Source organism: Acinonyx jubatus, chromosome B2, assembly GCF_027475565.1.
Source record: "Acinonyx jubatus isolate Ajub_Pintada_27869175 chromosome B2, VMU_Ajub_asm_v1.0, whole genome shotgun sequence".
Taxonomy (NCBI): domain Eukaryota; kingdom Metazoa; phylum Chordata; class Mammalia; order Carnivora; family Felidae; genus Acinonyx; species Acinonyx jubatus.
This window is the reverse complement of record NC_069385.1, coordinates 46211721-46330858: the sequence shown is the minus strand read 5'-3', so window position 1 is coordinate 46330858 and position 119138 is coordinate 46211721. Positions and strand designations below refer to the sequence as shown.

Here is a 119138-nt window from a genome sequence, read left to right as displayed (position 1 = left end):
CAACATTTACCAAGAGTTGATGAACTCTTTTAGTATTTGAAGGGCTGCATCTTCTCTGCCAACAGAGAACTCCACTCAAAAATCACAAAAATAGGTCAACACCACAACGTATCATAGTGAAACTTGCAAAACACAAAGATAAATAGAGAATTCTGAAAGCAGCTAGGTACAAAATGTCCTGAACCTACAAGGGTAAACACATAAGGTTAAACACATAAGGTAAACACATAAGGGTAAACACATAAGTGACAGCAGACCTGTCACTGAAACTTGGCAGGACAGAAAGGACTGCCAGGAAACAAAGTGCTAAGTAGGAAAAATATACAGACAAAAATTCTTTATTCAGCAAGGATGTCATTCAGGATAGAAGGAGGCATAAAGAGTTTCTCAGACAAATAAAAACTGAAGGAGTTCATAACTACTAAACTAGCCCTGCAAGAAATTTTAAGAGGGACTCTTTGAGTGGAGATAAAAGAAAAGACCAAAATAATAAAGGCTACAAAGGACCAGAGAACAACACCAGAAACCCCAGCTCTTCAGGTAACACAATAGCACTGAATTCATATCTTCAATAATCTCCCTGAAAGTAAATAAGTAAATGGAATAAATCCTTCTATCAAAGGACATAGGGTATCAGAATGGATTAAAAAAAAAAAAACAAGATCCATCTACATGCTCCCTATTAAAGACACCGCAGATTGAAAGTAAGGGAATGGAGAACCATCCATTATGCTAATAGATATCATAAGAAAGTCAGAGTAGCATACCTATATCAGGACATTCTAGACTTTAAGAGTCTCATGCTCTACCGACTGAGCTAGCCGGGCAGTTCAGACAATCTAGACTCTAAAACAAAGATTGTAAGAAAATATGAAGAAGGGCATTTTATCATAATAAAGGGGTCTATCCATATTTATGTCCCAACCATGGCACCCAAATATATAAAACAATTAATCACAAACATAAAGAAATTCATTGATAATAATACAATAATAGAAGAGGACTTTAACACCCCACTTATAGAAATGGACATATCATTTAAGCAGAAATTCAATAAGGAAACACAGGCTTTGAATAATACACTGGACTGGATGGACTTAACACATATTCAGAACATTGCATCTTAAAGCACTGGAATACACACTGTTCTCAAGTGCACATGGAACATTCTCCAGAATAGATCACATACTGGGTCACAAATCAGCCCTCAACAAGTACAAAAAGATTGATATCATAATGCTATGACACTTATAATCACAAGAAAAAATTTGGAGCCCTGAAATACATGGAGATTAAAGAGCATCCTACTAAAGAATGATTATTTTAACCATGAAATTAAAGAAGAAATAAAAAACATATATGGAAGCCAATGAAAACAAAAACACGACAGTCTAAACCCTTTGGAATGCCGCAAAGGCAGTCCTAAGAGGGAAGTATATTGCAATTCAGGCCTATATCAAGAAGCACAAAAGGTCCCAAATACACAACCTAACCTTACACCTAAAAATGTAAAGGAACAGTGAATAAAGTCCAAAGCCAGCAGAAGAAGGGGAATAATAAAGATTAGAACACAAATAAATGATATAGAAATGAACAACAACAGCAACAAACTGGAATAACAAATCAACAAAACTAAGAGCTGGTTATTTGAAATTAAGAACAAAATTGATAAAACTCGTAGCCAGAGTTATCAAAAAGAAAATCAAAAGGACCCAAATAAATAAAATCATGAATGAAAGGGGAGAGATCACAACCAACACCACTGAAATACAATTAATTATAAAAGAATGTTATGAAATATTATATACCAGTAAACTGGGCAACCTGGAAGAAATGGTCAAATTCCTAGAAACTCACAAACTACCAAAACTGCCATGACCTGACCCGAAATCGAGAGTCCCACAATTAACCAAATAAGCTACCCAGGCACCCTAATATTTACTTCTATAAATAGATTAATTGTATATGAGCTAGCTGTTTCCAGCTACATACTCAAGATGTGCCAGACTGAAGCACTACTTCTTACCACGTGGTCTATACTTCTTGTATCTAAATCCATCACTTCCCTGTGAGATGGACAATGGGGGTTCTATGTTTTACATTAAGCTTTGTCAATGAATTGTAAAGTCCAAACTTTTCATAAAGCATTCTTCAGTAGATTATCATCAACTGAATCTGGTAGATCGTGTCATGAAAAAGTAAGTTGATTTAGAGGTATTTTCATGTTGAAAATTAAACTCTCCTAGTAAATATAACAGCTCTGATTGTACTTGTCTTTGTGTTTAAAAAAAAAGCACTGCTTTGATCTCTTTATTGATATTCGGTGATTTCTTTCAGATGGGAGTGCCCATTGCACTTGAGAATAGAGCCAACTGAAGTTTCTTCTTCTTTTTATGAGATTGATAGTGATTCTTCAACACTGTATCCAATTAATTGATTTTAACTTCCTTTGAAGCTTATGGGAGGGAAATAGAAGAAAAGGAACATCTCTTAAGAAGTCAAAGGTTTGTAAGAGAACTGCAGGCTATCATGCACATTTTTGTTAGTGAGAATCCAGAGCTGAAGTAGACTCTCTACCTGCATTTGGGGGTAAAAGTCAAGAGGGTAATTTACTTTCAAATCTTGACTTGATATAAGGACCATAGGAAGAGTAACCAATGGTTTTATGTTCTGAGTTGCATATCAGATAAGCTCACTCTAAGTTCTTTTTTTGACAGCTTTGTGGAGGGACTATTTATATACCATAAAATTAACCCCTTTTAAGTGTATGACATACTAATGCTTAGTAATTTAGCGTGCAACCATCACAATTCAGTTTTAGGACAAGTCTGTCAACTTCCCAAAGTCCCTTGTGTCCTTGAGCAGTTAATTTCTGTTTTTGTGCTCCAGACCCAGGCACACAATAAGCTACATTCTGCCTCCATTCATTTGTCTTCTCTGAACATTGAGGTTTATTCTTGTGGTAGCATTATATGTTTGCCATCTGCAGCTTGAAATAATGCCTCTACATTCTGTGTTACTTCATATTTTTGGTCCAGTAAAGATGTTTTAGGAAAAAAGTGGATAAATACTGATCAAAGGCAAATTCAATTAAAATTACATGAACATTCCCTACTTGAGGTAAAACCAGGAAGAATGATCAATAACATTTCTTATGAATGCAAAGGATGAGTTCATTGACTATACTGTCACAACTCCAAATATATGTGCCAAGAAGCAAGGAGATGCATTCTTGGAATCCAGGAAAAATGAAAGTGTGCATTTTCAATATTTATGTGCTAGCCCATTGTTTTGCAACATAAAGTAGGTAAACCACCTCAAGTAGCTTGCATTGTTTGCCCTCTAGAGAACATACATATTGGGCGGCAAAGGTAGACATTGTACGAATATATATCAAAATGAGTCCGACACTTCCAGTAATGTAGGGAGTAATTTTTAGAGACCATTGAGTTCTAGCACAGTAAGGAAAGTTTTCCACAATTGGTACAATGGAGTACTAGTCCATATAAATATGTAAAGGGGGTGATATTAGCTTGATGCTACTCTAGGATATGTCAGGGTAACAGGGTAACAGAGACATAGAATGTTGTAAAAATGTATATGTGAAGCTTACGGACTTTTGTTTCATGTCACCTTGTCTGGGCAAAGCATGTGGGGGAAAAAAGGCATGAGGTGCGTTGGGAATGCACAATTTAGGGCACCCTCCATTAATAAAAATGGAGAAATGCTGGAAAAGTTTCAAGGATATTGTAGAGGAACTTGAAATTAAAATTTTAAATAACAGTGCTGTACTGATCCATTTGACACCTAAAGAAAAAGGAAAAATCAGTTGTATCTTAAAATTTGGATATTTCAGGTGGCTCAGTCCGGTAAGCTATCAGCTTGAGCTTGGGTCATGATCTCACGGTTTGTGGGTATCAGCCCCGCGCCGGGCTCTGTGCTGACAACTCAGAGCCTGGAGCCTGCTTCCAATTCTGTGTCTCCCTCTCTCCGCTCCTCCCCTGCTAACCCTGTCTCTCTCTCTTAAAAATAAATAAATGTTAAAAACATCTTTTTTTCATTTTGGATATTTCACTTATCATAGATTTTACCTTAATATAATTTTTCACTACTGGTTTTAAAATATTATTTATCTTTTTCTTATGGCATTTTTTAAAATGTTTATTTATTTTTGAGAGAGAGACAGAGAGAGTGAGGGAGGAGCAAAGAGAGAGGGAGACAGAATCCCAGGCAGGATGTCAGCACAGAGCCTGATGTGGGGCTCTAACTCAAGAACCGCAAGATCATGACCTGAGCCTAAACCAAGAATCAGAGGCTTAACTCAGTCATTCAGATGCCCCTAAAATATTATTTTTCTTAATAACTGAATTGGCTGCCTCCTTACATTATGCACCCAAGCTTAATGCCTCACTCACTTACCATAGTCCCTGAGTTTCAAAAGGCTCTCATGGTTCACTGCCTCCATCCTAAGAATATTGGGGAGAAAGGCCTTGAAGTGGAACCATGTGGAGTTTTAGGTAAGGGCAGGCTTCTTTGTGTATATGAAGGTGCTCAGGGAACAAAGAGAAAGAAGTCATATTATGGCCCCAGCAGATAGTTACACTGAAGCAATTAAAGGCCTGGAAATTGCTAGGATGTGACCTAGTGCCACATGTCCAAGATGTTAAATAATAGGTAACCAGTTGGACCATACCAACCCAAACATATCTGAATGCTATATAATCACTAAAATAAAATGATTCATATCCAGATTTGGTGGTATCTTTAATAGATTGATTCTTGTGTTACTCTGACTCTTTAGAAGGTATGGATCTGGGATACTTCCCACCTATACACTTGGGATAATGTTTTTGAAAGAACTTTTTGATATTAATTTGGAAGTATCTTCTGACATTTAAATTTTGTTTTCAAAGGTCAGATAAATCCGTCTCTATTTGTGTAAAGTCCCTTAAAACATTAGGATCTATTACAAAAGGTGTTTGCTTTAAAAGGTAAATATTGATGCTAAGGCCCTGAACATAACATTCAAGGAAAGTGTTAGGCACATTCTCAAAGATATACATTACTTTCCATCCTTTCCCTTGCTGTCATCAACTAATCTCATGAGATTCTTTTGAGATAGAAAGTATCCCTATTCCCATGTGGTTTTTATGAAAGGAGCTTGGGATTTCTCTCTGACATTGCTGCTCCTTTGATAATGAAACAGCACATGTGGAGGCAGCCCCAGAGCTTGAACACAAGTGGAAAAGTGAACATTTAATAATCGATACTTAATATTTTGGTTTACCACTGAATATTAATATCTTGTGTAATATGAAAATATATGAGAAGGTTCTGGCAGTAAGGGTGAGATTTGGAATAATAGGCTCTCTTACTAAATGTTTCCAATCATTCAGTTAATCTCTGATGGTGAATTTCCTCATCTATATGGTAGGGAATACAAAACTTTGTGAACGTGACAAATGTATTCAAAAAGGACAATAAACCTGGTCAAATTGGTGCATTACCACTGAAGTTGTTCACAGGGCTTTGTCTACTAATCTCCCCATGTTTCCCACTCTACCTTTTCCCCTGCTGCACACTATGAAATTATAGGAGCAAGTGTATTCCATGGCCTGAATGTTTGTCTCCCCCCAGAAATTTATACACTGATTTCCTAACCCCCAAGGTGATGATGCTAGGAGGTGGGCTTTTGAGAGGTGATAATCGGGATTAGTGCCCTTACAAAAATGGCCTTGAGCTCCCTTGCCACTTCGGCCACATGAAGTCAAAGTGAGAAGACCATGAAGGAAAGGGATTCTTTCCAGACACGGATCTGCTGGTGTCATTATCTTGGACTTCTCAGCCTCAGAACTATGAGAAATAAGTGTCTGCTGTTTATAACCCACCCAGTCTGTGCAGCCTTGTGTTAACAGCCTGACTGGACTAAGACAAATACTCCTCCATCTTCCTTCTGCCATTATTTCATCAAAAATATTGACCCATGAAAAAAACAAAGCAGTTTTCAGTGCAGATTACACCTCCTTCATCTGCAGTTGCACAAATTTTATTTGCATTTGCATCTGTAGCGGCAAAACTGCTTCAAGTTAAAACAATTTGAAGGGCAGCCCAGCTCCTTAGCTCCCTGTGTGATCGCTTGTGGGTTTTGTTGCTATTGCATTGCAGTTCAACTTCTCCCTCTGCCCAGAGCACCTGTTTTCACTCTCTCACAGGCATTGTTTCTGAGGGCAGTTCTCAACCCGCATGCAAATCTTAGTCTGTGTCCTGGCAGAACACAAAGTAAAATATTTATGAAATGATTTCAAGTAAAGCAGCTTGGGGACCCAATGAAAGAACAGCACTAGGGCAGAACTGGCTGAGGGCAGAGTTTGGTGGAATATATGTGCAGCTGGGGCCCCTGGCTGCCCACCGACCCCAAGTGGTGCCAGGGAACTGGTTCTGGGTGGTGCCTGGAAATATGCAGGAACATTTTTCTTTGTCACAATATATCAGGGTGGGAACGCACCAAGGATCCTAGACATTTTCTGTTGTAATGATAGTTCCCCAACCCGAGAACATTTCTGAATCCTGCACAGATTTCTGATGTTACTGTAGATATTCATAGCTCTGAAAATTTGGGATAAGTATCTTATTGTTTCCTTGATTCCATGTGGTGTAACAACTCAAAAATTTTTAGCCATTTTAATAACCACTTACATGCATTTACCATGCACTTGAAAAATGATTCTATCCTATTTTGTTGTGTTCAGAAATTTATCAAGACACTTACAATTAAAAAAAATAACATTGCTGATAACAATGCTTTATATACATGAATTACAAAGGCAATGTGTCTCCTGTATGCATACATAGTAGTTGCATTTGTGGTGATTCTGCTCAGAGAGGCAAGATTTGGCTACTTATTATGCTTTGTAGTAGTAGAATACCTGTTTGTTTCATATTTACATACACATTATTTTATTTTGTTACATATAATTCTTTATAATTAGGGAAATATATTAGTTTTTTTAATCACGTGTAGTTTTTTTCATGTTGTCTAAGATTTTTATCTCAGGAATATAAAGGTATTACAATTATCTTAAGTAAAAAGGAAATCACAAGGCAGTACCTTAAATGCACGAGAATGTCTAAAATTTTTTTTAAAATGCACCAAAATGTCTCAGTGTTGGTAAGCATGTGGAGCAAATGGGAATCTTTCACACTGCTCCTGGGAGTGTAAATGGTCTGAGTACTTCGGAGAACTCAAATTTCTTGTAAAGTAAGACTCAAGAAATGTAAACAATGAAGTGAATGATACATTTACTCTACGACCTAGTTCTTTTATTCCCAGGTATTATGCAAGAGATTAAAAACATGTATATCCAAAAATATCCAAATAAATATCCAAAAAATATCTTGTACAAATATCCAAAAAAAATCTTGTACAAGAATACTCATAGCATCTTTATTTGTAATTGTCCCAAATAGGAAACCACTTAAGTGTCCATCAACTGGTAAAAGGACAAATTGTATTATGCTTATAGAAAAAAAATACTAGTCAGTATTAAAAAGGAATGAACCACTGGTACACAGAAAATATGAATGAATCTCAACCTACTATGTAAACTGTAGATAATTTGAGTAAGAATATCAAAGCAATACTTGCCTCTGACGGATGGGAGATTTACTTGACAGGTAACTTGCAAACTTTCTGGATTGAGGAAAATATATAAATTTCACAAAATCCATCATCTACACGCTTAACATGCATGAATCTTTAGTATGCAAATTACTCCTCAATTTGAAGAAGGAGTGTTGTGAAAAAAGAGGGAAAATAAACAACCAAACAGGGGAGGGAAATTATGGAGCTGAGAACTGTTTTCCCAAGATAAAGGAAGCTCCGCAACGTCCTGTAAAGGATGAAGAAGCACTAAAGGAATCTACTGACAAGAAGAGACCTAGGGTGATAATAAGGAGGCTTCTGGGTCACAGAAACCTGAGACCTTAGGCAGAAGGAGATTCATGGTCACGAGCAGGAATGGCCAATGTCAGGCAACAGACACCTGTACTGCACACTACACTGTTATGAGAGACGTGTTAGTGGAGGCCTGCAATGCCCAAGAAGGCCGATCATGGGCTAGACTGGGAGAATCTTCCTCCACCGACATATGGACACTTAGCTTCTGTGTCAGATACCCTTTTGAGAAAGAGGAATAAGAGGGAAGATCTGTGGGAGGAGAGTAATAGCTCTAACAGTGATTTTAAATTATTTTTACCTCAAGTTAGTGATTTCACACTGGAGGAGACAAGTGAATTTTAATCCATATGTTTATTTATTTATGTATTTTGATAGTGAAAAGGAGGATTGAAGGATAAGAAGAGACTGGTTATAGAAAACAGAAAATAATCCTTTTTTTCTTTTTGGCACAGACGGCAGGGTCATGGAGTGGAAGTCTTTTACTGAGTGGTAGGAGAATAAAGTATGATAATGTAATTAATGACTTTTCCTACAATCATACTTTAGAAATATTAAATGTTAGCGATATCCAACGGACATCAGGGTCTGTGCTGGAATAAGTGAGATTGATGCAGGCAGGGTCAGAGAACCCAATGGAAGGTCCCACAGAACCAGCCCTTGGCTTCATGCAGGATTGAATTCCAATGTGAACTAGAGAATGTGGAAACAGAATTTCCTGAGTAGCATGAGTTACAGACGGAGAAAACAGTTGGAGTGCCTGGGGGACTCAGAAAGGAGAAGAGAATGAGTCTCCTCTTTCTTTGGGGTTAGTTTATATTAGAAAAGGACATAGGGGGGCGCCTGGGTGGCGCAGTCGGTTAAGCGTCGGACTTCAGCCAGGTCACGATCTCGCGGTCCATGAGTTCGAGCCCCGCGTCAGGCTCTGGGCTGATGGCTCAGAGCCTGGAGCCTGTTTCCGATTCTGTGTCTCCCTCTCTCTCTCTGCCCCTCCCCCGCTCATGCTCTGTCTCTCTCTGTCCCCCAAAAAATAAATAAACGTTGAAAAAAAAATAAAAAAAAATAAAAAAAAGAAAAGGACATAGGGCTCACGTTCTTTCAGGAATTCAATCAATCGAAGGCGAGTGTCAGGTGAACCTTAGGTATTGTTGCATAAAGTACCAAAGGCAGGAATGTTGCGGCCAGTGTCAGCTGAGGTTTGTTTGAAGTTGATGTACTGGAACGTGTTCAAGATCTGGCTCTTCTTGGGTGTTATTAGGTGTTTGGGGCCTAGTACAAAACTCAGAGAATGATAAACTTTTTTGCTTCCCCTGGAAGTGGGAACATGGCTTGTTTGGCATATTCAGAGCAAAATACAGAAGATGAATAAATGGGGTCTAACAGAAAAAAAATAGAGATGGAGGCTTTCTAAACTGAAGACCCTTCATTTCCCTACTTCATCTCCCTGCTATGAGATTTTTATCCTCCTCATTCTTATAGAGGGGGTTGGAGGTGAAGGCCTCATCTTCTGTAACTTCTTCAAGCTGAAAGGGGTTGTAGACTCTGTCTATTGGAGGCATAAAAATCCCGACCCATCTGATTAAATGAAAGTCTCCTATTTATAAGTTGTCGGTCTTGGAAGAATATATGAGGCCTCCTCACATGAATAGGATATTTAGATTTGGAAGCCGCGCAGCAACAATAGCATCCACAGCAAAGGAAGATTCCTGTTGTAATTATTATTTGTAAAAAACAAGCCAGTTGGAGTAGGAACAGAAACAAAGACAATATTTCCAGAAGGCTAATGGGCATGGAGTATTAAGAGGCCATATTTAGAATCAGTATATATATATTGAACATTAACTCTTTATCTAATTATAGTGCTTAAATTAAAGCAGCCCAGCCTCTTGTGACAAAGTATGGGGAGGCAGTTTGACCTTGATCACATCCTACAGACTGACAAGAGCATATCACGCTTTCGTTATTTCTTCATGCATACAATTGCTTCTATCTGTAAATCATTCAGCCTCTGGATTATACAGAGGTTTATTCTTTCAAAGAGGCCTACTTGAGTAGACTTGTTTTATAATGTCCTTAGAGAGTGAACTAAAAGGTCTTTATTGTCTTTATCAAGCAGTAGAGTAGCTTGGTTCAAGTCTTGCCACACCCCAAGGGTTACATCAGGGGTGTCAAGGAGGATGGCCTGATATTTTCACAAATCTCCCTCCAGTTAGCCATTGATGTCCTTTGGCCTCTAAAACTCATTGAACTTCATGTGGGGTCATTATATCCAGATGCTGTCCTAGAATAAGTGTATTAGCTTCTTCAACTAGCAAGGCAGTTGTAGCTTTTACTTGCAAACATCCTGGCCACCCACCCTCTGCTACTGGGTCTAGCTGTTTGGAGAAGGAGACTACTTGACTGAGAACAGAGCCCAGCTTTTGGGCTTGGACACCCAAGTGATTCCTGTTCTATGCCCTATATATAGGGTAAAGTAACATTGACCAAGGCAACTTCTTACTAGATATGTTATTTTTTCCTGAGGCAAGGAAAAAAAGAGAGCAAAAATAAACTATTGGGACTTCATCAAGATAAAATTCTTCTGAACAGCCAAGGAAATAATCAACAAAATTCAAAGGTAACCTTCACAATGAGAGAAGATATTTGCAAATGACATACCTGATAAATGGTTAGTATCCAAAATATGTGAAGAATTTACACAACTCAACACTCAAAAACACAAATAATCCAGTTAGAAAAAGGGCAGAAGACAGGCATAGACTTTTTTCTAAACCTCACAGATGACCTACTGACACATGAAGAGTTGTTCAACATCACTCATCATCAGGGTAATGCAGATCAAAACTACAATGACATATCACCTCACATCAGTCAGAATGGCTAAAAATAACAACACAGGAATCAACACATGTTGTGAGGATGAGGAGAGAGGGAAACCCTTTTCCACTGTTGGTTGGAATGAAAAGTGGCAAAGCCACTGTGGAAATCAGTGCGGAGGTTCAGGAGAAAGTTAAAAATAATACTACCCTATGATAGATCTATCACACTACTAGGTATTTATGCAAAGGAGACAAAAGTACTGATTGGAAGGGACAAATGCACCCTGCTATTTATAGCAGCATTATCAACAACAACCATCTATGAAAATAGTCCAATTGTCCATTGACTGATGAATGGATAAAGAATGTATGTATAGACATACAATAGAACACTACTCAGCCATAATAACGAATGAAATTTTGCCATTTGCAACCATGTAAATACAGCTAAAGAGCATAATGCTAAGCCACATAAGTCAATCAGAGAAAGACAAATACCAAATGATTTCACACATATATAGAGCTTATTTTTTTGTGTTTAGTTATTTTTCTGCACTCTCAGTGCAGAGCCAGACATGGAGCTTGAACTCACAAACAGTGAGATCATGCTCTGAGCTGAAAACAAGAGTTGGACACCTAACTGACTGAACCACCCAAGTGCCCTACATATGTAGAATTTAAGAAACAAAATAGATGAAAATAGAGGGATGAAAAGAGAGAGGCCAACTAGGACACAGACTCTTAAGTATAGAGAACAAACTGATGTTTACTGGAGGGGAGGTGTGCAAGGGAATATGTTAAATGGGTGATGGGTATTAAAGTGTGCACTAATAGTGAGAGCACAGGGTGTTGTATGTAACTGATGAAACACTAAATTTTACATGTGAAACTCACATACACTGTATGTGAACCAACTGGAATTTATATAAAAACTTGGAAAAAACAAAGTTCTAGAACAAGAGCAGTACTTAAGGCTTGGTGGCAGCTGTCATCCCATTCTAATGGAGCCAAATTGTTCCCCTGCGTGTCTTTATAAAGGAGCCTAGCTGTGAGGCTAAACCCAGGGATCCAGATCCAGTGATGGCATACCATTCTAGAAGCATGTATAGATCCTTCTTCATGATGGCACCTTTCTTTATGGAATCCCTTCAGCTTCCTCACATCAAGAGGAATTTCTTTTCTTTAAATTGTTCCATATATTTTATGATGAAAAACAAGGGAAAAGAAGCACATTCCTTACTTATCTGAAAGGGTTGTGAAAGGGAGGAGTGATATTGATATGAATTTTATTCTGAATTATCATATGATACACATATATTATTACCATTTTTTAAAATGTAGTCCCTTTTGTCAAGCACAGTGTGTATTCCTCAGACTGTCTGTTCTAGTGAGTATGCATTATGTTAAATTTAAATATTTCTTTTGATCATGAAAGAACACTACAGCCCTCTTTCAACCTAATTGAGTAAATTAAGCTGCGCTTACTAGTAACATCTGGAAATGAAAAATCTACTTCACTTTTAGCCACCATTACTGTTCTGCAATTGTGGCCATCTCTGGGGACAAATGGGGCAAAAACAAAAACAAACAAAAAACATAAAAATTTATCCCCTCTCTTCCTGATCACTTCCTCAACTTTTGTCTCCCCTACACAAAATGCCTGATTTGCTTACTCTTTGGTATCCTCAGTTAGTTTTGAGGCTTTTTTTTGGTCCAGTGTTTTAAATGCTTTAAATATGGGCTTAAAGTGTTTAATGCCACCATACTGGAACCACAAATTGAATGAGAGTTGATTTATTTATCTTTTAAATTTTTACTTCTTTTTTTAAGTTTTTATTTTAATTCCAGTTAGATAACATATAGTGCTATATTAGTTTCAGGTGTACAATATAATAATTCAACACTTCCATACATCATCTGGTGATAAATGAGAGCTTAGACTCTAAGATGTTATGGAACTTTCAGCAATCATTTCTGTTATTGAGGAAGCATTAACAATAGAAGAGTAGCAGCATTTAAGATCAATAACACAAGTATATATAGAGGGAATTTGAATAGAACTTAGATATTTATCCTTTATGGCCATTCTATTTAACCACAAACTGACTGGATAGAGTGTGAACCCCTGAAAAAGAGAACACAAAACTGATTCTGAAGAGCCAACCCCAGGACCTAGCTCTCCCTCTGTGATATAGTGGTATGAAAAGTTTGCAAATGGTGGCCTATTTCAGGGGAATAATAACAGGAAGTGTTGAATGATATTTGGATATGTATCAGATTTGTGTCAAGCATATGATGGTAGAATTTGGGAAAGTGTCTAATGTTGCAAAGTAAATCTATTTACTACTTACAGATGTGGATTTCTTCCCTCCACTTCTCAACTGTTCACACCAAACCTATTCTCAATACCATTTCTTAAGAAACAACAGCAATATTTAAAGACCCTAAGAGTAGTACTAATGAAGTAGAAGCAACTGAGGCCATTGTGTTAGTGATCTATAGCCTTAAGAGTATCATGAGTGGGGCAGCAAGCAAATTCATCTTTGTTTTCTGATGTTACTGTAGACTTTGAACTCTACTCAGCAGCACTGAGTAGCACTGTAACTCTTTAGAATCTAACACCCATTTTTTTGTGGTAAAATCCTCAGGGCTTATCACCAGTTTGTTGTATGATATACTGGTCAGTTACTGATTCTGAGTGAGTTATTGATTATGGCAACTCTGCTAATTGGTGAATCGTTGGATCTGTTCATGGAAACTTACCTTTGAACTGTTTCTCTCTCCATCCAGCAGCAACAATTATTCTTCTCACTGACATTGATACCAGAAGTTAACTCTTCTTTTTAACGAACTCCTTTTGGTGAGTAGTTTAAATCTTGATTGGGGGTGGACATTTTTTGGATTCTCTTTCTAGGTTCTTTGGCTGATATAGTAATTAAATTGGCATAAAACAGATTAATAGGTGAAAAACAAGTTTACCTGCGTATGGCAGCACCATAAGACAGGTAAAGTCAGAGACAGTCCTGCAAGGGGAATACAATTGAGCCTTGTATACCCCTAAAGAGAAGGGATAAAAGGGTTAGGAATTCAGAGGAGGAAGACAATTCACAGGAACATGTGAGGAGCACATACTGGGTGAACAGATGTGTGTTCTGCCATGCAGTTGAGTCTTACTGACATAAAAATATATCTCTGGTAATAACTTTCTTCCTGGTACAGACTCCTTATGAAAATTGTTTTAAGCTGTTAAGGAAAAGATGAAAAGCTTTCTGAGTTTCCTATGTCTGTGTTACTTCCTGCTCAAAACAACTCCCTGCTAGAGCAATACATTTAGGGGTGATGTACTCTGCTCCCCTTCATGTCTCTCAACTGTATTCATTATGCAGTCTCAGGTTTTGATGATTTTTCTAAACACTACGCTAGGTATATAAAGATATCAGCTCATATACATGAAACAAAAATATTCTGTGTCTCTTTTTCTATGATTGTCAATCAACTTAGCCATAATATGGTTCCAAAATATTTATTTAGAGATTTAAGAACATAATGACACATAATGAATCATGACTCTAGTGTATATACTAGGTTCTAATATAAGAGGAATGTAAAAGCTTAGAATTTATAGTATTATAATATCTGAATGACAGATTAGTTCAGTTTGGGTTCCCTTGTACCAGTTTTTCTGATCACGCTAAATTTTTCCATAAGGTCTAAACACTTTACTTCCCTAGAAAGAGACCATTGATGGTATGTCCCTTTTTGTCTTCTTGTTTTGTTACTTTATTTCCTGGTAACACAGCAAAATTAGAGGAGAAAGCGTGTCCTGTTATTATTATGTTCACATCTCTACAGAAGATCCAGCAGCCGGAGACTCTTCTTCATCACATCTCCTTCCCTGGTCTCCCTTGTAAGCGAAATCTTTTGGCCACAAAATTATTTTGATGTATTTTTCCCACTTTAAAGTATATTCACATCCTCCGTCCCATTTCCCAAAGGATTGTAATTGCAATGTCACTTCCTTTAGATATGAGAGTCCTTTCTCCTTGGCCACCTGGTCATAAAGGCAAATTCCCTTATTTTCAGTGTATTTCCTCGTACTCCTGCATATCAAGAATTAGGCACTGACAGATGTTTTAATCAACTTCGACTGAGTGTGTATCACCTTCATTCTAATTCCACACCTATTGTGTAATAGCTTCAACATTCTACACTGGGTAATGTTACATATGTCACATGCCACGGTTGCTTCCCATCCAATGTGCAGTCAGGTAGGGCTCAGATCAGGGCATATGCATCCCCCCTGAAGCCTTCTCTACCCATTTGTCTACACCAAGGAACATGTATGCCATTTGATTCACGGGAGCCGCTGGACAGCATGACCATGATGAACCTCCAACCCAGATGCATTTTTTACAATATTTCTCCCCAGGAACACAAAATAGAAGATACTGTTTTTTTCTACCTTTGTGAAAAGATGATAAGGAACCAACATTCACTCCCCAACATTCCTGTATCTTTCACACAAGTCTTTCATAACTTTTTATCTCACCATTAGAAGTCCTGTATTTTCCACATTTTTATTAGCAATGATCATTCCTCCATCTAAACTTAAGAACCAAATACGTATTTTTATTACTTATTTTTTAAAGTTGACTTATTTATATTTAGACAGAGAGAGCATGAGCAGTGGATGGGGCAGATAGAGACAGGGAGAGAGAGGATCCCAACTCACACTGTCAGTTTACAGCCCAGCTTGACACTGGATCTCACGAACAGTGAGAACATGATCTGAGCTGAAATCTAGAGTCCCATGCTTAACCGGCCCAGCCACCCAGGCAACCCCGGGCATATGTATTTTTAAATGTATTCTAAACTGACCTCCCTATCTTTACTAGCAGTTGATACTTAACTACCTGGTTGTTGATTAGATTTTCATGTGGGAATCACATAAATTCTGTTAGGCACTTAAAAATTTGTTGCACCTCACATCATATTTCTGGTTACATTTTAATAGCATCATGATGAAGTCATGCTTGTACAAAACGTGTTTACTTGTTCTGATTGATTGTAATCAATGTTTGCTCTCTGATATTCCAAATGTCACCCTTTGGTCACTAGCAGTCCTCATTTTGATCTCTTTAAACCCTGAGTACCTCTTCTGATAGCAACATAATCTTGTTTACTTTATTAGAAGATCATAATGTTACAGGCTTGTTTTTACTTTTTTAAAACTTGGAACTGGTTGTACTAATGAGCCAGCTTCTTTATATGCAAGTTAATATTACAGCCCAATGTGGTATCAAGGTGTAAATTGGGTTCTCTTGAACACTGAGGATAGTACCAAAAATACTCCTTAAATAACTCTTGTGACAAGAACTCATCTCCTGTCTCTTCCTCCACCCTTCGCTGTCTATACCCCAACTTTCTTCCTTGTCTGTGAATTCATGTTGATGATTCCAACCAATTTTTACCTTTCAAAATTTCCTTTGTAAAGAGAGGCTAACAATTCTACGTATTCCAGTAAGAGTTGACTGTCAAAATATATTTTAAATATTATTTCCTTTTTTCTTCTTTTAAGCCATTTTTTTAAATGTTTATTTATTTATTTAAGATAGAGAAGATGAGCAGGGTAGGGACAGAGAGAGAGGGAGAGAGACTATTCCAGGCAGGAACCATGCTGTCATCTCAGACCCAACACTGAACTGTATTTTATGAACCTGAAGATCATCACCTGAGCTGAAATTATGAATGGGGTGCTTAAATGACTGAGCCACCCAGGCACCCCATCCCTTTTTCTATAATGATACTTGGCCCAGGCTTCCTGGAATTGTTTTCAAATTGTGCAATTCTGACGCTCTTATTTTGTCAGCTATTGCTATAACCAACTATTTGGGAAATATAAAAGGCTCACTTCAGAGTCATTTAGAAGAACTCCCAAGTCACTAAAACCCTGAGCTCTCAGTGTCAAAATGCATTTTTCCATATGTCTTGTGTCAGATAATAAAGACAAAATATATGCATAAATGAGACTCACAAGACTTGGTTTGCACTTTCTATATATGACACACTATTTATCTGTTTTCTTTCATACTTTTACTTTGTACCATTATCCATATTGTCATTATGGACAATTTAATTGCTCACATACAATTTCTCAGGCTTCCTGGAATACATTCGTGTCTGTTACCTCATGCTTGTACTACCCCAAAGATGTCACAAGTTGTACTCTAAAGATGCCACAAGTTAGAAAAAAAATTGAAATTAAACATTGCCAAAATTATTACAAACAGATTACTCCTACACAGAAATTATATAAAGGAAATATTCTATGAACCTACTAAGACCTAAGGCACTGTAGTTTCTTTACAGGGGTAAAAAAGCACACCTGAGGAAAGACTGGCTGGTCTGATAGTCAAGTGTTTTTGAAGCTTACATAAATGCGATTTATATATTTATTTTGTGGTTATATATATATATATATATATATATGATTTCGGATTAAGAGCATTATTTTAAAAAATATTACAGTAATTGCTCTTAAACTATTTTACCCATGCACACATAAAACCAAGACCTAGTGCATAAATAGAGGTTCCTGGGCATTGGACCAAACTCAACATGACCAGAATCCAGGATAGTAGCTTTCAGAGCCATCAGGTTATCAGTGTTTGTATGTGCTAACAAGAAAAAATATACAAAGGCAGACCATATAAAATTCTACTAAATTTCCCTCAAACAATTTATCTGTATTTTGTGAGCAACTGAAATATGGAAAACATAGACACATTCCTATTCAAATTTAAAGGACATTATTTTGGACTTTCTGTGTGCGTGTGTGTGTGTGTGTGTGTGTGTGTGTGTGCGCGTGCACACACACACCAACAATCATTTGTTTATTTACTTATTTAAATTTAAATCCAAGTTAGTTAACATATAGTGCAGTAATGGTTTAAGGAATGAATTTAGTGATTCATCACTTACATATAACACCCAGTGCTCATTCCAACAAGTGTCTTTCTTAATGCCCCTCACCCATTTAGCCCATCCCCTCACCCAACACCCTGCCAGCAACCTCAGTTTGTTCTCTGTTTAACAGTCTCTAACAGTTTGTCTAACTCTCTGATTTTATATTATTTTTCCTTCTGTTATGTTCATCTGTTTTGTACATTAAATTCCACATATAAGTCAAATCATACAATATTTCTCTTTCTCTGAATGACTTATTTTACTTTGCGTAATACACTCTAATTCCATCCAAGTTGTTGCAAAAATGGCAAGATTTATTTATTTTTCATAGGCAAGTAATATTCCATTGTGTGTGTGTGTGTGTGTGTGTGTGTGTGTTTGCACACATACATACCACTTCTTTTGTGTGTGTGTGTGTGTTATGACCATTTTTTTTTGGTTTTTTAAAAAATAACATTTATTCCCATCACCCTCAGTTTTTAAGAGTCTCTTATGCTTTGGCTCTCTCCTGCTCTAACCTCTTTTTTTTTTCCTTCCCCTCCTCCATGGATTTCTGTTACGTTTCTCAGGATCCACATAAGAGTGAAAACATATGGTATCTGTCTTTCTCTGTATGGCTTATTTCACTTAGCATCACACTCTCCAGTTCCATCCACGTTGCTACAAAGGGCCAGATTTCATTCTTTCTCATTGCCATGTAGTACTCCATTGTGTATATAAACCACAATTTCTTTATCCATTCATCAGTTGATGGACATTTCCGCTCTTTCCATAATTTGGCTATTGTTGAGAGTGCTGCTATAAACATTGAGGTACAAGTGCCCCTATGCATCAGAACTCCTGTATCCCTTGGGTAAATTCCTAGCAGTGCTACTGCTGGGTCATAGGGTAGATCTATTTTTAATTTTCTGAGGAACCTCCACACTGTTTTCCAGAGTGGCTGCACCAGTTTGCATTCCCACCAACAGTGCAAGAGGGTTCCCGTTTCTCCACATCCTCGCCAGCATCTATAGTCTCCTGATTTGTTCATTTTGGCCACTCTGACTGGCGTGAGGTGATATCTGAGTGTGGTTTTGATTTGTATTTCCCTGATAAGGAGCAACGTTGAACATCTTTTCATGTGCCTGTTGGCCATCCGGATGTCTTCTTTAGAGAAGTGTCTATTCATGTTTTCTGCCCATTTCTTCACCGGGTTATTTGTTTTTCAGGTGTGGAGTTTGGTGAGCTCTTTATAGATTTTGGATACTAGCCCTTTGTCTGATATGTCATTTGCAAATATCTTTTCCCATTCCGTTGGTTGCCTTTTAGTTTTGTTGGTTGTGTCCTTTGCTGTGCAGAAGCTTTTTATCTTCATAAGGTCCCAGTAATTCATTTTTGCTTTTAATTCCCTTGCCTTTGGGGATGTGTCGAGTAAGAGATTGCTATGGCTGAGGTCAGAGAGGTCTTTTCCTGCTTTCTCCTCTAGGGTTGTGATGGTTTCCTGTCTCACATTCAGGTCCTTTATCCATTTTGAGTTTATTTTTGTGAATGGTGTGAGAAAGTGGTCTAGTTTCAACCTTCTGCATGTTGCTGTCCAGTTCTCCCAGCACCATTTGTTAAAGATACTGTCTTTTTTCCATTGGATGTTCTTTCCTGCTTTGTCAAAGATGAGTTGGCCATACGTTTGTGGGTCTAGTTCTGGGGTTTCTATTCTATTCCATTGGTCTATGTGTCTGTTTTTGTGCCAATACCATGCTGTCTTGATGATGACAGCTTTGTAGTAGAGGCTAAAGTCTGGGATTGTGATGCCTCCTGCTTTGGTCTTCTTCAAAATTACTTTGGCTATTCGGGGCCTTTTGTGGTTCCATATGAATTTTAGGATTGCTTGTTCTAGTTTCGAGAAGAATGCTGGTGCAATTTTGATTGGGATTGCATTGAATGTGTAGATAGCTTTGGGTAGTATTGACATTTTGACAATATTTATTCTTCCAATCCATGAGCAGAAAATGTCTTTCCATTTCTTTATATCTTCTTCAATTACCTTCATAAGCTTTCTATAGTTTTCAGCATACAGATCTTTTACATCTTTGGTTAGAGTTATTCCTAGGTATTTTATGCTTCTTGGTGCAATTGTGAATGGAATCAGTTTCTTTATTTGTCTTTCTGTTGCTTCATTGTTAGTGTATAAGAATGCAACTGATTTCTGTACATTGATTTTGTATCCTGCAACTTTGCTGAATTCATGTATCAGTTCTAGCAGACTTTTGGTGGAGTCTATCGGATTTTCCATGTATAGTATCATGTCATCTGCAAAAAGTGAAAGCTTGATTTCATCTTTGCCAATTTTGATGCCTTTGATTTCCTTTTGTTGTCTGATTGCTGATGCTAGAAATTCCAGCACTATGTTAAACAACAGCAGTGAGAGTGGGCATCCCTGTCATGTTCCTGATCTCAGGGAAAAAGCTCTCAGTTTTTCCCCATTGAGGATGTTAGCTGTGGGCTTTTCATAAATGGCTTTCATGATGTTTAAGTATGTTCTTTCTATACCGACTTTCTCAAGGGTTTTTATTAAGAAAGCGTGCTGAATTTTGTCAAAGGCCTTTTCTGCATCGATTGACAGGATCATATGGTTCTTATCTTTTCTTTTATTAATGTGATGTATCACGTTGATTGATTTGCGAATGTTGAACCAGCCCTGCATCCCAGGAATGAATCCCACTTGATCATGGTGAATAATTCTTTTTATATGCTGTTGAATTCGATTTGCTAGTAGCTTATTGAGAATTTTTGCATCCATATTCATCAGGGATATTGGCCTGTAGTTCTCTTTTTTTACTGGGTCTCTGTCTGGTTTAGGAATCAAAGTAATACAGGCTTCATAGAATGACTCTGGAAGTTTTCGTTCCCTTTCTATTTCTTGGAATAGCTTGAGAAGGATAGGTATTATCTCTGCTTTAAACGTCTGGTAGAACTCCCCTGGGAAGCCATCTGGTCCTGGACTCTTATTTGTTGGGAGATTTTTGACAACTGATTCAATTTCTTCGCTGGTTATGGGTCTGTTCAAGCTTTCTATTTCCTTCTGATTGAGTTTTGGAAGAGTGTGGGTGTTTAGGAATTTGTCCATTTCTTCCTGGTTGTCCAAATTGTTGGCATATAATTTTTCATAGTATTCCCTGATAATTGTTTGTATCTCTGAGGGATTGGTTGTAATAATTCCATTTTCACTCATGATTTTATCTATTTGGGTCATCTCCCTTTTCTTTTTGAGAAGCCTGGCTAGAGGTTTGTCAATTTTGTTTATTTTTTCAAAAAACCAACTCTTGGTTTCGTTGATCTGCTCTACAGTTTTTTTAGATTCTATATTGTTTATTTCTGCTCTGATCTTTATTATTTCTCTTCTTCTGCTGGGTTTAGGCTGCCTTTGCTGTTCTACTTCTATTTCCTTTAGGTGTGCTGTTAGATTTTGTATTTGGGATTTTTCTTGTTTCTTGAGATAGGCCTGGATTGCAATGTATTTTCCTCTCAGGACTGCCTTCGCTGCATCCCAAAGCGTTTGGATTGTTGTATTTTCATTTTCATTTGTTTCCATATATTTTTTGATTTCTTCTCTAATTGCCTGGTTGACCCACTTATTCTTTAGTAGGGTGTTCTTTAACCTCCATGCTTTTGGAGGTTTTCCAGACTCTTTCCTGTGGTTGATTTCAAGCTTCATAGCATTGTGGTCTGAAAGCATGCATGGTATAATTTCAATTCTTGTATACTTATGAAGGGCTGTTTTGTGACCCAGTATATGATCTATTTTGGAGAATGTTCCATGTGCACTCAAGAAGAAAGTATATTCTGTTGCTTTGGGATGCAGAGTTCTAAATATATCTGTCAAGTCCATCTGATCCAATGTATCATTCAGGGCCCTTGTTTCTTTATTGACCATGTGTCTAGATGATCTATCCATTTCTGTAAGTGGAGTGTTAAAGTCCCCTGCAATTACCACATTCTTATCAATAAGGTTGCTTATGTTTATGAGTAATTGTTTTATATATTTGGGGGCTCTGGTATTCGGCGCATGGACATTTATAACTGTTAGCTCTTCCTGATGGACAGACCCTGTAATGATTATACAATGCCCTTCTTCATCTCGTTACAGCCTTTAATTTAATGTCTAGTTTGTCTGATATAAGTATGGCTACTCCAGCTTTCTTTTGGCTTCCAGTAGCATGATAAAGAGTTCTCCATCCCCTCACTCTCAATCTAAAGGTGTCCTCAGGTCTAAAATGAGTCTCTTGTAGACAGCAAATAGATGGGTCTTGGTTTTTTTATCCATTCTGATACCCTATGTCTTTTGGTTGGCGCATTTAGTCCATTTACATTCAGTGTTATTATAGAAAGATACGGGTTTAGAGTCATTGTGATGTCTGTATGTTTTATGCTTGTAGCGATGTCTCTGGTACTTTGTCTCACAGGATTCCCCTTAGGATCTCTTGTAGGACTGGTTTAGTGGTGACAAATTCCTTCAGTTTTTGTTTGTTTGGGAAGACCTTTATCTCTCCTTCTATTCTAAATGACAGACTTGCTGGATAAAGGATTCTCAGCTGCATGTTTTTTCTGTTCATCACATTGAAGATCTCCTACCATGCCTTTCTGGCCTGCCAAGTTTCAAAAGAGAGATCACTCACGAGTCTTATAGGTCTCCCTTTATATGTTAGGGCACGTTTATCCCTTGCTGCTTTCAGAATTTTCTCTTTATCCTTGTATTTTGCCAGTTTCACTATGATATGTTGTGCAGAAGATCGATTCAAGTTACGTCTGAAGGGAGTTCTTTGTGCCTCTTGGATTTCAATGCCTTTTTGCTTCCCCAGTTCAGGGAAGTTCTCAGCTATTATTTCTTCAAGTACACCTTCAGCACCTTTCCCTCTCTCTTCCTCCTCTGGGATACCAATTATGCATATATTATTATTTTTTTTTAGTGTATCACTTAGTTCTCTAATTTTCCCCTCATACTCCTGGATTTTTTTATCTCTCTTTTTCTCAGCTTCCTCTTTTTCCATAATTTTATCTTCTAGTTCACCTATTCTCTCCTCTGCCTCTTCAATCCGAGCCGTGGTCGTATCTATTTTATTTTGCATGTCGTTTAAAGTGTTTTTTCAGCTCCTCCTTAGTCGCTTGATCTCTGTAGCAAGAGATTCTCTGCTGTCTTCTATACTGTTTTCAAGCCCAGTGATTAATTTTATGACTATTATTCTAAATTCACTTTCTGTTATATTATTTAAATCCTTTTTGATCAGTTCATTAGCTGTTGTTATTTCCTGGAGATTCTTTTGAGGGGAATTCTTCCGTTTGGTCATTTTGGATAGTCCCTGGAGTGGTGTGGACCTGCAGGGCACTTCCCCTGTGCTGTGGTGTATAACTGGAGTTGGTGGGCGGGGCCGCAGTCAGACCTGATGTCTGCCCCCAGCCCACTGCTGGGGCCACAGTCAGACTGGTGTGTGCCCTATCTTTCCCTCTCCTAGGGGCAGGATTCACTGTGGGGTGGCATGGCCCGTCTGGGCTACTTGCACACTGCCAGGCTTGTGGTGCTGGGGATCTGGCGTATTAGCTGGGGTGGGTAGGCAAGGTGCACGGGGGCAGGAGGAGCAGGCTTAGCTCGCTTCTCCTTAGGTGATCCACTTCAGGAGGTGTTATGCCCAGAATTCGTGATCCCCAAAGACCACTAGGGAGCCGAGTCTGATGCAAAAGCAAAAGAGCCTTTATTCGAGCTAGCTCGAGCTCAATCCCCTACCTGCACCGATGCAGCGGTGAGATACCAGGGAGAGAGAGCGAGTTTCAAAAGCACAAAGGTTTTATAGGGGTCTAGGGGCAGTTGGTGAGGTAACGGCTGTGGCCTCAGCCGATTGGCTGGGGAAGGGTCATGGCCTCGGCCGATTGGCTGGGGAAGGGTCGGAGTCCTGTTACGCAGGTCGCTGGGAGTGTTTTGATCAGGAAGCTTGAATGGGTGAGCAGGAGGTTACTCAAGGGGAAGAGGCGCGGTCTGAGGTTTCTGCGATTTTCCCGGAAAAGGGGTCATATCGGGGACGTAGTCACTCAAGGTGGAGGACACAGAACAAGATGGAGTCGGCCGGCATAGGCCCGCCCTTTCATTCCCCCTTGTCATGTAGCTTACGGACCCAATCATGGGACCGGCTGCATTTATGGTGACAAGGGGAACAGAGTTTGGAGGTTTACGCAAAGTTCTGGGAAGCAAATGTCCCTGGGGTGGTCTGGGAGGTCTGATTAAGTATTGTCCCCAGCTGGTGTCTGTGATCTGCCAGGTCATGTTTTGGGGGGCGTGGGAACTCCTGGCAGCATGAGCAATGACAAGCAGAGTTAACAGAGTTACCAATATTAGGTGGGTCAAATGCACTGTAGCTTCAGCTTGAGCGGGTTGTGTTGGTCCTGTGTTGGTCCTGACTGATGGCCCAGCGCGTGGCAAAGTCCTTCCAGATGGAGGAGGGGTCCGCTGGCCGAACGTGGGTTGATGGACCCAGGTCGCGATGCCGTCTACTTTGAGAGTGGTGGGGGTTGTCAACACCACGATGTAGGGTCCCTCCCAGCGTGGCTCGAGGGTCTCTCTGTGGTGCCTCTTGACATAGACCCAGTCTCCCGGCCTGTACTGATGAGGTGTCGGGGTCGGGCCAGCCTCGTAGATGGCACAGAGGCGCGGCCAAATGTCCTCGTGTGCCCTCTGGAGCCCTCTCAAGGAAAGAAAAAGTTCTTGATCTTTAAACTCAGCAATAAGTTCAGCTCGAAGGCTGGGAATAACAGGGGGTGGCCTACCAAACATGATCTCGTAGGGAGTAAAACCCAGAGTGTAAGGAGTGTTTCTAACCCGGTAAAGGGCGTATGATAGGAGAGTCACCCAGTCCCTGCCAGTCTCCATGGTTAATTTGGTAAGGGTCTCTTTTAGGGTTCTATTCATTCTTTCTACCTGTCCTGAGCTCTGGGGCCTATAAGCACAATGTAATTTCCAGTTTGCCCCCACCACCTTGGCTACTGCCTGTGTTACCTGTGAGATAAAAGCTGGTCCACTGCCTGATCCTACCATGGCAGGAAAACCATACCTGGGTAAGATGTCTTCTAGTAGCTTCTTAGCCACCGTCTGAGCTGTTTCATGCTTGGTTGGGTATGCCTCCACCCAGCCAGAGAAGGTGTCTATAAATACTTTCCTGGTTTTACTTCAGTGAAGTCGACTTCCCATCGGGCTCCCGGTCTGGTGCCTTTGAGCCTGGTTTCTTTTTTATTTGATGTGGCTTTCGCGTTGGTGAGTTGGCAGATCTTGCAGGCAGATACAATTTGCTCTATTTTGGTGTCCTGTTGGTGAATCTTGATTCTGGCATGTCAGATTAAGTCTTTTAATTTTCGGGCCCCCATATGAGTAGACCGATGCATGTGCTCTAATATTGAGACTCTGAGCCGGTCTGGCAGCACGAGCTCCTTGTTAGGTGTATACCACCATCCCTTTATCTCCTGGTCCATGGGGAGTTTCTTGATTCACTGTAACTTCTCCTGGGAGTATTTGGTCTGGTCTGGTAAAACTGGGTCTCCCGGATCCGGTAGTTGTATGGTCATGGTGGGGACTGAAGTAAGGGCTACTGCCTTGGCTGCCTGGTCAGCCTTTTGATTACCTCTAGCTACTGGGTTATCAGCTTTTTGGTGCCCTTGGCAGTGGATAATGGCTAGCTTGGCAGGAAGCCATAAGGCCATGAGCAGGTTAAGTATCTCTTGCTTATTTTTTATAGTCCGTCCTTCTGCCATCAGTAACCCCCTCTCCTGATAAATTGCCCCATGAATATGAGCTGTGGCAAATGCATAACGGCTGTCTGTGTAGATGTTAAGCCATTTTCCAGCTCCCAGCATCGGTGCCTTGGTGAGGGCTATGAGCTCCGCCCGCTGGGCTGATGTTCCGGAGGGTAGAGCCTCCGCCCATACGGTGTCCGTTTCGGTGACCACCGCTGCACCCGCATACCTGTGTCCATCTCGCACAAAGCTGCTGCCATCAGTGAACCAAGTAGCCTCGGCATTGGGGAGGGGCCGGTCGGTCAGTTCCGTCCGGAATCCATGTACTTGTTCCAGGATTCCCACACAGTCATGTAGTGGAGCACCTAGGTCAGGGTCGGGCAGCAGGGTTGCAGGATTGAGGGCTGCACTGGGGTGGAACCGCACTCGTGGAGGGTTGAGTAGGAGGCTCTGGTAATGAGTCACACGTGTGTTGCTCATCCATCAGGAGGCTGTTTCAGGACCCCTTCAATGGCGTGTGGGGTCGTGATCCAGATCTCCTGTCCTAGGGTCAGTTTGTCTGCATCCTTGACTAGGAGTGCTGTCGCCGCAATAATTCTTAGGCATGGCAGCCAGACGGCAGCCACTGGGTCTAGTTTCTTAGACAGGTAAGCCACTGGGTGGTTCCAAGGGCCTAAGGCTTGAGTTAGAACCCCTTTTGCTATTCCCTTATGTTCGTCTACAAAGAGGTGGAAGGGCTTCGCAATGTCTGGTAGGCCCAGGGCTGGGGCACTTAGAGGGCCTTTTTTAACTGACTAAAGGCAGTTTCTTCTTTTTCAGCCCATTTAAATGTTTTCCCCTCTTTGGTAGCTTCATATAGGGGCCTGGCGATCTCAGCAAAACCTGGAACCCAGAGGCGGCAGTAGCCGGCTGATCCTAGGAATTCCCTCACTTCTCTTCGGGAGGTGGGAGTAGGGATCTTTAGGACAGTTTCTTTTCTGGCATCTGATAACCGCCGCTGTCCACCCTCCAGGATATATCCCAGGTAACTTACCCTCTCCCTGAATATCTGAGCCTTCTTCGCGGATGCCCGGTAGCCTAAGGCCCCCAGGGTAGCCAGCAGGTCCTGGGTCCCTCGCTCACAGTCTTTGGCCGTGTCAGCAGCATTCTGGATGTCATCTACGTACTGTAGAAGGGTGAGGCCAGGATGCTCCCTTCTATACTCACCCAGGTCCTCGTGTAGTGCCTCGTCGAAGATGGTGGGTGAATTTTTGAATCCCTGAGGTAGCCGTGTCCAGGTGAGTTGCCCACTGTAGCCCTCCTCCGGATCATGCCACTCGAAGGCGAACAAGGGTTGGCTCTGGGGTGCCAGCGGCAGACTGAAGAAGGCATCCTTTAAATCTAGTACAGTATACCAGACCCTGGAGGGCGCCAAGGAGCTCAAGAGAGTATATGGGTTGGGAACAGTTGGGTGTATGTCCGCGACCCTCTTATTTACTTCCCGGAGGTCTTGTACTGGTCGGTAGTCATTTGTTTGAGGCTTTTTGACCGGCAGTAGGGGGGTGTTCCAGGCAGACTGGCAAGAAACTAGTACCCCTAGGCTTCGTAGTCTCCGGATGTGTGGCTGGATCCCCTTCCGGGCCTCCTGAGACATGGGGTATTGTTTGAGCCTTACCGGACTCTCTCCTGGCTTGAGCTCTACCAGGACTGGGGTCCTGTGAGCGGCTAGTCCCATCTCCCCCGTCTCTGCCCAAACCGAAGGGAATTCTTGTAGCCATCAGTCTATATTATCCTCTCTCGGGAGCGCCTCCTGGTGGAGGCGGTATTCATCCTCCAGTTTCATGGTCAGGACCTGGATGGGGTGGCACTTGCCATCAGTGATCTAAGGCCCCCCTTGTCTGAAAGTTATCTGAGCTCCAATCTTGGTCAGTAAGTCCCGTCCTAACAGAGGGTAGGGGCATTCTGGTATTACCATAACGGAGTGGGATACTCGGCCCGTTCCCAAATCTACTGTTCTTCGGGTAGTCCATGAATACTGGCTCATACCAGTTGCCCCTTGTACCCAGGACTTCTTGCTGGCTAGTTTTCCTTGTGGGGTGTGGAGGACCGAATGTTGTGCTCCGGTGTCGACAAGGAAGTCAACAGGGGTCCCCTCCACTTTAAGAGTTACCCTGGGTTCGGGGAGAGGGTCTAAACCCTGACTCCCCTAATCACTTAGTTCATCTAGCTCTAGGACTTTTACTCAATCAGTCTTGCTTCCCTTCCCGCCGGCCCTTTTTGGACAATCTCGGGCCCAATGCCCTATCTCCTTGCAGTATGCGCACTGATCCTTCTGCAGCCTCTGCTCCCCCCCACCCCCCTTGGTGGTTCCTTTACCTTTTCTTGCGTCGTCTGCCAGCTGCCGGAGACGGCGGTCTTGTTCCTCAGGGAAGTCAGCAGTGGTAGCTATTAGTATTCTGGCCAGGTCTCGAGTCTGCTTACTGCTGGCAGCCACCATGGCACGAGCCTGCTTGTCCTCAGGAGGCTCCCAGTTGTTATATACCTTTTCGGTTACCACCAGTAAGTCCTGCAGACTTTTTTCTCCTAGTCTATCTATTTTCTGTAATTTTCTCCTAATGTCTATGGCCGATTGGTTTACAAAGGCCATGATAACAGCTGCCTTGCTTTCCGGAGCCTCTGGATCCATGGGGGTATACGTACGGAATGCCTCCATGATCCATTCTAAAATGGCAGCCGGAGATTCATCTTTCCCTGTTGTACATTTCCTACCTTGGCCAAATTGGTTGGCTTTCTAGCAGCCATTCGGAGACCCCCCATTACAGTCTGGCGGTAGACCCGGAGCCTCTCCTTACCTTCTGCCGTGTTGAAATCCCACCGGGACCGAGTTAAGGGGAAGGAGGCATCTATCTGAGCCTGGTTGGTGGTAGGATTCCCGTCTGCGCCCGGAACTAGTTTTCGGGCCCCATTGAGGATTCTTTCTCTTTCTTCAGTCATGAACAGGACCTGCAAAAGCTGCTGGCAATCATCCCATGTGGGCTGATGGGTAAAAAGAACAGAGTCTAATAAATCAATAAGCCCTGCCGGTTTCTCGGAAAACTTAGGATTCTGAGCTTTCCAATTGTAGAGGTCACTAGTGGCGAAAGGCCAATAGTGATGGGGCTGATTCCCCTCCGCGTCTGGGGGTCCGGTGGCTCGCAGGGGCAGAATAGTGGAGTTGGCAGCGGAGGCGGATTGCTCCCTCTGAGCCCTTTGTCTGGTAAAGGGCGGGCTTCCCACTGGAGCGTTTCCGCCTCCTGCTCTCGGAACAGTGTCTGCCTCCCCCGGAGGGGGAGTATGGTGTTCTTCCGGTCTCCTAGAGGGGTTATACGGGGGAGGAAAAATTAATTCTTCTTCAGTACCCCCCTGTAGGACAGGGTAGAGGGGTGCTGAAGGCTGGGTAAGACTTTTCTTGTTTTCCTTCTTTGTCCCCTGCAAAGCAAGAATGGGTTTGGTCCGGAGGGAGCGGGGCTAGGAAGGGCTTAAGCCAAGAGGGTAGGTAGAGGGGTTGTCTGAGTCTGTCCCATAACATCTGTCCAGTAAGTCCACAGAACAAAACAGAGAAACACAGAAACAGAGGGCCCCTAGAAAGTCTTCCAACTCCATGGAAGCAAAACTGAAAGCTAGCTTAGACCTTTGAGGGGATTCCACGTCCCTCCAAAACCGATGAGGGGATTCCACATCCCTCCAAAGACAACGGCCTCACACCGACCAGCGGGAGCGACCTGCCTCATCTCAGACCTTTGAGGGGATTCCACGTCCCTCCAGAAGGGAGAATTGGAACGTCTTCTGAAACTCCCAGCCCGTGGTCCTCCTGTGCATCCACTTAGACTGCGTCGGACACTACCAGAATTCCAGAAATGAGCTCACACAGAAAAGACAGAACAACCAGACAGACACTAACCGTGGCCAGTCAGGCTCTCCGGGTCGAGGGTCCCTCGGGGGTCTTGGGGATCCCAGATGAGCCCCCAAATGTTATGCCCAGAATTCGTGATCCCCAAAGACCACTAGGGAGCCGAGTCTGATGCAAAAGCAAAAGAGCCTTTATTTGAGCTAGCTCGAGCTCAATCCCCTACCTGCACCGACGCAGCGGTGAGATACCAGGGAGAGAGAGCGAGTTTCAAAAGCACAAAGGTTTTATAGGGGTCTAGGGGCAGTTGGTGAGGTAACGGCTGTGGCCTCAGCCGATTGGCTGGGGAAGGGTCGTGGCCTGGGCCGATTGGCTGGGGAAGGGTCGGAGTCCTATTACACAGGTCGCTGGGTGTGTTTTTTTATTTTTTTTATTTTTTTAACGTTTTATTTATTTTTGAGACAGGGAGAGACAGAGCATGAACAGGGGAGGGTCAGAGAGAGGGAGACACAGAATCTGAAACAGGCTCCAGGCTCTGAGCTGTCAGCACAGAGCCGACGCGGGGCTCGAACTCGCGGACTGCGAGATCGTGACCTGAGCTGAAGTGGGACACTTAACCGACTGAGCCACCCAGGCGCCCCTTGCTGGGTGTGTTTTGATCAGGAAGTTTGAATGGGTGAGCAGGAGGTTACTCAAGGGGAGGAGGCGCGGTCTGAGGTTTCTGCGATTTTCCCGGAAAAGGGGTCATGTCGGGGACATAGTCACTCAAGGTGGAGGACACAGAACAAGATGGAGTTGGCCGGCGTAGGCCCGCCCTTTCAGAGGGGCCCTGTGGCAGCGGGAGGGAGTCAGACCCGCTGTCGGAGGGGTGGCTCCGCAGAAGCACAGTGTTGGGTGTTTGCACAGAGCAAGCAAGTTCCCTGGCAGGAACTGGTTCCCTTTGGGATTTTGCCTGGGGGATGGGCGAGGGAGATGGCACTGGCGAGCGCCTTTGTTCCCCGCCAAACTGAGCTCTGTCTTCCCGGGGCTCAGCAACTCTCCCTCCCTTCGTCCTCCAGCCTTCCCGCTTTCCGAGCAGAACTGTTAACTTATGACCTCCCAGATGCTAAGTCCCGCTTGCTGTCGGAACACACTCCGTCAGACCCCTCCGCTTTTGCAAGCCAAACTCAGGGGCTCTGCTTGGCTGGCAGGCCGCCTCTCCGCCCCAGCTCCCTCCCGCCAGTCCGTGGAGCGCGCACCGCCTCGCTGCCCTTCCTACCCTCTTCCGTGGGCCTCTCATCTGCTCTTGGCTCCGGAGACTCCGCTCTGCTAATCCTCTGGCAGTTTTCTGGGTTATTTAGGCAGGTGTAGGTGGAATCTAAGTGATCAGCAGGACGCGCGGTGAGCCCAGCGTCCTCCTATGCCGCCATCTTCCGATGATCCCCATACCACTTCTTCTTTATCCATTCATCGGTAAATTGACATTGGGCTCTTTCCATAATTTAGCTATTGATAGTGCTGTGCCTATCAGGTGCATGTGCCCCTTCGAATCACTTTATCTTTTGGATAAATACCTTGTAGTGCAATTGCTGGGTCAAAGGGTAGTTCTATTTTTAATTGTTTGAGGAAACTCCACGCTGTTTTCCAGAGTGGCTGCACCAGTTTGCATAGTCACTGGCAGTATGAAAGGGAAAACCCTTTCTCCACATCCTCACCAACATCTGTTGTTTCCGGAGTAGTGAATTTTAGCCATTCTGACTGGTGCCATTACGGTTTTGATATGTAGTACCATGATGGTGAATGATGTTGAGCATCTTCTCATGTGTCTGTTAGCCATCTGGATGTCTTCCTTGGAAAAGTGTTTATTCATGTCTTCTGCCCATTTCTTCACTGGTTTTATTTTTTAGGGGGTCTTGAGTTTGATGAGTTCTTTATAGATTTTGGATACTAACCCTTTATCTGATATGTCATTTGAAAATGCCTCCTTCTATTCTTGCCTTTTAGTTTTGCTGATTGTTTCCTTTGCTCTGCAGAAGCTATTTTACCTTGATGAGGTTCCAGTCATTCATTTTTATTTTTGTTTCCCTTGCCTCTGGAGACACATCAAGTAAGAAGTTTCTGTGGCCAAAGTTAAAGAGGTTGTTGCCTGTTTTCTCCTCTAGGATTTTGATGGCTTCCTGTCTAATGTTTAGGTCTTTCACCTGTTTTGAGTTTATTTATGTGTATGGTGTAAGAAAGTGTCCAGGTTGGTTCTTCTTCATGTTGCTGTCCAGTTTTCTCAACACCATTAGCTGAAAAGGCTGTAATTTTTCCATTAGATATTCTTTCCTGCTAGTCAAATATTAGTTGGCCATACATTTTTGGATCCATTTCTCTCTTCTGTTCCATTGATCTATGTGTCTGTTTTTGTGCCATTACCATACTGTTTTGATGACTACAGCTTTGTAATACAGCTTGAAGTCTGGAATTGTGATGCCTCCAGCTTTGGTTTTCTCTTTAAACATTACTTTGGCTATTCAGGATCTTTTCTGGTTCCATACAAATCTTAGAATTGTTTTTGCTGGCTCTGTGAAGAACAGTGGTGATATTTTGATAGAGGTTTCATTGAATATGTAGATTGCTTTGGGTAGTATTGACATTTCAACAATATTTGTTCTTCCAATCCATGAGTATGGAACATTTTTCCATCTTTTGTGTCTTCTTCAATTTCTTTCATAAACTTTCTATACTTTTCAGTGTATAAATTTTTCATCCCTTTGCCAATTTTATTCCTAGGTACTTTATGGTTTTTGGTGCACTTGTAAATGAGATTGATTCCTTTATTTCTCTTTCTGCTGCTTCATTATTGGTGTATAGAAATTCAACCCACTTCTGTACATTGATTTTATATCCTGCGACTTTGCAGAATTCATGTATCAATTCTAGCAGTTTTTTGGTGGAGTCTTTTGGGTTTTCCACATTGAGTATCATGGTGTCTGCAAAGAGTGAAAGTTTGACTTCCTCCTTGTCAATTTTGATGTCTTTTATTTCTTTGTGTTGTCTTATTGCTGAGTCTAGGACTTCCAACACTATGTTGACAAACAGTGGTGAGAGTAGGCATCCTTGTCGTGTTGCTGATGTTAGGGAGAAAGCTCTGTTTTTTCTGGTTGAGGATGATATTAGTGGTGGGTATTTCATATATGGTTTTTATGATTTTCAGGTATTATTATCCTATCCCTAGTTTCTTGAGTGTTTTTATCAGGAGAGGTTGCTATATTTTATTAAATGCTTTTTCTGCATCTATTGAGAAGATCACGCTGTCCTTATCTTTTTTTTTTTATTAATGTGATGTATTACATTGATTGATTTGTGGATAGTGAGCCAGGCCTGCATCACAGGAATAAATCCCAGGTGGTCATGGTGATTAATTCTTCTAAAGTATCGTTGGATCTGCTTTGCTAGTATCTTGTTGAGACTTTTTGCATCTATGATCACGAGGGAAATTGGTCTATAGTTCTCTTTTTTGTGGGGTCTTTGGTTTTGGAATCAAGGTAATGCTGGCCTCATAGAATGAGTTTGGAAGTTTTTCTTCCATTTCTATTTTTGGAACAGCTTCAAAGAATAGTGTTAACTGTTCTTTACTTATTTCATAGAATTCCCCTGGAAAGTCATCCTGCCCTGGACTCTTGTTTTTGGGAGATTTTTGTTTACTGATTCAATTTCTTTACTGGTTATGGGTCTTTTCATGTTCTCTTATTTCTTCCTATTTCAGTTTTTTATTTTATATGTTTCTAGGAATATCTCCATTTCTTCCAGATTGCCCAATTTGTTGGCATATAATTGCTCATAATATTCTCTTATTATTGTTTCTATTTCTGTAGTGTTGATTGTCATCTCTCCTCTGTCTTTTGTGATTTTATTTATTTGGGTATTTTCCTTTTCTTTTTGATTGATCTTACTAAGGGGTTATCAATTTTGTGAATTCTTTCAAAGAACTAGCTCCTGATTTTGTTCATCTATTGCTGTTGTTGTGGTTGCTGTTGTTGTTGTTTGGTATTGTTTATTTCTGTTCTAATCTTTATTTTTTCCCTTCTTCTGCTGGTTTGGGGCTTAGTTTGCTATTCTTTTTCCAGCTCTTTAGGTGTGAAGTTAGGTTGTGTATTTGGGACCTTTCTTCCTTCCTTAGGAAGGCTTAGATTGCTATATACTTCCCTCTTATGACTACCGCTTCTACTTCCTAAAGGTTTTGGGCTGTCAGTTTTTCCTTTTCATTGACATACATGTACTGTTTTAATTTCTTTGTTAACCTATTCATTCTTCAGTAGGATATTCTTTAATCTCAAAGTATTCATGGTCTTTCCATATGTTGTCTTGTGGTTCATTTCAAGTTTCATAGCGTTATGGTCTGAAAATATTCATGTTATCATCTCAATCGTTTTTTACTCTTTGAGGGCTTATTTGTGTCTCAGTACGTGATTCTGGAGAATGTTCCATGTGCACTCAAGAGGAATATGTATTCTTCTGCTTTAGTAGGAAATGTTCTGAATATATCTGTTAAGTCCACCCGGTCCAGTGTGTCATTCAAAGTCATTGTTTCCTTGTTGAGTTTCTGCTTGGATGATCTGTCCATTGCTATAAGGGGTGTTAAAGTCTCCTACTATTATGGTATTATTATCAATGAGTTTCTTTGTGCTTGTGATAATTGATTTATATATTTGGGTGGTTTCATGTTGGGCACATAAATATGTACAATTGTTAGATTTTCTTCATTGATAGATCTCTTAATTACAACATAATGCCCTTGCTCATCTCTTTTTATAGTCTTTATTTTAAAATCTAGTTTGCCTGATATAAGTATGACCACTTCAGATTTCTTTTGATGACCATTAGCATGATAGGTGGCTCTGCATCCCCTAACCTTCAATCTGTAGGTGTCTTTAGACCTAAAATGAGTCTCTTGTAAACAGCATATATATGGGTCTTGTTTTCTTATCCAATCTGATACCCTATGTCTTTTGATTGGAGCGTTTAGTCCATTGACATTTAGAGTGAATGCTGAAAGATATGATTTAGTGCCATTGTGTTGCCTGTAGTGTTGGTGTTTCTGGTGATGTTTTCTGGTTCTTTCTAGTCTATGTTCCTTTTGTTCTTTTTTGTTTTGTTTTGTCTTTTCTTTACTCAAAGACTCCCCTTTAAAATTTCTTGCTGGGCTGGTTTAGTAGTAACAAACTCCTTTAGTTTTTGTTTGTCTGGGACATTCTTTCTCTCTCCTTCTCTTTTGAATAACAGCCTTCTGAATGAAGAATTCTTGGCTGCATATTTTTCTGATTTAACACGTTGAATATATTCTGCCACTCCTTTATAGCCTATAAAGTTTCTCTGGTTAGATATGCTGTGAACCCGATCTGTCTTCCATTATTGGTTAAGGACTTTTTCCCCCCCTTTCTGCTTTCATAAATCTTTCCTTGTCTCTTTATTATGTGAATTTGACTATGATATGCCTTGGTGATGGTCATTTTTTGTTGAATCTAATGAGAGTTCTTCATGTTTCTTGGATTTTGAAGTCTGTGTCCTTCCCTAGATTAGTAAAGTTTTCTGATATAATTTGCTCACATAACCTTCAGCCCCTTTTTCTCACTTTATCTTTTGGGACTCCTATTGTTCTTTTTAATAAATCACTGAGTTCTCTAAGTCTTGTATTGTGATTTTTTGCCTTTGTTTCCCTCCTTTTTTCTACTTCATTATTCTCCATAATTTTGTCTTCTATATCACTGATTCACTGCTCTGATTCATCCATCCCTGCCGTTGTGGTAACCATTCAAGACTGAATCTCTGTTATACCTTTGTAATTTCATCCTGACTAGATTTTATTTCTTTTTTTCTCTGCATAAAAGGATTTTACGGTTTTTTCAACTCCAGCTAGTATCCTTATAATCGTGGTTTTAAATTCTAGTTCAGATATCTTACTTATATATGTGTTGATTTCATCTCTAGCCATCATTTCTTCCTGTTCTTTCTTTTGGGGAGAATTCTTACCATTTTGGAGGAAGAAAAAAATTAATAAAATAAACATTAAAAATTAAAAACAAACAAAATTCAAATAAAGGAAGGTAGATACTAGGTGTGTTTTGGTCTGCATGTTGAAAGAAGCTTGATAAAATAAAGAAAAAAAAGGAAAGAAAATAAAGACAAAAAGGTAAGAAAAAGATTAAAAATTAAAAAATATTTATATAATAAAATAGAATAAAATGAAATAACGAAAATATAGGATAAAAAATTTTTAAAAATAAAAAATAAAATAAAAACAATGAAAATAAAATTTTCTTTTTCTGTATCTGAGAAAGAGGAAGAAAAGAAAAAAAGAAAGAAAATAATTTAAGCAAAACAGTAGCAAAGAGAATGCACAAATAAATGAACCAGTTAACAGATGAAACCCAAATGAAGTTACATCTAGTTTCCCCTAGAATGGAAACTATGAAGCATTCTATTGTCCTTACACTAAGCAGGTGGAGTGACTTCTGCTGGTCTTCTAGGGGATGTGATTTTAAACACAGCTGGACGGCGCCTGGTGTAATGGCTCCATTCTCCAGTAGGTGATGCTATTTAGCTTATTGGGGTAGATCAGTGTGGCTCAATGAACATGTGCACATACATGTGCATGGGAGAGGTGGAAATGACTTCACCCAGCTCTCTAGTCTCTGGCACAGGATCTTCACGCTCTCACTGGCCTGTGATCAAGGACCCCTCCTTTGTCTCAGGCCTGCATCCACTCCCCACCTCTTTCCTGTCTGTGTCCAATCTGTCCACCTGCCAGGTGGCACCTCCCTCCAGAGTTTTATCTCAGATGTGGTTGTGTTTCAGAACCTCACACTTCAGAGACTCCTGCAGCTTGGACCTGCAATGACCCTCTGGAGGAGGGTCTCACTGAGCAATGGCACGTGCCAGCTTGCCCCAGAAAATGCTCGTGCAATCACGCAGTGGCAGAGGTTCAGAGATTATGGAAAATCACAACACACAGTCAGTGTCAGGTTTCACTGCACTCTGGCATCTTTGTCCCAATACCAGCAAACGTGGCTGCTCTCAAGGGTCTGCTGGACTTTTGCCTGTGGGGAGGCTGTATGGCCTCTACCAAATGAACTCCAAGCAGGGGAACCACTTCTCATGTGGCACTTGGACCCCACAGATTGCACTGCCTGTCCCTGGGGATTTGCTGTACTTCCTCACCAGAGCACCATCAGGCACTGAGCTCTGGCACTTCAGACTCTGTGCTCCACTGTTTAAAAAATACTGGTGGTATTGAAACCCTCTCTCCCTTTCAATGGTTTTAGGGAACAGGTTTCTTGTTCATTCCCCTGCGACTGTTTTCACTCTTTCTCTCTCTTTCTGTCCAGCTACTTTCGAGTGAGTGCTTTTCTTGCATGATCCTGATGTGCTACACTCTCCTCCTTTCTCTTTCTCTGTCCCCTCTTCACAAAAATAGCTCCCTGCCCTCGTGACTTTTCTCTCCCCCAGTTCACCTCTCTGCACCATGTATCTGCCAACTTCTGTGGCTCATGTTATGCAGATTGTTGTGTTAATTCTCATATAAATTTCCTAGGTGTTCAAAATGGTTTGGCGGTGATCTAGCTGTGTTTCAGGGATGAGACAAGCTCAGGGTCTCCATGCTGCTCTGCTATGTTAACTCCTCCCCATTCTTTTGGACTTTTAGACTTTGAAATTGGCTTTTTAGATGATTTTGAAATTAGAGATAATAATGTTTTCATAGTCTCTTTGTACTTTTACCCTCAAATACATCTGCAGGTCAATATGAATTCAAAATAAATTAAGTAGTCCTTGTTAAAGACTTCGTTGATGACACAGGTGTTGTACCAGTGATTCCCAATGGCTTGGACATATGGTGTATAATAATTCATTCTTCTGAAACACTCTGGATGCGATCCATTTATCCTATTAACATAAAACCTCCTTTATACTTTTTGTTATTGAACTATCATGTGTTCTAGGAACAGAGATGACTTATCAACTACAATTCATCAATAGGAAACCTGAGATCTTTGATAGGTAATCTGCAAACAATTTTCATAGTATCTCAGTGAATTAACAGGTTTAGTTATTTCACAATATACAGAAATGCTTCTGTCTACATGAAGAAAGTATTTCTACTGCCTTTTACATAGATCTATCTGATTTACTTTACCCAAATGATCATCCCTGAGGTGAGGCACAGGATGTATTTCAAACACGAGACACATTCCTGGTGACAGCGTTTTTTGGACCTTCACTATATACAAATATCCTAGTTTGTGTGTGAAAATTTAGATTTCAGGCACCACTCCATAGAAATTTAGATTTTGCAGGCTTTCAGGAAGATCCAGAGATCTGAAATTTGTGGGTAGTCTGTAACCAAACTTTAAGTTATATTCATTGATGGCTTCTATGTATTGATTTTAGTAGTAATTGGGGTGTGTGTGTGTGTGTGTGTGTGTGTGTGTGTGACTATGTCTCTATCTTTCTATAAAATCATTCTCACAGTTTGAAAAAGGTAGCCAATGATCTGGTCAACAGTTTCTGAAATTAACTTCACTAGAACATTCTGATCTTTTAATCTTGAATACTCTGAAATAGTTTTTGATAGCTCCAGATAATGGAGGAGTCTTAGAAAGTTTAATTTAAAAATGGTTGTTTTTATGGCATATGTGTTCTGTATATTGATACTGATTTCCAGAATGTGATTATATTTCTGGCTATAAGAAACATTTGTGTTGAAATATAATTGGTATATTAGTATCTAAACAGCTAAATATTTACAGTTTTAAAAGAAAATCAGTGGGACTCTCTAGGTGAAATAAATCAAAATTTGCCAAATAAATCCAGAATGCCAAAAATTATTGTTTTTAAATATTAATGGTTTCAAGGGCAACTGCCTTATAGATTAATTATGATGTACATATATTGTTCATGAACATGGATAATTTATTTCACTTGAAAAGAATCAAATTAATTTTAAAGACAAGAGAGAACATGTAGAGTGACAAAGGTGGATTTTTCTCATATACTTGAGGTTCAGCAGTAAAATCCTGAAACTCTCTGTCCATCTATGCTGCCAGGGTCTGTGGCATTTCTGCACCAGGGTTTTCTGCCTGTCTTTCAGGAAACGGAGCAAGTCCATTCTCCACTGTTTGCTTTCATGAGTTCCTAAGTGAGACAAGCTGTATTGGGATCCTGAGACATTCTGATGGGAAGCCAAGCATCACTTTGGGTTAATAAGATTCAGAGAATCTACCAGTGCCCAAAATGTTCATACCTATTGGGAAGAATAAATGAACAAAAGATTCAGCTCTTGCCTTCTGACACTGTCAGACCATCTGAGGATATTGTGGTAAAGGGCCAATTAGTTGTTTCCTACAGAATTTTTCTTAATTTACCAAGAGTTGACTAACTCTCTTAATTTTTTAAAAATGTTTATTTCTTTTAAGAGAGAATGAGCAACCAGGGGAGGGGCAGAGAGAAAGAGAGAATCCCAAGCAGGATGAAGGTTGTCAGTGCAGAGCCCAATGAAGGGCTCAATTCAAAGAACAGCAAGATCATGACCTGAGCTGAATTAAAAATTGGTTGCTTAACCGAGTCACCCAGGCATCCTTGACTCTCTTTCTTCTTATTATTCTTCTTCTTTTTTTAAAGTTTATTTATTTTCGAGAGAGCGTGAGCAGGGGAGGGGCAGAGAGAGAGGGAGACACAAAATCTGAAGCAGGCTCCAGGCCTTGAGCCGAGCATCCCTGACTCTCTTAATGTGTGCAGTGCTAAAACATTTTTCTCAACAAATTTTTTGACACATCATTAAAAAAATTACAGTGACAGAAATTCACTTTAAGATTTCTTTAGACATATTAATTAAGAGCTAGCTGTTTCTAACTACATAGTCAATACATGACAGGCTTAAGCACTACTTTCCACAAGCTCTGTCTTGCTTGTATCTAAATCCATAACTTCCTTGCGATATGCTCAATGAATATTCTCCTGTTTTACATTAAGCTTTCCCATGAATTGTAAAGTGCAAGTTTCTTGTAAAGATTTCTTTGGTAGATTATCATCAACTGAATCCCGTAGATTGTGTAATGAAAAAAACAAGTTTATTCAGAGATATTTTCATGGAAAAATTTACATTCTTCATCTCAATCTAGTAAATAGGACAGCTCTGACTCCACTTGTCTTTGTATTTTAACAAAGAAAGGCTCTGATTTCTCTATTGATATTCGGTGGCAACTTTTAGATGGAAGTGGCCATTGCACTTGAGAATAGAGCCAATTAAACTTTTCTTCTTCTTTTCATGAAATTGTTACTTATTCTCAATCACTGTATTCAATTAATTATTTTTAACTTCCTTTGTAGCATATGAGAGGGACGTATAGAAGAAAAGGAGCATCTATTATGAAATCAAATGTTTGTAATAGATCTGCAGTTTATCATGCAATTTTCTCAGTTAGTCAGAATCTTGAGCTGAAGTAGAGTCTCTTATCATTCTACTTGACATGGATTTGGGGTAAAAGACAAGAGTCAAAGTAATTTATTCCATATCATGATCTGATATAGAGACTATAGGAGCAGTAACCAATGGCTTTAACGTTCTGAATAGCATATCAAATAAGCTTTTCATAAGCTCTTTTTTTGACAGCTTTGTTGAGGGATTATTTATATACCATAAAATTAACCCATTTTAGGTGTATGACCTACAAATACTTAATAATTTAAAGTTCTGCAGCCATCAACAGAATTCAGTTTTAGAACAAGTCAATCAACTTTCTAAGGTCCCTTGTGCCCTTTGCCACTTAATTTCTATTCCCATGCTCCAGACCTAGTCACACACTAAGCTATATTCAACCTTTACTCATTTTTCTTTGTCTGAACATAGAGGTTAATTTTTTTGGTGGCATGTATTAAATGTGGTTCATTTTTATTCCTGAATAGTAATTCATCATGTGGTTAGACCTCATTTTGCTTATTCACCAGTTGTTGGACATTTGAATTGTCTTCACTTTTGGCTACTGTGAATAATACTGCTATGAACATTCATGGATAAGTCTTTGAGGGAACATAGGTTTTCATTGTTTTTCAGTACACACCAAAAAGTGGAAATGCAAAATTGCTTTCCAAGGACTGTACCTTTACGTCAGCACCATTTGAAAGGATTCCCATTTTTCTAAGTCCTCACTAATGCTAGTTATTTTCAGTCTGTTTGACATAGCCATTCAGGAGGGTATGAAGTGATATGTCATTTTGCTAGAAAAAGTTCAAAAATATTGCAGATGGATACCAAATCAGAATTTCAAATAATAGCAATGTGCAGAAGCATATTGTCATCTGAGTCAAAAGCAATATCAGTGATTGTTAAAATTTGGATATTTTAATTAACATGGATTTTATTTAATTAATTTTTATTTTTTTAACTATTGCATTAAAATGTATTTATTTTGATCGATGAGATTTAAAGGTGCCTCTTTAACTATTGTGTCAGATGTTGGTGCCCTAATCACCTCTGTATAGTCCTTGAGACTTACTTCAAAAGGCTTTCGGGGGTTCTTGTCCTCCATCCCCCCAAAAAATATATATTTGCCATCTGCAGCTTCGACTGACACCTCTAGATTTTGCATTCCTTCATATTTTTGTGCCATAAGTATACATTAGGAAAAAAGTGGATAAACACTGATCTAAGGCAAACTCAGTTAAAAGGTTACATTAACATTTCCTAGTCAAAGTATAATCAGGAAGAGTGATCAATAATATCTCTTATGGATGCAAAGGATTAGTTCATTTGTTGTACTGCCACAAACTCCAAAGTTACATGTGCCAAGAAGCAAAGAGATGCATTCTTGGATTCCAGGAGAATGGTGTGTGGGTTTCAATATTCATGTGCTAGCCCATTATTTATGTCACAACAGAGAGTAGGTATACTACCTCAAGTAGATCACTGTGTTTGTCTTTCAGAAATATACATACTAGGCAGCAAAGGTAGACATTATAGGATTGTATATCAAAATGTCAAAATGACACACACACTTCCAGAAATGTAGGGAATAATTTTAGAGAGACCACTGAGTTCTTACTTGGTAAGGAAAAATTTTCACTAATGACACAAGGAGTACGTGTTTATATAAATATGTAAATGGGAATGACATTACCTTGGTGCTATGTCAGGGTAGCAGAGATACAGAGGGCTGCCAGAAAGATACATGTGAAGTTATAGGCTTTTCTTTCATGTCACCTTTTCTGGGCAAAGCACTTCATAAAAAGGGGGGGAGGGTAAGGTGGCTTGGGAATGCATGATGTGCATTCATGAGAGCTTCAAGAAGATTGTAGAGGGATTTGAAAGAAAAATTTTAAATAACAGTGGTGCGCAGAGCCATCTTCAAATCAGAGGTAAAAGGGTAAAAAGGATAAATTGGTAATATTTTTAAATTTGGACATTTCATTTAATATAGATTCTACCCTATAAATTTTGTTACAACTGCATTAAAATATTATTTATCTTAATAGCTGAATTGGGTGCCTCCTTAAATTTTGCAGCCAAGATCAGTGCCTCCCTCGCCTTACCTTAGTCCTTAGTAGGTCCAAAAGGCTTTCAGGGTTCTCTGGCCTTCATCCTAAGAATACTAAGGAGAAAAGCCTGTAGATGGAACCATGTGGAGCTTTATTTAAGGGGGGATTCTTTGTATAAATGAATGTGCTAAGGAAATGAGAAGGAAGCCATATTATTGCCCCAAGAGATAGTTAAGCTTAAAGCAATTAAAGGCCCAGAAATAACTTAGAATGTAGCCTATTACCACTTGCACAAAATGTGCCAGTGCTCTGCACAACACTGTGGACCATACCAACCCAAATATATATAAACACAGGGTATAATTATTAAAATAAAATAATTTATACTCTAGATTGGGTGGTGTCTTTAATAGGTTGATTCTTGTGGAAGTCAATCTTTTCAGAAAGTATGGATATTGTATATTTTCCACCTATATAGTTAGGGTGATGAACTTCTTGATATGAATTTGGAAGTATCTTCTGATATTTAAACTTTGTTTTCAAAGTCAGGCAGATCTATCTCTATTTATCTAAAGGCCCTTACAACATTAGGATCTGTTACTAGAGGTATTTGCTTTAAAAGGTAAATATTGATGGTAAGGCCCTGAACATGACCTTAAAGGAAAGTGTTAGGTACATTCTCAAAGATATACATTAGTGACTGTCCTTTTCCTTGCTATTAGTAACTAATTTATGGGATTATTTTGAGATAGAAAATACCCCTATCCCCATGTAGTTTTTATGAAAGGAGATTGTGATTTCTCTGGCATTGCTGTTCCTTTGATAATGAAAAGACACACACATTGAGCCAGCCCCAGAGAGCTTGAACACAAGGGGAAAAAGTGAAGAGTTAATATTTCATACTTAATATTTTGATCCACCACTGAAAGTTAATGCCTTGCATAAAATGAAAATATAAGAGATGCTCTGGTGGAAAGGTGAGAACTAAAATAATTGGCTCTCCTACTAACTGGGAGCTTTCAATCATTCACTTAATCTCTGATCCTCAATTTCCTCATCTGTAAGGTGGGTATCAGAATACTTCCTGAACATGAAAAGTTTATTCAAAAGGAAAATTAATAAACACAGTCAAGTTGGTGAGTTACCACTGAATTTATTCACAAGGCTTTGTCTACAAATTTCCCCTTCTTTCCTGATTGACATCCCCACCGCCACACACACACAATGAAATTATACAGGACAAGTGTACTGCCATGGGCTGAATATTTGTGTCCCCCCGAAACTCGTACGATGAAATCCTAACCCCCAAGGTGATGATGCTAGGAAGTGAGCTATGGGGAGGTGATGATTGGGATTAGGGCTCTTATAAAAGCAGACTTGAGCTCCCTTGCTGCTTCTGCCATGTGAGGTCACAGTGAGAAGACCACAAAAGAAGGGGATTCTCTCTAGGTACGAATAGGCCAGTGTAATTATCTTGGACTTCCCAGCCTCAGAACTGTGAGAAATAATTGTCTCTTGTTATAAGCCACCCAGTCTGTGCAGTCTTGTGACAGCAGCCTGATTGGACTAAGACAAATACTGCTCCACTTCCTTGTGCCATTGAATCCATGAGAAAACAAAACATTTAGCAGTGCAGGTGACATCCCTTTCAGCTGCCATTGCACAAATGTTGCTTGCGTTTATATCTGTGGTAGCAAAACTGCCTCAAGTTAAAACTCTTTGAAGGGCATCCCAGCTCCTTATTCCCTGTTTGATCACTTGTGGATTTTCTTGCTATTGCATTGCAGTTCAAATTCTACCTGGGCCCAGAGCACCTGCCTTCACTGCCTCACGGGTGGTGTTCCTGAGGGCACTTCCCATTCTGCATGCAAATCCCAGTCTGTTTCCTGAGATAACTCAAAGTAAAACATTTTATGAAATGATTTCAATTAAAACACTCTGAGGAAGGATTTAAGATAGTGGAGTAGTATGGAGACCCTTAGGTTGACTCCTCCCTGAAAGGCAGCGAGATCAGCACCAAACCATTTTGAGTACCTAGGAAATATATCTGAGGAATAACACAACAATCTTCATAACTTGAGCCATGGAACTTGGCAGGTACCAGGTACAGTGAGTTGAAATGGGGGAGAGAAGAGCCGTAGAGAGAGGGAGCCATTTTCACACAGAAAGAATAGAGGAAGAGAAAGGGGGACAGAGTGGTGCATTGTACCTTCACTTGTGGGGTTTTTGTATTTGTCCCAAATTTATAGATGTGTGAAAGATGGGCTGAAGGGGGTTTATGCCATCATCCTGGAACCAGAAGTAGAGTGATAGAGTTTTGATCCTAGGATATTAAATGGGGTTTGGGCAACTATCATATCCTTTAAGCTCTTCTCGAATGAATTGATCTCAGATAAATCATGGCCTCCCTGTAAAGTTATCACTGTTCCAGTATGAGTAATATTTTCGTAGCTATAAATAAGCACCTATAATTGTTCTTTGGAATCTGGCCATTCTTAGGTTCTTTGCCTACCTTGTCCTTTATGCCTGCTTTTTCCTACCTCATCTCTACCTCAGGGATGCTTGGGTGGCTCAGTCAGTTGAGCAGTGGACTTCGGCTCAGGTCATGATCTTACTGTTCGTGAGTTCAAATCCTGCATGGGGCTCTGAGCTGACAGTGTGGAACCTGCTTGAGATTCTCTCTCTCTCTCTCTCTCTCTCTCTCTCTCTCTCTGTCCCCATCTGTCTGCCTCTCCCCCAGGCGTGCTTTCTCTCTCAAAATAAATAAATAAACGTTAAAAATAAATGAATAAGTAAATAATTAATAAACCTCATCTCAGTCCCCCTTTAGGTAAAATTCCAAAAAGAAAAGCCTCCTTGTTTAACATTTTTCATTCAACCATATTGAAATTAGAGTAGTAGGGGTGGCATCAGTATCTTGGCAGCGGAAGTTGTTCTTTTTCTCTCCCCTTCAATATATGTCTAATTGGACAACCATGAATAAATGAAAGTACCTCTACCCGGCATACAAGGAGACTGAGAGATCCATCCAGGTGCCTCCAAAGTGGGTGGGTTGAGAACCAGAGAGGCTATGGGGCCAAGGGAGGTGCAGCAGCAGGAGCGGCAGTGCTGGTACCGGCAGAGGAGGCAGAGGAGGCAGAAAGCACAGGTGGTAAGTGAAGTCCTCCCGACTGCTCAGGTGCAGCTGGAGGGGCCTGTTGCTCTTCAGCAGCACCTGGGTTTCCCGGAAGAGAACTCTGCGACCGGGACAAAGGATGGAAAGGGAAGAAGGCAGAGAAAGCGAATTGACAGATGTGTTCTGCTGTCTGCCTTGGTATTTCAGGAAGAAGTTTGGGACCTCTGAGATACCTTCCACCCATCCCAGTGTCCTTGGGCACACCCAAAGACCCAACTGCTAAGCTCCACAATCCCTTGGAAACAGAAGTAAAGTTTCTCATTGCCAATCTGTTTAACTGTTACAATCAAAGTAAACAAAGCCCTTCCTACATAAGAATGGTGTTCAAACTTCAGGTGAGATGGCAAAGGCATATTTCACCCACTATGAAAAATATACTAATAGGGTATCACACAGAAAAAAAGGACAATTCTCCAGCAACCAAATTCAAAAACAAAGAATATTGTGATCTTATTGATATATAATTTGAAACTTTTTTTAATGAATAAATCAATGAGCTACAAGAAAACTTAGAAGGCAGTTAAGTGAACTCAGGCATGAAATTAATGAACTGAGGTACTTTACCAAAGAGACTGAAACTATAAAAAAAGAACCAAACAATTTCTGGAGTTGAGGGACTCAGTAAATGAGATGAAAATCCATCAGGAAGTATTGGAAATATAACAGGTGAGATGGAAGAGAAAATAAGTTATCTGGAGCATATGAATTTAGAAATGATTAAAGTGGAAGAGGAGAGAGAACTAAGATTTCAAACAAAAGAAGAAACCCTATGTGATGTATTAGAAAAGCCAATAGAAGAATAATGCATATATCAGAAGGAGAAGAGACTAAAGGGGCAGAGTTTATTTAAAGAAATAATTTGCTGAGAGTTTCCCAATCCTGGGGAGGGAGTAATATACAAGTTCACAGAGCTAATGGAACACTTTATTATCTTAGTGCAAAATGACAGTCTCAAAGACACATTATAATGAATATCTTTATTAAGATAAAGAACTTTAGGGGCAATGGGAAAAAATAATTAGCCCACAATAGATATCTCCCCCTCAGGCTATCAGCAGATTTCTCAGCAGGAAGTCTGAAAGCCAGGAAATAATGGAGTGACATATTCAAAGTATTATAAAATAAACAAGCCAGTCATGAATACTCTATCCACCAAAGGTGTTCAGATATGAAGGAAAATAAGGGATTTCCCAGACAAACAGAAGCTGGGGGAGTTCACCACCTATAGACCTACCTTGCAAGAAATGCAGAAAGAACTCTTCCAGCTGAAATGCAAAGGCACTAGTGACACACAAAAAATGAAATCACACAAAACTCTGATAAAAGTGATACGGACAGTAAAAAATTGGAAGATTAACTTTGTTTAAGAATAATTTGTAAAACAATTATAGAGTAAAAGTTAAAAGGAGAGAGCATTCGAAATAATGATAGACACTACAATTGGTTAGTGAATTCATTGCATCATAAGAGGCAATTTGTGACATCAAAGACGTTAAAGAGGAGGAGGGAAAGGGTGGAACCATCATAGGTAAATAAATATGAATTGTTAGCAAAAGAAAAAAAACTAGTAAGTTTTATGTGAGGCTCAAGACAATCATGAAGCAAAAATCTAGAGCATGCAGAAAACATTAAAAAAAAAGAAAGGAAGAAAAGCTAAGGGGTGCCTGGGTGGTTCAGCAGGTTAAGCCTCTGACTCGGTTTTGACTCACAGTATTTGAGTTCAAGCCCCTCATTAGATTCTGCACTGATAGCACTGGAGCCTGGTTGGGATTCTCTAGTTGTCTCTCTGCTCCCTCCCGTGCTCATTCTCTCTCTCTCTCTCTCTCTCTCTCTCTCTCTCTCTCCCTCTCTCTCTCTCTCTCCCTCTCTCAAAATAAATAAAGAAATTTTAAAAAGAAAAAAAGGAAGACTAAGCAAGTAATGAGAAAAACCACCAAGGTACAAAGGTAGATAGAAAGAGAATAAAAAAGAACCAATATAGATAGAAAATAACCAGAAAGCAAAAGGTAAAAGAACACTACTAATCCTTACATATTAATAACTACCCTAAATGTAAATGGATGAACTTACTAATCATACAGCACACAGTGGCTGGTTGGATGAAAAACAAACCCAACTACATGTTGCCTAAAGGAGCTTTATATATCAGCTCTAAAGACATACATAATTTCAAAATGAAAGGATGGAAGATGATTTGCCAAGCAAAACACAAAAACAAAAACAAAAAACAAAAAACAAAAAAAAGAAAGTAGGTACAATACATATATCTTATATCTTATATATCAAAAGAAATGGATTTCAAGTTGAAAGTGGCTGGGGCACCTGGGTAGCTCAGTCAGTTACATGTCCCACTCTTGATGTTGGCTCAGGTCATGATCTCTTGATCTTGAGATCAAGCCCCTCATCAGGCTCCATGCTGACACTGTGAAACCTGCTTAGGATTCTCTCTCTCTCTCTCTCTCTCTCTCTCTGCCCCTTCCCCACTAGTGCACTCATTCTCTTTCTCAAAATAAATAAATCAACATTTAAAAAAAAGTAGTAGCAGGGAAGCCTGAGTGTCTCAGTCAGTTAAATGTCAGACCCTTAGTTTCAGCTCAGATCATAATCTTACAAGGTTTAGGCCCATGCCATGCTCTGCATTTGTGGCACTGAGCCTGCCAGGGACTCTCTCTCTCTCTCTCTCAAAATAAATAAATACATATTTTTTAAATGTGGTAGTAACAAGAGACAAGAAGGTCATTATATACTGGTAAAGAGGTCAGTACATCAAGAAGATATAAAAACCACAAGTATTTGTACTACCAACTTTTAAGCACTGAATCTAATAAGCAAATACTTACAGATATTAAGGGAGAATTGTACAGCAATCCAGTAGTAGTAGGAAACTTCATTACTCCACTATCAGCAGTAGATACCTTATCCAGACAGAAAATCAAAAGGAAACATTGAAATGGAACCATACCTTAGAAGAAATGAACTTAAGAGACATCTATGGAACATTCCATCCAATATCTGCAAAGTACACATTCATTTCATTATTCTACAGCATAGGTTATAAAATAGGACAAAAAAAATCATAGAAAATTTCAGACTATCTTCTCTATGTATGAAACTGACAATAAGAAAGTTAAAAGATCCACAAATATGTGGAAACTGAACAGCACACTTCTGAGTAATGAATGAACCAAAAATAAACCAAAAGGAAAGTAAAACATTACCTCAAAACATATTAAATGGAAATAAAACACATGAAACTTCTTTTTAAACAACATATCATATCTTATGGGATGCAGAAAAAACTGTTCTGAATGGAAACTTAATAACAACAATCACATATCAAAAAATTAGTAAGACATCAAATAGACTAATTTTACAGCTTGGAGAACAAGAAATTAAGCCCAAAGTTAGAAGAAGGAAGGAAATAATAAAGACCAGAGACCAGAGCAGAGATAAATAAAATGTGTATAAGGAAAACAATAAAAAGAAAAAACAACACTAAGCTCTGGTTCTTAAAAGATCAACCAAATTTCAAAACTTTAGCTAGACTAGCTGAGAACAAAAGAGAGATGCATCAAATAAAATTAATGATGAGAAGAAGACATTTCAGTTGACACTACAGCAATAGATAGGAGTATAAGAGACTACTATAAACAATTGTATGCCTGCAAATTACAAAGCCTAGAAGGAATGGATGCATTTCTAGACACACATCACCTACCAAGACTGAATCAAGAAAAAATAAAAATATGAACAGACAAATGAAGAGTAACGACATTGAATCAGTAATCAACCCAATAATAATAATAATAATAATAATAATAATAAAACAGGAGCAGGTGGCTATACAAGTAAATTCCACCAAACATGTTAAGCAACAACAGCGATTTGCCATAAATTCTTGCATAATATCAAAGAAGAGGGCATTCTTCCCGTCTAATTTTGTGAAGCCCGTGTCACCCTCATACCAAAACCAGATAAGGACACATCAAGAAGAGAAAACTATAAACCAATATCTCTAATGGAAAAATTCTCAACAAAAAAGCAAACCAAATTCAAGAACGCATTAACATATTATACACTTGGACCAAGTGGGATTTATCTCTGGGATGCAAGTTTTCTTCAACACACATAGCTCAATAAAGGTAATATGTCAGTAAAATCAAAGATAACACCATGATTATCTCACTAGACACAGAAAATGCAACTGCTAACACACAGCATCCTTTCATGATAAAAGCCCTTAATAGATTAAGTAGAAAAGGGTTGTATCTAGAATACTAAGAACTATATACATGACAGCCACAGCTAATATCGTATTCAATAGTGAAAGGTTGAAAATTTTTCCTCTAACATCAGGGGCAAGACATGAATGCCCACTTTTACCTCGCCAGTGATACTAGACATCCCACCTCAAGTAATTAGGGAAGGCATGGAAATAAAAGGCATCCAAATCAGAAAGGCATAAAATAGTCACTCTTTGCAGAAGATATGATTTTATATATAGAAAATCCCAAAGAGTCAATTATAAAATTGTTGACACTAGTCAACAATCTGAGTAAAACTGCAGGATACAAATCAATATATAGAAATCAATTTCATTTCTTCATAGAAATAATGAAACATCTGAAAAAGAAATAAAGAAAAGTATTTCATTCATACTAGGCATCAAAAACAAACAAAAAATCTTAGTAACTTTCACTAGGGAAGCGAAAGACCTTTACAGTGAAAACTACAAGACTTTGCTGAAAGAAATCAAAGACATAAGCAAACAGAAAGACAGCTCATGTTTGTGGATTCGAAGAATTAATTTCATTAAATATCCATACTACCCAAAGCTATTGCACTCCAATTCAACTTCTCCCTCTGCCCAGAACACTTGCCTTCACTCCATCATGTGTTATCCCTGAAGGCACTTCCTGGTCTGCATGCAAATCTCAGTCTGTTTCCTGTAAGATCAAAAGCAACACACAGATGCTCACTCTCACCTCTCCTGTGGTACTAGAAGTCTTAACTAGAGTCATTAGTCAAGATGTAGAAATAAAAGGCATCCAAGTCATAAAAGCAGAAGTTAAATAGTCACCCTTTGCAGAAGATAGGATTTTATAAAGAGAACATCCTAAAGAATCAATCATAAAAGTGTTGAGACTAATCAACAATCAGTAAAATTACAGGATACAAAATCAATATACAGAAATCAGTTTAATTCCTTTACAGTAAAAATAAAACATTTGAAAAATAAAGAAATAAGGAAAAATATCTCATTCATAATAGTATCAAAAACAATAAAATCTTAGTAAATTTAACCAGGGAAATAAAAGACCTGTACAATGAAAAGTACAAGACTTTGCTGAAAGAAATCAAAGAAGACATAAACAAATGGAAAGACATCTTGTGTTTCTGGATAAGAATTAATTTCATTAAAGGTCCATACTACCCACAGGCAGCTACATTTTCAACGTAATATTCATCAAAATAGCAAAAACATGTGTTACAGAAATAAACAATCCTAAAATTTATGTTTCAATGTTTAACTGTGATATGTATAGTTTAGACCTATTCATGTTTATCTTACTTATTAGTTGAGCTTCATGGATGTGTAAATTACTATTTTTCATCAAACTTGAGAAGTTCTTGGCCACAATTACTCCGAAGATTTTTTTCTGCTCTTTTTCTCTCCTTCTGTTACATATGTTGATATGCTTGATATATTCTACAGTTCCCTGAGGCTATGTTCAGTTTTCTTCATTCTTTGTTTTTCTGTTCATTTCATTCTTTTCTCTATTGATCTGTCCTCATGTTCCATGATTCTTTTTTTATCTGTCAGGTCAAACTTGTAGTTTAGATCTGGTGACTCACAAATGAATGTATTTTTTTATAGCTGTTTTCTTTGCTAATCCAGCATGTGGGTCCATTCAGAGACAGTTTTTATTAATTGCTCTTTTTTTTATTGAATATGTGTTACACTTTCCTATTTTTTGGAACATGGTACTTTTTGTGGAAAATGGAAATTTTTTGATAATACATTCTCTGGATTTTGATCTTGTTCAAGAAGTGGTTGTTCTGCTTTTTTGCATTGTTTTATTTATTTAATTTATTTATTTATTTATTTATTTTGTATAGTGATTTACTAGAGTGAATTCTTATGAATTAGAATGTTTATCCTTTATGTCTATTCTGTTTAAACCACAAACTTACTGGACAGAGTGCAGAGCCCATGAAAAACAGGTCACAAAACTGTACTTGAAGAGCGAACCCCAGGACCCGTCATTCCCCCTGATACAGTGCTATGAAGTCCTTGCCAACAGTGACTAAACTGAGGGGGATAATGGCAGATAAATGTTGATTGGTGCTTATCATGAGTATTACACTTGTGTCAAGCATATAGTAGAATTGGAGAAAGTATGGGGCGCGTAGGTGGCTCAGTCGGTTAAGCCCCCGACTTCAGCTCAGGTCATGATCTCATGGTTCGTGAGTCTGAGCCCCGCACTGGCCTCTGTGCTGACAGCTCAGAACCTGGAGTCTGCTTCAGATTCTGTCTCCCTCTCTCTCTGCTCTTCCCCCACTCACACTCTGTCTCTTTCCCAAAAATAAATATTTAAAAAATCAAAAAAAAAAAAAAAAGAATTGGGGAGAGTGCCTAATCCTTCAAAGCTTTGTATTTACTCCTTGTAGATATGGATTTCTCCTCTCAACTTCTCAGTTGTTCACATACATGTATTCTCATTTCTGTTTGATAAGAAACAGCACAAAGACTTAAGACACCAATAGTAGTGCCATTGATGTAGAAACAACCTAATAATTATACTCCTTATCTATGGGCATTAGAGAATCATGAGTGGGACAACAAATAAATACATCCCTATTTTCTGGTATAATTCAAAAGCAGAGACTTTGATCCCTGCCCAATAGCTCTGAATAGCACCCAGCTTCTTGAACCATTTACCATCCATTATTTGTGGGAAATGTATCGATGATTTTTACTAGATTATTGGATGATTTACTGCTCAATATCAGCCTAATCCCTCCCTCTCAATGAGTTCCTGATTATGGGAGCTCTGCTAACTGCTGAATCATTAAATCTCCTCCTGGAAAATTTAGTCTTTATCTGTGTCCTTCTCCATCAGCAGCAACAGAATTATTCCTCCCACTAGCTTTTATTTCAGAAGTTAACTCTTCATTTCGAAGAACTAGTATAGTGAATTTATTTATTCTTTACTGAGAGTGAAAATCTTTTCCTTTCTCCATTCTAGGTTCTTTGGATGGTCTAATAAATAAAATGACATAAAACAGATTAACAGGAAACAAATTTAATTATATACGTATGGGAGCCCCACAAAGGCATACAGAGTCCAAAACAATATGACAATTGAGGCTTATATACCATCCTAAGAAGAATGAGGTAAAAGGGTAAGGTATTCAAAAAGGGGGAAGACAATTCACAGGAAGTTGAGAAGAGCTCACTTTTGGTTAACAGATGTTTGTCCTGCCATGTGGTTGGAGTTTTTCAGAAATAAAAAGTTATATGTGGGAGTAGCTCTCTTCATGGTAAAGGCACCCTCATCTAGATTCTTTTAAGAACTTAGGAAAATATAAAAAAGATTCTGTGTCTGCTCATTCTTAATTGCCTTCAGCTAAAAAAATTCATATGCAAAATTGGTACTTTTAGAGGTGACATAGTATGCTTCCTTTCTCCTGTCTGAATGGTACAAATCAAAAAATTTTTTCTAATGTTTATTTATTTTTGAGAGAGAGAGAGAGAGAGACAGAGCATGAGTGGGGGAGGGGCAGAGAGAGAGGGAGACACAGAATCTGAAGCAGGCTCCAGGCTCTGAGCTGTCAACCCAGAGCCCAATGCGGGGCTCGGACCCACGAACTATCAGATCATGACCTGGGCTGAAGTTGGATGCTTAGCTGACTGAGCCACCCAGACACCCCTGAACTGTACTATTTATGCAGTTTCAGATATTTGGCAATGTTCTAAACACTAGGCTAATTGTATGTAAGCTATCAGTTCTTATGTATGAAACAAAAATATACTGCAACTCTTTGCTTAGACTTTCAATAAACTGAACCATTATATTATTTTAAATATTTATTTAGAGATTTAGGAACATATACTAAAAGAAAGATATAATTCGCCATGATAGTAATTATACTAGGATCTAATAAAAGTAGAATATAAGATGATATAATTATATTTATTTTATGAAATGATCAAGATGTTACAGGCTCATAGTTCTAGTTTTGGTCCCAAGATATGGAATTGACTACTCTTAGGGAGCCACTGCTTCTTAACACTGGGGGTTAATATTAGAACCAATGGGTATGGAGGTATAAATTGGGTTGTTTCTTTAAACACAAGAGGGCAAAGAAGAGATCCCTTAAATAACTCTAGTGACAGAATAACTTATCTCCTCTCTGTTCCTCCATCCTTGCCTGTCTGGTCCCCGACTTCCTTCCTTGGATGTGAATTCATGTTGATGATTGCAACTAACTTGCAGCTTTCATAAGTCTCCTTTGTAAATAGACACTATCAATCCCAGTTTTTCCAGTAACAGTGTGACTATAAAAATATATTTCTAAACAATCACTTGTTTCCCTTTTTCCTTTAATGACTCTTGGCCCAGGCTTCCTGGAATTGCTTTTGAATTGTGTGAGTCTGAAGTTCTTCTTTTGTCAGCCTTCCAATGACCAACTCTTATGGGAAATAGAAAAAAAGTACACTTCAGAGTCATCTGGAAGAACCCCCAAGTCAACTAAAACCTCAGTGTTCATAAGTATCAAAATAAGATTTTCTCATAAGGCTACTGACTGATAATAATGAAAGGCAAAATATATCCATCAATGATGAGTCACAAAGTTTAATTTTCACTATCTACATATGATCCATAATTTGAATGTTTTCTTTCATACTTTGTGCTGTTGTTCACATGGTCATTATTGACAATTTAACTGCTCACATGCAATTTATCAAGTATCCTGGAATACATTCATATCTGTTAGCTCATACTTGTACCTTCTCAATTACTCTAAACAAGTTGCAAGTTAGGAAATAAAACAAAGTTTAAATTACAAGTTACCAAAAACCTTATGAATAGATAACTCATACCCAGAAAGTATATAAAGAAAACTTCTATAAACATGCTAAAAGCTAAAATATTGTACTTCAGTTCCAGGGATGAAAAACCCAGCTGTATATGGAGTGGCAAGAGACAAATGTTTCTAAAGCCTATTCAAGTCAAGTTTGTATATTCATTTTTACTGTTTATATAGATATACATATATATTATGTATGATTTCTGATTAAGAGCATTTTTTTGCAATTACATAATTAGTTTTTAATTATTTTTCCTGTGGTTACAAAAATGGAGCACACACACATAAAACTAAGACCCATCCCATGAACAACTGGCTCCTGGCATTGGACCAAACTCCACACATCTCAAATCCAGGATAGTAGCTTTGAGAGCCTGCTGGTTATCAGTGTTTGTGGAGAAAACAAGAAATCAATTTCTTCTCTTAGTATATGACCAACAACTGAAGATACAGGAGGGAAGATAACATAAAATTTTACTAAATTTCTTTCAAATATTTTTTTCTGTCTTAGCAGGCAACTGAAATATGGAAGACATAGACTCATTTTTATTCAAATTTAAAGGATATTATTTTCACCGCCCAGGACTTGATATAGGCTTTCTAGAAACATTAAATGATTTTGAAATCAGAGAAGATGATGTCTTCATAGTCACATACCCCAAATCTGGTGAGTTCTGTATTCTAATAGCTAATGTAAGAATAAAATGATAACTTTTTATAATATGGTAACTCAGTCTTTTTACCAATATTATATAGAGACATAGACACTTAATCTATTAGATAGTATAGAGTTAAATGAATTTTGTATCCTATGAAATAATGTCTTTTATAGTGTAGCTATAACTTTTTTTTTTGTCAAGGAAATGGAAAAAATGTTGAAGTAGATAAATTGAAGATGGCCTGTCAAACACTAAATGCTGAAGTGGGCTGGAAAACAATGCAGGAATATTTACCATTTAGGTAGCTGCTTCAGACATCATCAAGATAAAAAAACTTCTGCACAGTGAAGGAAACAATCAGCAAAACTAAAAGGCAACCAACAGAATGGGAGAAGATATTTGCAAATGACATATCAGATAAAGGGTTAGTATCCAAAATCTATAAAGAATTTATCAAACTCAACACCCAAAAAAACAAATAATCTAGTGAAGAGATAGGCAAAAGACATGAATAGACACTTCTCCAAAGAAGACATCCAGATGGCCAACTGACACATGATAAGATGCTCAATATCACTCATCATCAGGGAAATACAAATCAAAACCACAATGAGGTACCCCCTCACACCAGTCAAAATGGCTAACATTAACAACTCAGACAACAACAGTTGCTGGCAAGGATGTGGAGAAAGAGGATCTCTTTTGCACTGCTGGTAGGAATGCAAACTGGTGCAGCCACTCTGGAAAACAGTATGGAGGATCCTCAAAAAATTGAAAATAGAACTACCCTATGACCCAGCAATAACACTACTAGGTATTTATCCAAGGGATACAGGTATGCTGTTTCGAAGGGGCACATGCACCCCCATGTTTATAGCAGCACTATCAACAATAGCCAAAGTATGCAAAGAGCCAAAATGTCCACTGATGGATAAATGGATAAAGAAGATGTGGTATATATATACAATGGAGTATTACTTGGCAATCAAAAAGAATGAAATCTTAGGGCGCCTGGGTGGCTCAGTCGGTTAAGCGTCCGACTTCAGCTCAGGTCACGATCTCGCGGTCCGTGAGTTCGAGCCCCGCGTCGGGCTCTGGGCTGATGGCTCAGAGCCTGGAGCTTGCTTCTGATTCTGTGTCTCCCTCTCTCTCTGCCCCTCCCCCGTTCATGCTCTGTCTCTCTCTGTCTCAAAAATAAATAAACATTAAAAAAAATTTTAAAAAGAATGAAATCTTGCCATTTGCAACCATGTGGGTGGAACTAGAGGGTATTATGCTAAGAGAAATTAGTCAGAGAAAGACAAATATCATGTGATTTCACTCATATGAGGACTTAAACACACAGAACAGATGAACACAAGGGAAGGGAAGCAAAAGTAATATAAAAATAGGATGGGGGACAAACCATAAGAGACTTTTTAAAAAATTTTTTAAACATTTATTTCTTTTTCTTTTTTTAATATATGAAATTTATTGTCAAATTGGTTTCCATACAACACCCAGTGCTCATCCCAAAAGATGCCCTCTTCAATGCCCATCACCTGCCCTCCCCTCCCTCCCACTCCCCCCATCAACCCTCAGTTTGTTTTCAGTTTTTAAGAGTCCATAAGAGACTCTTAAATATGGAGAACAAACAGAGGATTGCTGGAGGAGTTGTTGGAGGGGGGATGGGTGAAATGGGTAAGGGGCATTAAGGAGCCCACCCCTGAAATCATTGTTGTACTATAAGCTAACTAACTTGGATGTAAATTAAATAAATAAAAATATTTTAAAAAGTAATGTTGGGAAATATGGATCACTATATGCAGAAAATACAGCTGTATCCCTAACACCACATAAAAGAGTGAACCCCAAGTGTACTAAGACAGTAATATTAAAGATAAGACTATATAATGATTTATATTATAAAAACAGAAGAAAATCACTGTGACTTAGGAATGGTAAAAAAAAAACTTATTAAACAAATGTCCAAAGAAGAAAATACAGCTTTCTTTCTGGGGTTAAGGTCCTGGAATAGTAGGAGGACCCATGGTTGCCTCATTTTTTGAACACAGCTAGATAAATATCAAATTATTCTGAATACCCAGGAAATTGTTCTGAGGACTGAGTGAACAAATTGCACGAAAGGGGGAGAAAAGAGGCCACATCATGTAAGGTAGGAGATGTGGAGACACGATTTGGGCAAGAAAAGTACTGCTGCTACTGCAGAGGGGAGGGAACCCTGATCAGGGAGAGAGAGAGAGAGAGAGAGAGAGAGAGAGAGAGAGAGAGAGGAGGGAGAAGGGCAGGGTGCAGGGCATTGCACAAGAAAACACTTCCCCAAAGCCACTGACAGGCAAAATGAGATGAGCTGATTATCACAAGTTTTTATAAGGTGCGAAGCTCAAAGTCTAAAGTTGCAGAAGTCCTCATCATCACCAGGGTGGATCCTGGTAGGTGTAGAAGTACTCCTGTGGAGAAGAAAGGCAGAGGCCCAGAAGAGGGAAAGCTTGGTGTGAGGATCCCCCAGATTTTACTGGGAGAGACAGTTACCCTTAATGGAGTACATTTGAGAGGCGGTGCTGCCTTTCAGGAGACAAAAGAGCCTGCAGGTGTGATTGCATTGCTCTTTCACTAAAATGTAAGCAGGGACAGTTGTTGAGGATGGCTTTTTGATGTGCTTTACCATACACTCCAAGCCCCTGTGGCTTTGTGAAACTGCCCTTCTGGAACAAACCAGCACCAGCCCCGTGTGAGACCCTCACCCAGAGGATCAGCAGGGATCCACACTGCACCTGGTACCTAAAATTTAGAGCTTTAAAACCCAGTCCCTGCATGAAATAAAACACAGAGCACTGCACTGCTGGGTGGGCAGATGGCTGAGACATAGACAGGATGAAGGCAGAGATTTGAGGGATGTCTGGGACAATGACGGGAGATAGCTTGCTCTTCTGTGAGGGCTTCTGGAACAGCTTTGGGCATGAATTTCCCTCTCCAGGGAGGATAGAGCTAGCTGACTCAATTTTTGTCCCCACTCATCAGCACAGACAGACTACAATGAGCAGCACAGCACCTGCAGTGGAAGCTTGAGCTGCTTACACAAAGACCAACTGCCTGAAGCCTGCAGGTGCTTCTGTATGAGGGCAAGTGTGCCTGAGAGCCAGAGTGGCAGCAGACCTTTTCCCCAGAAGACCAGCACAAATCCCCATATGCACCAAATCTACCCATTATAGAGTGCTGCAAAGTTTCAGACCTAGTGGAAATTGGAGCTAGCCTCTTTTAACAAGCAGACCAAAACATATCTACTTAAAACTCTCTACACACTGGACAAGATCGAAACACTCACACTTCAGGTAAACTGAAATTCTGCAGATGAATGACCTGAGGGAAAGAGCAGTCAAAATACAATAGCAGAGTGCGCACAGTATACAGCAGAAACATTTCTTGAAATGCCAGTCCTTGGTCACTATATGACCTCTTATTTACAAAACAATTACTCTCAGGAGCAAGAAAGATAACTGGCTTTTCTAAGTTACAGAAGACAGATACCTAGACAAAATGCCAAGACAGAGGAATTCATCTCAAAAGAAAGAACAAGTGAAAGTCATGGCAGCCAAAGATCTAATCGAAACAGATATAAATAATATGGCTGATCCAGAATTTAAAACAATAATCATAAGAATACTGGGCTTGAGAAAAGCATAGAAAGCACCAGGGAGTCCCTTACTGCAGAGATAAAAGACCTACAAACTGGTCAAGCTGAAATATAAACTGCTATAACCAAGATGTGAAATTGATTGGATGTAATGACCATAGGAAGGAAGAAGCAGAGGAATTAATATGTGATATAGAAGATAATTATGGAAAATAATGAAACTGAGAAGAAGAGGAAAAGGAAAATATTGGATTATAAATGTAGACATAAGAAACCCAGGGACTCTACAATGTGTAAGGAGTCAAAGAAGAAGAAGAAGAAGAAGAAGAAGAAGAAGAAGAAGAAGAAAAAGAAGAAGAAGAAGAGAGAAAAGGGGGCAGAAGTTTTATTTGAGCAAATTATAGCTGAAACTTCCCTAATCTAGACAAGGAAACAGACATCCAGATCCAGGAGGCATAGAGAACTTCCAGAAAAATCAACAAAAGCAGCCCAACACCAAGACATATCATACTAAAATTTGCAAAATACAATGATAAGAAAGCAATCCTAAAAGAAACAAGGGAAAAGAAATCCCTATCTTACAAAGATAAATAAGGATAGTAGCAGACTTATCCACAGAAAGTTGGCAGGCCAGAAGGGAGTGGCATGATATAGTCAAAGTGCTGAATGGGAAAAAATATGCAGCCAAGAATACTTTATTCAGCAAGGTTATCATTCAGAATAGAAAGAGAGATAAAGAGTTTCCCAACAAAATCTCAAAGAGTTCATGCCCACTAAACCAGCTCTGCAAGAAATATTAAAGGTGACTCTTTGAGTAATTAAGAAAGACCAAAAACAACAAAGACTGAAAGGAACAGAGAAAATCTCCAGAAAAAACAAGTAATAAAATGGATGAAATTCATATTTATTAATAATCACTCTAAATTTAAATTGACTAAGTCCTCCAATCAAAAGAAATAGGGTGTTCGAATGGGTAAAAACAAAACAAATCAAAACAAAACAAACAAGACCTATCTATATGCTGCCTACAAGAGACTCATTTAAGACCTAGAGACATCTGCAGATGAAAGTGGGGGGAAGGAAAACCATTTATCATGCAAGCCAATGTCAAAAGAAAGCCAGCGTAGCAATATTTATATCAGAAAAACTAGATTTTCAACCAAGACTGTAACAAGAGATGAAGAAGGGTTCTAGGTCCCAATTAAGAAGTCTATCCAGTGAGGACATCTAACAATTTTAAATATTGATGCCTCCAACTTGAGAGCACCCAAGTATACAAAACAATGAATAACAAGCATAAAGGAACTCATTGATAATAATACAATAATGGTAGGGGGTTTTAATACCCTACTTATATCAATGGATATATCATCTATGCAGAAAATCAAGAAGGAAACAATGGCTTTGAATGACATACTGGGCTGGATGGATTTAACAGATATATTCAGAACATTTCATCCTAAAGAAGTAGAGTATACATTCTTTTCAAGTGCAAGTGGGACAATCTCCAGAATAGATCACATACTAGATCACAAATCAGTCTTCAACAAGTACAAAAAGATTGAGATCATAATATGCATAATATCAGACAATACTATGAAACTTGAGGCCAACCACAAGAAAAAATTTGGAAAGACCTCAAATTCATTGAGGTTAAAGGTAATCCTACTAAAGCATTAATGGGTCAGCCAGTACATTAAAGAAGAAATTGGAAAAAAATACATGGAAGCCAATGAAAATGAAAACACAAAGGACTAAATTTGGGGTGCAGCAAAAGCATACATAAGAAGGGATATATAACAAGAACCTCAATATATAAATACATCCAGCAACCATGAAAAATCTCAAATATTCAACCTAAGTTTATACCTAACGGAGCTGGAGAAAGGACAAGAAATAAAGCCTAAAACTATCAGAAGAGGGGAAATAATAAAGATTAGAGTAGAAATATATGATATAGAAAGAAACAAATATTTGAAATTCAATGAATGTGATATACTACACAAAATAAAATAAAAAATAAGAACAATATGATCCTCTCAGTAGATGCGGGAAAAAGTATTTTACCAAGTACAACATCCATTCATGATAAAAACCCACAACAAAGTAGGGATCGAGGGAACATACTCAACATCATAAAGGGCATATATAAAAGACCCAGAGCTAACAACATCCTCAATGGGAAGAAACTGAGAGCTTTACTGCTATGGTCAAGAAGACAGGGATGCCCACTGTCACACTTGTTATGTGCCATAGTACTAGAAGTCCTAGCCTCAGCAATCAGACAGCAGAAAGAAATAAAATATATTCAACTTGCCAAGAGAGTGGTCAAACTTTCACTATTCACCAATGGCATGATACCGTATGTAGAAAACACAAAACTCTTCACCAAAAATTTTCTAGAACTGATACATAAATTCAGGAAAGTCGCAAGATACAAAATCAACATAGAAAAAAGTTTCACTTCTTTACAACAAAAATGAATCAGCAGAAAGAGAAATCAGCATTACACTTACAAAGGCATAAAAACTCATAAGATACCTAGGAATAACCTAACCAAATATCTATATTCTAAAAATTTTAGAACACTTCTGAAAGAAATTTAAGACAACATAAAGAAATGGAAAAATATTCCATGCTCATGGATTGAAAGAACAAATATATTGTTAAAATGTCATTACTACCCAATTTACTTTACTACTTCAATTCCTCTCAAAATAACACCAGCATTTTTCACAGAGCTACAGCAAACTTAAAAACATACAAAAAAATTGTATGGAACCACAAAATTTCCTGAAGAGTCAAAGCAATTTTGAAAAAGAGAAACAAAGCTGGAGACATCACAGTTACAGACATCAAGTTATATTACAAAGCTGTAATGATCAAGGTAGTATGGTACTGGCAGAAGAACACACAGAGAGATCAGTGAAGCAGAATAGAAAACCCAGAAATGGACCCACAACTATATGGTCAATCTTTGACAAAGCAGGAAAGAATATCCAGCGTAAAAAAAAAATACTGACTCTTTATCAAATGGTTTTGGGAAAACTGGAAAGGAACAAGCAGATAAATGAAACTGGACCACTTTCTTATACCATACACAAAAATGAATTCAAAATGCATCAAAGACTTAAATATGAGACAGGACCATCAAAATCCTAGAGGACAACACAGGCAACAACCTCTCTGACCTCAGCAGTAGCAACTTCCTACCACACACATCGGCAGAGGCAAGGAAAACAAAAGCAAACGTGAACTATTGGGACTTCATCAAAATAAAAACTTCTGCCTAGTGAAGGAAACAAACAACAAAACTAAAAGGCAGCCTATGGAATGGGAGAAGATATTTGCAAATGACACATCTGATAAAGTGTTAGTATCCAAAATCTATAAAGAACTTATCAAACTCAACACTTAAAAAAAAACCAAATAATCCAGTGAGGAAAGTAGCAGAAGACAGGAATATATTTTTTTTCCAAAAACATCCAGATGGCTAACAGACACATGAAAAGATACTCAATATTAATCATCATCAGTGAAATACAAATCAAAACCACAGTGAGATACCACCTGACACCTGCTAGATTGGCTAAAATTCACAATGCAGGAAACAATAGATGATGGACAAAGATGCAGAGAAAGAGGAACCCTCTTACACTGTTGGTGGATATGCAAACTGGTGTAGCCACTGTGGAAACAATATGGAGATTCCTGAAAAAGTTAAAAATAGAACTACCTATGACCCAGCAATTGTACTACTAGTATTTACCCAAAGGATACAAAAATAGTGATTCAAAGGGGCACATGCATGCCAATGTTTATACTAGCATTTTCAACAATAGCCAAATTATGGAAAGAGCCAAATGCCCATAGACTGATGAACGGATAAAGAAGATGTGTTTTATACATACAATGGAGTATTACTCAACCATCAAAAAGAATGAAATCTTGCCATTTGCCACAATGTGGTTGGAGCTAGAGTGTATTATGCTAAGTGAAATAAGCCAGTCAGAGAGAGACAAATACCATATGATTTCATTCACACATGGAATTTAGTAAATAAAACAGATGAGCACATGGCGGGGGTGAGAATAGAGGGAAACGAACCACAAGAGACACTTAATGATAGAGAACAAACTGAGGATTTATGGAGGGAGGTGTGTGGGAAATGGGGTAGATGGGTGATGGGCATTAAAAAGGGCACTTGTGGTGATGAACTCTGGCTGCTATTTGTAATTGATAAATCAATAACTTCTACTCCTGAAACCAATATTACTCTATGTTAAAAGATTAGAATTGAAATAAAAAACTTGAAACAAAAAATAAAATACAGGCAAAACTTTAAACTGTAATAAATTCAATTACATCAAAGTTAAGCAGTTTGGGTTTTGCTTCACTAAGAATCATTTGGGCAAAGTTAATAGGTGACAGAATATACATGCTATGTCTACAATGAAAAAATATTTTTTATCTACCATATATTAGAACTACAAATCAAGTGTGGGGCAGCAATCTGAGAATAAAAAGAGTCAAAGAAATAATCTGAAAATTTACAGAAGAAAACCACCCTCCGCCAATACCAAAAAAACCCCAAGTTGGTGGACAATGATATATTACTTTACATCTACTAGACTGACAAAAATTAGAAAATGAGTAAATCTGAACATGGCAAGGAGTGCAGAGAGATGTATATGCATAAGCATTTTACCCCTGGGAGAATAGTTTAAAGCAGCCATTCTTTGGAAAGCAGTATGGCACTACCTGGACAACTAAAATACACCTATAACAGGCAATTCCTCTCCTGAATATTTGTCCCTATGAAAATCTCATACAGGTACATAGTGAACACGAATGAGGATATACATGGCAGTGTTGTTTGGGTTGGGGTTTCCATTGGTGGAAAATGGATAGGTCAGTGCAGGAATGCACACCCAGAAACATAGACAGCATCTATTAGGCACATTGGATCAGATGTAGCATGTAAATGAACATTAAACCACAGCACACAGTGGCAAACAGAAAGAAATGATGCACATGGATAGGAAATAGAAACACATACAACAATACACGTTCCACAAGAACACTTTCCAATGAGGAATGCACTTTAAACCCCAACACCTGCTTTTCTGTGGTGGGGGTAGTAGTAGGAATTGAAACAGCAAATGAGAATAAATGGACAGAGAGGGAGGGCCTTTGGTGAATCAGTGTTATTAATATAGCATGAACTGAAGAAAATAACTCGTATCCCATTACACTAATGCCTGACTATCAAATAGGCCAAGAAAAATAAAGAAAGGAAGGAAAGGAGGGAAGTGGGGGGAGAGAGAGAGACAGAGAGAGAGGGAGGGAGAGAGAAAGAGAGAGGGGGGGATTGGAAAAAGTGTAAAAGGGGGAGTGGCAGAAGAAGCTGAAAACAGATATTTGAATTTTTGAATCTCTGCAGAGATTTTTACATCATATTGTTTGAATCTCTGCAGAACTGTGCCATGATTGAAAACCTGTCAGCCCTCCTGAATCTGTGATTCCTCCTGCAGAAGCAGTATCTTTTATCTGGGGAAGCAAAGGGATGAAAGAAACCTTCCAGAGCCTTATAACAAGTTTTCATGAATTTGAACTCATTGAGTTACCAGCTGAGGTAACATGCAGGCACACGTGGTCGTGGTCTTCCCTGTGCAACACTGGAGGACTAAAACCACCAATATTAAGATAATGAGATGACCAGATAAGTTGCACCCCACCTGCACCTGCTAGCAAGGCTTCTGCACCCAAAAATGATCTTGCTCACCAGCTGCTGCTGCTTAGCATGGGTGATTGGATGGTCTTAGGAAGGAAGGCTAGGATGGGAATTGATGAGGGGCCAGTGGGTTTTCTAATTTCAGAAGTTGATTGGAACCTTTCTGGGACTTACGATTTTTAGTTGGGTAAGTTTTTTTTTTAGAACATTGCCTGGATATATCTGAACCATGACCTTTATAGAGGGTATGTTTTAATCTTATACCTTTAATCTTAATCTTTATATGAATCATGTAAATTAAGTGTAAGAAATCTAAAGCAGGCAATTACACCCAAATATCCTGAGACAAATGTCCTCTTTAATTAGAATTAAGAGAAGTAGTCATCAGAAAAATGTGTCACATCCTACATACAGTGAAAGGCCCAACTTTAGGCATCATCCTTCCCTTCCTGTCTCCATGTGGGTCACAGGGCTTTCCTTAGGGATTTATAATGAACACTATTTCCTTAGGTGGACATCATGTGCACAGTAGGAAACATGGGGAAGCGGGGAAAAATGGAAAGTGACTCCAGTGAAATTCCTTTTTTTTCTTTTTGTTTATATTACCTAAAGTCCTAGGAGTGGGCTTGTGGAAGGAAATCTAGAGGCAGACATAGAAGGTAATTTAAAAGTCCCATATATGAAGCAGAAGAAAGCACAGAAGAGTCAAAGAATCAATTAGTGCGGCAAACGCCCACAGAGTTTCAAATGTAGTATCTCCTTAAAAGGAAAAATAAAGAAAATGTTTGTTTTCTTTTACTCATACTGCATTTTTAATATATTAAAAATTCCATTCTGACCAAATTACCATTATACATGTTATAATAACAAACTCTTATTAAAATACTGATGGCAATTCTATCTGCATTTTGGAGACATTTGTACATCATTGAAAACAAAAATAATTGTTTTACAGGAACCATCTGGTTTCAGCAGATATTAAACTTGATTTATTTTGATGAACATCGAAAAAACACTGGGAATCTGGAGACGGTTTTGCGAGTTCCCTATTTTGAGTATCCCAATCAAAACACGGATTTTGTTAAAAGACCATCTCCTCGTCTCTTCACTACCCACCTCCCATACTATTTGGTTCCAAGTGGCCTGAAGAACAAAAAAGCCAAAGTAAGAAAGAGACTATGGCTGTTGAAAGATAACTGCTCTTTTTCTTTATTTCATTTCCTTTCATTACACTGACACTGCATTCATCAAGCTGAAGCAAATGTGGCATTTGACATGCTTTTATTTTCAATAGCCATTTTGTTCTTATCGTGGAGAATCTGATTTTTATCTTGTACCCTTTTCCTGATCACATATGTAATACAGCCATTAAAAATGAAAGAGTGTATATCTGTGCATTTAATTAACTTTATAATGTAAATTATAATATAATACACATTTTAGATTATATATCCTTTCATTTTTTTTAATTTTTTTTTAACATTTTTATTTATTTTTGAGACAGAGAGAGACAGAGCATGAATGGGGGAGGGGCAGAGAGAGAAGGAGACACAGAATCGGAAGCAGGCTCCAGGCTCTGAGCCATCAGCCCAGAGCCCGAGGCGGGGCTCGAACTCACGGACTCACAGACCGTGAGATCGTGACCTGAGCTGAAGTCGGACGCTTAACCGACTGAGCCACCCAGGCGCCCCTCCTTTCATTTTTTTAATTAGCTTACTTACTAGGTGAGCTTACAATACTAGCAATTCCTTCACTGCTCTCAGTGACCTCACCACTACCTTTTCATACTTCCACCTATTTTGGTTGGGTACCATGGATAGAGGTGTGTCTGGCGGAGTAATTGAGAGCCACAGGCCAATCATGGAGGGAGACGCAAGGTAGAGAAGGGGAAACCCAAAATACAAAGAACACTGAATGTCTACAAGACATAGTTAGGAAACTATAAAGTTAAAAGAAAAAACATACTTCACCCAATTGGAAGGTATTCGGGTAAAAATATGATGTAATGAAAGCAACAGAAATAATGAAGACTTCCTTTCTTTGCAGATTATTTATGTATACAGAAACCCTAAGGACGTTATGTGCTCATATTTTCACTTTTCAAAGAAGATGCCATTACCTGCTACAAGTACCATTGAGGAATTCATGAAACTATTTCTAGAAGGAAAAGGTAAATAAACTTATATAAAGCAAGTAATAAGTTTGCTGTCCTGCAGTGAGGTTTAAGCTTAGTGAATATGACAGAGGGTAAAAAAGAAGCTGAAGTAGAGCTGAATGAGGGTGAGTAATCAATGTATTAAGCCATTGGTAGGGTTGTCCTAGATGACCATGCCCTGCCATTGTTACAAATTATGCTGCCCCTGGCTTCTCTCAGTAGACTGTCAAGATTACAAAGTCGTATCACAAAGGAATATTTACATTTAGCTATGAAAACAGTGGTTCATAAGCACAGGGGTTTCTGTTCTAGCTCAGTGAGAAGAATCTCAGTTCAGATCACAGGTTTGGAGCTTTGCACTGCATATTGCAAATGGCTGCTGCCAGGAGCTTCTATTTGATAAAGTTCTATTCCATATTTCTTTCTTTTTTATTAAATTTTTATATATTTATTTATCTGTAAATGTTTATTTTTGAGAGTGAGAGAGAAAGGAAGTGCACGCTAGTGGGGGAGGGGCAGAGAGAGGGAGACAGAGGATCTGAAGTCTGCTCTGTGCTAACAGCAGAGAGCCCTATGCGGGGCTCCAACTCAAAAACCATGAGATCATGACCTGAACCAAAGTCAGATGCTTAACCAACTGAGCCACTCAGGCGCCACTTTTATTTATTTTTAAAGTAATCTCTACACCCAACATGGGACTCCAACTCACAACCCTGAAATCAAGAGTTGTATACTCTATCCACTAAGCAAGCCAGGACCCCACCCCCGCACTTCCTTTTGTGAGGAGACACCACTGTAGCTGGTTGAGCAGGAGCCAGTCCTCTGAAGTAGAGGTGATGATCTGGAACAGGAGAGCTATGTTTAGTGTCAAATGTACTGTGCAGAGCAGAAGTGACTCCTCAGGGAGCGCACATGTTCCATGTAGCCAGGAAAAAGTTCTATGTGCTTGGGAAGACCAGGAGGAGTGAGAAGGAGAGGATTCTTTCCTCCATTTTCCTCCTTGGTTTTTCTAACCACATGCTATGTTGATTTTGTGTCTATTTTAAGAGACTAATTTCTCCTCAAGTTCATGTAATTGTTTTCTGGTAGAAGCTTGATGGTTCTCCCATAACCAGGTGCTAGGGGAAATCAGGACTCTAGCAGCACACTTCCTTTTCCTTCTTTGTTACTAAAGACTCCTGCATCTCCTAAGACTATAACTCATTTTCAGTGTGTTCAACACATTTACTTAATGACTATCTATTCTTCTAACAGTGCTGGGAAGCCTTTGGTTTGACCACATCAAAGGTTGGCATGAGCACAAAAGCCTCTTCAACATTGAGTTCATGATGTATGAGGAGTTTAAAAAGGTGAGAAAAGTGACATTAGTGACTTCACAGAATCTGTAAGGCAGCCTGGCTGAACGTATTGATTGCTCATGCCCAGAACACCCAAAGGGCGATATCACATTTGAGATCCCAGACGAAGTGGACCAGGAGACATTTTTCCAGTATCACTTCTGTACTTTGTTTGCCAGGTTTTCATTTACAGCTAATACTGGAAGTTTCTTTTCAAAAATCGTCTGTGTGTGAGGAATTATCTGTGTATGTATATGATATGCATACGTTTGATTATTTAGAGTCAGACTATTGGTCTCTCTTTCATGGATTGTGAAATCTATTTTCTGCACTATTCATTCTAATAACATTCTAAATGTTATGTTCATCATTCTTGGGTGCATCTCTTGGGAAACTTCAATCTTGTCTGCATTGTGTATGATTAAAAATTCCCAGAAAAATTAAATGAAAATGCCTCTATATGATTAGACATAATTCAGCACCCAGTACAGTCAACTCTAATTGGCTTAAAATGTAGGAACTTCTGTTGTTTATTGACTGAATCCCAGAGGAAGGCTACCCTTATGCTGAGTGTTACCACTAAGCAATCAAGAATGTCCCAGCATTATCTGTCTTTCTTTTGTATTGTTTTTGGTGTGGCAAGGATGTCTCCCGTCATGGTAGCAAGGCAGTTGTAGTTGTGTCCTCAGATGATAACATGTAAGGCAGAAAGAGAGGGAACTGGGATAAAGGGGCCTTCTTGCCCTGCTTTATTTCTACTTTTTCTCTAGGAGGAAAATCATAGTAACTTCTCTTTGACTTCCTCTTTCTTTTTTAAAAAAATTTATTTTGAGCAAGAGAGTAAGAGAGCATAAACAGTGCAGGGGCATAGAGAGAGGGAGGGAGGGAAAGATAGAGAGAATCCCAAGCAGGCTCAGATCAGTCAGTGTAGAGCCGGAGGCAGGGCTCAATTCCATGACCCATGAGATCATGACTTGAGCTGAAATCAAGAGTCAGGCACATAACCAACTGAGCCACCCAGGAGCCCCTTGACTTCCTCCTTCTGTTTCAATGCCAAAATTGGGTCATATGACCAATGAGAATAATCTCTTGTAGAGACAATAGAATTGCTTTGAGGATCATGGATCAATTAGAATCATTACTGAATCAGGACTGGGCACTAATGCCAGAACATCACCAGGTGAACTCTTAGCAGGGAAGAAGAGAAAGAGCTGAGAGGCAAGTTCTCCTAAGGACATCTTCATCCTGAGTATTTGTCACTAGTCTGTTACACCTGCCCCAGAGCATGATACTAAGCCTAGACTTTCTTGTTGAGTCCATATCACCTACCAAATAGAGATTCAGTGTCTGGCTCGCCTTGAAACCTTCCTCACGATATGATCCCACTATTGCTTCCACCCTCATCTCCCATATTCTCATCCAAAGCCAGTTTCCACTAACTCTACGGAAATTGAACTTCTAACTGTCCTGTGACCTGTTATCTCACAACTTCTACACAACCACAATGTTGCAGATATTCTTTCATTTCTCTAGACTCCATATCTTTAGTTTGTCTACCTAGAAAATTCCCATTTTTGCTTTAATTCCCAGAACAAATTTCTTGTCTTTATTGAAATATTCTGAGTTCTGTTACACAATTAGTCTTTCCCAAAGGTCCTTGTACTGAATTCCTAGGATTCATCCCCAGTTGTGTCTCTGTTCACTCGCACCATCACACAGGGCAGTGTCTGTCATTTAGTAGCTACTCCCCAAATACTTGCCGGTAACACAGATAAAACAAAATATGAGTGTTCTCAAAATGAACCCAAATGTGCTCTCAAACAGTGGACAAGTGATGGATTAATTTATCAAGAGGGAATAAGCAAGTCACATCTCAAGGAACAGCTCCACTTTCTAAGCAACCTAAGCACCTACGATGTTCACTCCCATAATGATATTTATCTATGACACTTGTATAAGTCTTCTTTGTGATAACATGCATAATTTATCATACTGTGATTTATTTCAGGATCTCAGAGGTTCTATGTTAAAAGTCTGCAAATTTCTGGGGAAAGAATTAAGTGATGAGGACATGGATGCTGTGGTGAGCCAGGCCATGTTTGAGAACATGAAGTTAGACCCACGGGCAAATTATGACAATATACTAAAGGACCAATTTGGGATACAAGAAAAAGGTCATTTCCTTCGCAAAGGTGAGGTTGAACAGTGAATGTCTGTATTGTACTGTGTCACAAATGAACCAAGTGTAGCTTCTAAGCTTCCTGGCTCACTTTTCTAACATGGACCCTTATGGCCCAGTTCCTGTCACTAGACAAATGATTTTCCATGATTTCTTCTTGTTGCTCTTCAAGAGACTATATAATGTTGTAAGTGAATGTATCTGATGAATAGCCTAAAATCAAAAGGCCTTCTCCATGGCCCCTGGAAATCTACCAATGCCAGTACAATGTCTGCCACAAAATGGTTGTTCATTTACTGTTAGACTGTTTCCTTCCATTAGCATGGGATTGGCACATGATGATGAGGCAATGCTGGGGCTGTTGGCCAACAATGACTGCCCTTCCATTTCTGTGATTTATCCCTGAGTCTCCCCAGGGCTGAATTAACAACATGCATTCACTGATCTTTTGTTATTGCACAGGACTATCATGTGTCCTCTAGTAAACCTCATAAAAATGTGTAAGTTTCTCTCATTTATTATAATATCTCATACCTCTGATGAGTGAGTTTTTAAGTGAATGACTCCTTCATGTAACTGATAAATTTCACCATGTTTTAATATTTTTGTTACTTGTATAATCATTCTAAGTTATATTTATGATCTTCTATCTTAGTACATGGAACATCTATAATACAGAACTATAGACATAAATTTTGCACTTAATCATAGGGTTCCATGCCTCTTTTTCAAGTAGTAATAAATATTGGCTTTGATTTCTCTCAGTATTTCCGTCACCTGATCTCTTCATATATTTTTACCTGCTCAATTAAAAAATGTGAAGCACTGGTAACTCGGAGCCAACCTAAAGTGGAGACATTCCCTTCCTGTTATGCTCAGAACACGCTGTCTTGTAGTAGACCACATCCCTTCTCAACTGCCATAATCATTGCACTTGAAGTTTGTTTTCCCTTGAAAAAATAAAATTTTCTGTGTTTATACATCTTTAACTTACCTGAAAATGAGAGACTCAAATAGCTAAGAAGACAAGGAGGAGGAGCCAATTTTCCTTGTGGAAGTAAAGCACATTCCCATATGTTTCTTCTGCATAGACATGTACTTTTCTCTTACATTTTATCTAAAGGAACATCATTTGCACTAACTTTACCACTCCTACATGGTTTTCCTTTGTGTTTTCAGTTTTGTTAGTATTTCAGTTTGTTTCAGTCATCTGTTTATTTCAGAGTGCTTTTACAATCAGTGTTGCTTGTCTTGCCTTTCCTTCTATCACCACATTTGTCATCACATCTCTGTGTCTATAACTTTTTAAAATATAATTTATTATCAAGTCAGCTAACATACATTGTATACAGTGTACTTTTTGTTTCGGTGATAGATTCCCGTGATTCTTCGCTTACATACAACACCCAGTGTTCATTCCAACAGGTGAGATGCCCATCACCTATTTTCCCCTCTCCCCTGCGCCCCCCCACCCACCCATCAACCCTCACCTTTGTCTCTGTATTTAAGAGTCTCTTATGGGGGCGCCTGGGTGGCTCAGTCAGTTAAGCGGCCGACTTCGGCTCAGGTCACGATCTCGCGGTCCGTGGGTTCGAGCCCCGCGTCAGGCTCTGGACTGATGGCTCAGAGCCCGGAGCCTGCTTCTGATTCTGTGTCTCCCTCTCTCTCTGCCCCTCCCCCGTTCATGCTCTGTCTCTCTCTGTCTCAAAAATAAATAAAAGTTAAAAAAAAAATTAAAAAAAAAAAGAGTCTCTTATGGGTTTGCCTCCCTCTGTGTTTGAAGTTATTTTTTCCCATTGCCTTCCCCCACGGTCTTCTGTTAAGTTTCTCTCAAGTTCCACATATGAGTGAAAACATATTATATGTCTTTCTCTGACTGACTTATTTCACTTAGCATAATGCCCTCCAGTTCATCCACGTTGTTACAAATGACCAGATTTCATTCTTTCTCATTGCCAAGTAGTATTCCATTGTATATATAAACCACATCTTCTTTATCCATTCATCAGTTGATGGACATTTCGGCTCTTTCCATAATTTGGCTATTGTTGAAAACATTGACTCTTTGAAACAGCATACTTATATCCCTTGGATAAATACCTAGTAGTGCTATTGCTGGGTCATAGGGTAGTTCTATTTTTAATTCTTTGAGGAACCTCAACACTGTTTTCCAGAGCGACTGCACCAGTTTGCATTCCCACCAACAGTGCAAGTGGGTTCCTGTTTCTCCACATCTCCACCAATATATGTTGTTTCCTGAATTAATTTTAGCCACTCTGACTGGTGTGAGGTGGTATCTCAATGTGGTTTGATTTGTATTTCCCTGATGATGAGTGACATGGAGCATCTTTTCATGTGTCTGTTGGCCATCTGGATGTATTTTTTGAATAGACACTGGAAAAGTGTCTATTCACGTCTTCTGCCCATTTCTTCACTGGATTAGTTGTTTTTCAGGTTTTGAGTTTGCTAAGTTCTTTATAGACTTTGGATACTAACCCTTTATTCAGATATGTCATTTGCAAATATCTTCTTCCATTCCGTCAGATGCCTTTTAGTTTTGTTTTGTTGATTGTTTCCTTTGCAGTGCAGAAGCTTTTTATCTTGATGAGGTCCCAATAGTTCATTTTTGCTTTTATTTCTCTTGCCTTTGGAGACGTGTCAAACAAGAAATAGCTGCAGGTGAGGTCAAAGAGGTTGCTGCCTGTTTTCTCCTCTAGGGTTTTGATGGTTTTCCTGTCTCACATTCAGGTCTTTCATCCATTTGGAGTTTATTTTTGTGCATGGTGTAAGAAAGCGGTCCAGTTCATTCTTTGGCATGTTGCTGTCCAGTTCTCCCAGCACCATTTGCTAAAGAGACTATCTTTTTTCCATTGGATACACTTTCCTGCTTTGTTAAGCATTAGTTGGCCATACATTTGTGGGTCCAATTCTGGGTTCTCTATTCTATTCCATTGATCTACGTGTCTGTTTTTGTGCCAGTACCATACTGTCCTATTGATTACAGCTTTGTTGTAGAGTCAGGGGTTTTGATGCTTCTTGCTTTGGTTTTCTTTTTCAACATTGCTTTGGCTATTCTGGGTCTTTTGTGGGTCCATATAAATTTTAGGATTGTTTGTTCTAGATTTCAGAAAAATGCCAGTGCAATTTTGATTGGGATTGCATTGAATGTGTAGATTGTTTTGGGTAGTGTTGACATTTTAACAATATTTGTTTTTCTAATCCATAAGCAAGTCATGTTTTTCCATTTCTTTGTGTCTTCTTCAATTTCTTTCATAAGTTTTCTATAGTTTTCATCATACAGCTCTTTTACATCTTTGGTTAGGTTTACTCCTAGATATTTTATGGTTCTCAGTGCAGTTGTAAATGGGATCAATTTCTTGATTTCTCTTTCTGTTACTTGTTTATTGGTGTATAAAAATGCAACCAATTAATATACATTGATTTTGTATCCTGCGACTTTGCTGAATTCATGTATCAGTTCTAGCAACTTTTTGGTGGAGTCTTTCGTGTTTTCCATGTACAGTATCATATCGTCCGTAAAAAGTGAAAGTTTGACTTCTTCTTTGCCAATTTTGATGCCTTTTATTTCATTTTGTTGTCTGATTGCTGAGGCTAGGACTTCCAACACTATGTTAAACAACAGTGGTGAGAGTGGACAGCCCTGTCATGTTCCTGATCTCAGGGGGAAATTAACTAACTTTGCTAGTTAAGGGTCTGTTCAAATTTTCTATATCTTCCCATTTGAGTATTGGTAGTGTGTGGGTGTCTAGAAAATTGTCCATTTCTTCCAGGTTGTCCAGTTTTTTGGCATATAATTTTTCATAGTATTCTCTAATTGTTTTATTTCTATGGTGTTGGTTGTGATCTCTCTTCTTTCATCCATGATTTTATCTATTTGGGTTCTCTCTCTTTTCTAATTAGAAGTCTGGCTAGGCGGTTATCAATTTTGTTCATTTTTTCAAAAACAAACAGCTCTTAGATTCATTGATCTGTTCTATTCCTTTTTTGGATTCTATACTTTTTATTTCTGCTCTAATCTTTATTATTTCTCTTCTTATGCTGGTTTTGGCGTTTCTTTGCTCTTCTGCTTGTAGTTCCTTTAAGTGTGCAATTAGGTTATGTATTTAGGACCTTTCTTGCTTCTTGAGATAGACCTGGGTTGCAATGTATTTTCCCCTTAGGACTGCCTTTGCTGCATCCCAAAGGGTTTGGACTGTCATGTTTTCATTTTAATTTGCTTCCATATATTTTTTAATTTCTTCTCTAATTGCCTGGTTGATCCATTCATTCTTTAGTAGGATGTTCTTTAACCTCCATGCATTTGGAGGCTTTCTAAATTTTTTTGTGGTTGATTTCAAGTTTAATAGCATTGGGATCTGAAAATATGCATGGTATGATCTCAATTCTTATATATTTATTGAGGGCTCTTTTGTGACCCAGTATGTGATCTATCTTGAAGAACATTCCATGTGCACTCGAAAAGAATGTGTATATTGCTGCTTTTGGATGAAAAGTTCTGAATATATCTGTCAAGTCCATCCAGTCCAGTGTGTCATTCAAGGCAATTGTATCTTTATTGATTTTCTGCCTAGATGATCTGTCTATTGTTGTAAGTGGAGTGTTAAAGTCCTCTGCAATTACTGTATTCTTACCAATAAGATTGCTTTTGTTTGGTGTTAATTAATTTATGTATTTGGGTGTATCAAGTTGGGGGCATAAACATTTACAATTGTTAGCTCTTCTTGATGGATAGACACCATAATTATGATATAATGTCCTTCTTCAACTCACGTTACAACCTTTAGTTTAAAATCTAGTTTGTCTGATGTAAGTATGGCTACTCCATCTTTCTCTGGACTTCCAGTAGCATGATAGATGGTTCTCTAACCCCTCACTTTCAATCTGAAAGTGTCCTCAGTTCTAAAATGAGTCTCTTGTAGGTGACATACAGATGGATCTTGGGTTTTTTGTCCATTCTGATACCTTATGTCTTCTGAGTGGAGCATTTAGTCCATTTTCATTCAGACTTATTATTGAAAGATATGGATTTAGTGTCATTGTGTTGTCGGTAGGTTTCATGCTTGTGGTGATGTCTCTGGTCCTTTGTAGTCTTCACAGCATTTCACTCACAGAGTCCCCCTTAGGATTTCTTGCAGGGCTGGTTTAGTTCATGAGTTCCTTCAGTTTTTGTTTGTATGGGAAAGGCTTTATCGCATAAAAATTCTTGGCTGCATACTTTTTGTATTAAGCACATTGAATATTTCCTGCCACTCCCTTCTGGCCTGCCAAGTTTCAGTGGTTAGGTCTGCTACTATCCTTATGTTTCTACCCTTGTAGGTGAAGGCCCATTTGTCCCTAGCTGCTTTCAGAATTCTCTCTTTATCTTTGTATTTTGCCAGTTTCACTATGATATGCCTTGCAGAAAACCAATTCTTGTTAAATCTGAAGGGAGTTCTGTGCTTCCTGAATTTGGATGTCTGCCTCCTTACCCAAATGAGGGAAGTTCAAAGCTATAATTTGTTCAAGTAAACCTTCTGCCCCTTTCTCTCTCTTTTCCTCTTCCAGAACTCTTATGATATGGATATTATTTTATGTTTCATTGAATCCCTTAGTTCTCTAATTCTCCCTTGTGGTCTAGTATTTTCTTATCTCTCTTTCCCCAGCTTCATTGTTTCCCATAATTTTATCCTCTATTTCACTTAATCTCCCCTCTACTTCCTCCCTCCTTGATTTCACTGCATCTAATTTATTTTGCACTTCATTTACAGCATTTCTTAATTCATCATGACTATTCCTTAGTTCTTTGATCTCTGCAGCAATAGATTCTCTGCTGTCTTTTATGCTTTTTACAAGTCCAGCAATAATCTTATGACTATTATTCTAAATTCTTGCTCAGATATATTGTTTGCATCCATTTAGCAATTCTCTAGTGTCATTTCTTCCTGGAATTTCTTTTGAGGAGAATTCTTCTGTTTTGTCATTTTGGCTAGTTTTCTGTCCCATATGTGTTTTAATAGTATGTCCTGCACTTGTGAGCACTTTTATATTAAAAAGGGGTCATACACTGTCCAGGGCCTCGCCCTTCAGGAGGTTTTTTTGGAGTATGTTTCTTGCTCTCTGTTGTGACTTTGGTTGCTTTATCTCCCTACTTGTAGTGATGTTTTGGACCCTCCACCAGGTGTGCTTTGATGTGTTCATTGAAGTAACTCTGGAAAAAATTTTAAAAAGGGTGGAGGTGGTGGAAGAAACCTTATCCCATACAAAGAGAGAAATGACAGCGGTGGGGAAAAAGGAAAGGAAAAAAAAAATTGACCGGGCAGAGAATCAGAGAAACTATACAGCCTAACCCAGAGAGAGAGACAGAGAGAGAGGAAAATAATGAAGAAGGAGATACAGAAGATGTATAAAAAGAATAGATTAAAAATGTCTGCATGAGGCATCTGGGTGGCTCAGTCAGTTAAGCATCTTACAATGGCTCCGGTCATGATCTCGGGGTTTTTGGTTTCGAGCCCCATGTTGAGCTCTGTGCCGACAGCTCAGAGCCGGGAGCCTGCCTCAGATTCTGTGTCTCCCTCCCTCTTTGCCCCTCCCCTGCTTGTGCTCTGTCTCTTAATAAATAAATGTTAAAAATTTTTAAAAAGAATTTCTGATTAAACAAACCAACAACCAGAATAACCAGAATAGACAAGGGAAGGAATAAGAGAAAGAAAAGGAATAAGAAAACAAATTATACACACACACACACACACACACACACACACATAAAATAAGAATTGACTAAGAACCAATTCAGAAAATGCAAAAACGCTGGACCTATATCTGCCAATGCCTTGGGGCTGGTGGCTGTACTGGTCTGGAGGAGGGGCGGTATGATTCCCTCCGGTGTCAATCTTGCTCCAGTAGATACATAGTTACCAGGTGTAGAGGAGCATGGTTTCCTATAGGCAGGTCCTGCCTCCACTGTGGGCTCCTTGTCCCTTTCCTGCAGCCCCACCTTGTTGGTGATGGGGAGATAAATGGGATACCCCAGCCTCTCCCCACCAGACTGGGAGTCCCAAACCACTCTTTTCAGGCTGTCCTCACAGTGCCCTGCTGGTGCAAGTGGGTCAGTTCGTTCAATGTCTTAAAGGATCCTTCTCTGCACAGCCTGGTTCCGGGGAAGTGCCACTCCGTCAAGCCAGCCAACAAAGGGCTTCTGACTCCTCACATTGCCACATGGGCACAAGCCACTGGTTTGCCCTGCTCCACAGTCTCCTGTGCCTCCCAGGTGCTAGACTGGGATTCATACCCCCATGTCTTAAAGGATCTCACTTCCTGCGTCCCGGTCCCAGGGTAGGGTCACTCTACCAGCCAGCTGACAAAGGGTCTCTGACCAGCAGGCACCTTCAGGCTCTTTTGTCCTTGGAGGCTATATGACTTCTTCCCACAGCACTATAGGGAGAGGATAGCTCTCTCCGACTGCACCTGTCAGCTCGAGAGCTGGGGCTGGCTCCACTTCTCCTCAGGTGCATGAGCAGGACAGCAGGCTCCAGTCCAGACAAAGCTCCGCAACCCTAGAATGAGGTAGAAATTGGTTCTTTTTCCTTTTTTTCCATTCCCCGGTCTGTGGTTTTGGGGTTTTTAAAATATTTTTTTAATGTTTATTTTTGAAGGAGAGAGAGACAGAGTGTGAGTGGAGGAAGGGCGGAGAGAGAGGGAGACACAGAATTAGAAGCAGGCTCCAGGCTCTGAGCTGTCAGCACAGAGACCGACGCGGGGCTCGAATTCACAACAGCGAGATCATGACCTGAGCCGAAGTCAGACGCTTAACCAACTGAGCCACCCAGGGGCCCCCCGGTCTGTGGTTTTTCTCTTGTCCAAATTCATTCCTACACTTCCACAGTTTCTCTTTCTCTTCCTTTTGTCTCTCCACTGAAGGGGATCCCTCCCTCTGTGCCTACGCCCCCCCCCCCATTTTATCTCTCCCAATTTGCAATCACACACCTATGGCCTGCCAAGTTGTCCCCGTGGGCCTATGGAGATGCTTCTGTCACTCTGTAGCCTGGATTCCTGGGATTCCCAGTCTTCTGGCCTCAATACTGCCATGTTTGAGGGAGGAGGGAACTTCGGGTCCCCCTACTTCTCTGCCATCTTGACTCCTCCTGTGTCTATAAGTATAATGTAAAACTGTAATAAACCTTCTGTGGGTACAGATGGAAGAGTTGCAGGTGAGCCATTCAAAACTGTAAGAACTTGGGCTATATTTTAAAAATTCTCTGAGCATCCATGTCCTTATTAGTAAATAGTTGCCCAGGGACATCTGATTTTTGAAACTTTTAAAGGACTCCTGTGAACTCCAATAGCCCATGCTAGCCTGGAACAAAATAGTAAAGTAGCTGCATGAGTTTTCTCCTTTTCTAGGTGGCTGACAGCTAAGGAGTTGGGCTAGTGATCTTAAATCGCATCATATTTACTGTGATGAGTTTGTGTGCCCTCTTGCCATCAGGTGGGAGAGGAAAGGCATGCTCATGTGCAGGAGCAACTGGGGCCTTAGCGGGGAGAAAAATGGAAATGCAAACAATGGTGTTTCTCCCAACACTAGGGCATCATGCCCCCTCACCCCAGAGTCTTCGTTGAAACAATTTGTTTGCTTTTCCTCCAGGTACCATTGGAGACTGGAAAAATTACATGACTGTTGAGCAGAATGAAAGGTTTGACAAAATTTTCCAAAAGAATATGAAAGATTTTCCCTTGAAGTTCATCTGGGATATGAATGAGGACTAGAATTCTAGGTGATGCACAACTATTTTCAGAAATCACCTTCAGAAGGAAATATATTGAATTTTACATTTTCATCTTTGACTGTCATGGGCTTATTACGGAAAACTCTCAATGATTAATAAATATTAATATGTTGTCTTTACATCATTTGCCATCTGTGGCCTGTTTTCCATTTGCTGAATTCCTCAGTTTGTGATCAGGAGAGGATTCCTCTCTTTGTTTTGGTGTATAATTATGGAGTTGATTTTATTCTACATTCAGCAATTCCAAAGCTCTTGAGCAACAAAGGAGGTCTTAATGTATGATTGATTTGAAATCATAAAATAGAAGCCTTGTCACTTATAAAAAAACTATTTATGGTTTTTCTTCATATTTTAGAATTTAATTTTTAGGTGATCAGATGAGTCAACATTTCATTTTATGGTTTCTATGTTTTGTTTCTAACAGAGTGTTCCTGTCACAAGTATTTTCATGTATTCATAAATCCTATCTTTATTTAATCTGAATATTTATCTTGTGTTGTAAGACACCTATTTTTTTTCTAACAGAAAAAACAATTGGCCCCAAATCATTTAATGAATAGCCATCATTTTCCTACTGATTAAAATAGACATTATCTTGTTCTTTTTTTTTTAATTTTTTTTTTAACGTTTATTTATTTTTGAGACAGAGAGAGAGACAGAGCATGAACGGGGGAGGGGCAGAGAGGGAGACACAGAATCGGAAGCAGGCTCCAGGCTCTGAGCCATCAGCCCAGAGCCCGATGCGGGGCTCGAACTCACGGACCGCGAGATCGTGACCTGAGTTGAAGTCGGACGCTTAACCGACTGAGCCACCCAGGCACCCCAGACATTATCTTGTTCTAAAGAATTTTCTGCCCATGAGTTGATTTACATAAAATGAGGTATTTTCTGTTGATATACTTTTCTTTTTCATAACCATGCCATAATTTCTAACATAAACTGTCATGATGAGCTTTGTTAGAGTTTTGTTAAGTATTGCTTTACTCTTAAAAAAATCATTTGAAAACTGACATCGACACTAATTGAGTCTTCCCATTCAGAGATTTTATACACTCACCATTTATTTGTGGTTTTTTTTTCTGGTCATTTAGTGAAGGTACATGGTCCTTAAATAAGCCTTGCTCATTTCTTATAAAGTTTATCCTAATCAGGTATAGATGGTATTTGTAGCTATTGGGAGGAGGATTTTTTTTTCTTTTTTCTTTTTAGAGAAAGAGAGAGCAAGAGTAGGGGAGAGGGGTGGGGGTGGGGCAGGAGAGGGAGAGGGAGGGAGAGAGAGGGGAGAGAGAGAGACAGAGAGAGAGAGAGAATCTTAAGCAGGCTCCATGCTCAGCAGGGAGCCTGATGCAGAGCTCAATCTCACAAATCTGGAATCATGACCTGAGCCAAAATCAAGAGTCAGATTTTCAATGGACTGAGCCACCCAGCTGCCCCAGGGAAACTCTTTAAATTTTGCACCAGATGTAGCTGTCTTAATCACCTTATCATAGTCCTTAGGAGTTCCATAATGCTTTCAGAGTTTCTTGGCCTCCATTCCCCAAAACATTAGGTATTTGCCATCTGGAGCTTTTAATAATGCTTCCAGAGTCTGCATTACTTCATAATTTTGTGTCACCAATCATGCCTTAAGAAAAAAGTGTATAAATGCTGATGTAAGGCAAATCCAATTAAAAGGTTACATGAACATTTCCTAGTTAAGGGGAAACCAGCAACAGTAATCAATAATATCTCTTATGAATGACAAGGATGAGTTCTTGATTGTACTGTCACAAACTCCAAAGATATATGTACCAAGAAGCAAAAGGATGCATTCCAGGAGGAAAGAGATCGTGGACTTTCAATATCTATGTGCTAGCACATTATTTGTGTTATGGAGGTGCAGACAGGAAGTAGGTAAACTACTTCAAGTAGCTTACCGTATTTGTCTTTCAGAGAATATACATGTTAAGCAGCAAAGATAGGCATTTTATAATGATATATCAAAATGAGTCACACTTCTAGTAGGAAGTGACTTCAGGGAGACCAATGAGTTCCAAAGTGATGGGAAAAGTTTTTCATAAATGACACAAGGAGTACAAGTTCATATAAATATGTACATGGGTATAATGTCAGCTTGTTTGCTGCTCTAGGACCTGTGTCAAGGTAACAGACAGAATACTGCCAAAAAGGTATGCTGTGAAGTTTATAGGCTTTTGTTCAAGTCATGTTTGTTGGGCAAGCCACTTGGAAAGAAAAGGTAAGGGGGGGCTTCTTTGCATAAATGAAGGTGCTCAGGGGACAAGCAGAATGAAGCCATATTATTGCCCCAAGCAGACAATTAGAGACCTGGAAATTACTACACTGTGAGCTACTTCCACATGCTCAAGATATTAATCAACAGGTTATTGGTTGGACCATACCAGTTCAAACATGTCTAAATGTGATGTAATCAGTAAAATAAAATGAATTACACTCCAAATTGGTGGTATCTTTAATAGGTTGATTCTTATGGAACTCAGACTGTCTAGATAGTATGGATCTGGAATGTTTTCAGATGTTCTAGACAGTTGTACTTTTTGGATAATGTTTTCTAAAAGAACTTCTTGATACAATTTGGATGGATCCCCTTCAGCAACAGCTGCACAAATGTTGCCTGCATTTACATCTGTAGCAAGCAAAATTGCTTCAAATTAAAACAATTCTTTTTTTTTCAAGTTTAAAGATTTTTTTATTTTATTCATTTTTTTTCCAACGTTTTTTTAAATTTATTTTTGGGACAGAGAGAGACAGAGCATGAACAGGGGAGGGGCAGAGAGAGAGGGAGACACAGAATCGGAAACAGGCTCCAGGCTCTGAGCCATCAGCCCAGAGCCTGACGCGGGGCTCGAACTCACGGACCGCGAGATCGTGACCTGGCTGAAGTTGGACGCTTAACCGACTGCGCCACCCAGGCGCCCCAGATTTTATTCATTTTTAAGAGGGAGAGACAGAGTACGAGTGGGAGAGGGGCAGAGAGAGAGAGGGAGACACAGAATCTGAGCAGGCTCCAGGCTCTGAGCTGTTAGCACAGAACCTGACATGGGGCTCAAACTCACGAACGGTGAAATCATGACCTGAGCCGGTCGGAAGCTTAACCAACTGAGCCATCCAGGTGCCCCTCAAGTTAAAACAATTCTGAAGGGCAGCCCACTTGTTTCCATTTTGGGCTGTAATGAATAATACCGCTATGAACATTTATGTACAAGTCTTTGAGAAGACATATGTTTGTATTTCTTCTGGGTCGATTCCTAGAGGTGGAAATGTCAAACTGCTTTTCAAGGAGACTACCTTTACATCTCCACCATTTGTGAGGATCCCTATTTCTCTATACTCTTGCTAATGCTTATTGTTATCTGGCTTTTTTATTACAGCTATTCTAGGCGGTATGAAGTAGTATATCATTGTTGTTTTACTTTTCATTTCCATAATAACAAAATGCTGTTGATCATCTTCTCATATGCTTATTAGTCACTTGGCAAGTATATCTTGCCAAAATATTTATTCAACATTTTGCCCATTTTATTTATTTGTTTGTTTGTTTTGGAGAGCTTGAGCAGGGAAGGGACAGAGAGTGAGGGACAAAGAGAATCTTAAGCAGGCTCCATGCCCAGGTGGGGCTCAATGTCATGACCAACTGTGAGATTATGACCTGAGCCAAAATCAAGTTGGACACTTAACACACTGAGCCACCCAGGGGGCCCCATTTTTCCCATTTTTAAAAAAGTGTTGCTTATCTCCTTACTATCAAGTGTAAGAGTTCTTTACATAGTCTGGATACTTTTATTGGTAATTCACAAGTATTTTCTTAGTCTGCACCTTCATCTTTCGATTTTAAAATGATGTCTTTTGAAGTGGTAAAGTTTTGAAATTTGATGAAGTCCAAATTATCAATTTTTTCATTTTATGACTTTGCCTTTTCTGTCGTCAGAAATTCTTCCTAACAAGGTCAAGAAAATTATTTCCAACGTTTCTTTTACTAGTTTTTTCATGTGAGCTCTTGAATTAGGGTCTTCAATCTATTCTGAAGTAATTCCTGTGTCTGTGGAAAAGGTTGAAATTCATCTTTTTGATGTAGATACCTAAATATCCCAGATAAGTTATTGAAAAGACCATCCTTTTTCTCACTGACTTACCTTGGCACCTTACTGGAAAATAAATTGACCATAAATAAAAAGTTTGTTTCTAGAGAGATGCCTGATGGCTCAATTGGTTAAGCATGCAAATCTTCATTTTGCCTCAGGTCATGATTTCATGGTTTGTGAGTTCGAGCCCCACATCACAGCACAGAGCCTGCTTGGTATTCTCTGTCTCCCTCTCCTTTTGCCCTTCCCTTGTTTGTGCTCTCGCTCTCGTCTCTCCCCCCTCCCCCCGACTCTCATAAACAAACAAACAAACAAACAAACATTTTTTTAAAGTTTGTTTCTGGAGGGGGAGGAGCCAAGATCATGGAACAGCATGGAAGCTTTTTGTGTGTCTCCCGTCCATGAAATACAGCCAGACCAACACTAAACCATCCTACACACCTAGAAAACTGATTGGAGGATTAACACAACAATCTGCACAACCTGAACCACAGAATTCAGCGCAGAGAGCTGAACTTGGGGAGCGAGAAGCCGAGGGAAGGGAGGTGCTTTTGCGGGCGGAGAGAGAACAGAGATGGGGGTGGGGTGGGGAGAATACAAGAAAAGCACGCTTCCCCAAAAGCAGCTGGAGAGAAAGTGGAAACTTGGAAACAGCCACAGGGACTAAACTAAAAAGGGAGAAGGAAGAAAGGAGAGGGTTTAAATTCCATTAAGACTGTAAACAAGGGGAGCGCAAAGGCTGCAACCCTGCAGCTCTATACCTGGAGGTGCTCTGGTGGGAAGGGCGAATCCCCAGGAACAGAGTGGGGTCTGGGAGGTCCTCGGGCCACACGGGGAAAAGCGGTTCCACTGCTGGAAGGACATTTGGCAGAGACTGTTGAAGCCACCTGGTCCCAGCAGACCTCAGAGGCAGCCACATTCGCTGGTGCTGGGGCAAGATCGTTGAGGGTGAAGCCTGGTGCCAGATGTGTTTTGTGATTTTCCATAATCCCTGAGACGCTGCTGCTACACTGTCTCACGAACATTTTCTGGGATGGGCTGGCACGTGGCCTCAGTCTCGGAGCACTGGCAGCAGCAGGGTCAAGCAAGCGTTCCTGGGTGCAGCTGATATTCCGATATTCGGCCATTGTTCATTCGGCCATTGCTCGGTGAGACCCTCCCGCAGAGGGGCGGAACGGGTCAAAGCCGCAGCCCTTCAGAAGTAAGGGGCCGGGAAAACAGCCGCATCTGAGACAAAACTTGGGAGAGAGGTACTGCCTGGAGCCTGGTCACGGAGAGTGAAAAAGCAGGGAGTGGACAGGAGCTGAAGACAGAGGACTGGCGCGCGATTGCTGATCCAGGAGAACAGACTGGGTGGTTGGATGGTGCCATTTTTAACCGCTCCCACGCCTGTGCATACACACCTATGAACACCGCAACAATCCACCCCAGTAGGCTAGCAGCGCCATCTAGTGGAGAGTGGAGCTGTTACACTGAGCCCCGCCCAACTGGGCCAACTTTCCTCTTCAAGAACACAAGCCTCACTGCTGACTTAATTTATGGAGTATAAAGAGCTACAGAGACTGACTTCTAGGGGAAAACGAAGCAATTTCAGTCCTACTTCAATCTGTTAGCAGGTTCATCTATTCAATGTTTTTCTTTCTTTTTTTTTCCTTTTTCTCTTTTATAATTCTTTTTCTTGAATACAGAAAGGGAAAAAATTCATTTTTATTTTCAATTTTTATTAAAAATATCTCTTTAATTTTTATTACCATATTTTTTACTTTCGTGTAAATTTTTTCAAGTTCTACTTTACTTCCATCATTTTATTTTAGTCTACTTCAGTGTACTCACCTTTTCAAATTTTCAAACAATTTCCTTTTTTTCTTTCTCTTTCTTTTTGTCTCTTTTTCATTTCTTTTCTTTTTCTTGAATGCAGAAAGAGAAAAACTTCATTTTTACCTTCAATCTCCTTTAAAAATATTTTTATTTAATTTTTATTACTATAGTTTTGCTTTTATGTAAATTTCTTCAAATTCTATTTTACTCCCATCATTTTATTTTAGTCTACTACAGTCTATTCACTTTTCCAAATTTTCAAACGATTTCTTTTTTCTTTCTTTTTTCTTTTTATCTTTTTTCTCTTTTTTATTTCTTTTCTTTTTTCTTAAGTACAGAAAATTTAAAAAATCATATTTATTTTTAATTTTTATTAAAAATACTTTTCTTTAATTTTTTTCTACTATATTCTTTACTTTTGTGTATATTTTTTCAAATTCTATTTTACCCCAGTCATCTCATTTTAGTCTACTTCAGTGTATTCATTGTTTCAAATTCTCAAACGATTTCCTTCCCCCCGCCTTTTTTTTTCTTTAATCTGTCAAACCACTTTCAACACCCAGACCAAAACACACCTAGGATCTAGCATCATCTATTCTATTTGTGTGTGTGTGTGTTTTTAATTTTTAATTTTAATTTTTTAAAATTTTAATTGTTTCAATTTCAATTTTTCTACCTCATTAATTCCTTTTCTCCCTTCAAAATGACAAAACGAAGGAATTCACCCCAAAAGAAAGAGCACGAAGAAACGACAGCCAGGGATTTAACCAATACAGATACAAGCAAGGTGTCTGAACCAGAATTTGGAATCACGATAATAAGAATACTAGCTGGAGTCGAAAATAGATTAGAATCCCTTTCTGCAGAGATAAAAGAAGTAAAAAATAGCCATAATGAAATTAAAAATTCTATAACTGAGCTGCAATCACAGATGGATGCAGCAGTGGCAAGGATGGACGAGACAGAACAGAGAATCAGCGATATAGAGGACAAACTTATACAGAATAATGAAGCAGAAAAAAAGATGGGGATTAAGGCAAAAGAGCACAATTTAAGAATTAGAGAAATCAGTGACTCATTAAAAAGGAACAACATCAGAATCACAGGGGTCCCAGAAGAGGAAGAGAGAGAAAGAGGGGTAGAAGGGTTATGTGAGCAAATCATAGTAGAAAACTTCCCTAACCTGGGGAAAGACACAGATATCAAAATCCAGGAAGCACAGAGGACCCCCATTAGATTCAACAAAAACCGACCATCAACAAGGCATATCATAGTCAAATTCACAAAATACTCAGGCAAGGAGAGAATCGTGAAAGCAGCAAGGGAAAAAAGTCTCTAACCTACAAGGGAAGACAGATCAGGTTTGCAGCACACCTATCCACAGAAACTTGGCAGGCCAGGACGAGTGGCAGGATATATTCAATGTGCTGAGTCAGAATAATATGCAGCCAAGAACTCTTTATCCAGCAAGGCTGTCATTCAAAATAGAAGGAGATATAAAAAGTTTCCCAGACAAACAAAAATTAAAGGAGTTTGTGACCACTAAACCAGCCCTGCAAGAAATTTTAACGGGAACTTTCTGAGGGGAGAATATGTATATACATATATGTATATATATACATACATATACATACATATATATATTTTATATATAATATATATGTGTATGTATATATATATATACATATATATATTTTTCATCTTTATATGAAATAGATTCATATTTATATGTATGTATGTATATATATATATATATATATATACCAAAAGCAACAAAAGATTAGAAAGGACCAGAGAACACCACCAGAAACTCCAACTCCACAAGCATCATAATGGCCATAAATTCGTATCTTTCAGTACTCACTCTAAACGTCAATGGACTCAATGCTCCAATCAGAAGACATAGGGTAACAGAATGGATAAAAAAACAAGATCCATCTATATGGTGTTTACAAGAGATCCACTTTAGACCTAAAGACACCTTCAGATTGAAAATAAGGAGATGGAGAACAATCTATCATGCTAATGGTCAACAAAAGAAAGCTGGAGTAGCCATACTTACATTAGACAATTTAGACTTTAAAATAAAGACTGTATCAAGAGATGCAAAAGGTCATTATATCATAATTAAGGGGTCTATAGACCAAGAAGACCTAACAATTGTAAATATTTATGTGCCAAATGTGGGAGAACCCAAATATATAAATCAATTAATCACAAACTTAAAGAAACTCATCAATAGTAATACCATAATAGTAGGAGACTTCAACACGCCACTCACAGCAATGGACAGATCATCTAATCAAAAAATCAACAAGGAAACATTGGCTTTGAATGACACACTGGACCGGATGGATTTAACAGATATATTCACAACATTTCATCCTAAAGCAGCAGAATATACATTCTTCTCCAGTGCACATGGAACGTTCTCCAGAATAGACCACATACTGGGAAACAAATCAGCCCTAAGTAAGTACAAAAAGATCAAGATCATACCGTGCATATTTTCAGACCACAATGCTATGAAACTCAAAATCCACCACAAGAAAAAATTTGGAAAGGTCACAACTACTTGGAGACTGAAGAACATCCTACTAAGGAATGTATGGGCTAACCAAGCAGTTAAAGAGGAAATTAAAAAGTATATGGAAGTCAATGAAAATGATAACACCACAACCCAAAACCTCTGGGATGCAGCAAAGGCAGTCATAAGAGGAAAGTATATAGCAATCCAGGCCTTCCTAAAGAAGGAAGATCTCAGAGACACAACCTAACCTTACGCCTTAAGGAGCTGGAAAAAGAACAGCAAATAAAACCCAAAACCAGCAGAAGACAGGAAATAATAAAGATTAAACACAGAAATCAATGCTATTGAAATTAAAAAAACAAACAATAGAACAGATCAATGAAACCAGGAGCCAGTTCTTTGAAAAAATTAACAAAATTGATAAACTTCTAGCTAGTCTGATCAAGAAGAAAAAGGAAAGGACCCAAATAAATAAAATGAAGAATGAAAGGGGAGAGATCACAACCAACACAACAGAAATAAAAACAATAATAAGAGAATATTATGAGCAATTATATGCCAATAAAATTGGTAATCTGGAAGAAATAGACAAATTCCTAGAAACATATACACTACCAAAACTGAAACAGGAAGAAATAGAAAATTTGAACATACACATAACCAGTAAGGAAATCAAATTAGTAATCAAAAATCTGCCAAAAAACAAGAGTCCAGGGCCAGATGGCTTTCCAGGGGAATTCTACCAAACATTTAAGGAAGAATTAACACCTATTCTCTTGAAACTGTTCCAAAAAATAGAAATGGAAGGAAAACTTCCAAACTCTTTCTATGAAGCCAGCATTACCTTGATTCCAAAACCAGACAGAGACCCACTAAAAAGGAGAACTATAGACCAATTTCCCTGATGAGCATGGATGCAAAAATCCTCAACAAGGTATTAGCCAACTGGATCCAACAATACATTAAAAAAATTATTCACCACAACCAAGTGGGATTTATACCTGGGATGCAGGGCTGGTTCAATATCTGCAAAACAATTAACATGATTCATCACATCAATAAAAGAAAGGAAAAGAACCATATGATCCTCTCAATAGATGCAGAGAAATCATTTGACAAAATACAGCATGCTTTCTTCATAAAAACCCTCAAGGAAGTAGGGATAGAAGGATCATACCTTGAGATCATAAAAGCCATATATGAATGACCCAATGCTAATATCATCCTCAATCGGGAAAAACTGAGAGCTTTCCCCCTAAGGTCAGGAACAAGACAGGGATGTCCACTCTTGCCACTGTTATTCAAACATAGTATTGGAAGTCTTAGCCTCTGCAATCAGACAACACAAAGAAATAAAAGGCATCCAAATCGGCCAGGAGGATGTCAAACTTTCACTCTTCATAGATGACATGATACTCTATATGGAAAACCCAAAAGATTCCACCAAAAAACTGCTAGGACTGATTCATGAATTCAGCCAAGTCGCAGGATATAAAATCAATGCACAGAAATCGGTGGCATTCCAATACACCAACAATGAAGCAACAGAAAGAGGAATCAAGGAATCGATCCCATTTACAGGTACACAAAAAACCATAAAATACCTAGGAATAAATCTAACCAAAGAGGTGAAAAATCTATACACTGAAAACTATAGAAAGCTTATGAAAGAAATTGAAGAAGACAAAAAAATGGAAAAAGATGCCATGCTCCTGGATAGGAAAAACAAATATTGCTAAAATGTCGATACCCAAAGCAATCTACATATTCAATGCAATCCCTATCAAAGTAATACCAACATTCTTCACAGAGCTAGAACAAATAATCCTAAAATTTGTATGGAACCAGAAAAGCCAAAGACTTTTTGTATGGAACCTGAATAGCCAAAGCAATCTTGAAAAACAAAACCAAAGCAGGACGCATCACAATCCCAGACTTCAAGCTGTACTACAAAGCTGTAATCATGAAGACACTATGGTACAGGCACAAGAACAGACACTCAGATCAATGGAACAGAATAGAGAACCCAGAAATGGACCCACAAACATATGGCCAACTAATGTTTGACAAAGCAAGAAAGAATATCCAATGGAATAAAGACAGTCTCTTCAGCAAGTGGTGCTGGGAAAACTGGACAGCAACATGCAGAAGAATGAACCTGGGTCACTTTCTTACACCATACACAAAAATAAACTCAAAATGGATGAAAGACCTCAGGAAGAGGTAAGACAGGAAGCCATTAAAATCCTCAAGGAGAAAGCAGGCAAAAACCTCTTTGATCTTGGCCGCAGCAACTTCTTACTCAACACATTTCCGGAGGCAAGGGAAACAAAAGCAAAAATGAACTACTGGGACCTCATCAAAATAAAAAGCTTCTGCACAGCGAAGGAAACAATCAGCAAAACTAAAAGGCAACTGACAGAATGGGAGAAGATATTTGCAAATGACATATCAGATAAAGGGTTAGTATCCAAAATCTATAAACTTATCAAACTCAACACCCAAAAAACAAATAATCCAGTGAAGAAATGGGCAAAAGACATGAATAGACACTTCTCCAAGGAAGACATCCACTTTTTTTCCCAATATATGAAGTTTATTGTCAAATTGGTTTCCATACAACACCCAGTGCCCATCCCAAAAGGTGCCCTCCTCAATACCCATCACCCACCCTCCCCTCCCTCCCACCCCCCATCAACCCTCAGTTTGTTCTCAGTTTTTAACAGTCTCTTATGCTTTGGCTCTCTCTCACTCTAACCTCCTTTTTTTTTTTGTCCTTCCCCTCCCCCATGGGTTTCTGTTAAGTTTCTCAGGATCCACGTAAGAGTGAAAACATATGGTGTCTGTCTTTCTCTGTATGGCTTATTTCACTTAGCATCACACTCTCCAGTTCCATCCATGTTGCTACAAAGGGCCAGATTTCATTCTTTCTCATTGCCACGTAGTACTCCATTGTGTATATAAACCACAATTTCTTTATCCATTCATCAGTTGATGGACATTTCCGCTCTTTCCATAATTTGGCTATTGTTGAGAGTGCTGCTATAAAAATTGGGGTACAAGCGCCCCTATGCATCAGCACTCCTGTATCCCTTGGGTAAATTCCTAGCAGTGCTACTGCTGGGTCATAGAGTAGGTCTATTTTTAATTTTTTGAGGAACCTCCACACTGCTTTCCGGAGCGGCTGCACCAGTTTGCATTCCCACCAACAGTGCAAGAGGGTTCCCGTTTCTCCACATCCTCTCCAGCATCTATAGTCTCCTGATTTGTTCATTTTGGCCACTCTGACTGGCGTGAGGTGATAACTGAGTGTGGTTTTGATTTGTATTTCCCTGATGAGGAGCGACGTTGAGCATCTTTTCATGTGCCTGTTGGCCATCTGAATGTCTTCTTTAGAGAAGTGTCTATTCATGTTTTCTGCCCATTTCTTCACTGGGTTATTTGTTTTTCAGGTGTGGAGTTTGGTGAGCTCTTTATAGATTTTGGATACTAGCCCTTTGTCCAAGGCAGACATCCAGATGGCCAACCGACACATGAAAAAGTGCTCAACATCACTCATCATCAAGGAAATACAAATCTAAACCACAATAAGATACCACCTTGCACCTGTCAGAATGGCTAACATTAACAACTCAGGCAACAACAGACGTTGGCGAGGATGCGGAGAAAGAGGATCTCTTTTGCATTGCTGGTAGCAGTGCAAGCTGGTCAGGAAAACAGTATGGAGGTTCCTTAAAAAACTAAAAATAGAACTACCCTATGACCCAACAATTGCACTATTAGGCATTTATCCACGGGATACAGGTGTGCTGTTTCGAAGAGACACATGCACCCCCATGTTTATAGCAGCACTATCAACAATAGCCAAAGTATGCAAAGAGCCCAAATGTCTATTGATGGATGAATGGATAAAGAAGATGTGGTATATCTATACAATGGAGTATTACTTGGCAATCAAAAAGAATGAAATCTTGCCATTTGCAACTACACGGATGGAACGGGAGGATATTATGCTAAGTGAAATTAGTCAGAGAAAGACAAAAGTCATATGACTTCATTAATATGAGGACTTTAAGAGACAAAACAGATTAACATAAGGGAAGGGGAACAAAAATAATATAAAAACAGGAAGGGGAACAAAACAGAAGAGACTCATACATATGGAGAACAAACTGAGGGTTGCTGGAGGGGTTGTGGGAGGGGGGATGGGCTCAATGGGTAAGGGGCATTAAGGAATCTACTCCTGAAATCATTGTTTCACTATATGCTAATTTGTATGTAAATTTAAAAAAATTAAAAACAAAAACAAAAACAAAACAAAACAAAAAGTTTGTTTCTGGAGTCTCAATTCTATTCCATTTACCTATATGTCTACCTTTATACCAGTACTATATACTGTCTTCATTACTGTACCTTTACGTTAAGTCTTGACATAAAGAAGGGTAAATCTTCCCATTTTGTTGTTATTTTTGAAACCCTTTTGGCTACTCGGGCACTATGCATTTCTGTAAGTATGCAATACAGTGTTATTAACTACAGTAACCCATGATGCATATTTGATCCTCAGAACTTATTCATCTTATAACTGAAAATTTGTTCCCTTTGACCAGTGACTCATTTCTCCCACCCCTCAGCCTCTGGCAGCCGCTATTCTTCTCTTTGTCTCTATGAGTTACACTCCATTCCACATATTTGTGATGCCATACAGTATTTGTCTTTCATTGCCTAGCTTATTTCACTTAGCATAATGCCTTCTAGTTTCATCCATGTTTCTGAAAAAGGTAGGATTTCCTTCTTTTATATGGCTGGATAATATTTCATAACAAATATACATATACCACATTTTCTAGATCCATTCATCTGCTAATGGACACTTAGGTTGTTTCCAATAACATGTTCTTCATTTCCTTGTGAGCCCAATTTCAAATGATGAAGACACCATTAGTTTCTTCCCCTGGCCTGCTCTTCACCTCACTGTACAATATCTTATGAGATGTGGACAAATCAGGGTTCATCTACAGTTAATTTGTGGACTGGCCAAATTTTGAGAGTCCAAGACCTCAAAGAGGTAGGTATCAAGTCTTCTGTTACCTGAATGAGGGAGGGATGGTGACATGTCAAGTGGTCCAGTATATGAGGTAGAAAAAATGGATTAACAGAAGTATTGCTGGAATGTTCAGAAAAAGAGGTGGTGATATGCTAGATCCAACAGATTTAACAAAGGAGAGAGTAAAAAATCAGCAAGTACTTTTGCATTAATCCTGTTAAGCCCACCATTCCAGTGATTATGAACACAAGGAGCCTGAAACCCAAATAAATAATCCATGACTTCCACCTACATACTTATTGCATTAGTTTGCTAAGGCTGTCATGACAAAGTACCATAGACTTGGTGGCTTAAGCAATAGAAATTTATTTTCTCACAATTCTGGAGGTTAGAAGTCTAAGATCAAGGTGTTGGCAGTCTTGGTTTCTTGCGAGGTCTCTCTCTTTGGATTTATGGATGGCCATCTTCTTGTATTTGTCTTCACATGCCCTTCTCTCTGTGTGCTTCTCTGTCCTAATCTCTTCTTCTTGTACAGACACCAGTCATATGAAATTAGGGCCCACTGGAATAACCTCATTTTAATTTAATTAGCTCTTCAAAGGCCCTATTTCCAAATATAGTCCCATTCTGAGATACTGAGAGCACTCCCACGTATTTTGTTTATAATTTATTTAGCCTGCTAATGGACACAGTTGGAAAAAGAAACTGGTACATGTGGAAATTAAAAATAGTGAAACACAAAAGAATATTGAATGTTTTAAAATAGCTAACATTTGGGGCACCTGGGTGGCTCAATCAGTTAACTGTCTGACTCTGGATTTCGGCTCAGGTCATGCTCTCACAGTTCCGTTAGTTCAAGCCCCATGTTGTGCTCTATGCTAACAGTGCAGAGCCTGCTTGGGATTCTCCCTCTCTCTCTGTCCCTCCCCTGCTCATGCTCTCTCTTTCTCTCTCAAAATAAATAAATAAATTTGAAATAACATCTTTCCCACATTTAATAAAATAAATAAAATAAAATAAAATAGCCAACATTTAATGCCACCTTACCAAATTCTAGACACTGTTCCAAATGTTCAGTTGTGTTTTCTCATTTAATTTTTCAATATCTACCATATGATATGGTGATATTCTTAGTATCCTTTGTATATTATATATTGCTGGTTAAGATGAGAAGTGAATTTAAGATAGCAGATTCCAAATTACATGCTTAACACTTCCTTATAGTGCCTCTGCTTAAAAATATAATTTTAAACATAATTTTTATGTTTTAATTTTAAAATATAAATAAATTTTGGGGGTGCCTGGGTGCCTCAGTCAGTTAAGCATCCAACTTTGGTCCAGGTCATGATCTCACTGTTCGTGGATTCGAGCCCCACGTCAGGCTCTGTGCGGACAGCTCAAAGCCTGGAGGCTGCTTCGGATTCTGTGTCCCCCCCTCTCTCTTTGCCCCTCCCCTGCTTGTGCTCTGTCTCACTCTGTCAAAAATAAATAAATGTTAAAATCTTTTTAAATAAAAATAAATTTTTAACTCTTTTAAGAGTTTGGGTCCATCGTATAACTGTTACATCAGAAATATGGGGGAAAGAACAATGGAAGTAATATCTAATGTTATCTAGTAATGATATCTAACAAGGTCTAAAGTTTATTAAGTGCTTCACACGTGCAGAACTAGATAATTTTCTAAGTGTATCTGCTCAACAATGCCATGAGATGGCTGGATTGTTTCCATTTGGTGCTTCAAATTGATTTTCTCCCATTCTCTACTCTGTTATTTACTTGGAGCTAGGCATTATATCAACTATATCAATGGGCGGCTTTGCCTTCTGGCTTCTGGTTTGATTCTATCAATGGTCTTTGAATGAAGGTTTGACAGATGTAGTGCTTATTCTTGGCTCCCTTCTGAGAATATCTCAGCCTGCTGTGGCCCTAGGCCCTGTCAGGAAGCCCTCTACACACAGCTGTCTGGGTTCTGTTTACAGATATTTCCTATTGTCCCACTTAGCTGTGGGGCACCCTTGAAATTTCCCTGATGGCAGCTCACATCAGCGTGAAAGTCTCTTCATTAAACATTATTCAATTTGAGTGTGCCATCTAGTTCCTATGGGGGAAAGAATAATATATGCTATTATGATTCAATTTTAAAGGGGCATTATTTATAATTGTTTGAAGAACTTGAGGCTAAGAATAGGCATAAATGTGGCCCAAGGTCTAGTGACTTGCAGAACTGCAATTCAAACACAGCCTTAGTGCTTAACCATCATCCTGGAGCAGTATAGAACACGTTGGAAACAGAGCTGAAGAATATATGATGGATTACGTAAACTGTAATAATTCTGAAGCTTTTCAAGAGACGTGGACTGATATAGAATCTTTGTGGAAAGATGTTTTATAGATTTGTAATCTTGATTAGAAGACAATGATTGCAACAACTGAATTGTTTGTTTATTTCTGATGAACAAGTATTTGCTGGATGATCATTGTGTGCTAGACCCTGAGGTTATTTGGGAACATGAAACTAGTCTCTGCCTTGACAGAAACTAGAACCTGCACCCAAAATAATTTTGTAACCATTGAAATGAATATGAATTAGGTAAGTAAGTAAAAGAGAACAAGTGAAAAAAACTATGTCTGCTAATAACTAAGGTATCAAGTTGTGGAGTTGTTCCACTTTATTGTTAGAAAATTTGGACATACGGGTTTTGGGATAGTACTGAGAACTGATTCCAAGAGCAGCCAGCTTTAGAATTGTGTACTTGGTCCTACAGTATACTTTAATTCTCAGCACATTATCATTTTGAAAATTAAGATTTAGATAGCTTAGATAACCTGCCATACAATTAGTAATTAATAGAACTGAGATTAAAGCAGAGCTGTTCTCCACATTAAGCTTAAGTGGTCCTTATCTACTACATAATCCCTAGTTCTGGACACACACAGATGACAGGGAGAACTTTAAACCCAATACCCTCAAGTTCTACTTCTTCCTTTGTCTTACACCCACTTCTTCCTGACCTGCTGATAGATGGGAAGAAAGGTAGCACCTCCAAATCTTCTTTGCATTTCAATATGCCTTTATACAAAAACATTTAGATTTAGCTAAAATAGTAATATAACTAATGAGAAGTTTTAGTAAGATGGCTAAAAATAAAATATGCAAAATTAATTGATTACTTTACATGGGCATATGTCAGTTTGGGTTGTCTAAGCAGTGGCCCCTAAAAATTGGACAGAATTAGACACTCAAGAGGTCTGCTGGGGATATATCTGTGAAGGATAAGAAGAGAGAGAGCAGGAGCAGGTGAGGAGTCCCTTCAGATAGTGATGCAATTCTGGTACCCGTGCAAAGAGAAAGGAAAAGAAGGCTAGGAAGGGCCTTAATATTTTATGCAGCTCTGAGAAATTCTTGACAAAGCCAAAGGGAGAGCCAGAGACAAGATTTTCTATGAAAGAAACTCTATGTCAGGAAGAAATGGCCTGGAATGAATAGCACTTCGAGATGTAGTCATTTGCTTGAAGCAACCAGGGGAAAGCCTGACCTTAGGATGGAAGTGTGGCAGATCCAAAGCTGTAGAAATTGAAGGCCTTCAGCTGAGTACAATCTTTACAGCAGGTTCTCTTGAAGAACTGGAGAGGTGCACTTCCAGGGAGAGAGAGCAATACCAGTCAGAAATAGAAAAGGGGAGGAAAAAGCAAAAACTTACCAAAAATGTGAAAATTGTAAGATACCTACATACGAAGTTTAACAATAATCATATGAAAACATTATGAAGGGAACTGGTAGTCTTCTGGCGGCTTTCTGGGTTATTTAGGCAGATGTGGGTGGAATCTAAGCGATCAGCAGGACGAGGTGAGCCCAGCATCCTCCTAGGCCTCCATCTTCCCTATAAAAAAGCTCAGAGAATTGGAAAAAAGAAAAACATAACTAAAAATGGTGAGAAGTACTTCTTGTGTAGAGAGAAATAAGATAAAAAAGGATGTTGGGGTGCCTGGCTGGATCAGTTGGAAGAGCATGTGACTCTCGATCTAGGGGTCATGAGTTCGAGCCCCACGTTGGGTGCAGAGATTACTTAAATAAATACATTTTTAAAGAGGATGTTAATTTTTTTTATATATACATTTCACTTAATGACAATCAAAAGCCCAATAAGCTTTTTAGGAAACTAAATTTAAAGTAAACTTTAAAAAAATGTGTATGAGACTATTCAAGGACATTTTCAAAAATAGTGATTATGAGTGTATGCAGAGAATAGGCAAATATCCTACTATATATTTAAAATACTATAAAACAAGTATAATTTAATGTAGCACTAATACATAAGTAGGTGAAAGTGTAAAAATGAGTCTTAGGACATATATAAAAATAATATGTGATTTCAACTCATAGGAGGGTTATTCATAAAATGATTGAATACTTGATGTTGTGAAAGAAAATTAAACTGTATAATTATTATCAATTATGAAACTAATATTCCTGATAAACTAAAATCTAAAATTCAATCTACACTTGAAAAAACATAGCAGCAAAGGTAAGGAAATTAAATACGCTGTTTTTTGGTCTTAGGGTTAAGTTAGGCTTTTCTAAGCAAGACAGCAAATCCAGATGCCATAAATGAAAAGATTGATAGATATGATTATCTAAAATGTAAAATTTATGTACACAGAAAGATATCATAACTAACACAAAACTATATGCCATTAACCCACAGAGGTAATATACCACATTCCAGCATCCAGATCCCAGCTCTATACAAGAAACCCCAGGAGCCAGTGAGAGAAAAAAAAATGAGAAAAATTTGAAGAAAAAAAAATTAAGATCACTTTAAAAGATACAAAGCATATATGTATTCTTAAGTCCCTCTTAAGCTTAAAATATGACCATCCAATTAATGAATGTTTTACATTCATTGGAAGAAAAATTGATCATCCCAGTTGAAACTGGAATTAATGGCCTAAGATATATATATATATATATATATATATATATATATATATATATATATATATGTATATATAGAGATATATATATATACACACGTATATGTACATATATATATATTCAAAATTCAGATAGAAATGGACATCAAGAGATGAAGATTTGAGCCTTTTAAAATTTGAGACTAGGTCGAGGAAAGCTGCTGTGATATTAGTAATGCTAGAAGAAGCAGTATTAAAGAGTCTGGTTTCCATAGACACATCTAGTTGCTAAACAAGCTCACCACTTACCAGTTGTCTGACTGATTAATCTCTGTATGTCTCAGTTTTAATGGTGTTGCAAGATCTAACTCATCCGGTTGTTTTCAAATCAAAATATAATGAGTATTAGTTTCCTATTGCTGCATAACAAATGACCACATTTACAGTTTAAACCATCACTCACCTATTATCTTAGAGTTCTACAGATCAGAGGTCCAGCATAGCATGGCTTAGTTCTTTGCTGAGGGTCTCCAGGGCTGAAATCAAGATGTTGGCAGGACTGTGTTCTTTTTTGAAGGCTCTGAGGAAGAATCCACTTCCAAACTCATTCAGGTTTTCAGAAAAATTTAGATCCTTGTGATTGTAAGATTGGGATTCCTGTTTCCTTGACACATGGTGCCTTCCACCTTCAAGCCAGCAATGGCCTGTTGATTTCTTCTTGTGCTTCAAATCTCTCTGACTTTTTCCCTCTGCCTTCGTCTTTGGCCTTACAGGTTTATTGGATTACATTGGGCCCACCTGGAAAATCCAGGATTATCTAGTTTTCCAATTTTAAGGTCAACTGATTAGTTAACATTAATTACATCTTCAAAGTCCTTTTTTCCATGTTAAGGCCACACATACACAGTTGTGGTGAATAGGCCATGGAAATTTCTGGGGAGGGGGTTGTAATTTTGCTTACCACATTATGCATGTTTTAAGACAAATGCACAACACATGGCAAATGCTCATCAACCATATCTCCAGATTCCTCTAAATAGAGAATGGTATTTAGAAACAAGATCTTGTTTTTAGGTGTGCTAATTGCTCTGACTTCTCATTGTTTTTTGGTCCCCCAGCAGAAAGAGGTAGGAAATATGACACGAAATAATTTGATGTCATATGATATGATGTGCTTCCAATTCCTTGAGCTCTTGAAAGATGTAAAAAGACAAGATGAATTGATTATTTGGAGTAAAGATAAGGAAAAGGCTATTGGGCAGGGATTTCCAAATCTTTTCTTCCATTTTGCCTTTAGTTAATACGTCAAACAGACTATTATTAGAATACAGTACTAATAAACATAGTTTAGTTTCTGAGAAGTCTCAGAAAACTATGAGTTCACTAAGCATTGGAAAGTTCCATGAAAACAAAAAGATTGGTAATATTCTTAGTTGTTAGATGTACCATATCATTGTTCAGTATGGAAATGAAACAAATAATTCCTTTGCTCACAGATGAGGTACTGTCCATTTTACTCTGGTGCCATTACAGAATGGTCAAGAAAGAACTCAAACATCTCAAACATCTCAAAAGGCCCCTACAGCATTCAGTTCAATGAAAATTCATGTTATAAAATCAGAAATTCTTGGCTGAGCTATTCACTTTAATAAGCAGTTTACTCCCATTGATTCTACTTCTCAAGGCTATGTCATTCTCACAAAATGGATTGTCTTAATTTACAAAACATTGTGTGAAACATGAGATTAGCTGAACATTTACAAGCTTAAGCTATCCACAAGTTGAACCCTATTTCCTTACGGTGAAGATTTAGACATTGAAAGGATTAAAATTCTCCCCTGGGATCAAATTCTGTGATTAGTGGAAGCCTGAGAATGATTATCAAAAAGCAGCTTGTTGGGACGCCTGGGTGGCTCAGTCGGTTGAGCGTCCGACTTCGGCTCAGGTCATGATCTCGGGGTCCGTGGGTTCAAGCCCCACGTTGGGCTCTGTGCTGACAGCTCAGAGCCTGAGCCTGCTTCGGATTCTGTGTCTCCCTCTCTCTCTGCCCCTCCCCCACTCATGCTCTGTCTCTGTCTCTCTCTGTCAAAAACAAATAAACGTTAAAAAAAAAAGCAGCTTGCATAGGCAGGATGACTGAACAATGAGTAAAAGGTCTGATACAAATGCCAGTTATCATGGAATACAGAAAATATGGGCTGAACATTCTGTAATGTCTGCTAAAAAAAAAATAACTGGAAGGGTGTATTTAGGATGGGCAATACTGGGCGTTTTGGAAAACGAAGTCAAGTAGTAAATTTATGAGGCCCTTGGAAACTTCCTTAGCCATAGCCAGTTTTACATAGGATGGTGCAAATAAAGACCTGAAGAATACACATGAAATAGATCTGAGAGATTTCACTAATTTCTAAATTTCACCAATTTCACTAATTTCTAAAAGATTTCACCTCCACACCCAAGAAAGTTGTTGCTTTAAAAAAAATAGTATTTGTTAAGTAAATATGACTACTGTTTATCTGTAGTTCTTTTTAGTATTGCCAACAGTTTTGACTCCCTTGTTGTCTCTGGAATAAATAGATATGCTTTTCCTAACGTCAACAAAATCTTACCCAATTTATTTATCCAAGTTGAGCTACCCTCTGACTCCATAGAACATGGTTCATTGACGAAGACAAATTCTGTAGGGAGTATTTCTTTCTCAACAACACATTAATCCCTATCATCCTTAAAATTATATCAGCGGTAGATTTTGCTTCATCAGTTGATCTGTAACAGTGAGCAATAAAAGGGTAGACTCTAAGCCTCTTCCTCACCCTCTTTTCAGCATACAAATGTATTTTTTTCTCCTAACTTTTGTTTTCCTCCTTTTCTTTTGAACTTCAAAGCAAGAATAAGAGGGAGACACAAGTGTCCCTTTTCTTTAAACAATCACTTTCTTCATATTAATCAAGAAGATGCAAACAATATATGACTGACAAACCTGAGATCCTACATGAACCCACCCCACTCTTTTTCTCTTGTTTCTGTGACACAGCAGCTCTTATAATGTTTTCTGTCTCCTGAGACTGTGCAAGACAGACAAAACACAGAAAATAAATAGCTTAAGAGAAGTCCCATTTAGAGTGTTTGTGCAGGCTGCCTGACACTTTTTCCTCTTTTTCAACCTCGAGTTTCTGTATTTTTTTTTTTTTTTTTGGTGGGGGGGAGTATGTGTATAGCATTATGGGGTGCCAAGAGGAGTGTGAATAGTGACTCACAATTTCATCTTTGCCTTTCACTTCAACTATATTTCCTACGTATGGACTTCCCCATTTGTCCATTTTATAGATACAAATTCTCCCTACCACACAACAAAAGCTGAATTCTCCAAGGTTTTTCCTGGAAAATTTGTGAAGCCAACGTCAGAAGAGCTCTCTATCTACTTCTATTGAAATTATTTTTTTAATGTTTATTTATTTTGAGAGAGAGAGAGAGAAAGAGACAGAGAGAGAATGAGCAGGGGAGGGGCAGAGAGAGAAGGAGACACAGAATCTGAAGCAGGCGCCAGGCTCTGAGCAGTCAGCACAGAGCCCGAGGCGGGGCTCAAACTCACGGACCGTGAGATCATGACCTGAGCCCAAGTTAGACGCTTAACCAACTTAGCAACCCAGGCGCCCCAGAAATTATTCTTTGTGATTTATAGCTAGTCTATTCTATCCTTGATTCTCTTTAGTTGAGGTTACTTGAACTTCAACTAAAGTGAGGGACCTCTGGCAAGTCAGTAGGGACTTAACTGGATCTTTTAAGTAGTCAAGTAACATCCCACAAAGGCTTCTACAGGGTTTGAGGTAAAACATCCATTAAAACCAAAACAGTGCTTTATCACTATTTTGATTCTCACTTTTTGGTGGTAACGGAGGGGTTGTTAGAATGAATATTTCTAGGTCACACTCTGTGGGGGGCCAGGCCCCGGGTCGAGCAATGTTCCCTGTTGACTCAGCCAAGCTGGCGGTTCCCCCTCCCATTCCCCCACTTTCAAGGGCATATGAAAGCCTTGTCAAGGCTGAGAAAGTTAATTCCTGAAGCCTGTGGTCTGCAGGTGTTGGCAGTAATGCTACCTCCCTTTTTCTACCCCAAGTCAGATAGAAACAAACATGGGAACTGTGTTTTGCTAGCAATCTATTAACAAGGTCTTGTGACCCGTTCAGAAAGTTCGCAAGGTACACAGAACTAAATGTTTTGGCTGGCAGTGATCATGTGAAAGCTGTTTATTCTTAGAATGACCTGATCCATAAGAGTCTTATATTATAAAAGATTGTGTACAGCAACAATAAAGCCGTCACTTGGGCCATGAGCCCAGGGGACCCTCCTGTTCCCAAACTTTCTCTTCTCTCTTTTTTTCTTGCATTCCCCTACCCTCCGGACCCTGATCTCGGTGTTTGTTGCGCCGGTCACAACACACTCCCAAATTCTGATTCTACCAGGCTGGTGTAGGGCCTACAACTATAAACATTTACCCAGAACCCACATGATTCTAACACGAGTTATTTTCTACTCTTCCTCAGCAAAACTCTAACCTCTGACTTTCCTCTATTAATCAGGTGAGTTATATTGTTTATGAAGAAAGTAAATGTTGCTTGACACGCAACTTAGAAAATCCATATTTAACAAGTTCATTTTCTTGGTGGCACAAAGATTTTTAAAAACTATCTAACTGAAATATATGCTGGTTCTAACCTAATATTATTAGAACTTCTGAGATTCTCTCATCTATTTAAATTCAAGAATAGATTTCTCAGGCAGAGCTAATGAAAAGCTTGGCTGGCTCAATTTTTGCATACATATTCTTTAGACTATTTGCTTCCTATTTTAATTTTTACTTTCTTACTTAGATTTATTTCAGATTTTTGAAAAAACATCCATTGGAAAATATAATTGCCATGCAGTATCTTACAACTGTATGAAGGTAACATTTTCAAAGTAAAACCAATTCCAATTACTCATGCGGAACATTTGCCACAACTCTTTTGAAACAGCATATCCGATCTCAAAGCCTTAGGAGCTTCTTTACGTTCCAGGGGGAAAAAAAAACCAAAAATGAAAAGTACATTCATTAAAACATTCTTTATTGCTATAACAATTTTAGAACTGTAAAGGATAAAAATAGAAAATACTAAGAAACTGCATGGTAAGGTGATTAAAGGTATGAACTCTGTGGCCAACTTTCCTGGCACCAAATCTTACCAGTTCTGATAGCTGGGCAACCTGGAGCTGTTTGATGACCAGCTTTGTGTCTTATTTTCCACATCTGTACGCTTGGAATTATGATAAGGTCTCCATCATTTTACTTTAGGAAAAGATGTTTAACCTCTTAGTATTTGTTACTTCATCTTTAAGATAGGGATAATAACAATACCTCTAGCAAAGTTAGATTGCTGTGAAGATTGAATAATTTAACACATTTAAGGCTTTTAATACGGTCAATGAGTTGCTACACATGTGACATTTAAGTAGTACTTGGCACATATTGAACACTCAATAAGGGTTAGTCGTTATTTTAAAATACTAAGGAGCTGAAAAGAGTTTTATCTGTTTTTACTTGTAGGTGACTAATTATGGACAACACAAAAATATTTATTAAAATTTAAAAACTGTTATTCTGCACGTTCTGCAACTAATATGAACATACTAGAAACTCTAGAAGATTTTGGAATTAGAGACAACAATGTTTTCATAGTTGCATATCCAAAATCTAGTAAGTTTGAGGAGGGGGCCACCTGTTAAATCTTCATTCTGGTTTGGTAATACACATGTACAACTGTCCCCTTTTCCAGACATTGACAGAAGCCCAACCTGCTTTTAGGATCAGAAAAGAAGATAAATCTAAAATCTCTATGATGCTGGGTTATTTGGGATACATATATTCTCATTTCTTTTTTTTTTATTTATTTAAAGACTAAATATTTTTTTCAGTCTTTATTTTTGAGAGAGAGAGACACAGAGCATGAGCAGGGGAGGGGCAGAGAGAGAAGGAGACACAGAATCTGAAGCAAGCTCCAGGCTTTGAGCTGTCAGCACAGAGCCTGATGCAGGGCTCAAACCCACGAACTGTAAGATCATGACCTGAGCTGAAGTCGGAAGCTTAACCAGTTGAGCCACCCAGGTGCCCCACATATTTTGTCACTTCTGGATGGCACATACGGAGAAAGCAAATATTGAGCCAACAGCAGATTGGTAAATGCTGACCTGTTGGCTTGGTCTGAGAATGGAAGAAAATGGATTTTAAAAATCTCGTAGGATTTTTGTTAGCAGCATATCTCATGCAGAACTAATCCCTAGTATGCTTTTCAATTACTCTAGTTGCTTTGTATTTCTCTACCATAATGAAATAATTTGAAGCTAAAATAGTTTTAAAATCTTTTATTAAAAAAAAAGCTTATTTTTTAAGTTGGGCTTTTTTGAATATAGGATGATTGTTGTCCTTGAAGCAATGTTGTATAGAGTGGTTAATGTTGCTCAAAGATATGCTGGAGTCTAAAGTCAATACAAAAAAAGTAATTATTCCTGATTTTCGTGAAAATGCTTCAGTTTCTCCTTTTTGCTATCTACTTTGAAATTCATGACCTTGTTTACTTTCTCTAAATGAGTAAGCACATGCCTCATGCCCTGGATCCTTCCACTCTGCAAAACACACAACTGATGGTTTTTTTTTTCCCTCCATTAGACATTGGTGCCATTTCAGTTTGTTTAGTTATAGGTCAAGCCCTGCCATCCATAAGAGTTTTTCCCTTATATTTAATGCAGCCCAAGTGTTTGGGACACCTCACACCAATCCTCAGTCCAGCCTGTTAGGTTCTTACTCATTTTCAAGGAGAGATTAGTGAGCATTCCCAGGATCCACCATAAATTATATCAAATCTGTCATGCAGACAAATCAGTTGAGTAGTGACATTTGCAAGATTCTTGGTATCTCAGACCCTTTTTTAGAACATTGATGTTACATTCAGGAACATAGTTGCAAAATCCCTAAACCAAATACAAGCAAAACAAATTCAACGATGTTAAAAAAAATACACTGTGACCAAAATGGGTTTTTCTCAAGAGCCAAGATTGTTCTAAAAATGTATTAATGTAGTTCATTCACATTACTAGAGTACAGGAGAAAGCTTGAATTATCATCTCAATAAATGCAGAACATTCACTCAAAATATTTCAGCATCCATTCACAATGGAAACTATTAGCAAACAGGGGCGAAAAGGGAACTTATTTAACTTGATAAACAGAATGCACCAAAAGCTCCACAAATGCACCACAAACATCATATGCAATAGTGAAAATTAAAATATTGCATTTAAAATCAGGAACAAGACAAAAATGTCTGCTGTCACTACTTTTCTTCAACATTGTACGGGAAGACCTGTATTGCTCAATAAGAAAAAAAAAAGTGAAAGGGGACTTGGGCTCTTCATTTGTCTATATTTCTAGAAGATGAAGTTCTAAGAAAGGAGACTAAGGAAGCCACAGAGGGAGGGAGCCACAGAGGGAGCCACAGAAAACTGAAAAAAGGGAATTTACATAAAATACAGAAAACAGAGGAATGCCTGGGTGTCTGAGTCAGTTCAGCCTCCAACTTCAGCTCAGGTCATGGTCTCATGGCTCCTGGGTTCCAGCCCTGTGCTGACAGCTCAGAGCCTGGAGCCTGCTTCCAATTCTATGTCTCTGTCTCTCTCTGCCCCTCCCCTGCTCATACTCTGTCTCTCTCAAAAACAAATGAAGCTTAAAAATTTTTTTTAAAAAAACAGAAAGAAAACAGAGAAGTAGCTGAAGGATTAATCTGATCACCACTATCATGGAATTGGAACAACCATAGTTCTTCAGAGTACGGAAAAGGAACGAAGAGCCCTTGGTTTTATCTTTATTAATTTTAATATAAAATACAGAAAACTCATAAAACTTGAACAAATTCCTTGGTGTATTAAGAGTGGCTAATAGAAATAAAAAGCACCAAATAATTTTTAGATGGATAGCGTTACTATTAACATTTATTTTTAAAAATCAATTCAGAGTTGAAAACAGGATTATTTATTTTTACAGGTTCCATCTGGACTCAGCAAATATTAAGCTTAATTTCTTTTGAAGGACATCATAACAAAACTGAAATTGTGTCCACAATTGAGAGAATTCCCTTCTTTGAATACAGAATGAAGCCAGACGACTTTGTCAAGAGACCATCCCTTTGCCTCTTCATTTCCCACATCCCATATTATTTAGCACCAAAAGGTCTCAAGAACAAAAAGGCAAAATATGTCACAGAAATAGTTAAGGACCTTTTGCACAAATACTTTCTTCAAATATTGTTGTCCAGCCCCACTCATTCATGTCCTTTCAAATGTGATTATTATAAACTTTACGATCTTGTTTTGCACATTAAAAATATATGGAATTATAGGTATGTACATAAATTGGATCACAACACACATTGTTTTCAGTGTAACTATATAATGTATAGCAAAATTTTTTTATGTCAGCACATAAAATTCTATTCTTTTTTAGTGGCCTAGTTGGATTTTATTTTATAGCTATATAATCCTGAATGTGTATTGTTGGACAGGTAGGTTGCAGCAAATGTGTATTACATTGAAATAAACATTCTTAGAGATCTTTTTTTCCACTTTTTTGATCTGGTAAAATGTTTCCCTAAAAATAGAGTTTTCAGATTAAAGTGTTTCAATATTTTAAGTGATTACCAAATATTTAGATATTATCTACTTGCCTTCTATAATCTGTCAATTTATACTTCATCAAACAGTATGTAAGAATGATTTTTTCTTCACATGCTCACCAGTGATTGAAATTACCGATCTTTGCTAATGTGCTAGATTAAAAAAAAAAAGACAAAAACAAAACCCCCCAAAACAAACCAAAAAGCCCCTCATTCTTGTCTAATTTGAAGTCCTTTTGATTTTAATAAACTGAAACATTTTTTATATGTTTCTAGGCTTTGAAATAGTCTTTATATTCTCTACCTGTGGGAACAGAACACCACAATGACCGCAGGTGCATATATTCGCTCAGGCTCCAAGGTCTTTGAGAAAACTCAAGATACTGAAATTAAAAATTAATTACCTGAAAGGACTTGAGTGAATTACCTTGGGAAATGTGTTCTGTTCTTTAGTGGGCAGATAGGGATGTTTTGCTTAAAGGAAGCCAGCTGTATATAGCACATTGCATTCACTCTCTTCTTTCTCTTTCCTTCTATCATAAAGATTCTTATCAAAACATATGTATCTGCAAGACTGCTCTCCTACGCAAGATATGTACGATAGCTGAATCAGATGTACATTGTTGACATGTTTTGCTAAGTTTCGGTTGTTAACCATTGCTAATCTGTTTTTCCTGAAAACGTATATAAGAAGACGCTCAATAAACCTCAGTACCTCGGGCTGTTGGCTCAGGGGTCCCCTGTGCCTCGCTATACTGTCGTCTTTCTTTCAGTTCCTTCGCCGCCCCAGGTCTACGGCCCAATCAGGTTGACATCTATCCATTTGTCTTTAGCTTGTCTTTTATTTACTGCTTTGTAGAAGCATTTTGGGGGGACAAATATTTTAGCAATTAATAGTTTACCTTTAAAAATTGTTAAATGCTTTTAATTTTGTGTTAACAATCTATTCATAGTTCCTTCATAGCTCTGGCTCTTGTGTCTTGCTTAAAAGAACACTTCCCCACCACAAAGATTATATTATATACTCTCCAAGTTTTTCTAATTTTATGTTTTTATTTTTTACATTTAATTGTAAATTATATCTAATACTGAATGTGATTTGAAATATAACTATTGCATGGTATTTGCCAAGGGGTCAGCCAATTGACCCAACATAATTTGTTTAAGCATTTACTCTTTCCCCGCTGTTTTGAAGTCTACACTTTTATATACTAAGATTCCATAGTCTCTCTCTCTGATTCTGTGTTGTTTATTCCAAAAATTGATACATCTGTTTAATGTCACAGTTCTTCATTGTTTTAAATCTTGTAACTGATAAAGCAAATCCTACCAAGTTTACCATCCACCAAATGTGCTATGTTGTTCTTTGTATGCTTCTTATGCATTTTTTTCTCTGAATTAGCAGGGTTTTTTGTTTACTTTTTTATGGCTATCATGAACTGAAAGTTTTTCTTATTAGTGTCTTTTCTATTTGTTTATTGCTGTTATAAAGAAAGAGGCTTTGGTTTTGTCACTCTGTTGTATTTGGCTCCCTTAATCTCTCTAACTAGTTTTATGAATTTTCCCTTTATACTCTGAATATAATTCATTTTAAAATAATAATCCATTTTATTTTTATTTTCCAATATTTACACTTTTTTTCTGTTTCGATAGTTAATATCTGCAGTACAAGCCAGAATAATAGAGGTGATAAGAAATCTTCTCTTGTCCTTAATGGTTTAGCATTTTTATTATCTTGTCTTGTTTTGTTTTGCCATTGATTTGGGGGGGGTATATAATGCCGAGAATTTTTTTTTAATTCTTAGTTTACTTGGGAGTTTTATCTTTGTTTTTGCTTTATGCAGAAAAGTTCTTTTCACATAAAATGCCTTTTTTGGGAAATTCTGAAGATTTCATGCTCCTCCATTTTAGTTTATAGTGAATTGAAATCCACCAATACTTTTTTTAATGTTTATTTATTTATTTTGTGAGAGAGAGAAAGCACGTGTGCAAGGAGAGAGGCAGAGAGAGAAGGGGAGAGTGAGAGAATTCTACCGTGAGTGGGAGAGAATCTTGACCATTGTGAGAGCATGACCTGAGCAGAAATCAAAAGTCAGATACTTAACTGACTGAGCCACCCAGGCACCCCAAAATCCACTAGTAATTTAATGACGTCTTATTTCTGGAATAAATCTTACTTGCTTATATTATAATACTTGTTTAAACATACTGCTAGAACAGTTTTGTTAATTTTTACTCAGGAATTTTTATTTGTAATTATTTTTAAAAAAGGCTTTAACTTTCCATGTTTGCTCTATCTTTATTTGATTTTAGTACCACTGAAATTATAGTCTTGCAAAATATATTTGAAAGTTTTTGTATTTTTGGCAAGTTATCAAATAGTTTAAAAGATATAAATTAACTGAATGTTTAAAAGATTTGAGTAAAGCCCATTATAAATATATCAATCTTGTCAGCTTTATAGTTCTACATTTCCCTTTTTCTTATCAGTTTATTTAATTTTTTTAATGTTTATTTATTTTTGACAGAGAGAGAGAGAGAGAGAGAGAGAGTGCAAGTGGGGAAGGAGCAGAGAGGGAAACACAGAATCTGAAGCAGATTCCAGGCTCTGAGCTGTCAGTACAGAGCCCAGTGCAGGGATTGAACTCACAAACCCTGAGATCATGACCTGAGCTGAAGCTGGACACTTAACCAACTGAGCCACCCAGGTGCCCCAGGTTATCATTTTATTTAAATTAGCTGCCTTCCCCCGAACCGGAATTATAATTTTATTTTCAAAGCAAATTATCCACTGTTTTATCTAGATTTCAAAACATGGAAAAAAATTACAGTATATTCTGCCATGATCTGATAAATTTTTTCCAATTCTGTGATTACATCTTTTTCATTCATTAGTAAGGATGGAAAAATTTATATATTGCTTTTTTCACATTTTTCAAGGTACCAGTGATTTTCTATTTTATTGTGGTTTTCCTCCAAAGAACTAGCTCTTTGTTAAGACATAACTTAATGTTTTCTACTTTTTGATTTCTGCTTTCATTTTAGTTATTTCCTCATATTTCATTCATATTTTTCTCTCTTCTTTACTTAAATGAATAGCATTATCTATATCCAATGTTTATTTTTTCAAATATTGGCATTTAAAAATGATGAATATCTTTTTAATATAGCTAGAAATAAAATCTTGTTAATATATAGTCTATCATTTTAATTTTAATTTTTAATTGGTCCAAGTGGTTTTGAAGACTTTTTCCCCTAAGTGTTTATATAATTTTCTTTTTTAACTTCTTCATTGTTGATTGTTAATATTATGGCTTTATCAATAGGTGGTGGTACCATAAGGTTTCTAATTTTTGAAATTTATGGCGAATTATATGATCAATTTTTCAATATGTCCCATGACTATATGAGAAAATGGTGTGTATTCTCCATGTGGGGCGCTAACATACACACGTATAAAATAAATTTTGTTAGATAATTTTGTAAATTGATTTTGTTAATCATTTTATCTTTTTGTCTAAAGATAAGCTTGTATAAATCTCCCACTATAATTGTTGCTAAATCTGTGCCATTTAAGTTGTTCTATTCCATAACATTATTCTATACAAACATTCCTGTTCTGTTGTTCATCACAAACAAATTATATGTTGTTCTGTTAAATCATTTCGCTTTAAATTTTACTTAACTTTATCTTGTCACTTGTGTTCTTTTTCCCTGGAGTTTTGCCCGTGTGCCTTTGTTTGTTCTTAATTTTCAATATTATATTTCAAAGCTATATAATTTTACAAGTTGTGTAAGTAATTCTATTAGATCTATGTCTTCTCTTCATTTTATAATTAGGTTATTGAAATATTTTGTTATTCTAGCACATGCTCCTATGAACATTCTTAATCATGTTCCCTGGTGCAAATCTGCACAAGCTTTCCCAGAGTTTACACCCAAGAATAGAATTGCAAACCCACAAAGTTCAAAAATGTTCAACTTCATAAGATGCTGCTATTTTTTTAATACCAAGCTGTTGTACCAGCTTATGACAAAGCTAGTAATTGTAACTGGTGAGTTCTTATTTTCCTCCTAGGAAACTTTTCTATCAGACTTTGATTTTTATCAATATGGTAATTATAAAACGGTTTCCCAAACTGATCGTAATTTGCATTTCCCTAATGAGTGATGTGATTAAGCACTTTTTGATAGGTTTGTTGACTATAATTTCTTATTCTGTGAAACAGTTGTGACATTTGCCCAGCTTGTAATTCATTGTTTATCTTTTTCTCGTCGATTGGTTTAAAACGTTTAATATTTATTTTTTTGAGAGAAAGACAAAGTGCGAGTGGGGGAGGGGCAGAGAGAGAGGGAGACACCGAACCCAGAATCTGAAGCTGGCTCCAGGCTCTGAGCTGTCAGCACAGAGCATGACTTGGGGCTTGAACTGACGAACCATGAGATCATGACCTGAGTTGAAATTGGACACTTAACCAATTGAGCCACCCATGCGCCCCTTATTGATTTGTTTTATATATATTCCGGACACTAATCTATTATAGGTTATATGTGTTGCTTCTCTCATATTTTGTTGCTTTTGCCACTTTATGGTGTATTTTAACAGCATTCTTAAGTTTAATGCAGTCCAATTCATCAATTTTTATTTTAAATATATTTTTTCCCATTTAGGAAATCTTTCTCTTTTCTAAGACCAGAAATATAATCTTTATTTTTTTAGATGTTAAAGTTTTACTTTCATATTTAAATTCTAATAATCTGTTTAAAATTTTTTAAATATTTATTTATTTCTGAGAGAGAGAGAGACAGAGCATGAGCAGGGGAGGGGCAGAGAGAGAGGGAGACACAGAATCGGAAGCAGGTTCCAGGCTCTGAACCATCAGCACAGAGCCCGATGCGGGGCTGGAACTCACAGACTGTGAGATCATGACCTGAGCCAAAGTTGGACGCTCAACCAACTGAGCCACCCGAGCCCCAGTTAATTCTTAATTATGTGAAGATATTATTGAAATTTCTATAGAGTTTACTACTTTTAAAATATTGTTTCTTCATTTGTACCATTTATTATCTTCTGCAATTTCTCATTGCTCAACTAGATCGGATATAAAGCAATTCTCATGTTAATAGTTTGTTGTCTCTAATGCCAATAATAATGTTTACAAAAGAAAATCTGAACGCTGAAGATGTCAAATTATTAATCTTCATTTAAAAATTGGCTTCAGACCATTTCAGACTTTCATGAACCAAAACTGTATCAATGGCTTTTCTGAGAACCCTCTGTGGTTTTGACTTCATTATTTGAAAATCTTTGGATCTCATTTTTTTCAATTTTAAAAACCAAGAACCAGTAACCTTGCAAGGTTATATGAAGAATTATATCATGATGGATGTACTTCGCCAAGATGGCATCTGGCATTTAGTAAAATATATTTAAAAATTCTAATCTTTTTATGTATTTTAGTTTTGGTTTTCCAAAACTTAAAGAACAGTTATAATTTGATGGTAGTGGCTGGTGGGAGTTTAACAGTTAAGGAAGTAGACTATATAAAACTATAATTACATTCCCAAGTTTGTTTCTTAGCTCATCCTTGTATAAGGAAAAGTGAAGTGTCAACCCTCCCCACCCCCCCGCCTCCACCCCAGAGAACTAACAGTTAAGTTGCCTTGGAGAAGGAATTAAAGTGGGTTGGAGAAAATTTTGATACTGAGAGTGCTACTTCTTCACCTAAGTGCTGTTCATGTTCTTATCCCACTAGGAACCATTGGAGACTGGAAATACCGCTTGACCGTGGAACAAAATGAAAAATCTTACAGAATATTCCAAAGCAAAATGAAGGATTTTCCCTTGAAGTGCATCTGGGAGATAACTGAGGAGTAGAATCAGTGCAAAATAATCATATAAAAATCTACTAACTAGAAGGATATTTTAAGACACATTAATTTGTGCTTCTCATGCAAATGTTAGTTATAAAACTTTGTTGCTAAAAAAATATGAGTAAATTGTGCTGAGATTGGTTACTGTGATTTTGATGAACACTTTGAAATTTCAGAAATTAAAATGACTTGGGAAAAAAGGAAAAAACAGAATGCATGCAACATGGATTGCAAGTGTCTTGAGAGAGTTTCCTGTAGTGTGTATTTTTTCTTTATCTAAGTTATATTTAGGGTCAGCAAACTCACATATAAACGCTTGCATCATTTTAATAATTTATTAGATCACAAAATTTGCACTAAGGATCCAAGAATCAAAAGTGGATTAATCATCAAATGGTTCAATCATTTAACTATTTGGATAAAACAATAATTGTACTCATAACATCTCACTCACTAAACTAAATATGTAAGATAAAATCATTTTACTAAAAAAATATAGGTGAACCTGTTTATAATTCTTAAATGGAGAAAAACTTTTGAAGCATAAAAGCAGTGGAAGAAATTTAAATAAAAATTCAGTAAATTTACATTCATAAACATTTCAAGGCACCACCACAACAATCAACAAAGGGAAACAACCCACTGTCTATGTACAATAAAATACGTAAGTAAATTGTGGCACTTCATATAAAGAAATACTATACTTCAATAAGGATACGTGAATTAAACTACATGAAAAATATATATGACTCTCAGAAATATAATAATATTCAGTGGAAAAACACTCATTGAATGATTGATCATGTAAGATTTTAAAACAGGTAAAATTAATCTATGGTTTTAAAGAGTGGTTTTCTATGTGGGATGATATATTAGCTGGACAGGTAAATAAGAGAATACTTTGGATGTTGGGAATATCCTGTGTCCTGGTCTTAGTGCTGGTTCCCTAGATGTGGTCATAAATGTGGTATATATATTCCATATATATAAGCCATATATATATATATATATATATATATATATATATATATTCCATATGTTTGGATATATATATATATATATATATATATATTCCAAAATTCCATATATATTCCATATATACCTACCATAAGATGTGGTAAATATTCATTGGGCTGTGAATGTATAATTTGTAAACGTTTCTGTGTTTCTGTCATATTTTAGTGAAATTTGTGAACCATTTCACATATATTAGAAATTTCTGTTAGATACAATCAAAAAAAGCTTGCAATTGATTGAAAACAGAAAACATTAATTCATGATTAGTAAAAGTTTAAAAATCAGCAAATGCTCAATGTTACAGTAGAGTGGAATAGACATTCTCATATATTTTCATGGAAACACAAATGAGTTCAAATCTTCTCTATAGCAATTTTGAAACAGAATTGAAAGTCTTAAAACTAGTCAAACCAGATGATCCTCTTATTTCATTTCTAGGAAACTTCTGAACTCCTATTCAATTAACCCAATTTTCTATACTTTACATTTTACCTTCACTACATTTTTTTTCTTTTTTTCAACCAACATATTTTTCCATGTTCATGCAATTGACTTTTTTTCCTGGAAAGAACATCTATTTACATCTTTGTGGTGAACATATAACTGAGGTTTTCTCTCCTTTTTGAAACTCTTTCTCTTGGCATTTTGGTCAAGCACTTTGTTGCAAATAAGAATAATCTACGTCTAACAAGTTTATGGAAAATAGGGTAATTCATTACAACGATTCATAGAATACAGAAAAAGAGTTTTCTTGAATTTCATGAAGAAACTTCCAAGAAGCATGAAGCAGTCAAGGATTCATATATCTTTCCAACTTTTTAAAACATTCTTTCTGCCTTAGAGTTTCATGGTCTCTCATCTCTGCATTCTTCATTTAAAGGACACATTTTTCTCTTCTTCCATCTTTGCAGATTGGTTTTGCTTCAGCGTGACAGCAGTCATACTCTATGTTCAAATGACCTCAGTTCAAACAACAAAGATATGTTAATGTTGTTGACTTCAAACTAAAAATTCAGGAAGAAAAACTGAATGGTGTATGTCACTTAACTTCCCTTAGGAGTCAACCTGTGGTCAAGGCAAAATACTGACAGAGTACAAACATAGCACCTAGAATTCTGTAGCATCCTTCAACAGATAAGATAGAAAAATACACACACACACACACACACACACACACACACATGCACACACACACACATTATGGCTTGAATTATGTCCCCCCCCCAAAAAGATATGTTGAAGTCCTAATCTCCATTACCTCAAAATGTGACATTATTTGGAAATAGGGAAATTGTAGATGTAATTAGTTATATTCAGATACTGGAATAGGATGAGTCCTTAATCCAATAAAATTGGTGGCCTTATAAAAAGAGGAGAAACACAGGGTGAAGACGACCATGTGATAACAGAGGCAGGGTTTGGAATGGTGTATCAATAAGCTAAAGAATGCCGAAGATTGTTGGCAAACAATAGAACCCAGGAGAAGCAAGGAAGTATTCTCTTCTATGGGTTTCAGAGGAAAATCTTGATTTTGTACTTAAGGCCTCCAGAACTGTGAGGCAATAAATTTCAGTTGTTTTAAGCCACCTGCATGTTGGTATTTTGTGACAACAGCTCTAGGAATCTAGTATAACACTCTATAACTCAAATAAATCATTGCTACTTTATACCACAGCCATCAGGCAGGTTCTGAAACCAAACCAAAGAAGTCAGTAGGTTGGCATCGTGCTGATTACCTCTGACACATGGGATAAACATCCAAATACACGTCACCAATCACTGTAATAATAACTGGAGATATAAGTCCATTCTCACCACTCCCACTCAAAATAGTGCTGAAAAGCCTACCAAGTACAATGAAGCAAGGAAAAGAAATAAAAGGCATAGGAAATTCAGAAACAAAATCATACTCATTTGCAAATGGCATGATGGTTTATGTAGAAAATCATAAGATATTAACCAATCATAAAATATTAACCAAAAAAAAAACCTACCAGAACTAATAAAGGAGTTTAGCCAAGTTGCAAAACGAAAGTTACCAAGACAGAAAAATCAATCATGTTTTTATAGGCTGATAATGAAAAATTGAAAACAAATTAAAAACATAATGCCATATATAATTACTCCCAAAGAAGAAAATATTTAGGTGCACGTCTAACAAAATGTGTACAGAGTCTACATGCTGATGACTCAAAAATTATAATGACAGAAACAAAAGAAAACCAAATTAAATGGGCGACACACCATTTTTATTGATAGTAAGACTCATCAATGATGTCCGTTCTCGCCAAATTAAACTATAGGTTTCTCCCACCAAAAATCCAAATAGGATTCTTTGTAGCCAAACAAAAGCAAAGTCTCCATTTGAAACTTACTGTATAGCAACAGCTAATCAGGACAGCATGGTATTGGCAAAAGAATAGACACAAAGACAAGTGGAACAGAACAGAGATTCCATAGAGAGAGCTACGTAAGTACACAGCTGAATTTTGACAAAGGCACAAAAGCAATTCCATGGAAGAAGGATAGATTTTTCCAACAGATGGCATGGTAATAATTGGACATTCATGAACAAAAACAATGACACCTAAATCTAACAACCCACCCCTCCCTCCCAAAAAAAAAAACCCCAAAATGCATAGTGGATCTAAATATAAAACATAAACCTATAATACTTTTAGAAGAAAGCATAGGAAAAAATATTCATTACCTAAATGTATGAAAAGAGTTTTTAGACATGACACCAAAGCCATGATCCATAAAAGAAAGGTATGCTAAATTAAACTTAGCAAAATTAAAACACACACACACACACACACACACACACACACACACACACACATGCTTTTGCACTACAAAAGACCTTGTTAAGAGATGAAAAGAGGGGCACTTGTGTGGCTCAGTTAGTTGAGTGTCTGACTCTTGATTTCAGTCAGGTCACAATCTAACAGTTCATGGCTTCAAGCCCAGCATTGGGCTCCATGCCAACAGCACAGAGCTTGCTTGGGATTCTCTCTCTCCCTTTCTCTGCCCCTGTCTCTCTCGCGTGGGCTCTCTCTTTCTCAAAATAAATAAATATACATTTAAAAAGAGAGAGAGATGAAAGAAAAGCCAAACTGGATGTATCCCAAATGTCCTTAAACAGGTGAATAGATTAAAAAAATAACATAATATATCCATACAATGGAATTCCACTCAGGAATAAAAAAGCATGAACAAAGCACAAAAACTTGGATGGATTTCAAAGTCATTATACAAAGTGAAGAAAGCCAAATTCAAAAGATTACACACATTAGGATTCTATTTTTATGACTTCCTTAAAATGATGAAATTATAGTGATAAAGAACAGATCAGTCTTATCCAGGTGTTAAAAGTTGGGAGGTGGGTGTGAATACTAAGAGGCAACACAAAAAAGTTACTTTGTGGCAATGGACAGTTTTATATCTTTATTGTGCTAATGGTTAAATTAATCTACATATGATAAAGTTTCATAGAATTATAGTCACCTCACTCTCCTCAAAATGAGTATGTGTAAAAACTGGTAAAATTCAAATAATGTCTGCATTTGAGTTAATAGTATTATACTAATATCAACTTCCTCTTTTGATTATGTACTATGGTTAGGTAAGATATCATCATTATTGAGGAAACTTGTTGAAGGGAGCACCAGAATTCTTTGTATTTTTTTTTGCACCTTTTTGTGAGTATTAAACTATTTCCAAATAAAAATTATAAATATTATAGAATAGCCAACAAGAAGAACAAAGCTGGAGAATTCATCCTAGCTAGTTATCAAGATCTATTTTTAAGCTTTTTATTTTTATTTATTTTGTTATTTTTTATCGTGAATACTTTTTTATTTTAACATACAGTGTTAGCTTCAGGCGTACAATACAGTGATGCAATAATTCCAAAAACAAGGGGTGTCTAGGTGGCTTAGTTGATTAAGTGTCTGACTCTTGATTTCAGCTCAGGTCATGATCTCCCAGTTTCATGAGTTCGAGCCCCAAGTCAAGCTCTGCACTGACAGCATGGACCCTGCTTGGGATTCTCCTTCTCTCTCTGTCCCTCCCCCCTTGTGTGCCTCAGGGTTCATGAGTTCGAGCCTGGCATAGAGCTCCATGCTGACAGTGCAGAGCCTGCTTGGGATTCTGTCTCTCTCCCTCTCTCTGCCCCTCCTACACACACACACACACACACACACACACACACACACACACACACTCCCTCTCTCTCTCTCTTTCTCTGTTTCAAAATAAATAAACTTTAAAAAATAATAATTCCAGAAGCAAAACAAAACAATTCTATACATTACTCAGTGCTTATCATAATCAGCACACTCTGTTTTTCTTTATGGGAATTTTTAAATTAATTATCTTTTAAATTCCAGTATAATTAATGTATAGTGTTATATTAGTTGCAGGTGTACAATATAGTATTTCAATAATTCTACACATTACTCAGTGCTCAAATAAGTGTACTCTTTAATTCTCTTCGCCTATTTTCCCCCTTTCCCCACCAACCTCCCCTCTGGTAACCATCAGTTTGTTTCCTACAGGTAAGAGTCTGTTTTATCATTTGTCTTTTTTTTTCCTTTGTTCACTTACTTTGTTTCTTAAATAAACTTTTTATTTTAATTTTTTTCAGTCTGAGTGAATTTTTATTTCTATGTGGTTATATAGTCAAGTAACATTTATTTTCTGTTTATCATGTTTTTTAAAGCATAAGTGGTTATATAATGTTTGAGAATCTTTGGTTGAAAGAAAATAGAAGAGTATAAATATAGTAAAAAACTCAGTAATGGTAGCCAAGCCTGAGGTAATAATTTTTCTTTAAGTCAGCCATATTCCTGTAGCTTTCGTTAAATAAAGCAGAATCATGCTAATAAGTTCAGATACTTATGTGAATAAACTGTAATATAGTAACTGACAGATATTATGACAGAGTGGTAATAAGAATAGAGAGGAATTATAGAAATATTAGGGAGATTATAATACTAATTTACATTATAGCTTTAAAAACCCCGGTAATTGTGCAAATATATCCTATTCTTGTGTTTAGGAAGATGTGATAGGTGTTTGATTCTTCCTCAGTTCAAGCTCCCAATTACTTCATTGGGCTTTCTTGTTTGTTTCATCCTCATTCTTTAACATTTAATTAATGTTAAAGAAAATTGTTTCTATGCTTAAAGTAGGTGATGTCTCATAGGATTCTGGCTTTGTTTGGTTTTGTTTTTCTCTTTAGAGGGCCTGCTTTCTGTTGTTGTTAGGTGTAGGAATACCCCTTCCCCTGGAAAATACACATTCTGGATGTCAGAGGAAAGGAAATTTAGTCCAGTAGCACAACTTACAAGTTAAAGAACATGAGCTTTAGTTACCATTGTTCAGACCAAGTTCGATTGTTGATGATTACAATGTTGTTATAGATAGCCTGTTATCCACAGATGTCAATAAACTTTTTATTGAAACAATTTTTAATGTTTATTTCATTTCTGAGAGAAAGAGAGACAGACAATGAACGAAGGAGGGGCAGAGAGAGAGGGAGACACAGAATCTGAAGCAGCCTCCAGGCTCCAGGCTCTGAACTGTCAGCACAGAGCCCAACGCGGGGCTCAAACTCAGGAATTGTGAGATCATGACCTGAGCCAAAGTCAGACACTTAACCGACTGAGCCATCCAGGTGCCCCGGTAAACTTTTGTTTTTAAATAAGACACCTACAGAAATTTTTCAAAGATAGTACAAAGATTTCCAATGTTTCTTCTTTTTCTCAGAGTAAGAAACCCATACCTATAATTCACTTGCTTATTTGTTCAACTCTAGTATACACATAAAATAGTTTAAGAATTATTATATCATACATCTATGAGAAAAAATTTACCAACTGGAGTACAATTTTTTTTGTTATTCTTTTTGTCTTTAGTCTTACAGTACTTAGACAAAATATTGTCTTCTAAAGTTATTTAGATCAGAGCCTTTTCCCCCATCCCACTCAGTGGTGTTATGTCACACATCTCTAATAGATTAATTTGTCAAGCTCAATCCCATCTCAGATTCCTTTGACATCATGGCCGATTTTTAAATTTGCATCCATTAAAAGTCACTCTTTGTTACGGAATGGATTCACAGTGCTACGTCTCCTTCAACTCAGGACCTGCTATGGCCTAAAATAACTGACCATTGGTCTGGCTGATGTGTGTGGCTGACCCAGGTCTGACTGCAGGCTCCTTCTACACTGCGGTCCTTTTCATTCTCTGTTCTACAGCCACCTCGTCTCCTGTCAATTTCTACGGTACCACACTCCTTCTGACCAATACGCCTTTCACCCAGGTCTGTATTCTCTGCAAGAAATTTTCTCTGATTTATTACAGTCACCCAGTTACAGTGTTATTGTTTAATTTACCTTTTTATATTACATTTAGTGCAGTCCATAGTTTTATATGTACTCGTGTTTTTTATTTGGCAACTCTCCTCCCTCCACATTCATGCCGAGACTAAACGGTCTATGAGAAAAGGAATTTTGACTATTGACTATTATGCC

At 38.2% G+C, this 119138-nt stretch overlaps 2 protein-coding genes across 3 annotated transcripts; one reads left to right on the top strand and one right to left on the bottom strand.

Annotated features, from left to right (window-relative positions):
- Positions 1-13488: 13488 nt before the first annotated feature.
- Positions 13489-78716, top strand: LOC106968336 (amine sulfotransferase-like). Of its 2 annotated transcripts, none has more exons than XM_027057041.2 (7): positions 13489-13633; positions 54631-54783; positions 65099-65307; positions 66190-66313; positions 67553-67647; positions 69644-69827; positions 78456-78716. In XM_027057041.2, the coding sequence occupies exons 2-7, from the start codon at positions 54642-54644 to the stop codon at positions 78575-78577; spliced, it is 876 nt and encodes a 291-aa protein (XP_026912842.1). In that variant the 5' UTR covers positions 13489-13633; positions 54631-54641; the 3' UTR covers positions 78578-78716. The 2 variants fall into 2 exon arrangements, with proteins under 2 accessions (XP_026912842.1, XP_026912840.1); XM_027057039.2 differs by having other exon boundaries at positions 13490-13633; positions 54628-54783.
- Positions 25050-27310, bottom strand: LOC128315541 (uncharacterized). The gene is made up of 2 exons (XM_053222346.1): positions 26695-27310; positions 25050-25853 (listed from the first exon to the last, which is right to left on the bottom strand). The coding sequence occupies exons 1-2, from the start codon at positions 27200-27202 to the stop codon at positions 25243-25245; spliced, it is 1119 nt and encodes a 372-aa protein (XP_053078321.1). The 5' UTR covers positions 27203-27310; the 3' UTR covers positions 25050-25242.
- Positions 78717-119138: the final 40422 nt, after the last annotated feature.

Excerpts from the sequence above, each read along its gene's own strand:
- LOC128315541 (XM_053222346.1), bottom strand. The coding sequence starts at position 27,202 with ATGGGACTAGCCGCTCACAGGACCCCAGTCCTGGTAGAGCTCAAGCCA. Across the intron at positions 25,854-26,694 it reads GGCACTACACGAGGACCTGG|GTGCTCCACTACATGACTGT; the intron begins GTGAGTATAGAA and ends ACCCTGACCTAG.
- LOC106968336 (XM_027057041.2), top strand. The coding sequence starts at position 54,642 with ATGGAAGACATAGACTCATTTTTATTCAAATTTAAAGGATATTATTTT. Across the intron at positions 65,308-66,189 it reads TGAAGAACAAAAAAGCCAAA|ATTATTTATGTATACAGAAA; the intron begins GTAAGAAAGAGA and ends CTTTCTTTGCAG. Across the intron at positions 69,828-78,455 it reads AGGTCATTTCCTTCGCAAAG|GTACCATTGGAGACTGGAAA; the intron begins GTGAGGTTGAAC and ends CTTTTCCTCCAG.